This window comes from Amaranthus tricolor, chromosome 1, assembly GCF_026212465.1.
Source record: "Amaranthus tricolor cultivar Red isolate AtriRed21 chromosome 1, ASM2621246v1, whole genome shotgun sequence".
NCBI lineage: Eukaryota > Viridiplantae > Streptophyta > Magnoliopsida > Caryophyllales > Amaranthaceae > Amaranthus > Amaranthus tricolor.
Genome location: NC_080047.1, coordinates 44479564 through 44601459, shown reverse-complemented (window position 1 = coordinate 44601459; position 121896 = coordinate 44479564). Strand labels below are relative to the sequence as shown.

General features: G+C 32.5%; 14 protein-coding genes and 1 pseudogene across 23 annotated transcripts in view; 8 read left to right on the top strand and 7 right to left on the bottom strand.

Moving 5' to 3' along the window:
* The first annotated feature begins 14622 nt into the window (after window positions 1–14622).
* LOC130819246 (UBP1-associated protein 2A) lies at window positions 14623–20739 on the top strand. Of its 2 annotated transcripts, none has more exons than XM_057685307.1 (2): window positions 14623–16378; window positions 20130–20739. In XM_057685307.1, the coding sequence occupies exon 1, from the start codon at window positions 14956–14958 to the stop codon at window positions 16357–16359; it is 1404 nt and encodes a 467-aa protein (XP_057541290.1). In that variant the 5' UTR covers window positions 14623–14955; the 3' UTR covers window positions 16360–16378; window positions 20130–20739. The 2 variants fall into 2 exon arrangements, with proteins under 2 accessions (XP_057541290.1, XP_057541289.1); XM_057685306.1 differs by having other exon boundaries at window positions 17473–20739.
* A 6372-nt stretch (window positions 20740–27111) lies between these two features.
* LOC130811308 (uncharacterized) lies at window positions 27112–28294 on the top strand. Its single transcript, XM_057677564.1, has 2 exons — window positions 27112–27273; window positions 27623–28294. Exons 1-2 carry the CDS (start codon window positions 27112–27114, stop codon window positions 28292–28294), a joined length of 834 nt encoding a protein of 277 aa, XP_057533547.1.
* A 1905-nt stretch (window positions 28295–30199) lies between these two features.
* On the top strand, window positions 30200–33583 carry LOC130823654 (ABSCISIC ACID-INSENSITIVE 5-like protein 2). 6 transcript variants are annotated; one of them, XM_057688397.1, is made up of 5 exons: window positions 30220–30632; window positions 30913–32036; window positions 32191–32262; window positions 32977–33034; window positions 33165–33583. In XM_057688397.1, exons 2-4 carry the CDS (start codon window positions 31176–31178, stop codon window positions 33025–33027), a joined length of 984 nt encoding a protein of 327 aa, XP_057544380.1. In that variant the 5' UTR covers window positions 30220–30632; window positions 30913–31175; the 3' UTR covers window positions 33028–33034; window positions 33165–33583. The 6 variants fall into 6 exon arrangements, 5 of the variants coding, with proteins under 5 accessions (XP_057544354.1, XP_057544380.1, XP_057544388.1 ...); XR_009046612.1 differs by having other exon boundaries at window positions 30221–30632; window positions 32972–33034; window positions 33165–33184; XM_057688388.1 differs by lacking the exon at window positions 32977–33034 and having other exon boundaries at window positions 30222–30488; window positions 30587–30632.
* A 2581-nt stretch (window positions 33584–36164) lies between these two features.
* On the bottom strand, window positions 36165–36974 carry LOC130823685 (probable U3 small nucleolar RNA-associated protein 11; annotated as a pseudogene).
* Window positions 36975–39092: 2118 nt separating this feature from the next.
* Window positions 39093–46088, bottom strand: LOC130822791 (vacuolar protein sorting-associated protein 45 homolog). Its single transcript, XM_057687685.1, has 13 exons — window positions 45742–46088; window positions 43832–44033; window positions 43615–43694; window positions 42891–43118; window positions 42539–42658; window positions 42328–42408; window positions 42108–42249; window positions 41838–42016; window positions 40827–40982; window positions 40590–40697; window positions 40387–40508; window positions 39929–40060; window positions 39093–39576 (listed from the first exon to the last, which is right to left on the bottom strand). The coding sequence occupies exons 1-13, from the start codon at window positions 45829–45831 to the stop codon at window positions 39516–39518; spliced, it is 1701 nt and encodes a 566-aa protein (XP_057543668.1). The 5' UTR covers window positions 45832–46088; the 3' UTR covers window positions 39093–39515.
* A 1552-nt stretch (window positions 46089–47640) lies between these two features.
* On the top strand, window positions 47641–51956 carry LOC130823164 (uncharacterized). 2 transcript variants are annotated; one of them, XM_057687799.1, is made up of 4 exons: window positions 47641–47881; window positions 47998–48319; window positions 49962–50169; window positions 50978–51956. In XM_057687799.1, exons 1-4 carry the CDS (start codon window positions 47768–47770, stop codon window positions 51480–51482), a joined length of 1149 nt encoding a protein of 382 aa, XP_057543782.1. In that variant the 5' UTR covers window positions 47641–47767; the 3' UTR covers window positions 51483–51956. The 2 variants fall into 2 exon arrangements, with proteins under 2 accessions (XP_057543782.1, XP_057543772.1); XM_057687789.1 differs by having other exon boundaries at window positions 47642–47881; window positions 47998–48367.
* Window positions 51957–53060: 1104 nt separating this feature from the next.
* LOC130823154 (endo-1,4-beta-xylanase 5-like) lies at window positions 53061–57374 on the top strand. Its single transcript, XM_057687781.1, has 7 exons — window positions 53061–53167; window positions 53521–53567; window positions 53804–54026; window positions 54635–54801; window positions 55104–55202; window positions 55536–56345; window positions 56726–57374. Exons 1-7 carry the CDS (start codon window positions 53119–53121, stop codon window positions 57092–57094), a joined length of 1764 nt encoding a protein of 587 aa, XP_057543764.1. The 5' UTR covers window positions 53061–53118; the 3' UTR covers window positions 57095–57374.
* A 736-nt stretch (window positions 57375–58110) lies between these two features.
* Window positions 58111–65187, bottom strand: LOC130826520 (endo-1,4-beta-xylanase 5-like). Its single transcript, XM_057692105.1, has 7 exons — window positions 64849–65187; window positions 64653–64699; window positions 63742–63964; window positions 61951–62126; window positions 61249–61347; window positions 59494–60291; window positions 58111–58516 (listed from the first exon to the last, which is right to left on the bottom strand). The coding sequence occupies exons 1-7, from the start codon at window positions 64910–64912 to the stop codon at window positions 58160–58162; spliced, it is 1764 nt and encodes a 587-aa protein (XP_057548088.1). The 5' UTR covers window positions 64913–65187; the 3' UTR covers window positions 58111–58159.
* Window positions 65188–70544: 5357 nt separating this feature from the next.
* On the bottom strand, window positions 70545–76518 carry LOC130820951 (myb family transcription factor PHL7-like). 2 transcript variants are annotated; one of them, XM_057686520.1, is made up of 7 exons: window positions 75898–76518; window positions 74588–74805; window positions 72179–72255; window positions 72036–72078; window positions 71894–71951; window positions 71693–71762; window positions 70545–71197 (listed from the first exon to the last, which is right to left on the bottom strand). In XM_057686520.1, exons 2-7 carry the CDS (start codon window positions 74793–74795, stop codon window positions 70775–70777), a joined length of 879 nt encoding a protein of 292 aa, XP_057542503.1. In that variant the 5' UTR covers window positions 74796–74805; window positions 75898–76518; the 3' UTR covers window positions 70545–70774. The 2 variants fall into 2 exon arrangements, with proteins under 2 accessions (XP_057542503.1, XP_057542511.1); XM_057686528.1 differs by lacking the exon at window positions 75898–76518 and having other exon boundaries at window positions 74584–74724.
* A 2398-nt stretch (window positions 76519–78916) lies between these two features.
* Window positions 78917–82173, bottom strand: LOC130825989 (L-2-hydroxyglutarate dehydrogenase, mitochondrial). 2 transcript variants are annotated; one of them, XM_057691462.1, is made up of 5 exons: window positions 81658–82173; window positions 80814–81095; window positions 80263–80699; window positions 79292–79451; window positions 78917–79167 (listed from the first exon to the last, which is right to left on the bottom strand). In XM_057691462.1, exons 1-5 carry the CDS (start codon window positions 81997–81999, stop codon window positions 79048–79050), a joined length of 1341 nt encoding a protein of 446 aa, XP_057547445.1. In that variant the 5' UTR covers window positions 82000–82173; the 3' UTR covers window positions 78917–79047. The 2 variants fall into 2 exon arrangements, with proteins under 2 accessions (XP_057547445.1, XP_057547438.1); XM_057691455.1 differs by having other exon boundaries at window positions 80263–80704; window positions 80804–81095; window positions 81658–82144.
* Window positions 82174–83103: 930 nt separating this feature from the next.
* LOC130821225 (fatty acyl-CoA reductase 2, chloroplastic) lies at window positions 83104–86875 on the bottom strand. Its single transcript, XM_057686908.1, has 9 exons — window positions 86106–86875; window positions 85907–86010; window positions 85615–85814; window positions 85419–85519; window positions 85118–85328; window positions 84872–85033; window positions 84670–84751; window positions 83557–83942; window positions 83104–83391 (listed from the first exon to the last, which is right to left on the bottom strand). Exons 1-9 carry the CDS (start codon window positions 86500–86502, stop codon window positions 83226–83228), a joined length of 1809 nt encoding a protein of 602 aa, XP_057542891.1. The 5' UTR covers window positions 86503–86875; the 3' UTR covers window positions 83104–83225.
* Window positions 86876–92275: 5400 nt separating this feature from the next.
* On the top strand, window positions 92276–98328 carry LOC130819273 (leucine-rich repeat protein 1-like). The gene is made up of 6 exons (XM_057685308.1): window positions 92276–92852; window positions 94910–94981; window positions 95077–95220; window positions 95388–95459; window positions 95544–95615; window positions 98002–98328. The coding sequence occupies exons 1-6, from the start codon at window positions 92638–92640 to the stop codon at window positions 98072–98074; spliced, it is 648 nt and encodes a 215-aa protein (XP_057541291.1). The 5' UTR covers window positions 92276–92637; the 3' UTR covers window positions 98075–98328.
* A 3869-nt stretch (window positions 98329–102197) lies between these two features.
* On the top strand, window positions 102198–113370 carry LOC130800689 (protein ZINC INDUCED FACILITATOR-LIKE 1-like). The gene is made up of 17 exons (XM_057664287.1): window positions 102198–102705; window positions 106797–106837; window positions 106914–106974; window positions 107071–107173; window positions 107293–107395; window positions 107801–107854; window positions 108084–108146; window positions 109438–109487; window positions 109609–109684; window positions 110306–110500; window positions 110599–110686; window positions 111206–111291; window positions 111380–111487; window positions 111587–111631; window positions 111727–111815; window positions 112681–112724; window positions 113072–113370. The coding sequence occupies exons 1-17, from the start codon at window positions 102516–102518 to the stop codon at window positions 113170–113172; spliced, it is 1497 nt and encodes a 498-aa protein (XP_057520270.1). The 5' UTR covers window positions 102198–102515; the 3' UTR covers window positions 113173–113370.
* A 3023-nt stretch (window positions 113371–116393) lies between these two features.
* Window positions 116394–117599, bottom strand: LOC130800680 (cytosolic sulfotransferase 5-like). The gene has a single exon (XM_057664279.1). The coding sequence runs from the start codon at window positions 117572–117574 to the stop codon at window positions 116546–116548; it is 1029 nt and encodes a 342-aa protein (XP_057520262.1). The 5' UTR covers window positions 117575–117599; the 3' UTR covers window positions 116394–116545.
* A 3979-nt stretch (window positions 117600–121578) lies between these two features.
* LOC130800675 (transcription factor SRM1-like) overlaps window positions 121579–121896 on the top strand; it is a 2059-nt gene continuing 1741 nt past the window's right edge. Inside the window, exon 1 of the mRNA XM_057664268.1 lies at window positions 121579–121896. This exon is cut by the window's right edge and continues 294 nt beyond it. Coding sequence (XP_057520251.1) covers window positions 121772–121896 — 125 coding nt within the window. The 5' untranslated portion in view covers window positions 121579–121771.

Genomic DNA, 121896 nt, shown 5'->3' with positions numbered 1-121896 from the left:
TAGGCACAAAACTGATATAAAATTAAACTGTTTCAAGTACTTGAACCTTTACCAGAACGAGAACGTAGATGATTTGTGAATGCTGTTTTTCCGCACTTTCTTGGTCTCAAATCAAATAATTTGCTTCGCGAGAATTCAGCACTTGAAAAAGAAGATATTCAGCAGCATATTGCAGTATGAAAAAGAATACAATTTTTAATTCCTAAAAATGAATCCAAAACATTCACCATATTAAATGTCACTCTAAAATGACGAAATTCCACCAATTTTACTCATTCATTTCTACTCTATCACACTTGAAAAAAAAAAAGACAAGAAGAATCAAAATTGTGTAGTAAAAACTACTATAAGTAATACGTGAAAATGAATCACAATACTGAAATTAAATTGAACAGTTTGAAGGAGACGAACCTTTACCAAAATCTACAACCAACTAAGGCACGATCAGAAGAAAGAGAAAGTGAATGGTATTTAAATGCAATTTTTTATGAACTTTCTAGGTCAAAACTCAAAAACGAATAATTTGATTCTCTCACTATAACAGAATTCAAATGCAATTTTTTATGAACTTTCTAGGTCAAAACTCAAAAACGAATAATTTGATTCTCTCACTATAACAGAATTCAAAAACAGTGCGAGAATTCAGCAGTTGAAGAAGATGATGATGAATGATGATATTCTGCAGTAGTTCATTGATTTGGAGAGAGAAAGAAGAAGGAAGATCGTCCTTTTTGCAGTAGAAGCAGAGCAAATGAAGTGAGGAGAAGTGAGTGTTAGGGTAGTGTTGCAGAATGCGTGACTTAGCTCATTCTATTTTCTATACACGGTTATTTTCTTCTATGTTTTTTTTGCTGTCATTTATGATTTGTTTCATTGTTGGAATGGAAATTCTAAGACTATTTGAATGTGAGATATTAAGAAAAAAATATCTTATATTTTTATCAATGTTATCTTTTAAGTTTATACAATTAGTATTCTTAAGTTTTTTCGATTATCAATAATACTCTTGTGTTATTGAACGTCTTACAAACATAATCTAATCTAGTTTATTTTATTTAAAATCGTCCAAAATCGTTGAACTTTTTTTCTTTTTCGTTTATTTTTTAATGTTTTAAATTGGAAAATAAAAGAAAAAGAAATTAGTATAAAAAGGTTACGATTGTAAAATGCTAAATAATAGGAGGGTATCATTGATAATCGAAAAAACTTAAGGGTACCATTAATAAAATGCAAATACTTATACCATTGTCAATTTTCCTATTTTTATTTGATAAGAAATTAGTATAAGAATGAGAATTGGTAAAAAAATACTCATGTATAAATTGATACCTTTATTTTGAAATACTTGTTACATTACCTTATTTCAAAAATTACGTCTTTTTATAATATTCAATTTTTATAATTTGTAAATATGCATAACTTAAGATATAAATAATTTAAATAACGCATTGGATTACGTAATAAAATTGGTATACTAGAACGGAAGAAGTATATATTTAATCCTTTGTTACTTTATTCATTATTTTTTTTACCTTATTTATATTTTTTTATGTGAAATCTTAATTAACTTTTTTTTCATTAGTTTCTCTTTTTTTTTTTTTTTGTTAATGATAATTATGTCAATCTTTGCGTAACTTTTAAGTCCCCAACACACATATAAGACCTTTCTTAACTTTTTTGCGTATCTCAACCATTTTTTAATATTGAGGTAACATCGAAATAAACATTCTTTCAAGATAATGAGAAAAAGGGAATAGAACATTTAACTAATTCTAATGTTAGTTTAGATGATGAAAATTAATTATCTATCATAAATTTAAAAGAGAAAAGCGTTTAAATATTAAATTTATCGAAATTTCATTATACTTTTCTCTTCTAAAGTGTTTCTTACCTAAGGTTCTAACACAAATATTAAGTACTTCTTTAATTATTGTAAGGATAAGAAAAAATTTTAAAGTGTAATAATATTAAAGCGGAGAAAAATTTGCGAATGAAGAATAGAGAAAATAATAAATTACCGTGAATGATACAACCGTTTACTGATTTTTCAACAATAATACGAATTTTATAGATTAACTATGAATAATACAAAACTTGATATCATTTTTCCATATCAACGTCATTCTAGCAAAGATTTTTGGTTCTCACCCTTTAATTTATGTCTCTGTTATCATTGAGTATGTTTTTAGCAAATAATTTTTTGATTAACTTTCAACATTTAATTTTTGATTTTTGGGTTAATCAAAAGTCAAAAAGTAATTGGTAATTTAAAACTCAAAAGTTAATAATTAGGGTAATTTTTCAGTGATTTTTAACGAAACATTAATTTTCTAATAAACAGTCATCAACCAACAATTAATTTAACATAATATCTTAGATTAATCAATTCAGCAGCTAACAACTTCTACACAGTACCGATTATTATTTTAAAGCATCAATTAATTTTCTCGTGTAATAGGCACACTTTATTTTCCAAATTTCCATTAATGGAAACATGATAATAACCTATGAACACGAGTTTCCACTAGTTTCACCGGCTGATTAATTTTCTCAATGGATTTGGATTAGGGAAAGCGTGGAAAATCACTGACAAAAGGATAAAAGAGATTAAAAAATTAACATCAAAAAAGAAAGAATTTTTTGTTTTAATTGTGTTTTAAAAGTTTCTACCTCAATCCCCAAAAAATGAAGAACAAAATACTCCAAACAAGAAATCGACAACAAGCAATAAATCATTTAGAGTTAAGGTTTTGAATATAAATTTGAAAATTTGATATTTACCCAATGTTGTAATTAGGATTCAGCGTCTTTAAATTTAAACACCACAACTTCGGACATTTTGTTTATTTTTTTTTAAATGTTGTTTATTTAATACTTCACTTCCGACTATTTTGTGGTAAATAAGTTTCCATTCAATGGATAAAATATTTTTGAAGAAAATCTAGTATATATTATCTCTATTGGAGTAAGTATCACATTTTTAGGTAATGTCTTGAGTCAAATATCATCTAAGTCTCTTTTTTTCTCAATCTATCATATGATGCAAAAATCAAATTTTGAACTATTTAATAAGTTCAAATAAAGTCGTTGATGAGAAAAGTAAAAAAGTAAAATAAGTATTCTTTTGTTCTTTAAGAGAAACAAGAGTATTAGAGATGTTGAGTATTAGAAGGTGACACCTCTAAAGTTTGATGGTAAAAAAAATTATGATGAAAAACATATATTGGCAATGGAATTGTATTAACAAGGACATCACAACCCTTTATATTTTCAGCTACGCAAGTCTCCAATCATCAACATTAAACCCTGCACACAGCAAGAACATTTATATACTTGAGAATAAAAACAAATAGAAAGTGAGTACACAACAAGAACACACACATATATATGAAAAGCCATATATTCCTATGAATTTCTAAAATCCTACACAAGTACAAAAAAAAAAGGAAATAACATGAAATATGTTTTTGGTTGCTTTTGAAATGTTTATGCAGGTTGTTGTACTTTAACATACGTCTAGAAAAATTAAAATATTTAAAGAAACGTATCAAAAGTATAACCTCACACACAAAAGTAAGGAGCAAAAGAAAACTTAATGGTACTAGAATAACACCTAATATGACCATTATTGATCTATTTCTATTTGCAACTTCACAAGCTAAATAAAGCAAGAAAGGATCATGCTACAAGAATAATACCTAAAGTGCGAAAAAGCGTGTGGCTTTGATAATCCATGTCTTGTCGAAGGGAAAGCTGCAGAAATCACCAGGAGTGACAAGCACATCGGTGAGAGTGGTGCGCTTAACAGTGAACTTGAAGAATTGAAGATTGGAGTGTAATAATTTAGTTCCCTCATAAAATGGATTCCAGGTGGCTAAGCACAAAATGTCGTTTCCCAAATGAAGCATGTCTACGAACTCATATTTGCAAACTTGCAGAGGGATAGGAGAAGAATATACGACCTTCAACCATGATTTGTTGGACACATCATAGGCACAGAGGCAATTAAGCTTACCTTGTGTATGTTTATAAAGAACACCATCAAACAAAGCGGAAGCACACTCCCAGCAATGTAATTTAGGATCGAGGCAATTCCATGCTCTTTGTTCAGGGTAATAGGCATAAAGAGCATTAGCACGGTTGAAATGCACAAGAAGGCGGCCATTCTTTTCATCAGGAATCACAGGAGAAGACACACAATAAGAAGGCAGTGGAAGATCATCTGGTGGTTGAGGCAAGGGCTTCCACTGCCCACACTGAGGCATAAACTCCTTGCCAATACCCAATTTTGGTTCTACAAGTTGAAAAGCATAAATTTTATCATCAAGAGAAGCGTAACAATATAAACTTGGCCTGTCAACCACAACAAGAACTTCCTTCCACCTAATGGACTTAGAATTCAAAAGGACATCATCATCACAATTTTTCAGAAAGGAAAGAAGATGTGATATGCTGATAAAGTCTAAACAAGATGCTCCCAAGTGGATGTGATGATCTAATTTACGGAAACTATAACCAGGATCCACACATGTCCTACCGCTAAGACTATAGATGGAAGATCCCAATTGCACGGGGTTACTTTCTCCAGCTTCGTTTAACAGTGTAGCAACTGGTGTCATGCCTAATTTTCCTGCTTTCAAATCCACCACATGATAATGAGACCGCAGTCCTCCATAGACAAGCTTTACCAAAATCAAGTCTTTAACCTCAGAACACGGATTCCTCCACTTTTCTTCCATTTCCTTCTCTGCTATATATAAGAATACGGTAACAACAACAACAACAACATAGTTCACAAATCAAATAAATGAAGATGTAGTATAAACAATCAACACAAATTGTATAAAAAAAATATAGTGAAGGAATGAAGCCAGGAGGAAGGAATGAATTATGAAGCCATACCTGCTGATAATATTATTCGTATTATTTTGGGCCCAAATATAGTGGACGAATAGACCCTTAGGCTTAGATTATTCAAAATAATTCAATAAAATGAGGTTTTTAATAAACAGCAAATCTTCTAGAGACGGCCGCATACATACGACTACTTACAAGTCCAGCTTATAATTTTGAAATTGCCAATTTAAAGCTAGAATTTGATAATTTAAATCTTAAAATAGGCATTTTAAATCTTAAATTTGTAAAACTGCACGTCCTGTAATGAGACCATCTCATCTTGAGACAGATCCATACAAAAGTCCATTAGTAAAAAAAATAAAAGAAAAACAATGAAAATTGAATTCTCACTTGTACAGTAAGCGTTTTTTTTTAATAGTTTGGGTTGACCTAATTGAAATCGTCTCACGGTGAGACGGTCACAATAGAAGATTAGAGCTTCCAAGATAAGCTTTGGAAAATTTTAATTTCCAAAAAATTGTCTTCATGTCTGAGCCTAAGGTTAGGGCTTGTTTGTTATTATTAACAATAAACATGAGAAAAAAATTTACCAAGACTTTGTTCACTGTTATTAACAGCGAATAAAAGAAAGCAAATGTCATAACGTTTGGAAGGACTAAAAATAAATCACTTTTGGTTCACTGTTGATAACGACAAACCTTGTTATTTTTTTGTCTTTTCAAACCGTATACATTGTCTTCCTTTGGTTTGGTGTTAATAACAACGAATAAAGTGTTTTGACCTTTTTTTTGATAAACTTCTTTGTTCGCTGTTAGTAACATCGTAAAAATACCCGACCTTAGCTTTGACATGAAAACGCTTATTTTGAGAATTAAATTTTTGTGAAGCTTATTTTGAAATTTTATTTTTAAACAAAGATTATTTCTTTCAAATATTCAATCATTCATTGCATTTCTTCGTACCCGTTTATTAGTTTTTGATCAAGATTTGATTATTTTCATGTGTTTTTACTGTTATAGTATTTATATATGTTTTAATTGTGATTAAGATGATTGTAATATAAAGCACTAGCCTCCAGGACCTACTACATTTTGAGTTTTATGTTTTTGAGTGTACTACTCTTGGTCGATTCTTGTTTCATCCTAAAATTTGAATGATTTAAAAAATGAAATTTAGCAATAACAAAACAATTTTTAAAAGATCTCTCTATAATAATACTTATTAACTTTTGATTAAATATGAATAATCTCAACTTACGGAATTTATTCTCGGAGTATCTTTCCCTACTCCCACCATGGCCAATCCCCTCCCTTCTCTTTCTTGACTAAACTGTCAGTTCACGCCCTGCCGACGGGCCATCCCAACCCTTTCTTGTGAAACCAACCCCACCCTTACCCCCTCCTATCTCCAATGCTTTTAACCCCTCCCAAATCAAACACCATTTTAAGTTGGAACATTCACGGTTAATTAAAAGTTCGTATCATATTATGAAAAATAAGTAAAAATTGTATTATTCACGGTAATTTTTCCTTAAAAAAAATCATGATTCAATGATTTGGGACTTCCTCCCTTTGTACATGTTGGTAGTTTGCCCTTCCATTCTCATGCTTGTAAATAAAGATGGCCTCAATGTTACTTAAAATAATTAGACTCACAACTAATACTTTACCTAACAAAAGAAAGAAATGGTTGGTTACTTAATTAAATTTTTGTGTAAAATAATCAATCATAAAATTTCCTCTCACCAAGCGCTCTTTTAGGGTCACTCAGCTCGACCTCTTACCGAACTTCAAATTATATCATCATTTGCAAGGAAAAAGAACGTCTTGCTTACATTGTCAATTGGATCTCCATCAACATATCATTGCACTCTTTAACTAGTGTAACGGTCCGATTTAAGTGACCCGGAAATCCATATGAAAATACAAATTCCGGTGCACTTTTTGGACTCCAGAGAAGACTTTTCTCTAGGACCGTCAACGTTCCATCGATAAAGAAATACAGATAAAACAGAAAGCAGTACCAGCGTGAAAGATAATAAGTCGGTGGAATCTCTTACGTACAACTCGAGAGCCTAAAGGCCTCTAAACAAACTATTTGAAATAAGCGGAAGCGAAAAGAAAACTACACTATCTCCTGTTACTTAAGTACAAAGTTTCTTTCTACTCATAATCTAATACAAAAAGATAACAGCATGGTCTTGATGATTACGGGTTCTGAGTCGAGACCTCACTCCAGACCCCACCTGCAATCAACCTACTAGTCGTACGACAACACACAGTAGGTTTCAAAGAAACAAACCAATACACGTCAGAGACTTCATACAAATATCAATCAGGTTGAATACAAGCAAAATGCTCATCCTAGCATGCATAGGCTCTAATACATTTATTATTAACTAATCCCAACTTGCAACGTTGCCCGTCCTGTTCGAGTCGTTCAAGTATAAACCATTCATTATTAGATAATTCCAACTTGTAATGTTGCCCGTCCTGTTCGGGTCGTTCAAGTATAAATCCAAATCTTTTTGAAGGAATACACCTGGGAGAGCTAATCCCAAGGCAACCACCGACCTAAGACGTTGCCCGCCTTGTTCGAGTCGTCAAAGGCTAAAGTATGCATACTCCAATGGTGACCGTAATAATCCAAAACTGCCATGGGAACAATAATTATAATAATTCAAATCAATACGTTAACCCCTTTGGGTAACATAATACATAAATTCTCAATTTCCAATTAATTTCTTTCAAATTATTTGAGATGTCTAATTCTTATGTGAATTACCATGCCTCGATAGAAATGAAACAACGCTACTTGCACAACCACATAAACAGTATGGTCTAAGTGTGTACCTTTAAGCGCTGCAAACAACAATATTCAAGCATGACCGAAATTTCGCCCTCTTATGAATCGAGGTCCTAAATAACACACACACAAAACGATCACGTATTAGGACGTGTTTACAAATTTAATCCACTCCATCTCTAAAATATCACTAAGACTTGATAATTTTTAATTGTTTACATCCTATTCCCAATGGATCCAAATTTCAAATTCTGACCAGAAACTTTATGGGCCATTTCGGACAGATTAGAAAATTCAAATGCAAAATCCGACTTCGCCATTGCGTTCGTAACGCGTCAATTACCTTGGGTACCAATTTTTATAATTTCTAACATCCAATTACTATTTTTAATTATTTTAAGCATTTAACAAGTTTTAAACGCATCGGTACATAAAACAACGGAACATGACCAACGTTTCCGGATCGTCACCTTTAACGAGACAGAACAGCTGCTGCCCGAATACATACATACATATATATATATATATATATATATATATATATATATATATATATATATATATATATATATATATATATATATATATATATATATATATATATATATATATATATTCATTATTATTATTATTATATATATATACATTATCAACCCTTTTTAAATCTTATGACCAAAATAACTCTAGCAAGGTCACATTCACAAAATCCTTCAAGAGACTTGAAATTTCATAAATTACGATAACTAAATTAAATACTTAATTCTCTTAACAAATCAAATTTTGTAGAGAATTACAAAACCAAATCACCCTTTTAAATCAAGACACATATATATAAATATAACACAATCCTTCAAACAAATCAAATTTTGCTAAAGGATTATTAAATTTTGGATGATTATATTACTTAATCTATACCATTTACATTTCATCTAACAAATTGAAATTTTGTTAGAGAAAAGTAGACCATAAGAAATTTATTAAAATATCAATATAACTTTAAATACTTAATTCTTTCAACAAATATAAATTTTGTTAAAGAATATTGATCATGAAGTTCCGTTTTTTAATCCTTTTAACAAATTATAGCTTATTAAAGGATTATTAGAGAAAATATTCGTATATAAAAGAAAAATATTCAATCCTCTTATACTTTAAATACTTATGCTAGCGGGAAATATGTATTAAAGTTCGTATTATTCATGGTTAATTGAAAGTTCGTATTATTGTAGGAAAATCAGTGAAAGTTCGTATTATTCAGGGTAATTTTTCCTACAAAAAATTATGATGAAAAACATATATTTGCGATGGAATTATATTAACAAGGACATTGACTTTTTACAAAATAAATTGTTAAGGTTAATTACTATGGTTAATTAGTATAAGAGTGTATTATGCACGTGAGATTATTGCTTAATAGGAAGTTATTTTGACTTAGTTACTTGAAGTTTGAATTTATTCAAACTAACCTAAATACTTGGAATATATTTTTTTGGTTGCCTTTGAAATGTTTGTGCAGGTTGTTGAACTTTAACATACGTCTAAAAAAATTAAAATATTTAAAAAAACATATCAAAACTATAACCTCACACACAAAAGTAAGGAGCAAAAGAAAACTTAATGGTACAAGAGTAACACCTAATATGACCATTATTGATCTATTTCTATTTGCAACTTCACAAGCTAAATAAAGCAAGAAAGGATCATGGTACAAGAATAATACCTAACAATAAACAATACTATGCCTACTTTTCTTTCTCTTTCTCCATCTCTTTCTCTTTCTCTTTCTCACGCTTCACTCAAATCTTTCTCTTCTCTGCTAGACTTAAGCCTACAACAATTCTCTCAAAATACCGTTTACAAGGCCATATTCTAAAAAGGATAAAAACTAAGAAATTGCATCAGAAAAATATTACAAGTTAATTTAAAAATTGTAAGAACAAAATATTTTTCTTATTTAGCTTGATGAGATAACCAACTATCCACACTCTCCTTAATCCTAAAAAGAAGAGAAGTGAGTTGCATACTTGGGAGCCAAGCAAACTTCCCACGGTTAGCATATACTAAAAATAGGTAATTAGTTTTCTCTTAATTAAAGCCCATATTATGATCCTATTTTTGTGGAGAAAAATAGGGAGATTTTTTCTCAACACGTAGAATTTAAAGTGAAGTCATCATCAAACCAATTCATTCATATATTATTATTCACACTCTATGTGCTTAAAGAATAGGCCACATCATATATATTGGTCGAAGAACAATGAGTATTCAAATAATTTAGCATGAGAAATGAGGTGATGAACAAAAACTTGTCAGAATATACAATATTAAGAGTGACATTGAACATGCACAGACCATTGTTGATATGATGACGTATTAAGCTCAAGACACATACAACTATACAAGCCTCACAAATTCACTGAAATCTTAGAATTGCATAACATATATGGAAAAAGGATGCAATAAAATAAATCACATCGAGACCATCTTGACTGATGCAGGCACCTAAAGACAGCATCTCTAGAACCTTACTTTCTCCCTAACGTACGGGCAGGGATTAGGGAAGATTGAAAAAGGCTAAGAGAGAATGAAAAAGGGAAGGACACAGCTGGAAGTTAGGGTTTTCAGAATAGACTAAAATAGAATAGAAGTAAATAAATAATTAAAAAAGGGGAGGGAAGTGGGACGGCGGGATAGGGACTAGGCACTTAGGGTTAGAAAATAAGTTTTTTGGGCTGGGCTAGTGGTAGTGGGCTATAGTAGATTTTTAAATATTTTTCTTAAAAATTTCGGTGTTTGGTTTTGTAAATCGGCTTTCTAAAATTCCAAACCTAATTATTTCGGTTTTTGAATTTTCAAACCTAATTCAAACAAAAATTTGAAAATCATGAAAACATATTTGTTATTCGATTTAGTCTGGTTCGATTTGTGGTTTTAAATCGAATAAGTTTTACCCCTACTCTCTATGCAATAATTTTATACACCTTAAATAACTCAAATGACTAGTATTAGTGGTAAGTAAGGGGTCATCCACAAGAAAATGTTTATGTGACAAGTAGTTTTTCATGACATTGAAGATTTTGGTTTTTAGTTTGGGTTGATGATTTATAAGAACAAAGATTCAAGTTTCAAATTATAAAGTTAAAGATTAGAGTTTGTGAATTTAACTTCTTGATTTACTAAAGAGATAGGTTGAAAATATGTTTATACCCAAGTTCTATGACGAGAAGAGTCTTTCCATTTTAGCTCCACAACTTCTGGGCATAGGAACTATATAGTTATTAATAGGGATGAACAAAGTTTGGTCTAAATCGTAAACCAAACCGGACCAAAACCAAATTTTTGTATTTCATCTGGTTTATGGTTTAAATGGTCTGGTCCGATTTTTTTTCAAATTAAATTTATTTTCCAGACCAAACCGGACCGCAAACCGTACTATGGTCGAAAATCATAATTTTTTATTTAAAAAATTAAGTTGCTACCTAGATATTTCAAAATATAGTTATTTTTATATAGTAATATATACGTGAATGATGTTGATGTTAACAACTAATTACAAATTATTATATTTATAGATCATAGGTGTGAAATATTTGCATAAATACATTGTAACACCCCTGAATTTCTGACTCCTTAAAGAAATCCTATGGAGGACGGGGAGGAGTCGGCTGCTGCTTGTGGAGGAGGAGAAGAGGCGCAGCTGTGCCGGTGGCTGCCAGCTGCTCTTGCTCACAGTGAGGGAGGAGGGAGGAGGGAGAAAGAGAGAAGAGAAGGAAGGGAGTGATGGCGTGATTCTTTGTGAGTAAGGGAAGGAGTACTCACGACCTTAACCCATCCTTTTATATTATTTGTACACTTATTTATTTATTTATTTACCTAGGTTTATTTTCTTGCGAGGCCCAACTAAGAAACTCACCTTTATATGCTCACACATTTTAAATAAAATAATTATTTTGATTTGAACCCCTTTATAGAATTGTAATTGTATTTTTTATATAAATATATGTTAATATTTAAATTCGTATATGAAAGGTATTTATTAAAACTACTTAAAAATTAATTTAATATAATTATAAAATACCCAAAAATTATTAAAATATTAATTAATGACATCAGGAAAATCTCAGGGTGTTACATACATGTATTAATTTGGATAAAAATATAAAAATAAAAAATCGTAGACCAAACCAGACGAGATCGTTGTAAAACGGTTTGGTCTGACCCGGTTTGGTGATTTAAACGGTTTTGTCCGGTCTGGAAAATTTTCAAACCCAAATTTTTGGTTTGGTTGATTTTAGTATCAGAGCAGACCAAACCGGACCGTGTTCACCCCTAGTAATTAATATGGTTAAAGAGATTTGGCTTTTCTAGACGTAAAACTCGACCATACTACTAACTTTCTGTTATATGCTTATAACTTCCAATTTATGTTGAACAAGAATCCTAATAAAGTTAACTTATGGGCTACGCATTACTAGCATAAATCATACTTCACAAGAGTTCAATACATTCAATCAACATCAATTGTCCATGGATGGAGATCAAAATGAAGTTTCGATTCCTTACCATGTGGTGGTGGCAGGGGTTCAATCATTCTTGCAAGGTTTAAATTTGTTTGCCCACACTCTAAGGCGGTGCCACAAACCAATGTACTACACCAACCTTAAGGAACATCATCTACAAATGAGCCACTTATTCAATCAACAACTTGGAAAGGGAAACCAAAGACTTACCATAAAATTATGCACATCTAATTAACAAATGGTCAAAACAAAGGTTTTCAAAACTTACATACATCTCAAGGAACAAGAACAAGTCTATCTTGTTTTTGAATTTTTTTTTTAAAAATCAATAAACAAAGTAAATTTTGATATTAAGGGATTTGTTTTTGAGAAATTTGGGGCACGCACAAGGAAAAATAAAGTAAGACAATGATTTAACAAAATATGCAAAAACATTCATCCTAAGCACAGAAAATGTTGAAATTCTTCCTCCCCCAAGTCAGACCCAACACTCTCCTTATTGTTTTGGACTTGAAAGGAAGGAGCACAAATTCCAACGAATGCAAATACTTTAATCTAAAACAAATGCAAATTTCTAAACTAGAATATATGCAAACAGAAATTAAAATGTACCGAAAAATTAGGTTGCCTCCCTAGAGTGCGTTTTTAATGTCACTAGCTTGACGCCCTTTGAATTCGGAATTCACGAGATCTCACGCCCCACATCATACAACCAAACTGCATAAAAATACCAACACTCTCAACCTTCTCCTCAAAATAGTGCTTAATCCTTTGCGCATTCACAAGAAAGTCACCTCGTTTCACTCTTAGTCTCACTGCGCCAAAAGGAGTTACTTCAACAACTTCAAATAGTCTTGATAATCTGGACACAAGCTTTCCAGGAAATAGTTTTGCTATTGAATTAAACAATAGGACCTTCTCTCCTACTTTGAAGTTTCTATTCATGATTCTTTGATCGTGCCACTTCTTAGCTCTCTCCTTGTAGAGCTTAGCACTCTGAAATGCATCCAACCTCAACTCTTAAAGCTCTCGGAGCTGAGGGAGCCGTTTCTTCTTGATCGCTTCTAGACCCAAGTTTAGCTTTGTTAACGCCCACCAAGCCTTGTGCTCTAGGTCTACCGGTAGGTTGCACGACTTTCCATAAATAAGGAGGAATGGAGTGGTTCCAATCGGGGTTTTGTTAGAAGTTCGGTAAGCCCACAATGCATCATCCAGTTTCAGAGCCTATTCTTTTTTATTTGGGCCTACCACCTTCTCTAAAATCCCCTTTTATCTCCCAGTTCGCCACTTCTACTTGCCCTTGTGTCTGGGGGTGGTAAGTAGCTCCAACTTTGTGGTTCACATTATATTTTATCAAAAGGTTATTGAGCTCATCCTTAGAAAAATGTGACCCCCTATCACTTATCAAGTAGGTGTTTGAGGGTATATTAAGTAGGGATGCAAACAGGGCGGGGCGGGGCGGGTATTGGAATTACCATCCCCATCCCCATCTGTTAATGCAATCCCCATCCCCATCCCCGCGGCGGGTATAATTTTTTTCTCCGTCCCCACCTCGATGGGATTGTATTTATAACCATCCTCGCCCCACCACCCATCTGGGTATCCATCCCCGTGTAATATCCATTTTCCCCGCCCCACTACCCCTCAAATCCCCGCTTAATACCCATCTGTGCCACATATTTATATTCAATCATTTTATAAAATTAATAACATTATTACATAAATATCAATAACTAGTTAAAATACCAATCGACTCATCATTAACAACTTTGAACTCTTTTAACCATTTTTATGAAGACAAATGCGAGTCTGGACGAAGAAGATATCGCATTTACAAAACGGGAGGAAAACGGAAACTAGCAAAAGACTTAAAAATATTTTGAGGCGGGTATCTTGAGGCGGGGCGGGGCGGGGCGGGGCGGGGATGGGGCGGGTATCACCTAAAACCCATCCCCATCCCCATCCCCATCCCCGCGGTGGGTATGAATTTTACACCCGTACCCGCCCCATGACCCATCAAACCGGGACCCATCCCCTCCCCGATGGAGCGGGGATGGGGCAGGCCTCCTATTAGACCCGCCCCGCCTGCATCAATATTAAGTATGGGCTTGAGTATGTAAAGTAGGTATTTGAGGTATGTTAAGTAGTTGTTTGAGGTATGTCAAATAGGTGTTTTAAGGTATACCATGTAGGTGTTTGAGATTAACAAGAATCAAACAATTAAAAACACCTACTTGATAACTTCAATATGCTAAAAACACCTATGTGACAAACTGCGAACCCCTATTTGACGTATCTTAAATGCCTACTTGAAATTTCCTAAAATCCTATCGAGTAGGCGTGTAGTTAAACTATATATTTTTTTTAGAAAAATGATAATAGATCGGCCTAAAAAGATATTATCTCGCACCATAATTTATCTTTGTGAAAACACTATTTCTTGTGAGAGACGATCTCTTTGAGAGAACATTTTTAATTGGGCTAACCCATTACATATTTTTTAAAATATTGCAAATAGACATTAAAAATGATATAAGTAGATATTTAAAATATTAAAAATAAGTATTAACGTTAATCTTACCCGGCAGTACAAAAAAAGCCCAACGTGCTACATCGCTTACTGTCCCCAAAAAATCCAGACTTTACACTTTTTTCCTCTGAAACCCTAAATCCCCGAGTCTCTTTCCTCAACCACTCATTCGCAGTTCAATTTCATTCGAAACCCTAAATCCCTAAATCTCTTCCGTAAACCCTAAATCTTCAATCCTTTTGAATGGCTAAGAAGCGAAAACTTACTACCCCTAAAGCCGCAGAAACAACAACCTCCACACAGAAGAAAAAGGTTCAGAAAACGTTAGAAGAAGATGTCAAAGAACCGCAGGACTTACAACAAGAACAGCAAGAACAAGAGCAAGAAAATCAGTCAACTGAAGTCGAGGTAGAAGAGGAAGAAGAAGAGGAATTCGAAGAGGAAGAGGTGGATGAAGAAGAGGAAGAAGAGGAAGAGGAAGAAGAAGAGGCAGACGATGAACCGATCTCGAAGCTTCTAGAACCATTTACGAAGGACCAGCTTGTTATGATACTTCGCGAAGCAGCAGAATCGCATCCGGATGTTGCTTCACGTATACGCAAAGTCGCTGACGAAGATACTGTTCATCGCAAGATCTTTGTTCATGGATTAGGTTGGGATTCAACGGCGGATTCGCTTCGAACAGCTTTTTCTCAGTACGGTGAGATTGAAGATTGTAAAACTGTGACTGATAAGATATCGGGGAAGTCAAAGGGGTACGGCTTTATACTTTTCAAGTCGAGGTTAGGAGCCCGAAAAGCTCTGCAGAATCCACAGAAGAAGATTGGGGGGAGAATGACTTCTTGTCAATTGGCTGCTGTAGGGCCGGTATCAACGTCGTCAACTTCGATTGGGGTGGTGAAACCTGAGGTTCCTGTTTCTGAGTATACTCAGAGGAAGATATATGTGAGTAATGTAAGTGCGGACATTGATCCTCAGAAATTGACTGCTTATTTTGGAAAATTTGGAGAGATTGAGGAAGGACCATTAGGGTTAGATAAGCAAACTGGGAAGCCGAAAGGGTTTTGTTTGTTTGTTTATAAGAGTGTTGAAAGTGCAAAGAAGGCATTGGAGGAGCCTCATAAGACTTTTGATGGACATGTTTTACACTGTCAGAAGGCTGTAGATGGGCCGAAGCATGGGAAACAGCAAATGGGTCAAGGTAGAGGGCAGCATTATGGAAGGAGAGTGGATAATCCGAATTTTTCCGGGCCAATTGGTGGTGGTCCTGCTACTGGAGCTGGATTAATGGGCCAGAGTGTTGGTGGTGTTGGATTTAATCAAGGGGCTGTGGCAACTGCGGGTGCCCCAGGGTTGAATCCGGCTTTGGGACAAGCGTTGACTGCGCTCCTTGCCAGCCAAGGAGCGGGGTTGGGGTTGAATAACTTGTTAGGTACACTTGGAGGTGGAATTAATCCGGGTCCTGGAGGTGCGGGTCATGGTGCGTATGGAGGGCAGAATGTTGGGATGAATCCTACAGTTTTAGGAGGCTATGGGACTCAAGGTGGGTTACAGAGTGCGTATCCGAATCAGCAGATGGGGCAAGGTGCAACTGGGAGGTCACAGCATGGACATCTGAGCGGTGCTGCACCTTATGGTGGTCATTGAGTGTGTCTTTGGCAGGAAGGTATAACTTCGATAAGCTGACCTATGACTATTTTGTTGTCTTTATCTTGATTGTGATTTCATAGTTTATTGGGATTTTCTCTCAATCTTTAGGGTGAATTAAACACTCAGGTAGCCAATTGATCGCTAACTACTTCTGTTAGTGTTCAATTTATTAGGCCATTGTTTTGAGGGTTGTATAGGTGTAGTTTTGGCTTTCTGGGTCCTATTTTGAGCTTGACCCAGTAAGTATTTTGAGTTTGATGTTTCCAGCATCTTTTAGTCTTAATGATGAATTTGGAGATTAAATTATCCATGACCAGTAGACTAAGTGGTGTATTAATTCTAATTTTACTTGTAAGCTTGAATAACTTAATTGTAGTGGCTGTAGTTCATGATAATTGGTATAATTTCATTGTGAGGCACACATTTATTGTATACTTCAACTTATTGTGATTACTAAAGGTGATGTGATGTTGGTTGTTTCATTATTCATGTCATCTGATTTTGATGTTTCCTAGCTGCATTTAGTTTTTTCTCTAGTATGTTAATGATTGTTCTGCCCCGTGGATATGTGTGGTTTATGGTGTCCTGCGGGTGAAGGTATCACAAAAACTTAATTTGGTATTTTTAAGATTTCAATCTGTGTTATTTGGTGATAATTTACCGTGATTTTGTCTTATGTTTGTCTTATGTGGTAGTTTATGTATTATGATTAGTCTACTCAAACTGTACGTGCGCCTCTGAAGCAGCATTTGCATTTGCTTCTTAGACTTTTAACTCGTTAAAATGCTTACTGTGGTATTATTCCCCTTATTATTCTAAAAATTTTGATTTTCTTGTAAAATTTGAACACTGACAATTCAAACATTCTAATTTTGGTATTTGTTTCTTCTAAATTATTGCATCCTTGAGCAAAATGTCATGTCGAAGTAAACCCTGTTTTGAGGTATCTGTCTTTCAGAATTTTAGTTTTACTTAATAAACTAAGGTTTGTGCATTATTTGGAAGTTATTTTAAAACCGTAAATTTTGATTGCCCAATAATTTGAATTTCCATCTACTGCAAGCATTTCTACGCTGGGAGTTTTTTATGTTTTATCTATTCATTGTGCAGATCACTAGTAGCTGTATCAGTGTTTTAGTACTCGCGTGGTGATTCTTCCCAAGTTTGAGGAGGCAAACAAGATCTTTATAAGATATTTACTAACAAGTTTTTGTTTTTCCTCCAGAAAGACTTGTCTTTAAACTATCAAATAGTATTGCAATTTTTAATTTCTTTTTTTCTATTTACGTTGTGCTTCTTTTCAAACAATGTAATATTTTGAGGATTATGCTGTCTTTAAAGCTGGAGGGATGAAACTTAGTACTTTTTACTATTTCTGATGTTTGTGATACTTTTAAACGATCCTGGATGTTTTACTAAGGATGCTATTTTTATCTTTATCTTCGTATTAACTATTGTTTTACAAGTGCTAATTAGTTTTTTGGATCTTTCTGACTTTTGCTTGTCTTCACAAATTATTTAGTCTCCATCTCATTGAACCTTGTCACTTGTCTTGTATTGAGTGCAGGCATATGGTGCAGATTGCTATTTAAACTGTGGTTGGTTTTTATTTTCCCTTTTATTATGAGTTTTTATAATGCTATATTCTTTTGAGATCAAAAATCCGTCAAAACAATTTTGAAGATTATCTATGTGATTTTAAGTATAAATTTTGAGTGTATTTCTTGATCCAAACTTTTTGAAGCTTTAATTTTCTTGTTATACTTTCTTCTCTTCCCTATTCTGTCCTTTCTTTCCATTAAAAACTCAGTCTGTGACTCTGACCACCAGTTCTTTTAGCCTAGTAGAAAATGCGTGGCTCAGATCTAAGCACCCTCTGTCATTTGCTATGTTGTGCTTTCTTAATACATGTTAATGATTGTTTTCATGTTTTGTTCCATTTGTTTGGAGTGCATAACCGTTGTGGGCATTATGCTGTGAGCCTTGGCTTCTTCCAAGTCTACTGATCTTTTATAGTCCAAGTTTTGAATGGCTGGTGTACTCATACAGCATACTGATGCTTTTGTACTCCATTACACCTATTTAGCAGCATACCATTTTATAGTTTTCCTTTTTACTGTGCTGCTGAAATTCTTTACAGCTTCCTCTCTTGTAGACAGTTATAATATTAGTTTACTTCTTTTTAATAATGTATTCAGGAAAACACGAAATTACTTTAGTGGTCACCTTTGTTTTTTATTTTTGCTGAAACCACAATCCTTTTATCTCTGCCCCTCTTGTTGGAGCATTATTTAAGGCGGTATGGTGATATAGCCATTTGATATCTTTTAGAAGTTAGATAGGTGTTCTTTAAGACAATTTTTGAGTCGGGGTGATGATATGTTGATGCTATTAGAAGGTTTGCCTGAAGTTAACATACATTTCCTCTCTTTTCTAAATCTAATGCATTACTTGAGACTTGAGAGAGAGAAAGACTAATTAGTGCTTTTCTCTGTTAGAGTTGTAACTTGTAACTTTGTAAGTCTGTTGTGACTAGATGGGAATAGTGTTTTTCTCTTTTAGTTGCAGTTCAGTTCTATTCACTTTAGTTTCACATCGGTTGTTAGTCTTAGAAACAGGCCCTATTCTATTCACTTTAGTTTCACATCAGTTGTTAGTCTTAGAAACAGGCCCTATATAACCTTTCGTACTAATTAGCTGATGAAGATTAAACCCTTCGGTTTACTCAGATGTTGGCTTGTTGCAATGTGGTGTGGATGTATTTATGCTACAAAATGATCTCATATACCGAAGCGAGTAAATTGTGGACTACATGGGAAAGCCTTCCTTTTGGTTCGCATTTCACTTTTTGGTTCGCATTAACCCTGTAGTTTACGCATTTACTCAGTTGTCGCAAAATGACTTACATATGGACTTTTGTTAAGTTGCGAAAAGCCCACACATTCAGGAGAAATGGTGTTACTACAACATAACAGAAGTACGACAATAAGAACTGAGTTCTGTTGAAAATAGCAGCATTTTCCCTTAAATTAGTTATTGAGTGCTCTCTATATGAGCTTTCATTAGTACAAGCTTTTCGAGTGCTTTAGTTATCTGTACTATTTACTAGTCACTTTGTTTTTCTAGCTCATAGTACGGTTTTGATTTTTACTTATGAGCAGAAGGGAAATCAAGGTGCAAAACTGAAAAGTGCCTTCCGAGGTGCGATCTTGGCTGCACAGTCCACTAATCCATTTGTTGTCTGGCCTCGTACTAGTGACCCTGCTATTTGTGTGGCTGAATGCAAACGCATTTTTGTACGTAATTACATGTGAATTTGTGATGAAACCTTGTTGGTAAACTGCTACTTGTTATGCATGCTTCTTATCTGTTGACTGACGAGTTTTAGACATGTTTGCTGTAGAATTCTGTTTACCAAAACATCCTCGGTGGATATACTTGCAATCCAGTTAGTAAGTAATGTCAAGTTTCAGGTCATAATCCGTGGCTGTCCAGTGTCATAGAAACTTCGAGAAAATAGATTTTTGCTGTTCTCTGTAGCCAAGGTGGATTGACGGTTGTTGTTGGTTGTCGGTTCATAATGCTCTTTGGAAGCATTTGAGGGTGGACTCAAGCCACACACTAGATTTGCATCACATTGTCTTGGTCTTTGGTTGCTGTGTATGATAGTATATTGTTGTAGTGCGGATTGTGCGCAAGTTTATGGATTGAATGTGTATTGTGCTGCTTAAACCATTTGTTAGTGATATACTTTGTTTTTCTGAAAGGTTATATGTGCATTCTTGAAGAGTTCTCGTCCCTTCATTTTGTTGAAGGTGGAGGATCAACCAGATGGCTGTTCTTGCAACTACATGCCTGTGACGCCAGCAAGTGTAGCCATAAGGGATAGCCATGCGTCGGGTCTGAACAGAAATGCAGAACTTTGTGCAGATCTAGACTTGCACTTATGGGGTCTGAAAATTTTGGACATATTTTGGACATGGACACAACCCTATAGGTCTCGACTCTTGATGAGTCTAAAATCAAAATGGGTTTTAATCTCAAATTTTCTAAGACTATAAATTAATATTGGTCTAAAATGGTTCCAAATAAAAATTAAAATTGGTCTAAATTGATTGTGAGTTGGATCATAAGTAAAGTCATAGTTTGGAGTAGGTCACATTGGGTCCAAAAAGTTTGTTATCTTTAAATAAGTTTCAATAAGATGGTATTAAGTTTGTGAGTAGGTCCAAAGATAATCAAGTCGAGCTAATGATCATTAAATTCCATCGTTGAATTTTGTTAATATGGTCACTATAGTTGTGTTTTTTGATGTATTGTGGTTGTAATTTGTAAAAATTAAACTTTACAATCATGAATAATAAATGAGTTAAACTATGTGGTTGTGATTCATAAATGATTTATAAATTTATATTAATGATTTAATATTATACTATTATTTCGTTCAACCATTTTATATGGGAGTTGTTGTTAGTTAAATGGGACAAATGTTAAGAGATAAATGAATAACCAAATCTTAATTAGCGGGAGTTGATTGAAGAGTTTCATAGGATAATGAAAGCAAAATTTTCACTCATGGATCAACGTGATTTGATATGTCCCAAACCTTATCTTCCAACAAGTCAACATAGGTTAGTTTCATTGAATCTAACATGTAATTTCTCACCCTCTTATTCTTAGTAACAAGTCTACTCATCATTTAATTTGTTTTATCGATGTGGCAATAAGAAAAGTTGACAAGGGTTTTCGACTTTTTTTTACAAACAAAAAGTGCGATATTAATTTGATTCCTTAATTGATTTTATTTTTGATTTTAGAGTTTTTTGAGATTATGATTCAATCTGAAATAACACATATAAAAATTAAAATCACATTTTCAAAATATGCGTAAAAATTGAGTTTAATATTACTTGAAATATTAGATTTGATATTTGTTCATTACTCCTACATGGATACCTCTAGCCACATTCACTAAAAAATTGAATTGCTATCCCTTCTATTTTGAATTGTTTTTCCATTTTTTTTGTTTCACCTAATCTTGAATTTAAATTGGGTGCTTCAAATGAGAGAGCATCTCATAACATTGAAAATTTATTCCTATGAGTTTGCGATAGCATATGAATGTGCTAATACTAGGGAATCATAACTAAAACCTTTTTTGAAAGTGGTATTTGATCTCTATCCGTATAATTAGTTTATTTTTTTAATTGATCGCTTTAAAATTTTAAGTAATCACTTTAACACATTAAATGTATATGTTTCATCATAATATAGATTATCTCACCATCAGACTATCTCATTTAAAATTTTGTGTACACGAAGATTCTTCTGCACAAATTCTTGTGTGAGACCGACTAAGATGTTCTCTATAAATGGGTTGAATAGCCTAATTAATACAATTATTAACATTTAAACTCTTTATTTTGACGTCATCTCACTGAGACAGTTTGTTATAAGAGTAGTTAATCCGTTTGGGTTGATATATTGGGCTTCTTTTTAAAGAGAGCAGTTCAATAAGAAAATGCTAGGGACCTTGGTGGGCCCACTTTCTTTTTTGCTCAACATTTGTCGAATCTTTTCCCTTATTATTGCAAAAATGAAAAATATTTCCCACTTTGCATGAAATGGAAAAGTATTTCCCACAATACCGTCCACGTGGCAATTTTTTTTTTATAAATATTCCAGACAAAACTGCCAAATGAGATGGCGGTTTGCATTAACCAGTAAACCGCCACATGAAGTAGCGGTTTGGTTAGGGCAAACCGCCATCTCATTTAGCGGTTTTGTCCTGGTAAACCGCCATCTCATGTGGCGGTTTGCTTTGTGCTCGTCCAACGTTTTGCTTGTTTCTTTCAATTCCCATATAGTTAGCGCAACCTGCATTAAACTAGTTCAATAGCATCTATTTCATAATAATCAACGACGAACCAGCTTGATTTGAAAACATTAATTATGAAAATAATGCGAAGATATATTACAATCATGGAAAGTGATACAAGAAGTTCAAATCATATAAGTTGATACAAAGTTTGTTAAACTATAATCCCGGGCCCCTTTGTTGTGCGCACCGGTGGATGATGATGGTGTATACTCGTCAACCTCTGCAATGACATTAAGAGCAGGAGCTCGTCGTTGACTAGCACGCTGATATGTGATGATCCTTTGCGGAGGCAATGGATGTGGAGGAGGAGTGGTCATGGAAGCTGGAGGAACGAATGGCGACATAGCACCGAATGTCGATGGGGATCTAGAAGACCGACCTCGAGTAGATGAACGCTCGCGACCTCCTGTGGACCGAGTACTTGATCCTCCGGAAGAGCTACCTCGGTGGGCTGAACTCCATGGAGAAGGAGTGTGGAATGTGTCATCTACCTCGCCAATGATGGGTGGAGTCGGAATGAGGTACTCATACCCTGCTTGACTCAATGCATCGGTCAATGACGCGTTAATGGAGCCAAGGGTCTGAGAACACAGCCGATACCCCACATCAACTGGCGATGCGGCCCCGTGAATTGTGTCATTGCATTGTATGAGCACCGATCGGATGCGCTCAGCCTGTATGTTAACATTATATTGTTAAAAGAATCACATAAAAGTATTACTGTATGTTATGCGTGTTAAAAGAAGACGTACCAGTAACGTAGATGTCGGATGGTAAGGTGATCCTGGCTGCGCAAATGTTGTGTTCGTTAGACGTAATATGGAGATACGCCTGTACCGATTCATGTACGTACCAGAGCTATGACCGGTGTAGTTATCTCCTCGAACCAATCGAGATGCTCAGTCATTCCACGCATCTACATGCGATCTATGTCGTACGACGTAGTTCTTGTCCTCAGTCCTCTGATCAATCGCATGTAGTTGAGGTTGGGTGTCACAGGCATGCGGAATAACCTACTCCAAACCGAATTGACGCATGACACGATTCGGGAGATGTAGGTCGACGATGTCAAAGCAAATAAGTGGACAACGCAATCACCAAATCTCGTGGCCCGACGTAGTTCATTACACCACCACCTATGCCACATGAATGAGTTGGAGAGGTAAAATCATCCAAGTGCTCATTAACGTAATTTAGGTTACTTAACATTTCTGTGAATGTATCATGGCGTACACTAGGACCTGATTCTGGAAGTTCCATATTAGTCATGACTTCCCTCGCATTATCCAAATTTGCAACCAATTCAACATAAACCTCCATTGCTGTTCCAGGGGCTTGTGATGCTGCATAAGCAAGAGCACTTATGCTTTCATCATTCTTAATCGGGACTAACACATTTTTTCCAGTCACCGGATATTTCATCTCCATTTTTAACATAAAAGAGTTGCGATCACAATCAATTACATCACAGATTTTGCTATGAAACACCTCAAAATTAGTATTCTGACGATGGATAAACATCACTGTATTTAATCCTCCATTATACACAACATCGGATCCAGTATAACTTACTTTCCCAGTCCAATACACTATAACGGGATAATGATCCATATTCTGCAAACACAAGCATGTTTTTCATGTGATTTCACATACACTTTATTGTTGATTGTGAGTAAGGGAAGTGTAAATGTGAATACAAGAATTTGTGATATTAAGGTATTATTACAATTATTAGAAGGTTCAATTCAAATAAATGCTAAAAATACCATGAATATATACTAAAACCATTAAACTAACCCTACAAAGTAATAAACTTTCATTGAAGCATTTCATCAAACACTTTATATATATACAAACCAAATCATAAAATTCAACTACAAATGTGTAAAATGTAAGCTTAAATCATGAAATCAAGAGAATGTAATAAACAATCAATGTATTTGTAACTTCAAATGACAACAATAATGAACAAAAAAATAATTTGCAAATTAAAAAATTAGGGTTATATTCATACCTTAAATGAGGATGAAAATGAACAAATAGAGAAGGGGAAGATGAGAATGTAGTTGATTAGTTTAGTTGAATGACAGGAATTTTAAATATGAAGTAATTGAGAGTGAAGAATTTTTTTTTTAAGAGAGCAGCGGTAGAAAGAAGCAAGGAAGAAGTGAAATCAAATGAGAAAAACAACAAACTGGTCACGTTTTGTACAGGTTCAAACCGCCATCTCAAGTGGCGGTTTATTCAAGCTTCAATTTTTTTTTTTAAAAAACGAAATTAATAAAAAACCGCCATTTCATCTAGCGGTTTAGTACAAACTCCTAAACAAAACCGTTAATTGATGTAGCGGTTATATTAAAAAAAAAAAATTTGAAACCTATCCTACGTGGACGGTATTGTGGGAAATACTTTCCCATTTCATGCAAAGAGGGAAATAATTTTTCCTTTGGTAATATTATGGGAAAAGGTTCACATTTATCAGCAGCAAAGAATGATTAGGCCCTTTTCGTTCATGCACACATTTCGGGATTCGTGTTATGACAGAGGGTAATTATTTGTAATATTGAATTTATTGCACTATTTACCGATTGTTTTAATTTGTGATTAATTTTAATTTGTAAGTTCATTTTAACATTTTTACATCGTTTATGGTGCATACGTGTTAACTTTTAACTTTATTTAAATAATTATTTTAATAATTATAGTCTTCATATTTTTCCACTAATTTTATTTTAATATTTTTATAATGTTTTTAGTTCTTACCTTTTCTCCATTAACTTTGAAATTCAATAAAATAATATTTTCACCATATAAAAGATTTAATTTTTCTTAATTTTTATGAGCATTACTTATGTATCATCAATAGAGAACAAAGGTCAGAGGGAATACTTTATAAAAAGCTCAAATTTCGTTAAAAATTACTTTTAAAAAAATTTTCTTGTCAAAAGATATCTAATAAAAACATTTTTATTGAAATACTACCTAAGTTATTTATAACAAATAACATATAGTTTTTGAAAAAAAATTCAGATAAGGCTAAAGAATTTTTTAATTTTTATACATAAAGGAGAATTTAAAATTAAATTTTTTTTACAAATGTTGATAATTGAACCCTAAAATACATGCCTTCAACCATAATGCTAACTCGTGATAATGTCAATAAGTTTAAATCCATACGTTGCTAATATCAGTGAGTTGGTCTGTGTGTGCACTTATTGCACACTACTAAACTAATATTGCTAGACTTATATTGGTTATAAAGTGTGGATTAATGGAGATAATGAAATATATTGGCTAGCAAGCATGTGATTTTAATTGATGCACAATAGGGAGTATTACTTGCATTTTGACCCTCATTGACTTCTTTTATTGAATGTTTGACTAGTAATTAAATGTTGGTAATTACTAGTAATTAAAGTGAGTTTTGATTTTTAATTTTTATAAAATATTCTCTTCAATTTATTAGTAATGTCTGTTTTGCTTTTTGGACACTATTTATTTCTTAGTCTTAATTTGTATTTTATTATTAATTTATAAGTTAAAACATAGTCAAGTGGGATCTTGTTTGATTTGTCTTAATGCAAGTAATTATGCACAATTAGAGATATTAAGAATTAAATAAGTGCATTGGATAGAATGTATAAAACAAATGAGACATTAATAGTGAATTGGAGAGAGTATAAAATATATCATCTCCAACTTTATTAGATGCATGTCATCTTCATCACTATCTCCATTACTTTGAATTATTGATTTAAAATATACTCTCTTCAATTCTAATAAAATGTCCTACTTAATTTTCCAAATTCGTCGATACAGTACTTTGATTCTTAGTATTTCTAATTGCATATGGTTAAAAATTATACTCCCTCCTATTCAGGATAGGTGTCCCATTTGACTTTTCACGGATTTTAAGAAAAGTCAAATGGGACCCTAAGGGTATGAGAAAGAGTAGTATTATGGGTTTTTAATTGTAAGGATTAAGGAATTAATGATTCCTACCAATTTCAAGCACTTTTTAGCCCAATTTAAAAGCTGATTTTTTTGGCACCAAAAGTTTGAAATTTTTTTTCCAGTACAACGCCAAAATTACATCGATCATCTAATTAAGTCCAGAATTACATAATTAAGTCCTACTTTTACAATAATTTTTGGAAATTACATAAATTTCTAAAGAGTACTAAGAAAATTAAATACATCAGTTACGGTATCTCAGATAGCCTTCTCAATTCTTCAACAGCTTCGGTGTAGTTGTAGTCGTTACTGATCATGTGATTGCGAATTTTTTTGCGATCATTGACTTTAGATTTTCCAAATTACCAAAAATACGCATTAATAATTTCTTAAATAGCCTCCAAATTATAAACAAGCAAATTTTCAAAATGAAAAAAATCATCACATTACCCAAATTTATTTGAAACCCCAAATTAAAATGTCCAAAAGTAAGGAATTCAAAAGGAAATCAGAAACTGTCGCCAATGCAAGAAACGAATATTGGTGTCTGGCGCCATTAATTCAACCAAAATTTCAAAGCATACAGCAATCAAACTAGGAGGGGCATAAATTGAGATTAATGGGTATTAGGCGCCAAAAATGAATTGTCAAACAGAAAAAAAATTCAATCATTACATGAAAAAACAGAAACCATAAATAGACAATGACAATGGTCATTTATTAAACATTCATCTAAAACAATGGCTCCTACAAAAAACTTAAGTACACAACAAAGAGAACAAATAATGCAGAAGCTGCTGTCTGCATTAAATAAGAAGGGCAAACCAGTGCTAGGCACAATCAATGCACTTGCAATTGAGTTTCAAGTGTGTAGGAAAACAATCACACGTTTGTGGAATGATGTCAAGAAGTAGATGACAAACAACACCACAATGATTAACCTCAACAGTAAGAGAGGGGGCAGAGAAGCAGCAAACAAAATCAAATTCGATGAAGAAAAATTTAAGGCCATTAAATATGAATTCAAGGGTACTCAGCATTCAATAGCAAAGCAGATGGACGTGTCACAAACAACGGTGTGTAGGTAGGTGGAAGAAGAACAAAGTCATAAGAAGGCACACAAACGCAATCAAGCCGACTTTGAATGAAAACAACAAGTTACATAGGTTCAGCTTTGCATTATCTAAATGTGAATATGATGAACAAAATGATGCATTCAAGTTTAAGCCATACACTAACGTTGTTCACATAGATGAAAAACACTTCTATCTAACCCGATATACACAGAGTTATTATCTAGCTCCGGGTGAAGTAGAACCACATAGAGAGTGTCAATCAAAAAGGTTCATTCCAAAAATCATGTTTATGTGTGCTGTTACAAAGCCAATATTTACAACTGAAGGTGATGTTTTTTTTGATGGTAAGATAGGCATTTGGCCATTTATTACACAGCCAGCAAAAAGAAGCTCAAAGAACAGGAAAAGGGGAGAGTTGGAAACAAAACCAATACAATCAATCACAAAAGAGCACATTAGAGCAATGCTTATCACTAATGTGCTGCCATCCATAAGAGCAAAATGGCCTGCAGGATTGTCAAAGCATATTTACATTCAACAAGACAATGCCAAACCGCATATAGCACACAATGACAGAGAATTTTTAGAAGAGGCAATGAAAGATGGATTTAATATACAATTACTGCAACAACCTCCAAATTCCCCTGACATGAACGTGCTAGATCTAGGTTTTTTTAGATCAATTCAAGCTTTGCAATATCAAAAAGCTGCTTACAATGTAACAAAATTACTTAGGGCTGTGAATAATGCATTTCAGAATCTAAGTCCACAATGTTTAAGGTTTGTATTCATCACTTTACAAGCTTGTATGATAGAGGTCATGAAAAGACAAGGGGGGTTTGACTATCACATTCCTCACATGAACAAAACAAAGGCAGCAAGGGAAGGGACTTTACCAGATTACCTGAGTATTGACAAACAATTGGTTGTTGATTCACTTCAACATTTATTCACAAAGCTAAGTACAGAAAAAATGAATCAGCTTGTGGAACTGATTGGCTATGCAGGGGGGATTGATTAAGGGGATTTGAATGTAGAATTATCAGAAAACAGCAACAACCAATCTCAACGAATTTCAGAAAGGAGTAACAAAAATCAGCATATGAACAACAGAACAGCAACCAACAAAATTTTTTGGGACACATAGTAAAGCAACAACAGCACAGAACAGCAGCCAACACAACCTTAACCAACACCGCAACATGTTTCAAATGTAAATTCCTTTTGACTTTGGACATATTTTTGGGATCTTTAATATGGGATGTTTCAGATGCAAACAACAAAAATTTTATGTTGTTTTTAATGAAACATTTGTATTCAAATATACATTAATGAAAAAATTGGTTGTTTTAGTACTCTCAGGTAAACTTTTTTTTTTTTTTTTTGAAATCATTGAGTGGAAAATCGAACATCTTTGTGCATTAAACGTTGGAAAACAATCCAAACCCCCTTTGTTCGATTTTATGGTGGCTAAAAAATGCTCTCACTTACAGATCACAGAGCAATGAAATAAAATACGTACAAAAACGTTTAAATTAAAAATCATCATCAGTCAAAATGAACATGCACCAACAGGAACAGAAACTCACTTGAGAAAGGACCTAGCTTATCAAGCCAATCTTCTTCTTCACAATCAGTATTCGAAAAAACAACATCAATGGAAGAATATTCACGATCAGGATACATATCAGGCTCAGGTGTGTAAATGGGTTCACCTTCAGAGTTAAGTTCTCTTCCCCACTTAGGATCAATCTCAACAGAAGTTGAGTCATCATAGTAATCAAAAGACTCTTCCTCAAACGATTTCAGTCCAGATCTAGGGTTTCCATCATCGAACCCCTTAAACTCTATCTTAGAAGGCGATTTGTAAGGAGATTTGGGGATTCTCAGAAGTAAAGAAGTACGCGAGTTAGGGTTTTTCATGGGTGAGTTGATTGTCGAGTTAGGGTTCTTCAGGGGGATTTAAAAGGCGAACTGGAGTTTGCCATGAGAACAACACGAAAGAAATTAGGGAATAAGGTGAAGCTTCAACCCAGATCTAGGGTTATCAGAGAACAACACAAAAGAAATTAAGGAAGACGGTGAAGCTTCAACCCAGATTTAGGGTTTTCAGAGAACAACACGAAAGAAATTAAGGAAGACGGTGAAAATTCAACCCAGAATTAGAGTTATCAAAGAACAACACCAAAGAAATTAAGGAAGAAGGTGAAGCTTCAACCCAGAATTAGGGTTATCAGAGAACAACACGAAAGAACTTTAGGAAGAAGGTGAAGCTTCAACCCAGAATTAGGGTTCTTAAATGAGTACAATACGAAAACGGCAAGAGGAATGGGGATGGGTAGGGTTTTAGGTTTAGAAAGGGAGGGAGTGTTTAAATGGGTGGGTATGTTAATTAGGATTTAAGTGTGTTGATTAATTAAAAGAGAGGGAAAATTAGTATGGGTAATGGAGGGTATAATTGAAAATAGGATAAACTATTAAGGGTATAATAGTCAAAAATGCATATCAAAAATAGAAATGGGACAATTAAGGTGACTTGACCATAAAAAGAAATGGAACACCTGAGCTGAATAGGAGAGAGTATTTCTCAAAAATTTAATATTAATAAAAAAATTTTTACCAAAATACTAATAATATTTATATTGAAACGACTTAGAATATAATTTTTATTTTTTGTATTTTGACTTATATATTTGGAATAAAATACAAACTAATATTGATCAATAGATAGTGCTTTAAAATAATATTTGATTTCAACCATGTTAATTATTCTTCATTTAAGTAACAGCATTACAATTTACAACCATGTCATAATCTTGATTTTAGCCCAAAATTTGACTTAAAATCATTATTATTTTATTTATATTTACTACATATATAATATACTCCTATAAATTACTAGTATTTTTCAATTTTCTATCATCATACATTATTTTTTTTCTGTTAATTTTTTTTACGTCAGATCTGATTCTGCGGCGTTTTCCTCAATCTTCCCCCTTTGTCTTTTTACTTTCTTCCATAGCATTTCAACACTTTCTTAATCGCACACAGACTCTAAATTCTCCTTTTGTTTTTTTCTGGGTTTGTCTCGAATTAATTTGTTTTATTTTTTATCTGGGTTTATTTATTTTTGTTCTTTTTTCACAATTCATTAGTTACCCAGATTAAAAATTTACCCTTTTCCTTTTTTTTTTTCCTACCTTCTTCTTCTGGATGTAAGAAATATAAAATGCATCGTATTTCTCATTGTTTTTATGAGTTATTTCTCATATGGGTTTAATCTATTTAATGATTACTTGGTTTCAAATGGCAGATTGTGATTCTGGTTGGATTTTCTAGCCATTTTTATATTTTTTCAGGTGGGTATCTTTCTCTCTCTTATTTCTTCTCTGTTTGACTTAATTTAATTGCTTTTTTTCTTGATTAATCAATTAATTAGTAGTCTCTAGTACTATGATTCTATATTTATGTATCAACCCACTTGTTAATTGATTTGGGTTTCTTTTTTTTCTTTTGTGGGTTCCTGGGTTGTGAGCAATGAAAGATAGTTTTTCATGGGGCTTTTTTCTCCTGTTCAAAACCCTATTACTTTGGCCTTTTTCACATTGATTCATGGCTTAATCAGTGATTCTGGTACAGGGTTGCAGTTAATTTGGCTTGCATGTGTTGTTGGAAGGACTTATCTTGTTGATTCCTCCCTTGTTTGATGTAATTCTTGCTGTTTTTATGAGAAGAAAAAAAGGGTTTTTTCTTGCATTGCCCTTAAATAGTTCATCAAGTAAATTTTGGTTTATCTTTGAGATTGAGAAATCTGAGGTTGTGGGTTTTTGTAAGCTATGGGTGAATAAAGATATTGATGTTTGCAGATATCATGTATTAAGTTTTTCTGATGTGTGATTTGAATGGGTACACAAACAATGGGATCTCAGGGTGGTGTAGGCGATTCTTCAGTAATAAAGATTCCATCTTTATCTAGACAAGGGTCTTTGTATAGCCTTACCCTTGATGAGGTTCAAAATCAGTTGGGAAATTTGGGGAAACCTTTTAGTAGTATGAATCTTGATGAACTTCTTAGGAGTGTAGGTACAGTGGAAGCTGGGGCAAGTAGTGATGTTGGCAATGGTGTTGAAAAACTCAACCAAGGAGCCCCTGGACCGTCGCTTAACCGACAATCGAGTTTTAATTTGTCACAGGATTTAAGTAAAAAGACGGTTGATGAAGTTTGGAGGGAGATTCAACAGGTTAAGAAGAGTAGTCAGGAAGAGATTCCTGAGAGACAGAATACATTGGGTGAGATGACATTGGAGGAGTTCTTAAATCAAGCTGGGATTGTTGTTGATGCAGTTGGTGTTAATGGGAACGGGAATGGGAACGGAAATGATAGCAGCAATACTGGTGAGAATAACATGGGGAGTATTGATCCGAATCCTGGACGACACTCAAATGTTCCTCAACAAAGTCAGTGGATGCCATACCAGGTGCTTCCTCAGCAGCAACAGCATAGTATGATGACAATATTTATGCCAGGACATCATGTTCCTCAGCCTCTTGCTATAAGTGGCGGGGCACTCTCGGATGCAGCTTTCGCTGATGCTCAGTTGGCAGTTTCGACCACCCCTTTGATGGGAACAATGTCAGATATGCAGGCAATTGGACGGAAAAGGCTTGCTCCTGGTGATGTGGTTGAGAAGACAGTTGAGAGGAGGCAGAAACGGATGATCAAGAACAGGGAATCTGCTGCACGTTCACGAGCTAGGAAACAGGTTGAATTTGGATCCCTGTTTGTGTCTTTTTTTGCATGTCTCTGAATTCGATGTCTTGACATTTTATTTTGTTATATTAGTGTTGTGTTCTATTTGAAAATTCCATTTTTCTGTTTTCTAATCCTCATAATGAAGTTGTGTTTGTGATGGACAGGCGTATACCCATGAATTGGAAAATAAAGTTTCACGGCTAGAAGAGGAGAATGAAAGGCTACGAAGGATGAGGGTATGCCAATTTCTTTTCGTTTGACTACATAACTAGTGATATTATAAGGGAAATTTGTTGCACATGATCTCCCAAACTTTGTGTTACTCCATTGTTGTCTTTGGTTTTGATGCTTAGAAGACAGCATCACATTAGTTTAATCGACCTTTTGCAGGGGTGTTCGGCTGTAAGCTAGAGTCTTGGTGTTTTGCCCTTCTCTCCTGCATACATTCGACGTGTATAGATAGGCCTACTCAAGTAAACTTTAGTTGAAGTAGTTCAGCTTTCCTATAAAAGCATACTGTTGTAGCCTATTATGGTCCCTTTTTCTCGTAATCTCATTTTCAATTTGCTTCTGCTGGTGTTCGTTTGGTTTTGGTTATGAACGAAAATTAATACCGGGAAGTTATGTGATGAGATGTATCCGAGCTGTAGTGTAGAATATGCTGATAAACACTTCCTCGTTCCTTCACAATGTCTCTTGATGGAAGTTTAACATCTTTTCTGCTTAGCTTGGCTTGTTACATGTTATTTCACTCCTCATTTGACAAGGTTTGATAGGTATAGTGTTGCTATTCAGTGTGCTGCTGTCTTATCGGCTTTTTACAGTTACTTCACTCCATGTTTGACTAGATTTGATTGGCATAGTGTTGCTATCTCTTGAGTTGCTGTTCTATCGGCTTTTTACATGTTACTTATCTAAGCATGTGCACTTGTTATTTATGTGAAGTGAAGTTGCTGATGATGTTTGCTATAAGAATCACTCGGAAAGAACCTCTTTATTAGCACAAGGGTAAGGTTGCGTACATCCGAACCCCCAAGCCCTAAGAGCCATTTAATGGCATTGGGATTATGAAATGTAGTCGTAATTCATCCAATAAATTCGTATCTCTAGTCTGATCATTCCTTCTCCTTTCTGACAGGAGGTAGAGAAGGCCTTGCCAAGTGTTCCCCCCCCACAGCCCAAGTTCCAGCTTAGACGAACAAACTCAGCTCCTTTCTAGGATTTGTTCACGAGCAGCTGTCCGATGCAAATGCTATGCTGTGAAAAAAAGTGTGAAGTTTTTAGTGTTTACGAGCTAACTGTGTTCCTGAACCATCGGAATCTCTGATGTCTGATGGTTCGTCTTTGTAACTTCTCATCACCCTCCCTTCCCCTTTCCTCCTTTTCTCCGTAAATCCATCAGTGTCTTCTTGCGCCTAGCCTGCAACTGCTGCTGATTTTCCTAGGTTTTTTTTTTTTTCTTATTTGTATGTGAGTATCCTGCCCAATGTACATTTTAAGTGCCGAACTCGTCTTCAAAAAATTGCAAAAAAGAGAAAAAAGTGCAGATTTCTACCAATTTTAATACTTTAATTAATCCTTATAGAAGTATTTGAAAGCATTTTGCTGAATTTTGCTTCATGTCCTAGTTTTGAGAAATCATCCATCATTGGGTCGGGCCAGTAAATGGGTAGTGTTGATGGCCCAAATCCTGGCCCACATGCCTTGTTTTTTCGGAGAAATTATGGTTTCCATGATATCATAAGTAGATTCGCTGATCAGTGATTTGGTAGGTGTGTTGCTTTTACTTTGCGCAAAGGTTTTCTCAGGTCCTACTAGTCTTCATGGAAACCATGACCGAAAAGTAGAATCATCCATCATTTTTATATATTATCATACAATAAAAATAATTGAGTCTTTTGGTTGGTATATGCATAAAATAGGATTTCTATTAATCTGCTTAAGATAATGTTGCGTACATTTAATCCTTTTAAATGCTATTTTAGGTGACAACTACTTAATGACATTCAAATAATGAAATGTTTAGTAGGGGTTATTAACGACATTTACAAAATATTTAAGCTATTCAAATAACTTTGCGCTTTTTGAGGTATTCATGGCAATTGCTGGCCAGTGTAACATTTAAATACATATCATTACTTCAATGTCAATTGACTTCCGTGTAGAGAGAATGTAAGAGGGTTGAGTGTACACGAGTCTTATAACAACAAAATTTTTTCTATTGATTTCTTGATAGCAAATATTTGTAAAATGATTGTTAAATCGGCACTACATATATAATGAGTGCAAAAAATGTTTATCACTACTCAAAATACAGGACACAATGAATAAGGGATCGCCTATGCCACTTACACTATTATAGGAAGTTCAGACCGCCAATAATCTATTGTACGTCTCATCAATACGACTCACTCTTCAATCGATTTGAAAAAAAAATATTGTCACTCTTCATCCCGACTGTTCTCTGCCATAACATTATCAACTATAAATATTACTCCAAAGTCTATTCATCGCTTACGTTCCTCTTGACATTTGTATACTGGTTTTGAGGCGGCGCAAATAATCTCATCTTCCCTTAGCTTGCGTTTCCTACTTGTCTTCTGCACCAATACAAACATTTATTTTTATCAAAGAAACAATTTCCTGAACTAAAAAGAGCAACCAAACATATTTCCCATCCCAGAAACTTATTCTGAATTTTTCAGCGATAATTTTATAATCTAACAGACACAAATATGTCGATCCTACGTATGGCTTAAAACGCATAGAACCTTGTGTAATGTGAGAACGTTTTGGAAGAGGGGCAAAAGCAAAGGAATTCAGGAATGGTTTCACAAACTTCTTCCATCAAGAAGTATTTTATACAAGAAATGGACAACTCATGTCTTGTGAACGCCCAAAAAAAACACTACATAAAAACACTATATAGTGCAGCCAGTAAAGTATTAATAGACTGAAACAAATCTTTTTTTTAATACTTTAGTAAACTTGGGGTTTGGAAATTAAATGCACGTATTATTCTGCAAACCTACTCTGTTAATTAACCTCCAGGGACTTAAGTTTAACATCAAATCATTACAAAATCAATACCTGTAATTCTTTCTGCAAGGCCATTTCTGCATGGACTCTCCCCAAATCTTCTACTCTTTTCATTCTTGCCTCGAGCTCCTTATAGGAAGCAATCATCTTTCTGGTCAAAATCACTTCAGGAGGTTACTCAGCAATGCATTTAGTATATGGTAATATCACAAAGGCCAGTGCAGGATAGTTTAGACAAATTCTATCAGACCCTACTTTTCAAACAACCAAATGACTGCAAACTAGGATTTTGATTTGGGTATAAACAACGCAAAGTCATTACACTTCCAATACATTAGCTCTCCACAAAATAGGACACACTTGCGAAGTCTAAAAGTAGCTACGGTCTAAACTTGTAATCTATTATGCGCAATTTGTAGTACAATATGTATCACTTTCTTTCTTTCTTTCTCTTTACATTTCATAATTCTCCTTGTCACAATGTAAAATCTCAGATGCGGTCGCTGTTGCGGTAATGATTGCGAAACCACTTTGCGGACGATAAATATTTTGCAACCGTCGCAATTTATATAACGGTCATGGTAATCTCAAAAACCTTAACTATATTCTCAATGGAACCACAAATCTATATTTTTTTGATTTTGGAGTATAATGGACTATAGTAAAATAGCTGAATCCTGCAGTCCTTTTGATTTGTGCCAAATGAAAACTAGAGTACGAAAAGGAGATGGACAGAAAAGTATTCTAACTGAGAAAATCAAAATGGTTAAAAAGAAACATAAGTATTAAATAAAATGAGAAAACAATGGACCTTTACCTCTTGACAGCAACTGGTACAGATCCTGATGTATGATGCTCTTTATTCTTGGAGGATTTTACTAGCATCTCATTTACCTCATCTCTGCCAAATAAAGGAAAAGTATAGAAGAAATTCAATTCACAAGCACCCCAGTTATCTCGACAGGAGATTGACATAATGAAAATAAAAAGAGAGGTATTGAACCAGAAGTGCAAAGAGAGTAATTCTAACAATCTACACAATGAGAAAACGAGTCCACACTAAGCCATTACCCCTAAACTCAAAAATTCAAGCACAAACCTGTCTTCTGCGAAGTAAATGTGTTTGTTTGAGGGCTGATTATTTAAAGAGTGTAGCATAGCTTTAATCTTTTCAACTTTCTGTAAATACAAGGACATGGAATCAAGATATGTACAACAGAAAAACCAAAAGTTGTCTCTTTTTTGATATATTACAGGACATTGAAAAATATATGCTAGAAGTAATTACCTTCTTTTCACTTCCATTTTCTGAAGCACATATCCAATGCCTTGTGTCTTCATCAACGAAAGTTCTTCTGGCATATAATTGTTTGCCTGGCTCCTACGGTTATAGAGAACAAAATAATGAAATGAAGGAACAATCCAAATCTAAAGAAAAGAACATAAGCAACAAAAAACATATATCTTACTCGGGTCGATGTACTCCATTAACAGTTTTAGATCTGATCATGCCAAAATAAAATTCATCAGGGTTCCGATTCGCTGCCTTCTCTTTGAGCCTCTGAAAAATTCAATATGGTTGATCAGTTGTGTATCATCAACCAATTAAGGAACAAAATCCAATATGAAAAAGAAAATAAACTGTATAAGGTTCTCCAAGTAAAGTAACTAGTAACAAAAAAATACCTGTAATGTCTCCTCCTTTTTGTGGTATTCTCTTGCTCAGATGACATAATCCTTGTGATTTTCAAGAAACCCGAACTTTTTCCTTGAAGCCCTGGCAAGAACCCCAAAAATTCAAAAGCAAGAAGGATCGGAAGCAAAGCTAAAAAAGAGAAACTAAGAAGCCTCACGGTTGAGATCGCTCTTTATACGTCCTTTTAGGGATTGCACTTCGTATAGATGACATGTTGATGCTTTATGTAATATGAAAACACCCTTCTTCGTCTAATATATAGTCTGAAAAATCCAAACACTCGCATTTCATTACAGCTAAAGATTGGGGATGAAAAACAAGGGCAAAATCCCCCGATAAATAGGCTGTTCTTGTTTATAACTGAAGTAGTTACATAAAAACCAATTATTTTCAAGGACTAATTCTTTTCTTCAATCTCCCTTTAACACTAACTGAAAAAGGAGAAAAGATCACTCACTAATTGTCTAAACCAAAAAACAATGAATAAGACTCACTAACTATTGTTTACCAAATACCGAACCATAGATAACATTACGTAATCAAGCAATGAGATCGAACTTCCATCAGCTAAGTAATTGAAGAGAGTTTCGCTTCTAATAAACAGCATATTCGTGGAACAAGATAATATTCCAAAATTTTCTTTGAGCCATGACGGTAAGCGTCTCTCGGTATAAATACAATTTCAATAAAGCCTAATCCCAAATTCATGCTCAGCCAAACAAACGCCTGAAAGAAACATTTGCCTTGGCTCTGATACCACTTAAGTCCCATCCTTCTCGCATTAAAAGTTCCAAAGTTCCTCGAAATTTCAGGACAATATTCACTCATAAGTAACAACAATAACAAGCCAACATAAAAGAATACTATTGACATGAATTAAAAGACAACCACTTAACTAATAGAAAGCTTCACATGCACACTAAACCTCAAGTAATCAAAATATAAGCTTTCGACCTCATCAAGTAACTGAAAAAAGATCATAAACCCCTAATTTAGTAGCTTCAATCTATTTAACCTGTGCCAAAAAACATGAATGAAGGAATCATTTCACAGTTCCAAAATCTAAAATTTTAAAAAACTCTAGCATGCAAGACGAAATCAAACAATATAGGCCAAACTTTCATCCTGATTAACCTAATAATCGCCAGAATCTTTTCATCCAATTCAACAGTATAATTATGAATCTTATGACTGGATGACCAAATCAATAAATGAAAATGGCTTCAAAACAACAAAAAGTGTCTGATTAGTGATTAGAATAATGGTCTCAAATAGGGTATCATAAATAGCCATCTAAACATAAATCAAGGTTTTAGCATTGATGACATTGTTGTAACGAAGAAAGAAGGATAAATAACGATCAAGGATAAATAATTGAATGAACAGTAACGTAAACAAATCAAAACTTATGTTTTCCGTTTTTCCTCCTTTTTGAGTTAAGCTACGAAACATTAAAAAAAAAAAAATCAAAATCACCTCAAACGAAAAGAGACATTCATCCAGAAGAATAAAGGCGGCAAAAGTTGATCAATTTAAATGAAATAAACCCTAATCGGGTTTCGGATTCCGGGAATGTTGATGTTTGGGCGACTTTTGTTTTTCCTTCTTTCAATCGAAGTATTTATACGTTTCGGGAGTTAGTCTTTTTTTTGAAAGATTCCGGGAATTAGCCTGGTCGGTAATTTTTTTCCCCTCTCCCTAATTTTATGGAGTAATATTTATCTTTTTTTTATCATTAAAAATTGTTTTCAATTTTTTTTTCTCTATTTTGTCATAGAAAAAATTTTCTTTTATCAATAAGTAAAGAAACATTATTAATATTGTAAAAAAAAATATTAATATTAGCATTTTCTATTATTTTTCACTGCATCACATCACAAAACAAAAAAAATTCATATTTTCATTATATTCTATATTTTCGAATATTCAAGCTATGTGTGGGTGAGATAAAATTCCGAAAAAGAATCCTATATATTTAATTTTTTTTTGTTTCGTTTGATAAAAAACGATTGAGCTAAAAGTGAGAAAATGAAGACTTTAATGATAAAATAGTAAAGAAAATTTGATTTCCTCCTAAATTATGTGAAAATATTTGCAAAAAAAGTTGAAAACACTTTTCATCCAACCGTTCCATTTTAAATCCTTTATCAAACCAAACAACGAAAATTAAAGAAGACAATATTCCAAGAACATGTTTTATTTCTCGAACCGGACATCCTTCAATTCTCTTTAGTCTAACTTTTTTTTTTATTTTTATTTTTTTATAGTATGTCTAGCAAGGCCATCAATATGTGTAGTTTGACCAATATCATTATCATCATCAACCCAATATACTGCTCGAAAACAGTGTCCAAAATTTCACCAATATCAAAAGAAAGAAATCATTTCTCTTTCATTTTCCTGTTTCAATTATATCTCAAAAAGAAATACATTTTACATCAATCCTCACTTCATAGATACAACTTCCCTTTCAAGTCAAAGAACATAATTCAACAAAGATCCTCAACATTAACAAAAGAGACCGGTGGTGTGTCGTCGTCGAGATTTCAAAGTCCAATAGTTGGTACAATTGCAGGAAAATTGAGGCCTCGTACGTATAATGGGATTCGCTAAGACCTAGATACGCTTCCATCAACCGAAGGTTTGAACTTTTAAGTATTCCGCATTTGACTCGGCTAGTGGTGAAAAGAATTCCTGAGCTAATAGCTACATTGCCTGCACATGATTTTGGTACTACAAAGAGAATTGTATGTTTTATACTAAAGTGCTGCTGGACCGAATGATTCTCTGAGCGTCTTCGAGGTCTTTCAAGAACCTATATCAGATTCAAAATAATATTTTAACATTCCGAATTTCACAGAGTAGCGTAAACAGAAGAACTGAAAAGCAAAAAACTATACTCGAAAAGTTTGCATGCGCAAAATCTTGCCAACTATTGTCTGCATCAACGCATTACGATTTTATCGTTAAGGTATTTAAGACTACCACGAAAACAATTTAAGTCATGATAATCACAAAACTATCCGCATTGACCGCATTTTTGCGACCATGATCTCAACCGCAACCGCATCCGACATTTGGCACTATATGTAACTTCACAGCGATCCTCGATTCCCATCAGTCGCGCATGTCTCAAGTAAAACAGGCAATGTCGACAAGAGGCATACCTTTTAGAGTTGAGAATTGTTGTGCCTCCTAGTATAAAACGAATCCCAGGATTGGTGGAATTAAACAGTGCAACAGAGCGCGATTCTTCATAGGTAGTCCCACCAACAATAAAAATGACAACATCTTGTGGCCTGCACAGAGCACATCGCAATATAGTCATGAATAGTCCAACCAGGGCCAGCCCTGAGATTTGTGAGGCCCGGGGCAAAATATTAATTATGGGCCCCAACTATTAAATATACTATTATGGGCCATTAACTATCAACTACTAAAGCGTGTTTTTCTAACATATTTGGATGGGCCCGGGGCACAGCCCCCTCTTGCCCCCTTATAGGGCCGACCCTGAAGCCAACACGATTCTCTTGGTAGGACATGCACCAAACTACAAGCAGTATCCAACAGCTCAAACTCTCCGGATATTGATTGAAACATTACAAAACTATTCTCGAAGACTTACCTTCCGGGCTGGACGTGATTTCCAACATATGGATAGTCAATATCTCGCAATCGACCCTTTGAAATACTTTCCATAGTCTGGGACAGAAGAGGTTGGTGTTGGGTATACACATTCTCGACACCCTACAAATCCCCGATTCATAGGTTAATCTCAAAGCTATAGAATGTCTTATTAAACAAATGCTTTCTGATAAGATTTTGAACCTTTAGTCCACGGGCCATATTGCGTGCGATATTTAATAAATCCCGATTCCCAAACAGGTCCCCTGTACGCTTATCAACACCTGCTTGCTTCAAGAGAAACTGTACCAGCTGTCACCTCGAAAATGTGGACGAACATGTAAGATTTAGATTAGCATAAGGTGTACCACTATACCTCAGAACAAGTACGATTCATTAAGCTATTCTACCGAAAAAAAGATATGAAAAACGACTCATTACCCCAGGCTTGTGTTTTGCAGATTTTGAAGCAAGCTTGTTGAAAAGTTGCATTAACTGGACAGGATTTTCCTTCTCATAACGTAATGCATACAGCATTACCAACCGTAAGCGATCAATATCAGAGACATGCTCATTGTTCAGAAGATTTGTAACAGCCTACAGGGCATATATATGCATTAGATACACAGCCATTTACCTAGAAATGTCTCTAGATTAGACAAAAGATCATGGACCAAAAACATTTCTAAAGGAACTGTCGAGGAAACATGAAGTCATTCAGCATCGTTTCATTACAACATATGTGAACATATATGCATAGGCAAACAACCACATAGAAAACATAAGTTCGGAAATACTTGCAAGGTTAAGTCATAGTGCAAAAACGCAGCAATGGTCATGGTTGCAATAACAGACACAGGGATGCGGTTACGGAGATGATGCGGTTGTTGTATCGCCAAATATCAGCCTAAACTATGAAATACCACTTGGAACAGCCTAGAACGCAGTTCTTTTAAGGACAGAATAATTTCTAATTCTAATTAAATCCTGCAAATCGCCAAATACACGAATAGGCAAGTGCAAATGGTGCATTTTTGGGCTAATATAACAAAAACAGGTAGCAAATTGTGAATACAAATATTTAGGAGATTTCACACATTTTGATTGGCCACAAGAAATCCGATGTTCGAATTTATTAACGCGTCTGAATTATGTACATGTCATAATACAAACGGAATCCACGAAGAAGAGACTGCACAAAAGAGTGGTGCTCAAGCGTACATAAGCATCTGAGCAATAGAGGGCTTCTCGTGAAAAGAACCAATAGGTGCTTGAGCATCGCAAAGCCACATAATATATAACTAGTGACTATAGCATCTTTTCTAGATCTCATCATGCAAGAGCACCCTGTTCAAGTATCTCCTCCAACTACAATAATACCCGTAATTGACTAAAATTGTGAACAGAAAAATGAGAAAAGAAAAGATAACGGAAAGCTCACTGTTCCACAACCTCAAATGCAGCACCTTGACCACCATTGCAAGCCAATTCTTGTTCTGTTTGAGACACTAACATGAGCTTTCTTTCTTCAACTATCTTGCTCATTTCTGTCACAAGTGTGACATGTTTTGAAACATTCCCTTGCATTTTTCTATACTCGGGGTAATTATCAACAAATTTAGCCATGTCCTCTGCATATCATGGAACTCCATGAATGAATGACGACATAAAAAATTGGGTCAATATAAGATACAACAAACGAAAAATGAAACTATATTATACCGATGGTCTGGATGTTCTGGTTACTCTTTGCAATTTGCTGAAATTCATCAACCATGCGCTTGATATTCATTCCAATGTCTCCAAAGTTCTCATACATATTAGCTTTGAAGAACGAATCTTGCTCTGACGACAGAACAACCTCCTGAAAACAGAAGTAGAGTTCATCCCAATTCCCAATGCACTCATTAGAAGAAAAGGACTACAACCGGGTAATACTTACCTGCTGATCTTTCGGAACTTTTCCGAAACTTTTCAAATCAACTTTGTTATCTTGAATTCCTATCAACTCATGAACCATTGCCTATAAAACATAAGAGTTAAAAAGTTAAAACTTTCTTGCTCACACCTACATTTAATGACACTTACAAAAGTTGAGCAGCTCGCAGCTCGCAAGAATCAGACAAAGAGTGATATGCATAGCTCCGAAGTACCTGATATGTCCATTGATTAAGAAGTGGAGTAACTGCATCCTCCCTTCTATCCAGTACCAGCAACAACGTTTCTGATCTCCTAAAAGCAAACAGACCACTTTCTTGCTGATACATGAGTTTCTGTAATACAAAACTTAAACATTTAAATACTTACTAATTATTCCTCAAAAAAATAATTTTAAAAATAATGCAGAAAATATTTGTATTAGAACAACTCAATTGCATTCTCTTAAGAACAAACAAAACAATCTATGAGAAATCATCTTTGACTTTCTAAGAAAATTTCGTTTAGAAATTTACAAAAACAATGTGCAGATTAGAAGACCATTTCCTGATCTGCAAGTAGACTTACCGAAGTTTCCTGTGCTATTCTTTTTGCAATATCAGATGTTCTCTGGTATCTGATAACAGGTCGGCGTTTTAGCGCAAGGAAAACTGCTGATATACCATCAACAATTCGGTCACAATAGTGTTGCAGATTTGAAGGATCCATAGCCACTGGAAGCATATAAAAGTGGTTTGAAGATATATTGAGCGAGAAATGATAAGGATCCACAGAAACAAAGTCGGCATAAAATTCCTGTGACATTCAATTGAAAGATTTCAGCTTCTCACAAAGAAGGATAAGAATCTTGAAAATACAGAATTCAGATTAGCTCGACACTTATATCCAATGAAACTTAGGGAGATAGACCGCCATTTTACTTGGATTCGGGTACTGATGTTGGATACTAGTACGTGCCCAAGTATCGGATACGTCTAGATATTCAAATTTACGCCTAAAGTGAAGTGTCTAAGTGCCATACCAATGTCCGAGGATCAAGGATCGGACACAGGTACGTGAAGCAAAATGAAGAGTCTGAGTAACATAGCATGTCAGATAACATTCTTCGGGAAATTTCACAGGATTGAGGATAAGGAAACTCGAAGAGATAGACGAAACGGCAAGAATTTGCCCCCAAGTGAAATTTATATTCCTTTCCATCAAAATCAATTTCATTTTCCCTCTCTTACAATGTCATTAAAGAGTTAAACTGTGAAACACAAAGCATTAATATTTCCTTCGTATTTGATACCTGAACTTGCTGCACAACTTCATGTTCATCAGTATCTGCTAGAATGTGAATCTGGGTATCATTCAGTATGTTGGAAAAAACTGCAGAAAGAGGGAGAAAAATTAAATTGCCCGCTCAAATGCATCTTCGAATCAATTAGCAAGTCTAAAGAGATAGCTACAGATACTATAAGAGAGTTAAGTAATTAGAGTGATATCAAATATATGTTGTAACCTACAAAGGTGATATTCCCCGAATCTAGGGCTAGCGAGCTGACGCTTCAAGTGTTGGATGTTTTCAGATGTAGATCTAAGGAAGTACACAGCTTTAAGATGAGACATGGATTCCTTTGACTTAGAGATTGAGTCTACCAGTTCCACCAAAAAGACTTCCTTCTTCAGAAGATCAGACTGACTGTAGACAACACTAACAACACTAACCTGTAAAAAGGCATCACGTCATTGTGGTAAGTAACTAACAAACTCAATTAGATGTAGAGGTGTTCAAAACAGACCTGAAGACCCGATATTTACCCGACTCTAAAAAAAACTCCCTTGACCCAACTTCAAAATGAGTAATGTAAAAATCAATGTGGACATAAGAATCGATTTTGAACCGACCCGAATCACCTAATCGTAATCGACCAGATGACCCGAATGAACACCTCTAATCTAAACATACATTTTTCTTTTGTAAGCTGTCCAAGAAAGCACCACAGTTTCTAACACATATATGAGATGCAAAATCTCAAGCACATTATAAACATAAGAAGTAATGAATTCAATGAAGCAACATTAAAACAGTACAATGTCACACATAGAAATCATAGTAGGCTTGCTAAAGAGTTTATCTAAATCTACTATAAGTTTTTAAAAATTCAAGTCATGCAAGATCAATGAGACCAGCAGGCAATAAACATTCATGAGCAAAATTATAAAAGATCCTCTTCACTTGACTTCAAGAGATTATGTCAAGCAGAGTATGGTTGTAGAATTGTTAAAAATATCTAAGTAAACAAATGACTTATGATCCCTACTCGTAAAAAATGGTTTTATTTGTTTTTAAACTACAACTGTGAATGCTGATATACCACATCAACATAGACTAAACGCTATCTCAGTCACTCTTTAACAGACACATGGCTTTCCATGGTAAGGTATTCTTGCTTAAACCTCTTTCGAAGATCACTTATTCTTGCTTCCTGAGTCCTGACTCGGTAAGAGCATATTGTGCTGCTTGCACAATCATGTAGGTTTAAATAAAACTGGTGTAAACATAGATGATATTTCTGAGCACTAATAGATAGAAAAGGGTTTAATGCAACCCGTAGGAAGGAGCAACTTATAAACTATAGGGCCCGTGATGCTATCAAATCGTATCCATATTGTTCAATCTTTCTTCCCATTTTCCAATAAATAACAAAAAAACTACCAAAATACTTGACCCTATATACCCAAGGAAACTAGAATGATTTATGAGATAACCAACGTAAAATTTCATTGCATTGTTCATTCTTCATCACAAGCTTTTTTTCAACAATGATCATAGTTCTAGTTTTGAAAAAGAGGAGAGTTGCATTAGGTCAACAATAATGAGTGAAAAAATTCATCACATCTCTAAGAATGAAACAGTTAATGGTCACTAGCCAAATCAATCTTAAAAAGAAGGCTACGCAGAAGAGATATCCAAAAAGCTCAAATACTTTCAAGTCTATCCATTTCAAATCAACTACAAGAACCAATACTACTATCCAAGAACTTTACTATTTTAAGATCCTAAAAAGGCATAGAAAATTTCAAGCACAAGTTGGAATGTTCATTTGAAAACTCTGATTTTGATTCATCACTATCAATCACGAAAAGCTAACTTTCAAGAAAGTTCATATCTTGCAACCCTAAAATAGTGTATTGAAAGCATAATACCACACATAAAGAATCTAATATTCTAGGATACATTTAGCCAAATTAAGAACAACTCTATGTGGTTTGTCGTTATCCATCAACAATTTGAACATAAATTTAAGAATAATCTAATTTTATAATCGCTATCATAGTTCCTATGGGCGGGATGATGATGGTTTCCCAAATGATGATCAAAAATAACAAATTCAAGAACCCAGGAAAGGAAAAGGGTGGGAAAATCAATTACCGTGGAAGGATCGAGAATTAGAACCTTCATGCCAGAGATATCTTGAAGCATTCGATTGATGTAATCTCTAACTGCACTAATCAACACCATTTTTCTTCTCCTTCTTTACCCTTGTCTGGGATCTGTATTTTAGATCAATTCTTTGCTACTATGTTTCTTTCTCTGAATAAAATATGGTGGGAATTGCTTTAAATTTCACGAAAATGACGAAATTACAGCTGAAACTGGAAACCTTGAATGTTGTAGAAGTCGACGATGATGCAAATCATACTCACTCGGGAAGGGGAGAAAAAAGTTTTTCGTTTATTCTGCTTAATTGAATAACGTAAAGAGTATAAAAGTAATAGTTTTAATGGAATAAAAGCGAAAATGAGGTTTTTAAAATAAAAGTAATAATTTTAATGGAATAAAAGCGAAAATGAGGTTTTTACATAGGGATAATCGTAAATAATAAACTAATATATTTGTACAATTTGCTGAAAATAATTTATTTTTTCAAATAAATTTATTTATTAGATATATTTACTAAAAATAACCTATTTATAATTATTTTTAAAGCTTTTTTGTGATCAAGCAATTATGAACGAACAATACTCAGCCAGTTTATTTTCAGCAATTATAACAAATAGATTGTTTATTTAAAAATAAGAAAAAATTATAACTAAAAAGCCAACTTTTTGACCATCTGCAAATAAAGGGCCAACGTTTCATTTATTCTATAAAAATACAACCTTTTGCTCATTTTTTGCAAAAAAAGAGTTATTTTACTAGTCACCGATAAAATTATTAAATTCCTATCAACCAAGTCATAGCTGTCAGTTTAACTTATTTACCATCTTCTTCTTCTTCACACATGCAATTGCCTTCTTTAACAAAAAATAATCCAACCTTCAGCATTCCTGTAACGGAGGTTTAAGCATAATGTTAAGGTAACATTTATTTCTTAGGTATTACAAAGAAGATTTCGAGAAAAACATCACAACAAAAGTAGGTTATTAACTTTAAATTCTCAATTGATACTTCATTGTTTGACTGATAATTATCCGAATTTTGCTTATAAATTAGGTTTCACTCTTTAGGTTGGGCTTTATCTTCTCATAACATACCATATTGTTTTTTCCACTCAAAGAAAGAGACAATCACCATTCTTGAAAACAAAATAAAAACAAAATTAACACTTTTATACAATAACAACTAAAATACGAAGGAACTTTATCAACTTATTGGCCAATTTGGGTAAGAATAGAATTTCTCTTCTCTGTTTGATTCCCTACGGACAGTTCTTAATTTTTCTGTTAAGTTGTGATAACCTCTTAACATTACCTGAGTTTACACTACATCCACAAGAAAAAGATCTGCAGCCACTCATTTGTAGCTTCAACAAACAGGGAGAATGAAGAGGGTGAGAGAAAACAGAGAAAGACATTCAATGAAAATTTTCAGGGAAAGTGAAGAGTTTAGGCTAAAATATTAATTTTATTTACTTTTTTGAATTACCTAGGTTAACCGGTTATAATAGGTAAGCATTACTTGAAAACTTTTTCTTTACAAAAATGAGTAAAAGGTTGGATTTTTAAAGAATAAATAAAACGTTGGCCTTTTACGTGCAGATGGCCAAAAAATTGGCTTTTTAGAAATAATTTTTCCTAAATATAATCAATAAATAGATTTATTTTCAGAGTATTGAAAAAAAAGTTGGTTTATTTTACACAATTTACCCTTTTAACTAGAGTAAAACTCAAAACACTTAAAAATATAAAGAAAAGTTAAAATTTTATTTTTAACTCCTTCTACATTTTTATTTATTGAAAATTACTTAATTAATTCAAATTTAGCCAAAAAAAGTCCAAGTATTAACATCACATAGTGTCCTAAAATATGCAAAAGATTTTAATAAGGATTTGGATATCAAGCTCCTCCCCAGTCCCCCCTCTTCATTTCAAGAGAGTACCCCTAAAACTACAAGAATAACTTCATTTCTATTCTCTTTTCTCTCTGCACACTCTCAGTCTCACTATCCCCAAGGATGCTTGGCGTACGAACTTTCTCACCGCCCTCAGCGCCGCCATTAGCTCTAAAGAAGCTTCCTTTTTTACCATATTCATTCTCCAATTACTCTTCATTATCGTTATCTTTATCGGTTAGTCTAAATTTCTTAAACTCCCTACTATTCTATCATCCTTGTTATTACATTTTGATGTTCAAATGATCAATTTCAAAAACACCCATCTCAATATATATATTTTTCTTTCTCAGGGTCGAACTGGGTTTTGCTTATTTGCTCAAAAAAAGAAAAAGATTGATTATTTTGATGAAATAAAACTCGAAGAAATTGAAAAATTTGAAGTTATAGAAGATGGGTTTGAGTTTGATGATGATGATGATGATGAAGAATTTGAAGAAGATAATGATGAGTTGATGGTTCCAGTCCATAAGATGAATGAATGGCTTGAGAAAAAACCAAAAGGGTTTGGTGAAGGGAAAGAGTATGATGCTTCACTTGAGGATAAAATACTTGAAGAAATTGCACAAAGTTTAAAAACTCACATTGAAAAATTTGATAAGCTTAAGAAAGAAGGTAAAATTCCCAAGTCCAAGAATGAGATCCAGGATGAGTTGTTCAAAGGTATATAATCTTGTTTTTGGTTGTTTGTTGTTACCCTTAATTTTTGGTACTTAATGTGTTGTTGAAAATTGAATGACATGATGTGTTATTATGTTGTTTATGAATTCAGGGTGTCAGTGCACAATTTTTTGGCCATAGGAGAAAAATAAAAAAAAAAACCTTACATAAGTAAAGTTTCGATTTTTCTCTCCAATTATGTAGTTCAGTGGTCATATGCTTAACTAAAAACCTTGTGCTGTAAGTTCCACCCATGCTAGAAGCCACTGTACTTATGCAAATACTAGGATTAACTCAATTTGGGCTTTCATGACTTGGGCCCTAGGCAATTGCACCTCAAAACTACCCTAAGGAACGCTGCTGCAGGGTGTTCACTATACTGAGGTTTTGGAATTGGATTCATGAGTTTAGTAGAAAAAGATAGTTGATTGTTCATTGTTGGTTGTTTTGATTTGTTCTGTGGGATTATGAGAAAAATGCTAATAAACATGAATGTAACTGGAGGTTGCTTATTTTTGCAGTGGTCTTAATGATATGTAGTCTTGCATTTTAAGCCTGTATGCTAGATTTAGATGCTCCAAAACAAAAGCTCTATGTTTGGATTTTGGCATTTTGGTTCTGATTTTGTAAGAGAGATGGTAGAAACTAGGTTAAGAAGAAGAATAATTGAGGAATTAGAGAAGCTAAAACAAGAAGACATAAGATCTAGGAGAGTCATTTGAGTAAATTACCCAAGACTATAACACCCACCCAAAAACAATGGAAGGAATTGTATTGAAGTTGCTAGTGATTAAAATTTACAATGTGTGATTACTCTCACTTGTTTGAGCACCAAAGTCGTGAATTTTTCAAGAGAGTTCCGCACGTGGCTCACTCAATAAATATCTTCCCTTGTGGTTGAGATCAAGAACTTGTGTTATTTATACCAAAAAACTGAAACCGCGTTTATTTATGAAAAATACGCGTTCACGGTAATGTGCTCACTCGAGCACATAAAGCATGCTAAAGCTGAAGGTTCTATGAAGTGTCAGGCAAGCAGACGCTCGCCCTAGCATGTTAAATGCCTTCCCGAGAAGATAAGGAGCAGTAATTAGATGCTTGCTTGTGATGATGGATGCTTGCTCGTGAAAAATTCTCATTTGGGTGAGTGTGCTGCTCTTCGACTGGATTGGTTCCCAGCAGGCAGTAGCTTGCCTTTGCTCTTGTTCATTCGAGCAGCTGTTGTGCTCATCTGAATGTCGTAGCCTTGCACACCATTAACAACTTGGTGTCAAGCCATCAACAATGCAACTCCAATGCAGCCCTTCCGACACCATACACCAAACCATATGTTCTCATCAACAATAATCATCGAAAGGAGTTTCGTCTCTTTGACTCTCTATTAGACTAATGTAGATGCAAATGTCCATTGCATACACTTCTGTAGTTTGGATTTATGGTTAGTTTCTTTCGGGACTATTTTATGTGCATACTTCACATACTTGTTTATTTTATCTCTTCATTGGGTGGTTTGTTCTACATGTTAAGATCAAAAATCAAAGAATGATGGTATAGAGTCAATAACGTTCACTGACTCGATTTCAGTTCCTGTCTGCAGCTTCAGAAGGTGTTCCTAGTGGGATTCGTGTTTGTATCAACAACCTTCCTCAGAAGAAGAATATCTACAAAGATCTAATGGCAGCCTTTGAAGGAGTGCCTGGAATAACGAACATATCACCTGTGAATTTTGAAAATAAGAAGACAAGGGATGCTCGCTGCAAAGGCTTTGCTTTTGTGGATTTCAAGACTCTGAAGGATGCAAACAGGTATCCATTTTTCTTTTCACTGTCCGTTCTGCTGCATACCATGTTATTCACAGCAATTGTTATGTAAGATTTTTGTAGTCTCTCGGTTAAATAATAATTTAATGTGTTAAACGGCTTTTATTGTTCGTCAAGTGAAATTTTTGGTTAGGATTTGTTCGTACAGCTTTTACATTGTTATTGTTGTAAACAAAGGTCAAGTTCTTTAGTTTTTTCCATCGTCCCTTATTTTGATGGGCCAAAAACCGCCAAACATTTATAGTTCTTTAGTTTAAAAATTCTAATGGACTATAGATCATGTGCGCTTCTTATTTATCCGAGGTTGTAGATGACCTTTGCTACTAAAGATCAATCTGAAATAGCTTCTTTGTTATCACTAACGAGGGTAAGGTGACGTACACGGTACATCCGATCCTTCTATCTCGCTTAGGTAGAAGTCACTTAATTGCATTGAGGTAGTGAAAAAATGTATTTTCAATCATTTGTACGAATGAGCCAAAGAACTACAAATAAACAAAAAATGCCGTTCACGCTGGTGCAAGACTCAATGGCATTGACTTTTGGCACATAGACTAAGAAATTAGGTATAGTGGGTGGGGTATTTAGAAATAAAAGAGATAATATAGAGTAAAAGTGGTAGGATCATATCCAAAAATAAAAATGGGGCAAATTCATTGGATGGATAAAAATGAAAAATGGGGCAAATTGAGTGGGACGAAAGAGTATACTATAAAATACTCCGTATATAAATTCCTGATGATATTCTTCTGTCGAAATTTTGAGTTAAATAGTGTCGTCTGTTTATTTACAGGTTTGTTCAGATGTTCTCGGGGAAAAGTATTGCCTTTGGTAAGTTCGAGAAGCCTATAAAGTGTGAAGTTCTGAAGCCACTTGATGCTAGTTCCGAAGGATTATCTTATGTTGAATACAACCGGAGTTCGGAGGGTAGCTTTACTTTCTTAGTGGAGGGCGAAGACGAAGATGAAGATGAAGATGAAGATGATGGCATTGAGCAAAAGGATGCACACTTGCAAAAAAAAGGTTTTAATGAATTGGTTAAAGGTCCCGATGGTAAATACAGTTTGGATAAATCAGAAGATTCAAGTCTTAACAAACGTTTAAAACGCATAGAAATGATAGAGGCAAAATTGCTTGCACGAGCTTCCTTGTATGAAGACGAGATGAATGCATCTAAAAAGAAACCAGAAGATAAAAATAAGCCGGACAGGAAGCCGAGCCAAAGGATGAACAAGAAACCAAACCTAAAGACCGATAAAAAGCAAAAACAAAGAATTCCGGGATCTGCGAAGAAGTGAGCTCACATCGAGCTAGATGTCGTCAACGTCTGCATCATTGTTCGTTTCTCATCTTTTTCAGCCATTTTTTACGTTGTCATATAGTATAATGCAGGTTGAAAGCCCAGGATATGGCTAAACTTGCAGACGCCGTCTTTAGATATGGCTCAAGAGAAGCCAAGGCTTCAAAATGAATGTGATTTTTTGATTATGTAAATTATAGAATGCTGTGAAGTCCCATTTGATGATGCCGGTCCATCTTCTATATTTAACATTTCTATTTACATGAACAATAGTAAATTGCTCATTGTGTATTATAAGTAGGGCTAGTAATTTATCAAGTTGGGTTGGGTTAAGTTTTTGTTCGGGTTAATAGTAAATAGGTTGAGAATGTTCAACCCGAATCTTTTATTATCAAAACGAATCCATTTATTTGATGGATTATCGTTTAGCTCATTTGATCAATTATTCAGATTATTTATATTTTATCTAACACGATTACATTTCAAAATAATAAGTTAATACATTTCATTATAAATTAATTTTATTCTTTAACTTATTATAATTTTTATATATCTTTCTTATACTTCTTGCCTAATGTTCAGGTTAAGATGAGTTATGTTCAGGTTGATAATTTTCAATCTTTATCAAATCTTTTGAACTTATAGATTAGGTTGGGTCAATCCATTTTGTCAATTGGGTCAAAAAACGCAACCTATACTAACTTATTTAGGTAGGGGATAGGTTGAAATACCAAGTCGGTTTTCGCTAGCAAACAGGAAGGGCATGTGTTAGGTGGCTTGTTTGATAGTTTTGAGGAGGAAAAATGTTGATTCATATTTGTAAGTGATATTAGAATGCATTTACTTTCGATGCCAATTTTGGATCTGATACGCAATCAACTCAAAACCCAACCGGAAAAGTTGTGGGTTATAACCCTATAAATAGACGAGTAAACCAAAAATGACTTGTCTTGAAATTATATGAAAAATATGGGTTTTTTTTTGTTCCTTTTACTACAGTCCTACCTTACTCTTGAAGGTTTCAAACTACATATTTCTGTGATATTCATCTAGATGGTTCTTGTGTTCCTTTTACTGCTATCATGCTTGGCTGCCAAGACAACTTAATTAGCTTAAATTTGAAAAAGGGCTTTAGGTTCTTGAGTTAACTTAAATTGACATTTATTCACATATATTGATTGATTATACTTAATTCATTTTGCTGGAGTTGGATCCAAGCAAGTGTGCTACTCAAATCTCACCCAGATAAACTATTTCGATCTTACTTGAAATTGACTCGACTCATCGAACCAACCCATGATCAATGAACTCGAATATGACCCAACTCGAATTGATGTTGCTCTAAGCGAATATCTCATCGTCCAAATATGACCTCATATGAAAGGCTTGTTTGATTGATACTATACATTAGCAATGAGAGGTGTCCATTTTGTCACATCTTACATTTTGCTTGTAAGTTTTCAAAGAATTCTTCTATAGGCAATAAAATTTGGTGAAGTTTTTTTACCTTATAATCCAAATATTTATTCTTGCTTGTAATCCAAAGACTTACTTCTTTGTACATGCTATATTAAGATTCAAACATATGTAGAAAATTTGGTTCTTTTTTACATTGCATTGAACTCATTTATGAAATGAAGATCAGTTCCTACTTATGGCATGCATTCATTCTACTGTATTTAGGTCTTCTCTCTTTCGCTCGCCTTCAAACTCTTCACATTTTGCAGCAAATTAGCTCTAATACTGTCAAACGAACCAAATCAACCAAGAGCTTAAGCTGATGGCTGAGTCCCTAATTTGTTATATACTCTATCTATCGCCCCCTCGCACCCCCCCTCGCATGAGACTACAAGAGCCCTATAGGTTAAAAGAACCCGTGAGTCCGTGATATGAGTTTCTGATGCCATGTCAAAATGCGAACTTTTTAAATGTTATATCCTCAATCATCATGTAGCCTGTAAAGCTTCAATAAAACAACTCGTTAAATTATACGCACTTCTTACTGTTATTTATGAATCTTTGTTCAACTGATGCAGGGAACACCCTTCATGCTTTGACATATGACTATTCAGCAACGACGGAGGTACATAATAAACTGCAATAAAACGACTCATTTAAATTATACGCACTTCTTATCTATATAACGTTTCAGATAACATATGCTATCAAGGATCATTTGAATTCTGACCCCCTCAAATCCCACCTATATAGTAGCGACTTAATAGCATCGGAATGATGGAACCTTGTTGTAATACCATGTTTGCTTGTTATTTTTTTTCTGATACATACTTGGTTCATTTTTTACTGTCATTTTCGAAGTGTTTGGAAGAAGCTTGGAAGATTCCCTATGGTGGAGGGATTATACAAAATCCAGAATTTGAACATGGCAGTGAAGGATGGACTGTGTTTGGACATGGGAATATTGAAGAAAGAACAACAAAGAGTGGTAATAGATTCATCACAATCGTTAACAGAACTCAGCCTTATGATAGCCTAGCACAGAGAGTTCAGCTTCAAAAAGGAAAACTTTATGCTTTTTCAGGTAATTTTAATCTTTTTTCTTCCTCAACATCAACATTAACATTTAAGCAATCTTGTACTTTGTTGTGAATCATCATCAATGTCAAGGAACCAACTCAACCAAAAGCTTAAGCTGATGGTTGAGGCCCCAAGATATGTTATATACTCTAACACGCCCTTTTACACGAGAGCCCTTTGGGCTAGAAGTGTGGATGCATGCAGCACAGGCGGCCCTCATTATACCTGGCACATAATATTCCACTTTTAATGAGGGGTGGTTGAGATTTGAACCTGTGATCTCTTGTCACGTTGGCTTCTAAATCCATGTCAAGAAACCAACTCAACCAAAAGCTTAAGTTGATGGTTGAGGCCCCAGGAAATGTTAATTACTCTAACAATCAACAACGTCAAAGTCTTAATCCAAAAAATTGAAGTTAGCTCCAGTAGTCGTCCACATAAATCTTCTTCATTCATTTTGATATTCTAGCATCTTACTTATAAATCTAACTCCTTCATATCCTTTTTACTACTTCCCTACACAAGTTATTGGTCTTTCTCACCCTCTTTTAAGTTCTCTAGTTCCAACTTTCTATCTTTTTTGTCGGTTTACTAATACCCATCGTTGCACAGCCTGGATTCAAATAAGTGAAGGCAGTGAAGTAATATCTGTTATATTTAGAAGCCCTAGTGGTGAATATCTTCATGGAGGTACAGTAATAGCTGAGCAAGGGTGCTGGAGCATGCTTAAAGGTGGGATTGTTGCAACCTTTTCTGGTCCAGTTGATTTAACTTTTGAGGTAAGTTATGCATCACCTTTATTCTCAGCAATATTTTGTCCTCGATAGGGTCAAAGATTTTTTTTATTCTAAAGTTTCGAATTATAATAGGCTAATAATGAAACGATTCAGTACATTATGTGCACTTCTTATTTATGAGAAATTGAAAATGATGTTTTTTTTTTTATCAAGGTTCAATAAGGAATTACCTCGTTGGTATAAAAAGGGTTAAATTGTGTACATTCGACTCCTTAACCCAGCTAAGCGGGAGCCACTTAATGACATTGGTGTAATTGAATGTTGTTGAATTGTAATAAATGCAGACAAAGAACACAAATTCTGAAATCTGGGTTGATAATGTCTCTCTGCAACCTTTTACCAAGAAGCAATGGAGATCACACCAAGAAAATACCATTTCCAAGGTAAATTACATACTATACACCTATATCTATCAAATTTTTGGTCTAAATGAGTACATAACATATCTTGAGGCTACAACCATCAGCTTAAACTTTGGTTGAATTGATTCGTTAAAATGGTATCAGAGTCATCGTGACAAAAGGGTCACGTGTTCGAATCTTATCCATCCTCAGCCCCATGTACGAGGAAAACATGTATTACATCTACTCATCTTGCCCAAAGGGCTCTCATGTGAGGACGTGATAGAGTATATACCAAGACTATCAGTTCAAGCTTTTAGTTGAGCTGTTTTTTTCAGACTAAGACATTAATCTTTCAGACATTCATTCATGTAGGTAAGAAAGCATAAGGTGAAATTTCAAGTGACAAACCAAGAGAATACTTCAATATCAGGATCAAAAATAATCCTCAAGCAAATTAAACCAGGTTTTCCTGTAGGATGTGAAATAAACCTGAACATCCTAAACAACACCAAATACCAAAACTGGTTCACCTCCCGATTTTCTGTCGCTGCTTTTGGTAACGAGATGAAATGGTACTTCAACGAACAAACGCAAGGGCACGAAGACTACACTATACCTGATGCCATGCTAAAATTTTGTGAGCAAAACAACATCGATGTGCGAGGCCATAACATAGTATGGGACAATCCGATATACCAACCTACTTGGATTAACCGGGAAATCTCCCCTCGAGACTTGAATGAAACAGCCAAAAAAAGGACGGAATCTATTGTTTTAAGGTACAAAGGGAGATTGATTCATTGGGATGTAGTGAATGAAAACTTGCATTTCAGTTTTTATGAGGATAAACTTGGTGCAAATGCATCAGCAGAGTTTTATGCTAGGACTTACAAGCTTGATCAAACCCCGATTTTGTTCTTGAACGAGTATAACACGATTGAGTATAGTAAAGATGAAATGTCCATACCAGCAAAATATGCAAGAAAATTGAAGAACATAGTAGCATATTATAGGAACAGAAGTGGGAGTAATACAAGTTTGCCTATGGGAATAGGGTTGCAGTCAAGGTTTGGCCCTGGTCAGCCAAATTTTGCTTATATGAGAGCAGGAATGGACTACTTAGCTTCTATGGGATTCCCTCTTTGGCTTACTGAAGTCTTTGTTGATAAAGGGGACAATCAGGTAACATCATGAATTGATCATTTAATTTGCGCTTTTTATATACGTGTAATTGCATCATGTTCGTAACTATAGGACAATTGAAAACATCCATTTGTTATCACATGGAACGGAAAAAGCTAACAAAATTAAGAAAACAGGTCAAAATTTTCAAGTTCAGGCTACAGTAGTGTTGGTCTAGATTTTTCTAGTATTTTTGAGTTGGGTCATTTTCGGGCTACTGGTCAAATTTTGACATTGGTACAGTGACATGTTCTAAGGGTCATTTCTAGTCCGGTTTTTCGAGTCAATTTCAAGTTGGGTCAAAAATTAGCAGATGTGACTAGGCAGGGGTCATTTGACATTGGTATAATGAGATGTTCAAAATACATGAATTGATGCAGGAAGATTATTTGGAGGATGTTCTAAGGGAAGGATATGGACATCCTGCTGTTAAAGGAATAGTGATATGGCCCACTTCACCTTTCAGCAGTGACTGCAAAATGTGTTTAACAGATCAGAACTTCAGCAACACACCAAACGGGGATGTAATTGATAAGATTATCAAGGAGGTTTGGGCCCCAAAAACTCAAGAAATTATGGCTGATGGACAAGGCATTTTTGACGTACATTTGCCTCATGGGGATTATGAAGTTCATGTTATGCATTTTGCAACAAATTCTTACACAAAATTGAAATTTAAGGTGGATGAAAATTCAACCAACTTTGTGCATGTTCAAATTAATACATTGGCTCCTTACGATTGTATGTAAGTTAAATGTTGTTGAGCACGCGCCAGCCGATTGTATGTAAATTAAATGTTGTTGAGCACGCGCCAGCCGTGAATAATCCGCATTAGTATGATATTGTCCACTTTGGCTGAGCTTGATATTTGTTTTTGGGTACCTTTCCAAATGGTCTGAACTACATTACTAGTATGGAGTTGAATTGAACTGTTCTTATTTTTTCAACGTGGTGCATTCAACAAATTTGATTGTTATTAGAATATGGAAATATACCCCTTATAAGAAAATAATACCCCATTAGCGATATTTAATCTTTTGGTTAGCATTGATGAGCCGAAAAATGATATCCAAAGCACTTAACTTGCTCTTTTTATCGTTCTAAGTTCTAACTGTATGAATAAATTAAAAATATATTTGATTATGACTTATCAACCTATTAAAATCTAACATCAGATAAAGTAGCTTTTGACATGTTAATTTTTAGTTTATTCTACTATATGAATAATGGAAAAAAATATATTCAGTTAAAAATTTAATATATTGGGCTTGTTAGCTTCCGTAATTTACTAGCAAGATTCTCAAGACTACTTTTAGTTCATATCTTTTGTTAAGAAATGAACAAACTAGTTTTAAAAAAAACTAGAGAGATTATTATAGCCAATGTTACATAGATAAATTCCAACACGAGAAATAAAGAGCGTTAATTTAGCATTTTCAAAATCCAAAAACAAATTTAAACCAATAGAAGCCATATGATATTGTCCAAATATGTTGATCAAAACTTAAATCACAAATAAAGTCTTATATATCACAAAAGTAAAAAAAAAAATATAAACATAACAGTAAATGTACAATAATGAAAAAAAAGACAAAAAATGTTAATTTAGTGCTTTAAATCGTATTTTCTTACAGATTCAATACGAACAGTTTAAAACGCGATACAACGCAAAGTTTAGATACAATCATCATATAGAAAAAACACACAGTATATATATATATATATATATTATTGGTAATGCTTAATTTCTATTAATATTTCCTTATTTGGTAATTAACCTTTTATTAAGCAACAATAATCACATCATCTAGTCACTAATATGCATCAAGATGAAGATGCACTAAATGAGCTGAATTTTCAGTCACTTTCAGCTTAAATTTAGTAAATTTATTTGTTGTTGGATGCCTAACAATAACATCATAATCCCCAATAAGTAAAACTGATTCAGAAAATCCTTGTTCATTACTTGTAAATTTCAATGGTCTTGAGCTCCATAATTTTGCAATGAACTTGTCAACAGTATCACCAGTTTTTGTCTTTTTGAAGTCTTGTTGAATATCAACCAAACACATTTTACACTCTGTACTAAATGGTGAAGTGGGCCATATTACAATCCCTTCTACAGCTGGATGTGAATATCCTTCCCTTAGAACTTCCTCCAAATACTCTGCCTGCTTACAAGGGTCAATCGAAAACAATCTGTTTGTTAATTTTTTTATTAACAAGGATAAGATTACGTATATCTGACTCTTCTAAATCCGCCTTAGGTAGAAGTACGACAGACAAAGCTCTTGGAGAAAAATGACTTAAAACATGTAAATAGATCCAATTTTTATATATAATTGATAGAACTTGTTACTTAATACACGTTTTTATAATTGAAATAACATGTTTTTCAATTTGTATGTTAGAGAAACGGATTACATAGATTCTTAATATGAGGAAAATTTAAATTTTAATTATAAATTATAAATACGGGTTCATAAATCCTGGTCCCATTCTAAGAGGTGCCAAGAAGTCTAAATGACAGAAACCCATAAAAAAACAAAGGTCGAAGATAAAGGATTGAAATTACATCAATCGTAAATAAATCTTCCTTTTCACTTCTATATGCTTCATTTAATGCAGAGTTTAATATTCTTATGATCGAAATAACATTAAATGTCGTTTTTCAATTTGTATATGAGAGCCTATGGAGCAAAATGACTTAAAGTAGGAGGTAAATCATGTTCATCGTAAATAAATCTATCTTTTTATATGCTATATGCAACCTGCAACCTAATACATGTTTCCATGATCGAAATCACATTCATATGTAATTTCACCTAGGAACGCCAAAGTAGAAAGAACCAAACCGCATACATTCACACAAGAGGAAAAATCAAGCTCTAAAGACCTATATCTAAATCACTTAGAGCCCCTTGGGGTGGGGTCTATAAAGAGGCAAGAGGGGGCCAGTGTTCCGAACCCATCCAAAAATTTAGAAAAACGACGCTTTAATATTAATAATTAGGGGCCTCTAATAGATTAATAGTACATTTATTAATTAGGGGCTCATATAATATTCTGCCTCGAACCTCTCAAATCTCAGGGTGGGTCCTAAACCCGCTAAAAAGTCAAAAACAAGAGAAAAAAAAGATAACATTACCTGATTAACTCCTTTATCAACAAACACTTCAGTAAGCCAAACAGAGAATCCCATTGAAGCTAAGTAATCAATTGCTGCTCTCATATAAGCAAAATTAGGCTGATCATGACCAAACCTTGATTCTAACCCTACTCCCAAAGGTAACATTTCTCTATTATATGCACCAATTTTCTTCAATTTTCTAGCATATCTTGCAGGCATTGATTCGATATCTTCACTAACCTCTATAGTATTATACTCATTCATGAACAAAATCGGCTTTTGATCAAGCTCATGTACTCTAGAAAAAATCTCATATGTTGCATTTCGACCAAGTTTTTCTTCATAGAACTTAAAATGTAAGTTTTCATTCATAACATCCCAATGAATTAGTCTCCCTTTATACCTTAAAACAATCGATTTTAGCCTCTTTTCAACGAGTTTTCTAAGCCTTTTCGGGCTTATTCTAGGGTCTAACCACTCGGGTTGGTACTTTGGATCGTCCCAGAATATGTTATGTCCTCTAACATCGATTTGATTTTGTTCACAAAGTTGTAACATGGCATCAGGAATTGTGTAGTTTTCATGTCCTTGTAGTTTTTCTTCAGTGAAATACCATTTCATTTCATTGCCAAAGGCTGTGACTGAAAATTTTGATGCTAGAAACCATTCTTTGTATTTTGTGATGTTTAGGATGTAGGAGTTTATTTCACATCCTATAGGAAAACCTGCCTTTATTTGCCTTAGACTGATTTTTGCTCCTTGTAGTGTTGTATTGTCTTGATTTGTCACTTGGAATTTCACCTTGTGTTTTCTTACCTACATCAAATATGAGAGTAGTTATTAGTTAGGAAGTTGGTTAATACAGTGTATATTATATTTTCGAGCCTTGATTATCATTTAATTAGATGTTTTTAGTTGAATTAAAATCTTTGCACGAAATCAGGTTTTAACATGTCAAAAAAAGTCATTTATGAGAATAATTTGTGTTACATGCATCTATAACACATTTATCTTAAATAATCGACTTTTATAATTCTTATTAGGATGCGTGAATTTTAATGGAAGTCATTATGAGCATAAGTGCATTAAACCCCAAATAATATAATAGTCACAAATGTTATTATAGGAAGACTATTGTACTTCCTTTAAATAGACGCGGAATTTATGTCGTGCTAGATTTTCGTAGGCAGTGCTAAAGTGGCCACATGCTTGACGTGTCGAAAACAGGCCGCAAACAGTAATGTGTTATGCAGTGCTAAATGATGGCTCGTAATACGGTATATGAGATGAGGTACACATATTTCATAAGCTAATAAGATATTTACATTACAATAAAATTGACTTTTCACGATTTAGGATATAGTGATAAAATAAATATCGCTGATTTATATTTGTAGTGTAATAATTATTGATTTTATCTTTAAGTTTCACTATAAATTGATTTAGTGATACTTTATTTGACCTTTAGTAACATATGTAATTGCTACAATAGTCTATAATGACGAGAAATATCACTAGATCCTATGTCGTAAAAAGTTTTAGTGTGATTTTTTTTTAATGTCATAAATCCACTATATATACCATTAGAAATTTAAAATTGTGATATTTAAATTAAAAATCGCTAAATATATTACACTAAAAGTATGTTATGTTGTAGTGATACCATTCCAAAATCATATGCCTTCGTGATTATCTTTATCGATACCTTTTTATCTAATTATAATACAAAACAATAATTTAAAACTCAAAAGTAAGCAACATTTGTGAGTTTACCTTATTAATGGTGTGTTCTTGGTGGAGTGTCCATTGCTTCTTAGTAAAGGGTTGTAACGAGACATTGTCTACCCAAACTTCTACAGATGTGTTATTCGTCTGCATTTAAAAGGATCATGAACTTACATAAAAGAAATTATTTTTATTTTTATTCGGTCCTATCAAATTTGACCCATTATAAATTTTGGTCATGATCCATATTTTTTCTGTAATTTTCATCTATAAATTTAACATATATTTTCGTCTCATCCACCTATTTCTCTAATTACCTATACTATATTTTTTTTGTCTTTTTTTCTTGATTTTTCTATCATATACCGATAGGGAAATATTTTGAAGGCTCTATTTATTTTATGGCAATGTCTTTTAAAATGGGGTCCTTCATTATATTAAATGATAAATGTTTTTCACTTTAAAAAGAATAATTCAACACAAAATATATTGTAATATTATATTATTTCAAATATAAAAAAGATTTACAAACAAATCACTTAAAAAGTGTTGCTCAAAACTAGACTTAAATTGTATCATTTGATATTTAAGGCTCCTTATATGGGGGTCGTTCTAGACAGTCGGCTACCCAGAATCCCCCAATAACGGTCATGTATACCGGTGAGGTAAATTTGGTGGAAGAAAAAAAATATATCCTATAAAAATATATGATTGGTAGAAAGGTAGTAACCATGATGTAACAAAATTTACCTCAAAAGTGATATCAACAGGGCCAGAAAAATTAGCAACAATACCACCTTTAAGCATGCTCCAACATCCATGCTTAGCTATTACTGTACCTCCATGAAGATATTCCTGTCCATAAGCTGGACGTCGTCTAAATCTAACACTAATTACTTCTCTGCCTTCATTTAATTGAATCCATGCTGTAATTTTTACATTTAATTAAGCACATTCATTAAAACTTTAATAGCTTAGAAATATATAGATTAAGAGTTAAATGATGTAAGGATATAAATATATATTCTCTATCTCTCATTGAATTTACAACGGTCTATATGCCATGTTAGAGTTTATCGGGAGAAATGTAGCAAATTTAAGATGAAAAAATAAGTATCAAACTTTATAGTAAGAATGAGAGTCTAGTTGTAGTGTTGTACCAATTAAGCTTACAATCTTCAAGTTAAAACCTATACATTTTTTTTATTTTAGGAAAAATTATCGTGAATAATACAAATTTTAATTAATTTTTTTATATTAATAAAAAATTTTAATTAACCATGAATAATATCAATTAAGACGTTTTTGCCTAGAATATACTCCCTTCGTTCTTTTAAGTTCTTCCACCTTACTATAACGGGTAGTTTCATAAGTTCTTCCACTTTAGAATACTTTATATTTTTAGAAAGTTTTTATCTTACTTTTACCCCTTAAAACCCCTCTTTTTTTCTTTTAATGTACCCCTTTTCTTTTATTTATAATTATTTTCTCTCTCATATTTCCAGTACAATCATTACTTCACACTACTATTTAATTAAAATAATACTCACTACAACCTCATACTTCCAATACAATCATTACTTCTCACTACTATTTAATTAAAATAATACCCACTACAACCCAAAGATTCTATCTTCCTTAATATGTGTAAAAAACCCAAAGTGGAAGATCAAAAAAGTTTGGAGGGACTACCAGTTTTTGTTTATAGTATGAAATTTTACAATAAAACATAAGTAAATTAATGGTTAAACAAAAGTTGGTATTATTCTCAAAAAACATCCCCTAAGTTGGTATTATTCATAGTTAAACAAAAGTAATATAATTGTAGGAAAACTAGTAAAAGTTTGTATTATTTACGATAATTTTTCTTAAATTTTATAATTTGGATTGATATTTCACTATTGTGACTTGAAAATCTTTTTGGATAATATTATGAGAAACATGGTATTTTAAAAGTGTAATTATTGATTGCAAGATATCTTAGAAAGTCTAGCTTTTATCCTAATTTTTGAGATATGGTGTAGAATTTGACTCATTCTTCATTCATTACATTTTATAAAATTAAACATTTATATAATCTTTTGAAAGAAAATAATATATACAACTCTTAAAAATGTAAATTAGAATTGAATTTATTTTTTAAAATACAATTATTTATGATTTCAATACAAATCAAACAAATTAAATAATAACTTAATACATAGATTATCTCATAGATTTTGCTATAATTTTATTTTTGGTCATAAATTACACTTTTATCCAAACAGTTAAATTATATTTTCATCACATTCGCACATTTTATTCACTTTTTTGTATATTACACTTTTTACATATTTACTTTTACTATTTTTCCTTGATTATCTCATCTTTTATCCTCGTAACAAATACTAAGGGCACAGAGAGTTTTTCATAAATAGTTTTAAAGTTTAAAATATTATTAAACTTTAATATTTATGTTGAAGGGAAAATAAAGCTTATATTTATATATATACACTATTTTGTCCAATAGCAAATTGAAAAGGATAAAAATATAAATATTACCCGCAAATGCATAAAGCTTTCCTTCTTCAAGTAGAACTCTTTGGGAAATGCTATCAGATGGTAGTGTTCTATTGAGAGCTGCAATAAATTTATTCCCATTTTTGAATGTTCTTGCTTCAATTTTCCCTAATCCAAATGGTTTCCATCCTTCAACACCATTGTTGAAGTTTGGATTATGTATGATACCTCCACCATATTGAGCATCCCAAGCTTCCATCAAACACTTCAAAATAACACACATCATCATCACTGTACACAGTGTATTCCGCCCATAAAAATAAAACAACACACAAATTAACCGAAACAAAATATAATACTACAAGATAAACCATATGCAAATTATAGTATGTTATTTTAATTCGCAAAATTTTACGATTAAAGTCAACCACTACAAAATGAACAATTAATTTTTCTGACTAATTATGAAATAAATACATGTAAAGATAAAATTCAAAAGGCAAATAACTATAAAAATAATTTATATTTAACACAAATTAACAATAATTTCTAAATAATTTACATTTTATAACATACTATCATAAAGTTTTGTTTATCATCAAATGTTTTGTAAAATTGTACATAGCATGAGTCTTTTGGTTGTACAAATGAGATATTATGAAAATTACAATATTAAGTAGATTAGAGCTAGAGATTTTAAATTTTCATAGACAAATAATCACACAGGTATAAACATCAGAATTATTGGTTGATCGAACGGTAAAATATTTTACTTTTTATTCTTATGATAGAGGTTTGGATTCTAACAGCCTATAATACGAATATCAATTTGAACTCTCACTATAAGATAAGAGATTTCCTTATCTCGAAATTAAATAAAAATTAAAATGCCTTGTTTAATGGCTATTATTGATCAAAATGTTAGAAATTTGAAAAAGTTTAGTTAATTTTACCTTTGTAGTTGCTCTATAGTCATATGTCAAAGCTTCAATGGCATCCTCTGCATCAAAATGAAACAAACAATTTTAACACAACACCACATTCACAAACTATACAAAATCAACCATGGCAGTTCAAATCCGACTTAAAACTAACTCGAAAACTACAACATGTATGAAATAAAAATACGTAAATTAAATTAATTATCACCATTGATGAAGAAGAAGAAGAACAGAAAGAATGAATGCCATGATGATATATCAGTAAACTTCATTTCTTGTAGGTTTGATATTGAAAGAGAGTAAATTCAACCTAGGAACTGCATTTTTTGAGGTTATTTCAATCTTTTATACCTCACTCAGTCATTTTCATTGCATGATTCTTTTTTTAGGGTTTTTCTAGGATTTTTCTCGAGCCGATAGACTCTTTTATTGCATACTGCTTTATAAATATGAATTGCCGTTTTTCTTCTTTCCCAAGACTTTGATCCGAAATATATTGAATATGTTAGAAAAAATATCAATGAGTAACAATATAGAGAATTATGGATTACAATAAGTGAAGTGATTTTGAGGTAAAAGAGACAAACACTTCACCAAACTATATGTCCCACACAAGAAATTATTTGAAAAATTGAAAGCAATAAACGGTAGATCATGTGACTAAAAGGACATATTTCATTGGTTTTATTCTCAAAATTTTCTTGTCTTATTTTGGAAATTAATTAATAGTCTCTTTATTCTGATCAAATGTTTTATTTGATTTAGTTATTTTTTATTTGTATTTTATTCTTAATTTTATAGGTCAAAGAAAAGATTGGTATTAAAGATTTGACTTTTATCACTTTTACTTTTAATAGTTTCACATTTGCGTTATCCTTTAAAGGTTCCACTGTTATATTTTCGTTTTTAAAGGTGTTTCGGTTTATCTGACCTATAATAAATGGATGTCAATTTTTAAAATAATACTTTCTAATTTCTTTTTTGACTTTTGTTAAATTTGTGATATCCAAAGTTAAGGGTTAAAAAGGATTGATAAATTACTCATATCAAAATGTGCATCTTCATTTGAAGAGAGACCAAAACGTTAAAGCGCGCTGAAAAAAATTGCATTGGTTTGTGGGGCCAGTTTACAACGTCTATGGGTAGTCACCGGCAGTCCAATGGGGTTCAGGTGTTATAGGCACAGGTTGAACGTCCTTTAGAATAAATTTTTCTAATTAAACACAATAAAGTGAGAACTTGTTTGATTTGTCTCCGTGTAAATTTTATTAATATCAACTTTTTAATTTTCAATTAAACACAACTAGTGATATTTAGGATTATAATAATGCATCGACAAATTTGCAAAACCAAATATAAGATATTTGATTAAAATAGGAAAGAGTAAGCCCTCATTATTAGAGTCAAAGGAAAATTCTCAACTACTAAATAATGCATCTATACAATATATTCTCTCTTTTCAGTTAATATTAGATCAATTTTTCATACTTTCCTTAAAAGTTACTCCCTATATTTCTGTTTGATTCAATTCCAATAGAACGGAGGGAATTTATCCTCTTGTTTCTAAATATTTCACCATTTTAACTTACTAGTATATACTCCCTTCTATTCACCTTAAGAGTCCTATTTGACTTTTCACGGATTTTAAGGAGAGTCAAAAGTGGGACTTTAAGGGTAGGAAAGAGAGCGATATTATGGGTTTTTAATATAAGGGAGGAAAATTAGTATGAGTAATAGAGAGTATAATTGAAAATAGGATAAAGCTACTAAGGGTATAAAAGTCAAAAACCCATACCAAAAATGGAAATAGGACAATTAAGGTAACTTGACCATAAAGGGAAATAGGACACATAAGCTGAATAGGAGGGAGTACAATTTTTTATTTTTCATGTGAAAAGTAAATAGGTCAAAATGGGTGACATATAATAGCACAAGAAAAGATTTTGGAAACTGATGGTGTTCTTGTGTTTTTGGTTATATCATGTGGTGGGCAAATTTTTTTTTTTTTTTTTTTTTTTGCATGATAACTTTAAGTTTAACTTCTTTACTGATAGACAAAATGTTAAGATTTTAAAATTTATGTATTATTATCCATTGTAGAGGTTTTTTTTATAAAAACAAATAATACAATTACCCTTAAGGAGCACATTTTTCAAAAAATATATTTAAAATGAGTGCCTAACTTTAACTTAGCCTTTTTATTCCAAATTCCAGAAAGATTTTTATACCATATCCGTGTTTTAAGATATCTTACTTTTATTTAGTATTTTGTCCCGATTTAATAATAGTGCATTGGTATTTTCATTGAAACTATAATATATAAATTGAGTAATTTTAGGTAAATGGTCAGGTATAATTATTTATTTATTTAATTCAACCCATTAAAAAATGCTAGAATTTCACAATACCAGGAATAATTTGAAATTTTGTCACATGATGATGATCCATACAGCGTATCATATAATTGAACAATTTTTAATTAAATTACATGGCAATTACAATTTTTTTTAATTGCTAAAATCAATGTGTATGGGATCTTGCTTTGTCTATTGTGATTTCTATTTGAGTAATTTGTACATAATTGTATTTATGTTAATTAATTAAATCCAAGATCCTTACATTGTGGTAGTGGAGACTGGAGAATTTGATTTTGCTTCAATAATTATTTTTTAAAGAATACAAGTATGAATGTTAACTATTAAGAAATATGCATTATTAATTGATGACAATTATAATTTGGGCTAGAAATGAGAAAATAAGCCGACTATTAAGGCGCATAGTAGTTTAAGTAGTTTCAGAGATTTGATAGGGCTAAAACACAATTTAAAAAGCATATCATTGTTTAGTAAAATAGAGGTTTTTTTTTTAGCATTTAGTGATGCAAATAGTTGTTTTAAGAACATGATAATTTGTAGCTTTCTCAAATTAAAAGTAGCATTTTAAGATATATATACATATTTTTTTAAATAAATTATATTCAACAGTTATCAACTTATCATAACATCTATTTTTACCAAAAATATTAATAATTTATATTATTATATGGTTAAATTTCTAACAACCAAAATTATTTAGCTGCAAGTTACTGATATCTAACAACTACTTAAACATATAACGGTACGGGTTACTGCTCCAGTTTATAATATGGTATACTCTCTTCTTTTTTTCTGTTGTGAGACATTTCATATGCGGGAAACAACAGACACTTTAACACTTCCTCATATATGAGTGTCCTTAAAATTTATCGACCAAAAGGGTTAAAACCTGATTAAGAATGAATATTCAATTAAAGCCCCTTAGCCAATAATTTAAATCAATATCTAGTTATAAAGATCCAACAACAGTTCAGACTCTAATATTATACCGAGAAATTAAAGCCCTTGCAAATTATTTCTCTTATAAAAGTATATATACAGACGGAATGACAATTGTCACAAATAGGAAAAAGTTAATTATATTTTAATTATTTTTCATCCCGCTCATTTAACATTGATTTGATGTTTTAGTTTGTCCTAGTTATTTAGCATTATTTTTGTTTTTAGATAATAATTTATTTTCTTTTAATGTCACGTTTTAAATCTCTTTTAAATTAATTTTATTTGCTTAATTTATTTTATCTTTTCATTTACTAAAAAAAAGTGAGTTTTAATTGATAATTATAAAATAGTAAATAAGCTCAGCTTATTAAACAACATTGGGTGAATTACATTCGAGCTATAACCTCCTAACAATCTCCATGTTAGTGGGTTGTATTGTCATAATATTATCATGTTAGGAGAAAGAGAAACGCAATATAATTATTTGTTTTTGTTGATTATTTTCTATAAAAAGAGAAGATTAATAGCAAAAAATCCCAACTACATCCTTAATTTTGGATTGATTTCTGATTACCTTCATAATTAATTATTATAATTATTATTTCATCAAAAAAATTACTATTATTATTAATTTATTATTATAATGGATTGTAAACTTGTAGTCCCATATTATCTATTTATAAAACGTAAAGGTTCCTTTAAATAAAGTAAAAGTAGTTGATAATGGTATATGAAAGAGAAAATCATGTTCAGAAATTGATGTTCATCTATACTTCCTCCATTGCTTAATACTCGCTATATTTTTTATTTTTGGCAATTTTATATTACTTGCTATATTTTCGTTTTTAGTAATAAAACAATCATTTAAAGTTCTACCTACCCCTATTTTTATCCTACTCTATACTCTATACTCTATAATAAAATATTATACTATACTCTATAAAGTAACCTAACAACCTATTTTTCCTTTTTCTTTTTTAATTAACAATAATAGGTCAATCACTTTTCTTAATACTCGTGCCCATGCAAATGTAGCGAGTAAAATGGAACGGAGAAAGTATAAAATATTTAAAACCAAAAGCGCTTGTGGTTCAATGGATAGAGTATCTGCATGTGAAGTAGAAGGTTTGGGGTATGTGGAGCAAAAGGTTTGGGGTTCGACTCTTACCCATTCGGATCCTGCCTTATGCGGGATACTGAGAGTGTTCTTTACCTTTATCTTTACCTATAAAACATTTAAACTTATAATTTTTTTTACATAAAAAGTAAAAATATTGAAAAATTTTGTCTAGAATAATCCCACCTATTATTCATCTGCTGTGAATAAATCCTACTATTGATTATTTCTAAATAATCCAACCTTTGTATATTATTTGCCTATAGTACCCATTTTCACATTTTAACCGGCTATTATAAATACCTTCCATCGAAGAGGAGTAAGGTAAGATCAACGAAGAAGCATAAGGAGGGAAGAAGTAGGTGTAACGGCTAGTAAGTACCGACAGTAGCCAGTTAAAATGTGAAAAGAGGTGTTGTTAACAAAATAATATATAAAGGTTGGATTATTTAGAAAAAATCAATAGTAGAAATTATTCACAACGAATAGGTTATAGGTGAAATTATTCTGAACAATTTTTCCAAAATAAAATATATATTTAATTTTTTAGATTTAATATCATGAAATTAGAAATGATAGACATGTAAAATATCATGAGTTTTGCAATGTATATGCTCTAATTGGAGCGAATATGATTATAAATTCAGTAACTAGTGGATGGATATTAAAAGTCTTACCGCCATAGCCTATGAATAATAGGTACAAAATCTTATTAGTCGCATATTCACCCAGTTTCATATTCATCCAACCTCATATACGAATTTTTTTAATAGTTTTGGAATTCAATGCATCTAAACTGAATCAAAAACACATTGCTAAGTAGTAGGAAAATTAATATTGCATTGAATAAAAAAAAAAACCGAATAAATCACACTTTAAAATTTCACAAAGCTTGAATATTTAGTCTTATTTCAAATTTTATTTTAGTTTCTGCCCAAATTCTTTTTTCTAAATCGAAAATAAGATTAGAGAATTCTCTACAGACAAAGAGGAACTGGGAGAATTGATTTATCCCCAAGTGATGATAATCAAAACATATCACAAGTGATGAATAAAAAAACAAAACTTTAACTACCGAGTCAACCTATGATTCTCGTCCACTCGCACTTTAAGTTCGTCATTTGCCTCAACTTCTTTGCTAACCTCATATAGCAACTCTCCCAATTTATTAAGCAACTTATAATCTTTACCTAAAAGGCTAAAATTACTCATTCTAAAAGCACAAGAACTCTGGTATGCATTGCCTGAACAACCCCAATGCACTAAATGATTGTCTTATCGGGCTTGCAAACCAGTCGGCTCGTGGCCAAGCCTTGGCCACGAGTCATACTGTCTCTCCCCTGTGGGCGCTGTAGCTTGCAGGCCAAGCTTTCAGCCTCGAGTCATAATTTCCATCCACCTAGAGGCTAGAGCAGCTCGATAGCCAACTCTAGCTGCAAAATTCTTAGGCAAAAACTTTCAGACGATATATGTTGTCAAAGTTAGCAAATAAGACGTAGTTAGAAGTTCAACAGAAGTCGGGAATTTTCCGCTCCAACGAAGACACTTCAACTTCAAGGGTATAAATAATGTACAATACAATAAACTACAAGAAACTTACAGTGTGACAAATGTGTATAAATAATACCTATTTACAGGCCAGTTTGCAAGCCAGAATGGGTGCAGGACTACTTGCTCTAACTGCTGAAAGTGCGCTTGTCCTACTTGGAACTACGTAGAAAATCCGATTCGGAGGAAATTCTTTGCTCATATTCATTATTTTCCTTCTTCTTGAACTCTGATTCGAAGTCGAGCCCAAACCCGGCTGCAGAGCCGTAAATATTCTGATCCCACTGGTCAAGGAAATCCTTCTTTGGACTGTTTTTTGAAGGAACCGAGACAGTATCGATGTTGCTTGTTGATGAATGATCCAACTTCTGCTTCTTTCGAGGAGAAGTGGGGCTTGGGGAGTGTTCCGTAACTGGCTGAGAATTTGACGACTTTTCCCTCTCCTCGTCTTGATTGCTGGAGGATGGTAGCGAATCGGAAACTTTTAGGACACTACCCAGTTTCTGCTGCTCCTCTATGATCTTTTGCAAATACTTCCCTTGAGCTTCGATTCTCATTTGTAACTGTCTTTGCACCTTCATGAACAAGGAACAGTAGTTGAGGGTACATATCTTGCATAATCTATACTCGGTACAGTTCTACTCATTTTGTACATTCTCTTCACCAATAGAGAGCTTTTAGAAGAGAATGTAGAAAAAATAGTGGATGGAGTCATAATTAGTTAGCTTACGGATTTCAAAAGCAAAAATTTTCAAGCTCCACGTCGCTAAGTATACCATATCCAAGTGAATCATGACCTATGTTGCTTGGACTCTGATACTGATGACTAACGTCGGATACTGGAACGTTTCCAAGTGTCGGATACGTCTAAATATTCAATTTTTCGACTAAATGAAGTCTCTAAGTGTCATACCAATGTCCGAGCATCAAAGATAGGACCCGGGTACGTGAAGCAAAATGAAGAGTCCGTGTAACGAAGATCATGACACAATTTCGTAAGTTCCTAAAATAATCACATACAATATCTATTCATTCGATAATCAAAGGCATAAAATCATAAGAATATATACCTCAAGCTGCTCGTGCAGACGTTTCTGGACTTCCATTTGCATTTTAAGTGCCTCATTAATCTGTAATCCCCTGAAATAAGTGGATATGAATAGGTTATAGATAAAATTGTACCAATGCCCCAAGTCATACGGTAGCTCGCACAACTACAGGAGTCTAAAGAGAGTGCAGGTGGAGCGTAGGTAAAATAAGGAGAGACTCACTGGGAAGACTCGGGATTTGTTAGGCCATCTAAAGAACCTTTCTTTTCATCCTTGGAACCTGAACCGTAGAGAATTTATACATTAAAATTTGACAGGGATAAGTTAAAAGATCAAAATCGGCGAAATACATAAGCACCTTTACCATCACTAGGAGATTCGGGCAGATACTTAGCAAGGCGATACTTCTGCACAAACAGAGATTCAACTGAATTATGGACTGTTGAACGGAAATTTGAAAGTCACAAAAATATATAAAATTACATTATTAATAAACTGAAGATTTACCTGTAGATGACTTTTTACATGGTAGATGGTAAGACCGGGCACACCCATCACTCTTAGAACTCCTTTAGGAGTAGCTCCTACAAAGAAATTAGTAATGAGACGTTATTCACACGCCCACTAATAAAGTGCAGTTTTCATCATAAAACATGAAATATAAGAACACAAAAACTGATAACCACTATTTGAATTTCAACAATGGGTATGTGCATGCATGGGCACACTACTACTCAGACTCGTCAAATACTCATGTCCGAGAATATGACAATTCGACATGAATATAAATAGTGTAAAACTTTATTTTCAAAATCATAGATTTCTTTTTGATAAAATAGTCGGGTCTGATGGTACACGTCCAACAATACCCAAGTCTAGCAACAAAATACATATGTTGTACTACTACACTACAAAACCATCATGAATACAAGTTGAGAGGTTGTTTTGTAGAGTAACAAATTCTCTTTGTTTTAACAGGACATCAAGAAACAGCACCCAAGATTTCCTTTGAGAGAAATTTGATTCATACCAAGCAAGAAGCTAATCTGTAAAGGGCCTCACACATTCTAAAAGGCCCAAACATTTGGTTATATATACAAAAATTATCATTAGCAACGTGTCTTATGTTATAAAAACTAATTCGTACAAGCTAATCTTATGGCAGCTCGTCTTGTATGAGACCGTCTCACCATGAGACGAGTCCATATAATTAGTCCATTTCTCTAATTTATCACTTTAAAAATGTTAGTGATCACTTTAACAGACTAAATGTACATGGGTCAACCCGATAGAGATAGTCTCACAATGAGACCATCACATTTAAGAATTTGTGATTTTTATACTCTAAAATAATTTGCTAACTTAATTATTTGAGCCCCAATTTATACAATTAGCAGACGAACTTCAAGCTCTTAGCATTTCTAAAAAATTCTAAGCAAACGAAAGCTTGAAATGAACATGACATGTATATATTTTTGAAAAACAAACACCATCCTCCAGGGCTATTTCAATAATAACAAAATACAATACATAATAGTAGTTGCAATAGTTACAATTAATAAAATATAGGAAAAATCGACATTAATAATCCAATGTTTCTTCCATCTGTTGTGATTAATCCCACTTTAAGATTATTTTCTAATAATCTAACCTTTGCAATACATGTGCCCGCAGCATACAATATTACTAATAATTACTAACAATAGGTGTGCTGCCTGCAAACTAAAACAAAGGTTGGATTATTCACAGCGACTTAAGGGCAGATGTTGGATTTTTAGAAAAAAAATCTAAAAGTGGGATTATTCACAGCGGACGAGCAAAAGGTTAGATAATTAATGTCAATTTTTCCTAAAATATAATAAATATATAAACAAATGAAAGTTCTACAGATCCAGGACCTAGTATCATCTCACATTCATGAATCGTTTCCATTTTCAGATTCAGATACATTAACAAGCCTAGATCTTCTATTTAAACCTCCCAACATGCAAGACTCTACTACAATAGCTTTAATATTTCCAAGATAGATACATACAAATTATGTACTGAATAATAAATATGATTAACTTATAAAAATCAAAGATTCTCCCACAACAACAATGCAGGAATAATACATTAACATGTGGCAGATAAGACAAAGAGGAGAAAAGAAACACTTAACCATTATCAGGACTACATTATCTTCTGCCAATTCTTTGCATAATATCTCACATACTAAAATGGACTTTTGAGATAGAAAAAAAGTGATTCATGTGTAAGGCTTTAATGCAAAACTACTAAGGATATAGGGGGAACTTTGACTTCCTAACAATATTGACCATACGCTTGTGCAGATCAATAAACAGTTGGAGTGGGTTCACACTTCACGGTTAGATCTTTCATCTGGTTAGCAAGACGAATATTTGCTCGTGTTCCGCAGAAAAGGAGAGGTTGTGGGAGAACCCCACAATTATTATCACTAATTGAAGAGGAAGAGACAAAACTGGAATACATATTTGACAAGTTCCAGTGTTCAATAGGCAAACAATGAATTCCAGTTACATTAGCTCTTGACAAATGGTTCAAATTGGCATATCCGATCTCACATCAGAATGATGATGAACATCATATAACCTATACCATGGTATATTAAGGGGCTCGTGTAGGGTAAAAAAAAACTTCGATATCTAAAAATTTCTCAAAGGTGATCTAATTCCAAAGCGTAGAACAGCAATGAGAAAGACACAACACAAATTAAAGAGATATCGTGTTTTCGATTTTTAGGTTCATCTAGGTGAACTAATGTCATGCAGTAAAAGCGGAAACCCAATCAGCCATGAAAAAATTTTGCAGTAATCAACTTCAGTAAACTACAAACTTATTGAGGGATAAAAATAGATTTACACAATATTTCATTGCTGAAAAGAAAATACCCACTATCTGGTCCACCAAGTTGTGTAATGGCGTCCACAAAACGGTTGTGTAGATCCTCCGTCCATCGTAACCGTTGCTTCCCACTTCCCCCAGGAGGAGGTGAGCTTTTCACAGAAGAACTTCCCATGGCTCCGGCATTAGAAACTGGCTCACTTCCTTGCGTTTTATGCGGCGCCAAGCTCATTGTTGAAAATTTCTTAGCATGGTACATCTTGAATACACTGTCATATCCAAACAAAAAAAAAAAAAAAAAACATTAGTCTTTCCAAGCAACATAGTGATTCTAAAATTTTAACTCATTTCCCATAACTTAAAAAGAACAAACTTCAAACTTAATCAGGACATTTCAATCCTAGGAGATGTTCTAACTTATGCTACTCGGACACTAAATTTTGCTTCACGTACCCGTGACTAATCCTTGATGCTCGAACACTGGTATTTGTATGACAATTAGACACTTCGCATCAAAATGAATATTTAGACGCATCCGACACTTGGACATATAACAGTATCCGACATCAATACCCGAGTCTTCTAACAATTAAAACCAAGCAAAAGAAAACAAGTTTGGTATACATATACTCACTTCCTCATTACACTTTCAGCTTGCCCGAACACGAAATGGTACCATTCTACATCAAAAAGAACAAGGACACACAACTAAAACCTTTAATTGCTCCGATGCCAACAAAGGGGATCCCACCTAGGTGGGGTAAGGAGAGGTCGGATTTACAATCTCATCCTAGGGTCGGAATTTGTTCTCGAAATTTCATCTACGAAATGGTACTCAATCAAGTCCCATTTCTTCTAACAAATGTCTCATACAATGAATAGCATCAACATTCAATTTTGATGAAAAAATACCTAGAAAGTACTTAGAAACCACCTCAAGCAATCCCTCAATATCAAGACACCTCAAAACAAACAAAACCTTCCTAAATCCTAGAATATCAGCATTCATCAGTCATCCCTAAAACAAGTATGCAACTAACAATATAATTCCAGATTTCATCCATAAAAGCAATTGTGAACAAAACTAACATGGTAGCTGTAATTTATGCTACTATTTGGTAATTCCAAAGCAAACCCATAAAAGATTACAATCAACCAAGTAAACCCAAAAAAGCAATCCTTCTAAACAGTGTATCAAAAACACAAACAACTCAATATTTAAAGCTTATAGTCCAAAAAATTACACTTCCACAAGATCCAACAAGGGTACAAGATGAAAGAACTAAAATCCAATCACAACAACTAAACTTTGATGATCAAAATACTAAAAATACAAATAAAGAGAAAGAAATACAACTTACAAGTAAAAGAAAGGAACTCTGCATAAATTGAAGCACCAATAGAAGAAAGCTACCACCTTTACTTAGAAATGAAAGCAAATTTTACAAATCCCAAATGGGTTTCTCTCAGAAAGATTAGTTAATTAAGACTGTTACAATCATGAACTAACTTTTGACCAAAAAAACTGAAATTGAACTCATAAAATCATGATTACAAAGAAGTCAAAACCAAGGATTTTTACAAGAAAAAAGAAGATGGAAAGAAAAAGGAGAACCCACTTCAAAAAAGGATCAAACTAAGAGATTAAATCAAAAGTAGCTTCAAATTTTGCAAATTTGAAGTTAGAAAATAAAAAATGGGCAAATATTTAACAAAAAGAGATGAAATTCATAAAAATAGTAGATTAGTGGAAGAATATTTGTGGTGGTGGGATGTTTAATAGAAATTTGGATTTTTTGAAGAGTTTTGGTGTGATTTAGTCATTTAGAGAGGAGAGAGAAAGATGGAAAGTGAGAGGAGAGATAAAATGAACACCCAATAGCGTGGGAAAGACGACGGTTCACGGCCATTTACACGTTTCACTTCATTGTGCTAGCTTGTCAATTTTTTGGAGTGGTAGGAAATAGAAATAGTAGCATAAATTAATGCTTTGATAAAAAAATTTTTTAAGCTATGTATAATTTAATACGTAAAGATCAAAATAAGAAATTTTGTGGTGTAAAAAAGTTGAATGTAGTAAGTATAATGAAACGACGAAAATAAATATGTGTGAGAAAAAATATAGTTAAGTGAAATCTTGTTTAAATCCACTAATTGTATACTTTCGAAATAGTAATTTTTTATAATTTTTAGTTACGCACAATTTAATATATAGATTATCAAAATAACGCATTGAATTGAATAAAAATGTTAAATATAGCAAGTATGATAGAACAGAGAAAACACTGGATATTTGGGTCTTTAGCTATCAGTCTAAAGTTTGTTGAATTGGTCTATTGACATAGCATCAGTGACACATTATATGAGGTCACAAATTCAATTTTATTCATATTTTGATATCAAATATTTTTTATTTTGACTAAACGAAAAATTATGAAAATTACATATAAAAAAAATAGATTTTAAGAAAAATCAAAAAAGATCTTATATAACTATATTATTTTTTATACATGAGCCTATCGAGACAAGATTGGAGATAAATAGTGTTATTATTAAACTATGACCAGTATTATTGTGAAATGCAAAACTGTAATGTATCTTAAAAGTCATACCATCAACAAAGTGATACCATCAACGTAAACTTTTGATTCACATCAAACCTTCACAACTTTTCATTTCATATGGATTGTTATGGACTTATGGCAGAAAAAGAGTGAACTTATTTTCATATATCTAATATTCATCGATTTATTTTAATTTTTTTTTGAAAATCAATCATCCGTTATTAATTAATTCATTTGTAAAGGAGCAAAGTAATAAAACGGAGTACTAATTTATATTTTTATTTTTTTTCTACACATTATGATACTGATTGAGATTAGTTTCAATCCAGTGATGATTATAAATAATTTATCAAGTGACATTTTCTTAATAAATCATATTTTTATTAATTATTAATCAGGAAAAAAAATTCAAAAGTTCCCAAATAGAGTAAAATATCATGTAGTATAGTCATCTTTAAGTGTATAAGACATTTGATATTTAATTTTACTTATGTTAGCAATATCTTGATTGATTTATTTAACCAATTTAGTTTAATTTTATTGAATTCTAATTATTAATTATAATAAATAAGTAGCTTAATTTTTCGTACAAATGCACAAATATTGTTAATTCAATTTGTTATTAGCCTCTTATAAATAAACTAAATTAATTTAATTAGTATAATATAAATTGTTTGTATGTATATCATTAAATATTATATCTAAATATATATAATTATGATGAAAAATGTCATCATGTTATTACTCCAATGAAAATATCTTGTTTAATATTAATGAAAACTAATCATTTTTTTAACTAATGTTGACTTGTTATTGAAAATAACTATACATAGTTTAGATTTAGAGTAATTTAATTGTAAACTAACATAAGAAATTAAAAACTCATACTCAATGTATTCATGTGGTAAACTAATAAATTCTTTTTAAATTTTTTTAAAGCAAAATCAATATATTTAGATAGTCTTATTTAAAAATTAAATTTATTTTAATATTTTTTTATTGAATTTATGAACACAAATAAGCCACTTTTATGTACACCTCATACAAAGATAATTTTGAATGCTTTAGTTGATTATATGAGTAGATTATACTAAGATATTTTTTAAATGCTTACGTTGATTATACATATCTTAATAAAATTGGGATGCGCATGTTACAAGAATGGCATGGGTTCATAATGTGCTCATAAAGTTAGGTAGATTCATTCCAATAAATATAAGACAATCAAATGCACCACCACCTTAACATAATAACCACATCTTGAGCCACCTTAATCCTTCTAACAACACCTAACATTTTAGAAATATTTTTTAAATATCAAAATCAAATATACAATTTCATCATTATCATAACAAAAAAATTATTTTCACCAGTTATTTCGCTTTAGTCTATTATAATTTGAAGTATAATTCGCAACTTTATATTAAAAAATTACACATAATTTGACAAGTTATTTTGCTTTAGTGTATTATAATTTGAGATCAAAAAATATAAACTATAGAGTGTTCAGCAAACAGCTGATAGCTGATTATAGTGGTTGATTTGACCATCTAGTTTTGAACAAGTTGTTCTTAGTTTTGAACTCACTGCTAAGAACGGCTTGTTCAAAAATAACTTATTTATAACAATAAGTTATTTCAACTATCTAATTTACCAAACATTAGCTATATCTCAATCGAAAATGGACAACTTTGTCAGTTAGTGCATGATTTAAAAGTCATGTTCTATCATTGAACTCAAGGACTATAATATTAAGAACTTCCTTAGTACAACAACCTGGAGTGCTTGTACTACGGAAAGTGTGTTTGGTATAGTAGTATAAAATTAGTTTCACATCTTTTATTTCTTGTTTAAAAATCATAGAATACATGTTCTTTATGTCATCAATGATTTGGACTTGAATATCATGAAATTTGAATAAAACAAACAGGAAAAAATGCAGAATTTTTACATAGTCGGGAGAACCCTCGAAGAGACGTGCTCGGCTATAGCCATGCTTGCGGTGACACCAGGCGACTCAATCCCGAAAAGGTTTACAAGTCCATATACTCCGTGAATCTCTTGGCCCTGTTCAATAAGAGCACGTAAGCAGTGGTGGACCCGGGAAAAAAGTCGATGGGAGCACAAATGACTAGTAGGAAATATAGAGTCCCGGAAATGTATCATGTAGTTAGTAGCAAATAAAACGGACCTGAATTACAAAATCAGTTGGGGGTGTTCCAGGACCGGAGAGTTTTGGTCGTATTCCTGCATAACCTGGCTCTAAAGCTCCGTCCTTAAGTTGAGGGTAGTACTTCCTTATTTCAGAGTAGAACTTTCTATTGCGATCAAGACATACCGAATAATCAAACCTGGAAGATTGAAAGAATCGACGTTAGTGGGTCTTACGCATCATACTCATTTCCCGTCACTTTCATTGACAAAAATGAGTCGATGAACAACAAAGATATACTATTTGCTGCAAGGCGAGTCTAGCATGGTGTACACATATGTCAATCTCTAACAAGGTGTTGTAATTTGATGATCGGAAATGGATAGGGTCTTAACTTTTAACATGTTACAAAACATGTTACAAGCCAAGCTAATAAGAAAGTATAGGCTTAATACTTATCGATCTAGATCACTATATGAAACTCCTCTATCCCGGTGTCAAAATTTCTATTTCGGTCCATCTCTTTCACTTTGCAATATTTCCATTTCGGGTAAGGTCCTCGTCACTTTCTTTAATGTTTATCCACACATTGTCTTTTATTTTCTCCCCCTTTTATTCTTATCTACACAATTTTAATGTCCTCAACTCCTCGCCACTTAAAATTTGTGTAAAGGTGTGTTGTAGCATACTATTACTCTAACTATGGGGACAAAAGGACTAACTTGATTTGCCTCGGAAGAAACAAGGACAGGACAAAATATTACAATGAATCTAATGACATTTTCGTTGCTTGATCAAAAGCCATTCCATTACCCCAATGCCATTAAAGAACTCTTGCCTAGACGAGGTTTGAAAAGGGTCGATTGTATGCAACTTTACCCCAAAGCCTTTACAAAAATCATCTGCAACTTCAGATAAATAAGAAGTTAACATGATCTAATGAGCCATTTTAGTTCATTCCAAACAAGGTAAAAAACTAACTGAAATGATGGAATCATGAATACTAATACCTGTTCAAGAAGCTGTGAACATCATCTACCCCACCAATCCATTCTACATCAGGCCCAAATTTGACCCGACCATCTAAGTCTAGGGTTACATGCACCCCTATTCCACCCTCTTCGGGTAATGGATATATCAGATGCCTAAAAGGTGGAACCTTCATATTTGATAGAGAAAAGTAGTGACCACGAGCATAATGGGCCGAGGGAATAAAAGAACTATCAACACCCATCAGTCTCTTAGCAAGAGGCACAGCGGCCAAGCCAGCAGAATTGATCACTATTTTCGGGAGAAGCCTAAGCTCAGCTTGTAACCAATCGCCCTCATTCCGGTCGTATAGATTTTGGCTTCCCGTCACAAAAAGTTCAATCTGGTTTCCTTCGATGTTTCCCCCAAGGACAGTGGTGTTGTACGAAAATGTTGCTCCGTTACCTTCTGCTTCTCCCTGAACTCAATTCCCATATACATCCTGTCATTTTAGAATTATTTCCGAGACACAATGTAGAAAGAAAATTATGTGTCATGAATACCATGAAAAGAGTTACACACATTGGCATACCAGTAAAGAAAACATCAGAGCATGGGTATCGACAATCCCCGACAGAGGAGAAAATAAGGCTTTGACACATTGTAGTTCGGGTTCTATATTCATAGCTTCAGTTGCGTCCATTAATCTCAGACCATTGACCCCATTTCCAATTCCTCGAGCTAAAAGTTCATTCAATTTTGGAACTTCCGATTCCTGAGTAGCAACGATAAGTTTACCTAGCTGCTTGTGGGGAACGTGACGCTCGGAGCAGTACTTGTACAGCATTTCTCTTCCTTTGACACATAATCTTGCCTAAAAACAATGTCCAAATTTTTATAAAAAATCTAATTATTTAGGATTGTGAATTAACTAAGACTAAGATACAAACGTGAATGAAGTTCAAATATCTCGACTTTTCAAAAACAACATCATCTATCATTAGCATAAGTCATGGTATCTCATCTCATCCTAAGTAGACATGCTCACTCGTTTATCCTAAAAGTAAAACGTAAAGTTAAAGTAGAACATTCTGGAGAACCAACAGTTTGTAGAACAATGTAAATAATCAAGTTAACCACTACTAGTTACTATAAAGCTGACGTTCAAGCATATATAAATTTCCATAGGTTGAGGCCTCGGGATATAGCAATTCACGAAACATAATTTAACACTCAAAATCAAACAAAACCCAAATTTTGACCCTTGAAACAAACCCAACAAAAAACCATTTTAGCTCATCAAATATAGCAATTCCAACTTTAATGTGTACATATAATTCATAGAATTTAGTTTAAAACTCAAAATCAAACAAAACCCAAGTTTTGAAATTGCATTAATCATCCCTAATTCAAGAAAAAAAGGGAGGAAAATGAACCTTGAACCAATTAGAAGGATGGTAAATGCCAGCGTGAATGACTTCACTGTTGCGTGAACTAGTAACAGTACCAAAAGTAGGAGCAGAATCAAGGACCAAAACTTCTCTCCCTTTAAAAGCTAATTCTCTGGCAATAGCAATTCCCACAATTCCGGCTCCAATTACTACACAATCTACCGTTTCTTTTGCACCAGAACTAATATCCAAGTTGTAAATTATAGCTTTACTTTCACTGCTGAAGAATTTTGTAGCTGATGATAATGATTTTTGAGTTGGGTTTTGGATTTGCAGGTTTCTTCTTAAAGGAAACAGAAAATTTCTTAATAAAGATTTAGGGATCATGTTCTTGATAAGTGATTTCTGTAAAATGAAGCGATTTTTTTTCTGAGTTAGAGGTACTGAGCCACTATCATGCACCCAAGGTGTTAAGGAAACACTGTTTTGGCCAATGACACTTCTCTAATGGGGTAATGCTCACGCTAACCACAGCTATTCGTTTGGGTGATTGAGTTAATTTTGAATTGGGTGTTTTGGGTTGATTTTAAATTGGATTTTGGATTTATGTTGGTTTTTATACAATTGTAATTTGTAAATACATTTTAGAAGTCAATTCAAATCGTATTTCGTTATAAGGTCGGATAAATATTGAATCGTCGGGTCAATTTTGAACACCTTTACATATAAGGAGCAGAAATAAATCCTTTATGTATACGGTGAGAATAAAACAGTTAATATGAGGGTATGATGAAAGTTTCAACCATTGTGAGATCAATTTTTTTGTTGGCTTTTGGTATTTTAGTTTCTCAAATTATTAAGTAACAAATATTTTTTACTTAATCAAATCGGTCTACAATTCTAGTAAATAACTATTTACGAGACATCATTGGATCTTTAATGGTCTTTCTGGGAGTTATGTAGTTAGTTATTTATTAGTTAATTGTATCTGTTAAATATTAACTGTTTAAATAAGACGTGTAAGTAATTACTTCCTCCTATTCACAAAAAATTTTTCATTTTGTTTTGCGCGCTTCTCAATGCATTACTTCAATCCGAATCAAACAAGATCTAATTTAACAGTATTTTAATTTATAGATTAATAATAAAATACAAATTACAAACTAAAATTGATTGGTGAACAATACCACAAATTAAATGAGACATTTAATATGAATAGGAGGGAATATTACTCATTTAATAGACAATATTACCATCATGAGCAAAATGATGACAATTCATTTGAGATTTTGCACTATTATGATCATGAGCAAAATGGGAAGATAGCAAGTGACATTTAACATGTATAAATAGAGTCATTAGACTTAGTACATAACTACACTCCTTGATACAAAGTAATGCACCCTAATTTCTTTGTCAATACAAGGGTGAATTACATTCATATATTCAAAGACATATTTCATTCCTCCACTTTGTAGACTCACCATATAATTGTGTAACAATAGGTAAACTATTTGCAGATTAACTTTATTAATGAAAATTAACAATTTAACACAAAAGGATTTAGGTGTGATTAATAAACATAAATTGATTAATAAAAAAAACACTACTAGTTAGCTTCTTTGGCCTCTTCCCTTCATGACATGCCTCCTAAGACCAGGAATATGGACACTACATATGTAATCAGTCCAGTCTATGCTCCCAACGTCGAAATAGAATGTCCTCCTTTCCTCGTCCGACATGCTCTCCATCAACGATCTCGTGCTACTATTATCGAACCTGCATTTTAAGTCGGAAATATTTTAGAAAATATGACAAGCAATGTAGGCGTTATCGAGAAGATAAGTGCACGGTGAAGTACATATGGTCGTGTTTGTAGGTGAACATTCAAGTAAAAAGAGCGCGGAGTAACATATTAAGAACTACGAGTTATTTGCAACGCACCTTCCACCATAAAAGCTGTATGGTTCATATACACTAGCAAGGTGTTTAGCTTGCTCAACGGCTTTTCTACAAAGATTTTCGATTGTCTTTGAATGTTTTCCTTTAGGAAACAAACTAATGTTATGTACCGTCTCGCTCCAAATATGAGACGAGAAATCATCCATCGAGTTGTAAAATTTAAAGGGCTCGACATGAATTGGTTTTCCTTGTGAGTCAAAACATGGGCATCTTGTGAAGTATTGGTGAAGCAAGTCGCCCAAGTCTCCGTAAACCAATGGGTTTACAACTGATGAAGCTACTTGGTATACGTTTATTTCGGGTTTTTCAGCCATTCCATGCTTTGCTATAGCAGCTAATGTTGCATTAACAACCATATCAGCTGGAACCTACAAAACAAATTTAGCAAAAACAAGGATATTCATATTGTGAACTATATTTGTGTATCAGTCGTACAACTCGAATGCTTCTCATTAGTCGTTACCAGTGTCACATGATTCATTAATCTTCTCGCGAATCGTGCAAAATAAGTTAATTATGGTCGGTTTTGGGTTATATTAGGGTCATTTTGAGCGAATCGTGAATTCAAAAGGCGAATATGTTACACTAGTCGTAACATACGGATGAGTAGGCCTATGGACAGGTTTCACACTTAAAGGTTTATATAGTATATGTCAGGGACATTCCTGATTGCAGACGGGGAAGAACTATTATGAATGCATGTCGTATAAGTCGAATGCTTCTCGTTAAGGATGAGTAAGCTGATGGGTGGGATTTTTGCTTTTTAGTTGTCTACAACTACAGCATTACATTATACCACAACAATGTCATTGAGTGGCTCCCACATGGGCGGGGTTTAGGGGATTAAATGCATACAAGTACGCAACCTTACCCTTATAAGTGATCACAAGAAGATTGACATGCATATAATTTAATGAGTCATTTTAACGTAATCCATTATAATCCGAAATCAAAGAGCTCTTTGGTCTATCGAAACATAGGACACACTCGTCAGATGACAAATTTTATCATAGAGATCAAGTAAACTTCACTCGTAGAATTCACAAAAATGCATAACTAGATTCCGAAAGGTTGATAGTAGGTAGGGAAACTTACAACATCAAGCACCCCATTCGGATCAACAGGAAAACCGGACAGCAAGCCATTTCCATAGTATTTGATTACCGGATCCATCATTCTGATCAAAATAAAAAAAATAAAAAATAAACGCAAATGTATAAGTGCTCTTGATGAAGATAGAAAAACTAAACAAGGCATAAAATCAGGCAAGTTCATGACATAACTCGGCATATATTACCTATTGCCTTCAATCCATCCAGAGAAAGGATCTTGATAAGTGCTCTCGATGACACTAGGTCTAAGGATGACCACCGGAACATCTCCTCGCATACAACCCAGCAGCATCTCCCCCATAGCTTTCGTGAATACGTAAGTATCTTGCCATCCATATTTCCTTGCCCTGTAGATGATAAAAGTACAAAAATTTACATCAACCAAGATATATCCATAGTTCACTATCATCGACAAAGTTGGGAAACTTCACCTTTCTAGACCCAAATCTTTCATCTTCTGCGCAACTTTATTCTCTTCAAAAGAACGAGAAGACTTAAAAGCCAAGTCTATCTCACCTTCAATATCCAAAGGAGGCATCGATGTTGATACATTCTCGCTTACTAGATTTTCCTTTGCGATACTTTCGCCTTTCCTAAAGGGTCGCTCCATTATTTTTCCTTGCCTTTGTCCATTCACATAAGCTGCATTCGGAAAATTTAATAATCTTATTTTCCCCTCAACTCAAATAAGACACTTCAACTATAAACAAGAGATGAGATGAGAAGTGTTACCCGTTGATACTTGTAGGAAGAGTTTAAGCTTCCTACATTTTTTCGCAAAGGTCATTAACCGGCCAGGTCCCCCTGTGTTAATATCTAGTGCGACATCATATCTAGAGTACCATAAAAAAATTTAGTTTCAAGACATAATAATTTATGAAGTTTCACAACATCGGAGGAAAGCAATTCGATAAAAGATGAGCTAAACCTCTCATGAAAATTTGTATTGGCAGCAGAATTCACAATAATGTCTACATCATCAGCAATCATACTCGTCGAAGCCTCATCTAGTCCTAGATTAGAGTCACAAATATTTCCAACCACTGGAATAAGCTTGCTTAACATAAAGGTTTCGTATGAGTTCCCATGGATTTGTTGAAGACACCGGAAAATCTCTGAAGTCACGATCTTACGAAAAAAAAAAAACCATTTTTCAGCATGATCTAAAGAGAAGGATATACTTCTAGTGTTCCTATACTAATATATAACAACAAACATACCTCATTTTTCAATCTCTTTAGTGCAACTTCTTCGTTCTTTGCCTTGATCAAGACATAAATCTTACCCACATCAGGCACTGTCCTTAGCAGTTTTTCTATAAGAACTGCATCAAAAATAACAAAACACGAAAATATGAGTACCTCATCGTCGACTTAAAGAATATGGAAGGTAAAGAGAATTCAGATGAATGTGGATAACCTTTAGCCAAAAAACCAGTTGCACCAGTGACAAAGAAAGCCTTCCCTCTAAGAAACTTGACAATCCCAATACCCTTGTCGACTTGAGCGTAAGTGCTAGACGCCCCATTACATAGAGTTGGATCCTTAACCACTAGCTCAGCCGTGTTCTTCCCATTTGGGGTCAACACCGAGCTTCCATTGGGATCCATTATAGCTGCCCCATGGCCTTGGGTTTTCAATATCGACCTCTCGGACAAAATGGGTGCAATTTTGTCACTCTTTGTCACACTTCCACCACTTTGACAATGCACAAATCCTTTTTTCTTTGTCTTTGCCAGGAATCTTTGATACTTATGGGGCAATTGTAGCCCTTTGGGATTAATGGTGAAGGAATTTCGAAGCAAAGCCCCCATCATCAATAGGGGAAATGAATCAAAACAAGTTATAAGTAAAAAAGGTAAACAAACAAAGAAAGGTAAGGAAAGGGTGAGGATGTAGTTAGATGATGAGAAGTGGGTTTAAAAATCTAGCTAATCACTTCCTGAATTGAAGAAACAAAAACTAAAGAAAACAAATGCAAAGAGGCAAGTAAATAAAGTAATGTTCATATAAGATTAGAAATGGTTTAGATGTGACAAAAAGAAAATGATGGGATTGTAACATATAAATGTCAAGAGGATGAAGGTTAGGTAATGAGCTATTAGATTAAGATTCACTCTATCACAAAGGAGCTCTCTTTTTGCCTCCCTCACACAATTTCCACCCATGGCTTAGATCACGGAACTTCGTAATTTTATACTATTTCATAATCAATTGATCATTGCATTTTTGCTCATATAAAATGTGGGTTTTATGTGGAGAATAAAGGTTGTGTGGGCCAAGAAAATAGAGATTTTCAATTGCATTGTTGATCAAATGAAATTTTGTTTCAAAGGGTGTCTCATTCTTTACTCAAAATTCATCGAGCTTAATTGTTAAAATAGAACTATCTTATGGTTGTCTAACAAGAAGGCAACAACAATAGCATATAAACCGAAACGACATAACCAATTTACCATTCATTCTTATCATCTCGGTTTCAGATATCACTATATGTCAAACTAACACCAAGAAACGATCAGAATCCATATTGATCTTGGATCAATAGTTAGGCAAAATGCAAAATTTGATGTCAAAGTCAGCAGTCATGTAGGTGTAGTTCATATATGATCTCTTTTGTGACAAAGTCCAACAAATAATAGTAGTGATGAAAAATTTGAAAATCGCATCACAATTCACAATAAAGCCTTATCCCCAACAATATGGGCCTCTAAATAAGTCAAAACAAATCAATGTGAGGAGTCCGTCATCCATCAACACTTCTAGCAAAAGGCTCTCATGTGTTGAGACGTTATAGGTATATAACATAATTTGAGGCTCCAACAATGATTCATTTGGTCACTCGATAGAATCATCGTTAATAAAGATTATAATTGGAGCTAAAGAGGCTTGAGTTTAGGGTTTAGGGGCCTCTTAAGAATCGTAACAATATTCCATCACCCAATGTCAATGTGAGGCTTCCACCTAAGTAGACCCAATGTCAATGTGAGGCTTCCACCTAAGTAGGGTTTAGGGGTCGAATGTACGCATGTACGCAACCTTACACTTGTTAGTGATAACAAAAATATTATTTTCGATTGACCCTTCGTAGTACATATCATAGTAAAAAAATTACACCTTTTAATAAACTCCACTATAATCAATAACCATATAACTTTAAACAATGGCGGACATACCTTAGGACATGGTTGATCCGTGGTTCCACCATATATTGAAAATTTGAAAAAGTTGAGCGAAAAAATAAAAAAAATTAATCAAATAAGCGATAAATTAAACTTTTCCCAAAAGTAAGCGTCCAAACCCCAAAGCTATGCTTTGGAGCTGTTCGCAGTTAGTAACTGCGAACAGGTCAAAAAAGACAAAATAGCTGTTCGCAGTTACTTACTGCGAACAGAAAAAAATGATTTTTTTTTTTTTTTTTCTGTTCGTAGTTAGTAACTGCGAACAGTTATTTTGTCTTTTTGCTGTTCGCAGTCTAACTGCGAATAGTTATTTTGTGTTTTTTGAACTGTTCGCAGTTACCAACTGCGAACAGCTAGTTTGTCTTATATGCTGTTCGCAGTTAGTAACTGCGAACAGCTCCAAAGCACAGCTTTGGGGTTTGGACACTTACTTTTGGGATTTGTTTAAAATTTCGCTTATTTAATTATTTTTTTATTTTTTCGCTCAACAATTTCAAAAATTCCCATATATTTTGGTTATTAGCCCTAAAAAAATTTATGGGTCCACCTTTGACGATATATGTTTGGCCCATCTAAATAAGGGACAATATGCGAGAACTATAAATTTATTTAAAAGGGTTTTCTAGCTAGTGCACATCTTTATTCATATATTTACAATTTCAAAGCATCCCACAAATTAAATCAAAACATAATGATTACTGATTAACCCCAAATTTAAGCATAACTGTGTGAAATAGGCATTATAAAGCACAAAAAATACAATCAGGATCAAACTATCCAATTAGCTTCAAAAATAGGCATTAAAAGGCAAAGAAAGATGTCATCTTTCTCTCATATAACCCACAAATTTAAGCATAATTGTGTGAAATTTAGAAAAGCCATTTTCAAAATTGACAAAAGGAAAGAGATAACCTTTTGCATGGGAGTACAGTACAATAAGAACTTCCAGTGGATGTTGGCGCCATTGCAGAAACTTGGGATGAATCTACAAGGTTTTTGGCAACTGATTTTTTTTTTTTTTTTCTGATAGAAGTTTTTTGCTTAATTATTCTATACTCTGGTTTAGTTTTGACAATGATTGGTCGAATTGTATTACTCCCATTATGCAAAGAAGAATCAGATCTTGCTTGAGTCGGATGTTTGGAGCCATTATTATTTTTTACGATTAAGATCTCGAGATTGTAATCACCTAACCCTCCTGTTAGTAATACACTTATGAATTCAGTATCATGTTTGTGTGCAGCAAATCAGCAATCGAGTCGAGGCATTGGGAAATGTTATCTACTCTAATGCTCAAGTAGATGCAACACATGTCCTCCACATGCGATACATGGGTAGAGATGTTTAAGACAGATCCAACGACCGACCAAACCCGATTTGACTCGAAATCGACCTGATTATCCGATAAACGCATTTATGACTTAAAATGAGGGGGTGGGGATAGACAAAAAGAACATATTGTAGATTGTAGTCCCATGATATTATGTGATATACTCTAATAACTCTCCTTACCTTAACCTATATGGCGAAGCTAGAATTTGTGGCCGATCTTAGCACGTTTAGTTCCGTTTCTGTTTAATTATAATGGTAGAAATGTTGGCTTATTAAAAAATAATTTAATGTTGAGATTATTCATAGGGGATGGTTGAAAGGTTGAATTAATAATATTAATTTTCTAAAAAGTAGGAAAAAAAAATGATATTAATAATCTAACCTTTCACCATCTACTATGCATAATCCTATATCTGAAATATTTTTTTAATAATTTAACATTTACTCTTAGTTTGCTATCATTATAACCGTTTATTTTATAATAATTCAACATTTACCCTTAGTTTACTATCAGCATACCCTATTAGTATGCTGATAGCAAACTAAGGGTAAAGATTGATTTATTAAAAAGTAATTCAAAATTGCAATTATTCACTAAATATGAATAAAATATTGAATTATTAATATCCATTCTTCTAAACTAAAATAACAATTTAAAACCAATTTAAGTGCAATTGTTGTAAAACTTAATTATCAACTAACATCTTAGTTTATGACATATTAATTGCAATTCTGATAATTTGTTATCAAGAATATATTCGAGTTAATTTATAAGAGCATTACTTATGCTTTGACCTTTGACTTAATTAATCATAATATTAATTATAATAATAATACGTAATACTTATTCTCTCGTCTATGATATGTCCACCTCATATATTCCCATTACTTTTATATACATACTCTATCTAACAAGACTTTAGCCAAAAAAATTATAATCATAATCATAACATCTATTTAAAAGGCTCTGAAAAATTAAGTGTCAAATTTTTTAAGTACTTGACATGTGTAATTTTTTATTGGAGTATTTAAGTTAACTGAATTAAATAGGTGACTAGTCTACATAAATTAATGATTTGATAATCAATTGATATTTTACCTGTTGAATTTACTAATCTAGTTATAGAAATTATTTCAACTAACCAAATACTCTAATTTATAAATTGACTAAAAGAATGAAAATAATAAATTAAGAATCATTTAAGTGATATTAACAAATTTAAAATTGTAAATTAGGGAACAAAACAATAATCATATATCTTTTGATAAAATATTGCTAGAGAAATCTGAAAACAAAAAAAAATGATATCATCATAACATCTATTAAAAAAGTTTTGAAAAGCCAAATGTTAAATTTTTAGAGCAATTGCCATGTATAATTTTTCTATTAAAGTATTTAAATTGACTGAATCAAATAGCTGACCAATTTATATCAATCAAAGATTTGACAATCAATCAATATTTAACCTGTTAAATTTACTGATTTAGTTATAGAAATTATTGATAATAATCAAATACTCTAATCTATAAATTGACTAATAGAATGAAAACAATAAATTAAGAATCATTTAGGTGATATTAACAAATTTTAAATTATAAATTAGGGAACAATATATTAATTATATATCTTTTAATAAATTACTGTGAGAAAAATTTGAAAACAAAATAATGTAAAAAAATATTGAGATGACATTAAATAATATATTAAGATTTGACTGATTTAATTATATAAATTATTTCAACTAATCATCATACAATTTAATAAAAAGACTGAAAAATCACACGTGTCATTCTTTTGGAGCTATGATAGATAAAAGAATTTTATTGGTTGATATTGGCTTAAGTGGCAAATAAAATTAATCATCCGGCCATTTATTTTACGCATCAACAAACTATTTAAATTTACTACATATATAAAAATGTCATATCACCCTATTTTAACAATTATTATTTATTACTTTATCAGTAGTATATAGTGTATTTATTATTACATGTTTTTGAAAATTATATTTATATATATCTTCATATTAAGAATTCCGTGCATTGCACGGAGTTTTATACTAGTTACTTCTATTTACATACTCTATCGAACTAGATTTTAGCTAAAAATGGAAAAAAAAAAAAAAAAGCATATAAAGCTGTTACACACGCGAATTAAACTGACTTAAATTGACGATCTTATAATGAGACCATCTCAACTAAATTTTTGTAAATTTAAAATTACTACCGTTGATTTCGAAACGCCACATATAGAATGACTTTATCGAATAATAACTTTTTGAAGAACTAGTATTTTTCTCACAAACTCGCTTAAAATGTCACAAATAAACTAAATTAAAATAACAGATTTTTCAAAATTCTATTTTTCATGTAAATAGTCAACTAAAGAGACAAAAATTATACTTTTATCTTCATCGTCAAGTCCACTTTAAAATTATCGAAACAACTGCATACCTCCTTGATTAATTATTAGATATATTTTTCTTTTTGTAATTTTGAGAAGTTTTAAATTAAATAGTGTATTTTGTAAATTACCACTAAAAATATAGAAAAATAATACTATTAAAATAAACAAACTTTAATAAAAGTAAATTAAAATTACAAATCTTTCACCCTATTATATTCAACTACATAAAAATAATTAGTTAACTTTACAAATTATCTTTATTTACTAAAATCTTCCATAATTTTTATTATAAAAATGTCTTTATTATTTTTTTAATTCCATCCACACATTTCAACTCTTAATCAATATAATTCGGTCAATTTAAATGATTTTACTATTTTTTTAATCTTTAGATGATACTCCCTCCAATTCAACATTAATGTTCCATTTGCTTTTTAGACACTATTCATCTCTTATTTTTAATTTGCATTTTATTATTAATCTACAAGTTAAAACATAGTCATGTGGAGTCTTGATTGATTCTTTTAATGCAAGGATTATTGATATTAATTTTCCATAATTTTTAATAATACATAATTAAAGATATTAAGAATTGAATAAGGGAATTAAATGGGGTATATAACTGTGCCAGTTTCTGGTATTTCTTAATTGTCATAATTGTATTCATGTGACTTAATTAATCGCATAGTGGACTTGGTCAAATTAAGTTGCCTAATCTTCAAAAACCACCATTAAAATTTCCAAGTTCCAACGTTCCCAAGTCAAACAAACTCAACCCCTCCATCACGCCATTATCCTTCCCACATTCTCACACACACGCTTTTCTTCCTTTTACCCCAAAGATTCCTTCTTTTACTCCCTTTTTTCCTTCTTCTCATATTCCCAAAGCTGATTTTCACCACTTAATAGCATAATTATCACCAATTAGTGAGTAAAGTTTCAAACTTTCTGCAAACTTTCTGTCTTTCTTCCTTTTTTTTTAACTTTTCTGGGTTTTTTGTAAGAACCCTAATAAAAAGTGGGTTTTGAAAATGGTTGTCTCTTCTTTGAGATTGTTCGTGTTGGTAGTTTTATCTTTGGGTTTGGTGAATTGGGTATCCGCTAATTCAGAAGGAGATGCACTTTATGCTTTGAGGAAGAGCTTAAAAGATCCGGATAATGTACTCGAAAGCTGGGATCCGAATCTTGTTTGCCCTTGTACTTGGTTTCACATCACTTGCAACGCTGATAATCATGTTACTAGAGTGTATTTATCTTCGTTCCCTCTTTTAATTGCTTTGTTATTTCTTGATTATTGAAATTTTGTGTTGGTTGATGTTGATTGTAAAGTTTGTTCCTTTTCGTCTGGATTTTTGAGTGATTTTCTTATGGAATTTCATTGTATGTTGTTTGATTGGATAAATTTTGTTTTTTGGGAATGAAATCATGAGTTGGGTGGTGATGATTTCTTTTGTTCGATATATTTGAGTGATTTTTTTTTTTGTAATTTATTCTAATTTGTGTCTGATTGGATAAATTTTGATTTTTTTTATTGGAAATGAAACTTGAATTGGGTGGTGATGATTTTAATTTCTGTTTCTTTTTTGCTATGTTCAAGTGAATTTTGTGGTAATAGTAGTATTTGTGTGTTGTCCTGGTTAAATTAATTTTGGAATTTGGGAATTGATTATGAATTAAGTGTTTTGAGTTGGCAGTTTCTGAGTATAATTGATATACTGATCAACTGTGTATTGCTGAAAATTAGATTTGGTGAATTTTTGTTTTTAATTGGTTTATCTATAAGTTGTAATTGTTGTTGTAGTAGTAGTGGGATGTGTAGAGGAAGAAGACAGGGAAAAAGTCTTACTATTGTAAGATAATTGGTGCCATTACTCAATGGCCAAACCCTTAAAAGATTATGTACTTGGCTACAGGAAAACATCATTGTCGATTGCACGAATCCCACTTTATGAGGATCTTTCTCGAGTCGAGGGACTCTTAGGATGCATCCTCCTTTATGGGTATGGGTTGCAGTCTTTCTTCTCTCTCCAAACCCTGATCATAGTTTCTATGAGCGGGATACACCGGATATGATGATGATGAAAGGTGAAACCGAGAAAATAGAAATGTAAGGAGTACTTCAGTAGTTTGGTGATAGGCGGCATAGGACCAATGTCCAATAGGACTAGATTCAAAGAATCACAATACAAAGATGATGTTTCTGTTTGTGGCATCATAGAAGTAAGCTCCAGGAAATTAGAAGGATGGTTTGATGGGACAACATTGAAAGAAGTTGTTTGTTATTGCACAGTAAGAAGATGCTAATACTTATTCCTGTCCAAACAATTTTTCCTCACAGTTGTATATCACCCAACTCTTCAAAATGTCTAGCTTGCATTATGATTACTCGCCCTAGATGCTGACGTTTTAATGTCTAGTTCTAATTAACGTCTGGCAAGGACATGGCTATAGAAAAATTTGATTTATTGTTACACAGTAAGAAAGATTTGATGGTGGATATTTAGTGGCAATCCTAGTGGTTGAGATGCTTTAGTTGATGATATCGATCGGTTGGATTCTCTTTTCTCATTGGGATTATAAACTTAAGAAATCATCGATTGATTATAGGTTTACCAGTACTTTTTACCACCAGGAGGCGTGGTTTTTAAAGTAGGTCACAAGCTTACGAATTTTTGTTACCATGAGGCTGGAGCTGCTTTACAAGGACGCTCATTGCGTCTGGCTAAGGAATGGAGGCTTGGTCTTCAACTCAGTGATAATAACAAGTTCACATTAGTGCAATAATGATATAGTCTTACAACGCGGTCGATGCGATGCGATGCGGCGTTGTTTTTACACTATGGTGATAATAGATCGTTCAGAATAGTTAATGGGTTTTGAATCATCATTCTTTAGTTCGGCGAATTGAGTATTTTGGGTAGATAAGTATAACCTTTTCACGGATTGCAGTTTAAATGAAAATCCTTTTGATAGTTACTTGAACATCTCCTCTGTGCAGTTATCAATGATAGGTCCTTGAGTGAATTTCCATTGTGTCTTTTCATGCACTTGTTTGATTTTATTTGGCTATTTTAATCGCATTACTAAGCTCATACACCGATGTTTGACTTAATTTCTCTCTTTTAACATGAAAATTAAGCGGCAGATTTTTGTTTACGAATATCTATTTTTTCAACAAGATTTAATGAGTTTTTCTCTTTAATTTTGGATTTGGTTTACAATCCTCGAGATTTTGGAATTTTTCCGATAAATATATCCGATTGTTTGATTTTTTTTTTCTGCCTTGTATGATTTATTATGCAGAGATCTTGGGAATTCGAACCTTTCAGGACACTTGGTCCCTGAACTTGGCAAGCTTGAATATCTCCAGTATTTGTAAGTGTCCTCGTCTAGTTTCCATGAGTTGGCCAACTTCCGTTCTTCTGATCGAAAACTTTGCTTACTAAGTGAATATCTACTTGTTGATGCAGGGAATTGTACAAGAACAATATTGATGGAAGCATCCCGGCTGAGCTTGGAAATCTCAAGAGCTTAATCAGCTTGGATTTATACAACAACAATATTTCAGGAAACATTCCTTCACAATTGGGAAATTTGAAATCCCTAGTCTTCTTGTAAGTCTGAGATTGTCCAACGTTATTTATCTTCTATCTCCGTGTTCTTTATATAGCTTGTGGTACCTTAAACTTAACTTATAATAAGAAACTATATGTGGGCTTATATGAGTTACACCCACATATAATCCGGTTGTAGAACATACTGATGTGTCTTACTTTGGTAGGCGACTCAACAAAAACAAATTGACCGGTTATATCCCGAGGGAGCTTACTAAGATTTCCACCTTGAAAGTTTTGTAAGTTGTTGTTGGTGACTGTTTTTCCTTGATATTTCTTTGGTATGTGCTTTAGTCATTCAGCGATTCTTTTTCTTTTTCCAGAGATGTTTCTAACAACAATTTATGTGGAACAATTCCGACATCAGGCCCTTTTGAGCACATTCCTCTAGAAAAGTAAGTCGTTTTCTTTTGTACTTTGTTAAAAATGTTTTCTCTAGTCTCCTTCCACCTGTCGAGTAATCCTCCTAAAAATGTAGGGTTATACGGTAAACATAGTTTGCATGAAATAATTGGCTGAGTAGAGGCTGGCCTCTCCACTTTTAGAGTTGAGCATACAAATAACAGTTTTAGGGGAGTGTGTGTTTGTTGCTTGAGCGGTCAAGTCAACCAAATCCTGTGTGTATCCTGCATTTGACTTCTTGGAAGCGACGCGGGTCCCTTTTTGGGTGTGTGTGGCTGCGTGTTTTGATTAGTTACATTCTTTTCGGGACAATGGGTTCTTCCTTTTCAGTCCAATATGTTACTGATGATTGTTGTTTTCCGATAACCGATACCTGTTGTTTTTTTCCTTATCTCTTCGTAAATCTTTGATTAGCAAGTGTTACTCGTATTATTGAATCATAAGTCGACTAGAGTATAATTCAGTTGCATGTCCAAGAAGGTTATGTCGACGTTAGTCCTTAATAGGAAGTCCAGCAAAAGTGTATTTTTTAAGCCTTCACTATGCACTATTCTTTTTTCTTGGTCTTTTTATTGATGTGGGTTTGATATAGATAGGGCTAAAGGTTTATAATTCTTTGGTTCCGGATTCTACTGGACTATAATAAAAGGACTTTTTAAATCATGTACACTTTTTATGTGTGTAAAGTTGCTGATGTTGTTTGCTACCATGGGTCAACTGGAAATAATCTCTTTGTTATCACTAATAAGGGTAAAGTTGCATATATCTAACTCCTCAAACCGAACATAGGGAGGAGCCACTTAACGAGCCGTTAAGGCTTTATTTGAGTGCATATTTTCTTTGGATTTATCACCTTTTCTTTATCTGCTTTTCCTCAATGTGAACTTTGGTCTCTTTGTTTGCATCGTTATAATCTGGTCCCTAATACTATAATTGGAGTTGTTCGCAAAGGTATCGACTGGTGTTTTAACATATAAAATTACAAAGCCGTTAATATCTTGTTATTTTGATTTGTTTAGAGCTATTCTGTTTATTTTGCACTCAAAGAAATTGATTTTTTTGCTGAACATTTCAAATTACTACAAGATTTGTATTCTTTCTCATATTCTGTTTACAATTATTTTGAAACTGGGGTGTGGGCGTGTGGCTATTATGCGTTCGTACCGAATGTGCGGTCAAGCTGTATTTTCTCAAATACCCATCACTGTATTTGTTTTCGTGTTTCATTTCCTTCTGCCATGACTTAAATGTGTTGATACTTCATTAATCATAGCAAGTTGTACGAGATGTGCAACTTTATTGATATCTTGTTGGTATTATGGTATATTAACTCGACTAATCGACCCAAAAACGAACATTTTTACGTCGGTTTTTTTTCCCACAGTTTGTACCTACTACTCTTATGACATTAGCGAGTTTTACTGCTTTGTTATTACTAGAGTCATTTAAGAGGATTTGAGGTGGGTGAGGACTATTTGGTACTGATACTGATGAATCATGAATAAGTAATTTAGTGGCATTTCACTTTCCAAGTACAAGTATAGTAAAGTAGCTACTAACCACTTGGTTATTTAGACTTCTTACTTGCCTGTACATTTACGGCCCGTTTGGTTAGTGACTTAGTAGTACTAAATGGTTGTAATGAAAATGATTTATAATGCAAGATTTTATTAAAAGTTCAATGTCATTCCCCTGTTGATGAAATTTTGATCACAAAAAGGTTTTTTCTTTACAAATTTTTATTATCACCTAATATCACCTCTCCCAATGGTAATGCATTGGAATGAAATTTATAAAGAAAATGAAATGATTGAAGTTGGACAAGCATGACCATCAAGGTAGCCAAGAGATTTTTCAATCAAAATTACACTTATTACCACTGTTTATTACCATCTACCAAACGGGCCTTTAGAGTATTATGCTCTCTGTTTCTGTGAGAAAGCATCATATAACTCAAGTATGTGAGAGTATTTTGAGTCATATGGTGCTTTTTTATAAGGACAAAGGGAGTACAAGATGATATAGTGACGGGTTTTAATTTTCACTACTTACAGAAATGATTAATTTTCTCTCCTTCCTTGCCTGTGGAGTTTCTCTAGCCTATCCTAAATAAAAAATAAAAAAATTATACACTTCCATTATTGCAAAATATATGTACGTAAATGATATACGTCCTTCGTCCATTTAAATTTGCTACTCAAAATCCATAGTGCAAAAGTGGGGTGATGCTCACAATCGTGGTGTGGTTATCCTAACGTCAAACAGTTAATTATGTAATGAATGAGAAGTATTTTTAATTATGTACTCAAGTACAAAAGTAAATGCCTGTACCAAAGTTTGGTACTTTTGTTTAATGATTTTGAATCACCCTTTTTGCAGCTTCGAGAATAACCCGCGCTTAGAAGGTCCGGAATTGCTCGGACTTGCTAGTTACGACACAAACTGTGTCTGAAGAATCGATATCAGAACGGTCTCAAGACGTTATCATCTCTAGTCGTAAATTTATATGTTGTTACTAATCGCAATGTAATGTAATGTAAGATTGTGATAATTTGAATACATGGTTACACAGAGTGCAAACTGAAGTATGTAATGTGAATGGAAGATAATTATGCAGCTGCCAACTATATGTCATTGTTAATAAAGTTAACTGCAACTAGCAAAGCTGTTTTTTTAGTGAATTTAAGACCCTACATTGATCAGAAATGTTCTTCCATTTTAAGCTTTTTTGCATTGCATGGAACATGTCTTGTCAGTAGAAAATTTAGAGGTGTCCATTCGAATGTTTGAAAGACTTTTTGATATATGTCCAAATTTTGACAATTTAATTTTAATCGTGTTAATTTTAGGCAACTCTACTTGCTTGCTATTATTGTCTGCAAAATTTGTTCTCAATTACCACAACATGCTACTTTAATAACAGCTACTTTAATAGTATTATTAAGTAACTTTTACTGGTGCTCCTTTTCAGACAGAACTTTGAGGGTAAGATGTAGTGAGAGGATAGTTTTCCATTGACTCTTAATAACAAATATTTACAATTTTACATAAATAGAAAGTAATATTCCCTTCGTTTCTTAATGTTCTTCCTGTTTAAAATATTTATTTTTAAATAGAGAAATTTGATTAAGAGTTTTAAGACATATAGATGATAAGATATATTCATGTGAGATCTTGTTAAATTCGTTTTAATGTATACTTTTTTATCATATATATTTTTTATAATTTTTTATAATGTGTATTTAGAAATATTGAGGCTCGAAAATTACTTTGAAAATTGTGCAAAAAGTAAATGGAAAGAATAAAAAAGAACGGAGGGAGTATAATTTAATGAGTCATAATTATATTGATAAATTATAACTTGTGTACTCCCTTATCTCAAAGTTATATTTCATTTTCTTACTTAGCGATTTTTTATTTGTTTTATTTTTTTAGAAAGATTTATCGACAAATATATTCTAATATATAATTGTAAAAATATTAAATTTGTACTTTTTATCAATATTTTATCAAAGTTATCTTCTATATTATTTTATACGTTCATCACTATTTTATCAATATAAGAAAACGATATAGCATTGAGATGAAGAATGTTGCACACGCAAAAAAAAAAAAAAAAAAAAAAAAAAAAAAAAAAAAAACTCAAAATTAAAATGAAAGTGAAACATAATAAAAGTAAAACATAACTTTGACATGAAGGAATAATACTTACCTATCACACTTAAATTTGTATATAAGATTAAAAGTAATTATTAATGATAATATTTTTTGGATTACAGGATAATCCGAGGAAATGAGAGAAATAGGTAATATAGTATTCTAAAATTTTATCTAGAAAAGACTGTATTTATTTCAATTAAGACAAAATTGAATTATATTAATGATAAAACTTCACTCAACTTGTCCTCATTTAAGTTGTGATAGGAGAATACCACCCATTTTATTGGATGTCCAAATGTGACATAAAGCCTTTGAAATGGTTGGTGTACCTTCCTCAAACAGCTTCTATGTTTTACTTTTTGTTAATTGACATATACTACTAATAATATGCTCTTAATTTTTGTTAATTTCTTGCAAAACCTACTTCTTATTTGATGTATATTTCTTCCACCCATTCCTTTTATCCCTTTAACATTGATACAAGATTGTATATCATTAATTTTAATTGTGATTAAATTAAAAATAAATGGATAAAAAAAATATACGTATGAAATAAAATTGAAAACAACTTTGTGGATGAAAAATAAAAGAAATAATACCTCCATGCAATTATTGCGAAGAAAAAGATGTAGCTCTCTTGCAACTATATGCAATTATGCATGTTGTAAAATAATGGTTCAGTAATAATTGGTATATGGTCGTACATACTCTAAATACTCGACTTAATTCGAATGAATATTTTTTTGATGATTCGAATGAATATCTTAAAAAATAATATTAAGTGTATATCTAGCTCTATTAAACATGAATCATACTTTCTTTGTCCCACAAGTTTGACAATAATTTTTTTTTTAATTTGTCACATAAAAGAGATACTAATATAGTTGTATATATAAAGTCATTCGAGCCAATGAAATACCATCTCATTATCATATGACCATCGGAAAATGGTTTTCAACGACTTATAAAATATGCACAACATCTTTAATTCATCGATGTGGCTTGAACAAACTATCCAACACTCCCCCGCACTAACCATTCAGTTTTCTATCGAACTTTCAGCTCAGATGTCAATGCCTTCATATAATTAGGGAAACACGAGGTGCACATACTTCATAGGTCAATAAGACGTCATCCAAAACCAAAACCATATGACAATGGAAGGCAGGGGTTCAACGTGCACATAATTTTTAATTCATCGACGTGAGACAAATCATTCCGATTATTTTATTTTATCAACTTTAGTTGAATACATTATGTTTAGTTCTAACGTATCATACATTTTATTTGATTAAATCTGATTTAATATAACTTAAAAATTGATACTATGTAAGATAATATATAGTTTCATGTTGTAGTAGATGTTATTAGTGCATAATGCAAATGAACAAAGTGAAAATTAAGTCAACTTAATACAATCTTCATAGAAAAGAAGTAGATAAGAAGCATGGACTTTAAAAGGATAAAACAAAGGAGGGCTTTAAGCATATTTACAAACTTTGGTTCACCATCAATTTTGGTCAAGTTGTGTTGACAAATTGGGAATATATATGAACCAAAAATGGCCTCTATGTCTGTAAAGTTTGACCATATAAATTAAAAATTGGTTAAAGAGTAAAGAATAAGGGGGTCCGTACATTTAATAGTGTTAGTTTTACTCTATGAAGCATTTTTTGGGTATTATCATGCGTGTTTGTTTGTTAGAGGTGAAATAGTCCATTCAACAATTAAGGCTATTTTGTGACCATTTTGAATAGCAAAAAGCAACAAAAAAGACATTAATGGAATTAATTATACTTTTAAAAAAAATTATATATTTGTTTTTTCAGTCACAGACTCACAGGGTAGGTTGAAAGAACGAAAAAGTTACGTGAAAATTAAATTTATAAATTTTTCTAAAAAACTGATAATTACTTTTCAACTAAGACAAGATTTAATTCTCGAAATTGATTGTAATTTGTAAGTGAATCCAAACCTTCAACCTAGAAGTTGGGTAATTGATTATAAACACACATTGAAGAAAATATTAATTTATAGGCAAAAGAAAAAAGTTCAGAAAAAAAGTTACATTTAATTGTAACAATAAAAATAAAATGTAATAAAAGAAAATTACTCAAGAGTACTACTCTTAGGATGATGATTGATGAGGCTTTTTCTAAAGAGAATTTTTTATGTTGTAGAGAATTAAAAAATAATTGTTTAATAGTCGTTGAAAATTTTCTATTCTTTATAATAAAGATGTAAGATTTTTTTAAATTCTAAAAATCACGATTATTTTAAAAATATGTTTAAAATTTTAAACTAAAATAAAATAAATTCTGATTAACTTTCTAATAATATGAATTTCTATTATCTTATGGGAAATTAAAACAAAAATATAAGTGTAGTTGCATAAGTAATACTCCATATAAATTATTTAACTTTCTCATAATTTGCATTAATTTGTGAGCACAACTATGTAATTGTAAAGTCTTTTCCCTTTAGAGCTTTTTAATTTAAATAAAAAGTAAGGTACTTTATTTGACTTGAAGGACTAAAATCACTTCCATAAGTTGTCATTGTCCAATATTTAAGGCTCAAATATGAGTATATTCTACTAAACTATAGCCATACGTAATTCACATCCTTGCGTTCGTGGACAAATATGAATCATATATATCCTTAGTGAAATTTAAGCTCTACGTCATATTTTAGTTGTAATTCGAGTCATTCAATAAAATTTCTCCTAATATTAAATTGCATAATATACAACACAAATTAAAATTAATCAAATTAATTCAACACATGTGTAGAATTGAGTGTTCCACCCATTTTACATTAATATCGTAGATTTATTTTAGTCTCAGTTTAGGGGCAGTGTAAAGATTTTAAAGCTTTTTATTTTTATGAAGTTTTTACAAAATAAGACCCTTTATTATATTAAAAGATAAATTTTTTTTATTTCTAGAAAATAATTTAACACAAAATAAATTATAACATTATATTCTAAAATTATTTCACACTTGAAAAATATTACCGGGAATCGAGCATTTGAGACTCTGTATTATAGGAAACCCTAGGCGTTTGGCTACACGGACTAATGCTAAAGCTGTGGGTCCCACCAAAACCACAAGAGGCCATTTATGTGGAATAAATACTTAGAAAACTACATTACTTTTTCATACTTTATTCCATGTTTGTGTTGGTTTTATAGGAAGTATATTAGTTTTCAAGTTGCTCATAGTTGAGCAACAATGGCGGATACCAAAGAACCATTGTTGTTATCAAAAGATGTTTCAGAAAACGAGATCGATAACAAGAACAAGAACAAGTACGAATGCGATGAAAAATGCTCAGGATGCCAAATTGAGAGGCGAAAAGCAGAAGACCCAAATATTCCTTGGTCTAATTTTGTGTTTATATGGGTTATTACTCTTACTTCTGGTAAGATTTCTTTTCATCTAAGGAGCAAATTCAATATACTATTAGATGTTCATTTGAAATTATAAGATTGATTTCAGATCAGATTTTTTGAATCAGTTTAAACTGTGTATATGTGATTTTTATATAATTTTAAATATTTTTTTGAAGTTGGATAAATGTTGGGTCTCTATCATTGGGTTTCAACTAAAAGATTAATATGATGATTGATTGATAAATGTGTCACAAAAATAGAGCACACAAATTACTAAATTGGTCACCACTAAATTTTTATTAATGTCATCTTACCGTGAGACAACTTCAATTTGATCAACACAAACTGTTTTTTAAAAGAAATTGCTTCTTATACAAGTGTGAATTCAGATTTTATTAACTCTTTTTTATGTTTTTACTAATACATGAGAGACTGATTGATCATAGGAGGAATAAATATTTATATGTCCGTTAAACCAAGTAGTCTGTTTTAAGGGTTATAAACTTCTATACTAATAACTTTTTTTTATTAAGAAATATCTTAAAGCCAATTAAAGATGGAGTATTACATATGATGAATAGTATAATTGATAGTTTGCAATTCTTTCTCCCTCAAATTATCTTTATTTTGCTGGGTAATACTTGCTTTTTAATTTTGCTACACATCATATAAAATACTCTCATTTCAATTTCCGTAATATAATAAAATCAAAAGTACTAAGGAGGATGTACTACTTGAACTAATAACATGTATATCCTATCTTCATCTATAATCTATAAAGACTACTAATGAAAAAACGATAATGACACATATCAGACTCTTATTCAATATTTTCTCGCTCAATTATGCTGACGTGGCAGCTGATTATTTATTGAAAATCATTTCCTAAAATACTAGAATTCATTTAAGGTGCAAAATAATATTTGGACAATTTTATTATTTTTCAATATTATTCCTATATTATTTTCAAAATAAAAGAAAATAATATTTTAATATAGCAAAATTATTTTCCAAATTTATTTAATAGCTGTAGAATAATATTGTTCCTAAATTTATAGACCAATGTAAATTTTTGAATAATATTGTGAAATCTGTAGAATAATGTAACTAAAATGTTAATCAATATCATTAATTTGGTAAGTATGTTAAAAATGATTCAATATACTAATGAACAGACGATTAGGACACATGTTGACTTTATAATAAAAATTTGCTCGCTTTTTTCGTTTTGTTATTAGGAAAATATTTTTTTAACATATCATGTAATATCTTTCTGATTAGATTCGTTTGATTGATTGATTACACATAGTTTCAATGTACTTAAGAAGTTAAGAGTCATGTAATAACTTAATTGCACATATAAGATTACTGGCACAGAAATCTATTTAGTTAAGACATTAATGCGCCCACAATTTCAATATTTTTGGCCTTAACTCCTAATTTCTGCTACGTATTACATTTATAATATTGTACCAAATAAAATCTTTCACATTAAAAATATTTAAAAGGAAAATTTGATCTTCTCTTTTCTTTTACCTTTTTTCCTTCCTTCAATATAAATAGAAGTATTATCCAAACACAATTATTTTTTTATGTAATGGGATATTCCCTTGGCACTGTATAATAAACCGGATACGGGCCATGTTAGACTTAAGCAAATATATATCAGGTTGGATAAATCCTTTTAAATTTAATATGGGATGGACTTTGAAAGTCCGGTCCGATTCGACTTCTTTTTATTACTAAAATTATTATAATTTCCATTGAAATTTATAATAATTAAATTATTATCATACTATTTAATAATTTTGCTGCTAAATGACAAATGACAGTCTAAAAACTATTTGCTAAATGCAGCAATCTTATTGGTTAAATGAATTTGACGAGGTAACAATCCTTCTATATATAATTTGAAAAAAATATATTAAAAAAAAATACTAAATTATACTATTATCAAATAAATTCCTTATATAACAATTGTATCTTAATTGACATCATCTTTTAATATAGTATGTTTTTTAGACTGATTTCAACATAACCTTCTTCTATTATTTGTTCTTATTTTAAATATTTTTGAAACATATGCCTAATTAATTATATTTTTCTTGGAAAAGATTTCTTAAATTAAGTAGACAATATTTTTATCGAATATAAATGTAATTTGAAAATGCGTTTTTAAAATTAAAAAATTGATATAATTTGAAAAACTTTTTATTAATTTTTAATTTAACTATTTAGTAACCGTTTTTTAGTTAAATTAAATTTATGATTATATTAAATTTTGTCATACTGATATACTAAATGACATTATTATTCAAGGTCTTTACTGCATTTAATAAACTACACATTAATATATATTTAACTAATTAATAACCAAACTATAAGAATATATTTTAAAAAGAAAATAGGGATAGAAAATATATATAATTGCATCTTTATCTTAAATTTACATTTAAATATAATTTCATACTAAAAAACAACGTACATTGCACGTATTTTATACTAGTTTATAATAATTGAATTGTAGAAATATTATAATCTCATTTTCTATCCGACCCTTATAAACCCCTTTTAAAAACAGACTAGATAAAAACTCAAAATGAAGCCAAGCTTTTTGAACACCTCTAGCCATTACCAAATATCCCAAATGGACCTATTGATAATCGGATTTCTACTTAATGACCTAACTTCGATTCTCATTACCTACCCTCCTCTCCCACCCTATCAATTCATCTTATATGAAATACTTTTGTTATGACACATATCCATATAATTAGTACATAATTCCAATTAATCTCTTTAAAAATTTTAAGTAATCATTTTAAATTTTTAATTGATTAAATGTACATAGTCACCCAAATAGAAATTTAGAATTGCGTCATCATGACTTAAGAAAATGATGTTGGAGAACGAGAATCATTTCTACTAGGAGGATCGCCCACAAGCCAAAAACAGAAAGCACTGACCTTGCACAGCTTCAATTGTTCTTTATATGGATTATCTCTCAATGTCTTGTAACCCTCTTTAATTCTCCTACTTAATTTTCTTTTCTTATTTATACTTTGATTAGGGTTTAATATGCCCCCCCTCCATTTCTCATTATTTTCAAGTTTAATGTGCAATTGTGCGAAAAGAACTTAAATTTTATGGAAGCATTTTGGAAACAAATTTCTCACTTGGGATTAGTGTTGGTTCTTGGCATTATGAATTTAGATTAGAATACATTATATATCATTGTAGTGTGTTCTTCAATCTTGAACATTCCATTACTTCAACGCCACTATCAGTTCCCTTCTGGTCGGAGTTTGGGAATTAAATATACTTATAACAAAGAATGCCTTTTCTTTAAATAAATGATTTTGATATAGTACATTGTAGTATGTTCTTGCGGTTAATAAAGTTATAAGGAACATTAACTCACTTTCTATTGCATCTTTGGCTTCATCAACTAAATGGGTTTAACAGATTTATGGGTTTGAAATGGGATTCGAAGTTTAGATTAGTCCATTACAAAAATATTGACTTGTAGTTTTGGTTGTTGCATATTTGGCTCAATTTAATATAGTATCAGAGCCGAAAGTCGATTAAAAACTTAATGGTATGTCCGTAAAGAATTCTTACACTAATTGATTATTCCCATGCGAACTTGATGGGGTTCGTGAGGTGCGAACTTGATGAGCTTTGCATGTGAGGGGTGTTGGGATGGTTTGTCTCACATTGATAAATTATAGATGGTTTGAACATTTTATAAGTCATTGGAGCCCTTCCACCCATTGCCATATGGTTATGGGATGGTATTTTCTTCACCTATGAAGCATGTGCACCTTGTGTTTCTTCGATTATATGTTGATATTCACACTAAGTCCAACCTCAATTTAACAGTTGTAGTCAATGAAACATAATTCGCTAGTTAGTTCGCCTTTTGGATTTGTAATTCGCTCACAATGGTTCAAAAAAGCCGAAAATTGGCCATGAGTTGCTTTTTTCGCTTCACGATTCGCAAGGCAATTAGTGAATCATGTGACACTGATTGTAGTTTTCATGTGCTTCCTTACTGTCCTTTGCTGCCATTTTGTTTAGATTTGCAGTATATATTTTGATATCTTCGTTGTTGTTTCAGCTTTGCCGATAACATTCATCTTTCCTTTCCTTTACTTCATGGTAAGTAAAACTCTGCATATGCTATACTGTATGTAGTTACTAGCTCTATGCATTTGATGACAGCATCAGTATGTAGGTGAGGGACTTTGGTATAGCCACACAGGAAGAAGATGTGAGTTTCTATGCTGGTTTTGAAGGTATGTGTTGTAGTATTAAGCACCCCCATATAGGATCAGAAATATATGCTGATTTTATGTCTATCTGTTATTCTGATACCTTTCTCGATGTTTAAGGATCCGCGTTCATGGTTGGAAGAGTGTTTACGTCTGTTATATGGGGAATGTTGGCTGATCGTTATGGCCGGAGGCCTGTCATGATCTTCAGCACATCTGCCATGTAAGTGATTTTTGTCTTACTAGTGTAATGTGCTTCGTATTTGCTTTTTTCGATTCATGACTGGCGAGAGGATTGGTGAATTATGTGACACTTACGGTTTGATTTATAAATCATTTCAGAGTGCTCTTCAACATAATGTTTGGCTTGAGTGCAAATTATTGGATGGCACTTACTTCAAGAATGCTGCTCGGGGCTTTTTGCGGTGCAATCGGTCCGATGAGGGTACGTTCACATTTTGACATAAGAAAGCCCTTTGATGTCATTGTTTGTTATCCTATATGCATATTGTTACGTGATGCTACTTCAAATTCTAGGAAGTTGTTTACGCCGTCTTATGTTTTTCTGATTTGTGCATTTCTTATTCATGTGAAGTTGCTGATGATATCTGCTACAAATGATCAATCAGAAACAATCTTTTTGTTATCATTAACAAGAAAAAGGATGTGTACCGCTTAATGGCATTTGGTTAATAAAATGGAATGTGGGCATATGTGCTTCGACCTACTTATAATTATACCTACATTGCCCATGGGACTTATGCTTAGTGTTATGAATTATAAACACATTTTTGACATTTATATTTTGCAAACTTATATGATAACTTCAACTTTTAAATTTATTTACCAGGCATATGCTACCGAAGTAACTCGCAGAGAGCATCAGGCTTTAGCACTGTCAATGGTATGAATATAGCATGAGCTCAAATTACTGCAATTTGTTTTTGATAGTTGAGTTTCTCGAGCTAAGGGACTCTTTGACCGCATCCTCCTTTATGGGTATGGTTTGCCATTTTCTATCCCGTTTCAGACCCTGATCATAGTTTATGTGAGCGGGATATAGTGGGTATGATGATGTTGATGATGAGTTTTGATAGTTGAGCGATGCTGAAAAGGAATCTTATCTCTTTCAGATGACTTCTGCATGGGGCATTGGTTTGGTAATTGGCCCAGCGCTTGGTGGTTATCTTGCACAGGTTAGGATGTTAAATGATTTATAACTAATAGCTGACACTTCATATTCAAACATAAGACTTGGGAACTTTCATTTATGTTGCTTGGACTTGGATATGTTTACAAGTGTCGACTTTGCTATTTTGATGATTTTGGCCCGAATGTGGTGTCATAGCATCAATTTGTTACACGAAAATTAGAGTGCACTTACCGAAACTAGTTCAAAGGTAGGAGAGCCTATTGTCCTATATAAATCTTACAATATGACACTTTATATCGAACCAAGAAACACGGAAAGTTTCTTATGTTACTTGGACTTGTGTATGTGTTCAAGTGTTTGTATCAACTATTTTGAGAATCTTTTTAATGATTTTGGCCCAAATATAGTGTCGAAGTGTCAACGCGTTACATGACAATTGAGTGCATTCCCTAAAAACTAGCTCAAAGGAAGGAAAGCCTATTGTTCTATATGAATCGATGTGATCAGTGTCTCGTAACACCAGTGTGGGACTCAAACATGGGCTCCCATAAGATCACTTGCAACTGAAGCTAGCTGATAGGTTGTATCATGTTGAACATGTATATGTCACATGTGTCGTTAAAATTGAGACTCTAACCCGAGTACTCGACTCATTGAATATTCATATCAAAAACTCGACATTAATCCTAACCGTAAAATCATGACCATAACATTGTTTTGTTTATGATTTGTTACATTATTATATATAGATACAATATCCGACTAGCCCGACCTATAATATTACGACCACACATCAATTTTTTGAGTTTGATTCATTATATTTTTGTATGAACGATGAACACTAACGCCACCTCCACCGATCTCACGTGGTAAAAGGAAAAGTTGTTGTCTTTGATCCATTTTTACAAGACAATTGAAGTGCATTCCTCAAAAGCAAACTCATAGGGGAGCAGTGCCATTTTCTCATATAAATCCCACATTAGTGTCTCATACCAATGATGTGGAACTCAAGTATAAGCCCCAATAAGATCACTTGCATAAAAAAATGCATACCTTCAACTTGTTTTGTATGAGATGGCCCATATAATTAGCCTATTTTCCACTTTAAAATTGTAAGTGATCACTTAAATATACAACAAGTACATGGGTCAGCCCAATAGTGATAGTCTCACCATGAGACCGTCTCATTTAAGAATTTGTGTTATTTTATTAGTTTGAATTTTATTTTCGCCTTAAAAATTTACACTCTTTCCAAGCATGGCCTGAATTAAACTAGATCCCCTCATGTCTTTTTGTGTGCAATTCTTGTTATGAATTTGTATTTTTTCCTACAGCCTGCAGATAAGTTCCCGGGCTTGTTTTCTCAGCAATCAATTTTTGGGAAGTAAGTTCCTTTTTTCTCTATTTTTTATTTGTCAATTTTTATGACCCTTTTTTATTTCTTATAGCTGTAGACAACTTTTTTTCTGGCTTTAAATTTTTAATCTCGAATTGTATTTTTGTAGGTTTCCATATTTACTAGCTTCTTTGATAATAGCAATCGCTGCATTGTGTGTAATTCCTATCTGCTTTTATCTCCCGGTATGCTCTCTTGTCCACCTCTCTACAAGACTGTAATGCATTCGTATCAGTGTCACACAATTCGCTAATCGGGAATCAAAATTAATATAGAAAATGAGTTTGTGACCATCGCTTAAAAATAGAAACAATTTAAAATTAAATGAACGGATAAGATAGAGTATAAAACATATCACGGAGCTTGGACCAAAGTTAAACTAATGGTTGAAGCCCCGCCCCAGGATATGTTATATATTCTATCCAACGTGAATCTCAGAGGCCAGTGTGATACAGAGATCAAGAGTTCGAATCTCATCCCCTTTCATTTCAAGTGGAATATTTACAATCAAGAATGAGGAGGACATGAATTACATCTACACTTCTAACCCAAAAGGCTCTCGTTTGAGGGATTTGATAGAGTATATAATATATCTTGGTGCTTTAAATATTAATATAAGCTTTTGGTTGAGTTAGTTCTTTGACGGGACCAATGTGAAAATGAGTGTCAAACTCATGAGGACGGAGGGACTACTATTTTAGAATGTTCATAAAAGTTGTCTCCTTTACTTTTGGCTTGTCTTTTAATATATGCTCATGTGCTATAAGAGTAGTGTATAAGCGTTACTTCTTTGTTTATATGCCCAGGAAACATTACATACATGTGAACAGCATGCTCATGGAATAATCCATGATCAGGCTCATGATATAGAGGATGCTGAGAAATCAAAAAATACAAGCAGAAGTTCAAGCTCCTGGTTCAGCCTTCTCCGAAATTGGCCTTTAATGTCAAGTATCATTGTATATTGTGTCTTCCAGCTTCATGATATGGCCTATACGGAGGTACTGTGATGCGAAACGATACTGATTATGTCTTCTTTGCAAAAATCAACATTTTTAATCATGTTTTCACTTTCGAGTTGAACTTTTTTCCTGCTCAGATATTCTCGTTATGGACTGTAAGTCCGAGGGACATTGGAGGATTAAGTTTTTCAACTGAAGATGCTGGTCAAGCTCTTGTGGTGGCAGGTATAGCCTAATTAGTCATTTGACCTGTCACATTCTTGTTGTCCCGGAACCAAATCAACCAAAAGTTTAAGCTAATGGCTGAAACCCGAAGATATGTTATGTCTTCAATCACATGAGCACTCTTCAGACCAGAAGTGTGGATGCAATGCCAACCTTCCTCATACCTACGATAAAATTTGAAACCGTGACTTTCTGTCACGTTTGGTTCTGATATCATGTCAACAGACTGATTCAACCAAAAGTTTAAGCTAATAGTTGAAGCCACCGGACATTTGATATCTTCTATTAATCTATATGAGTAATGTCTTTTCTGTTAGAAAGTCGGTGATTGGTGAAAGTGTATATGATCCGATTCAAAATCCAAAAAGCCAATGTCTTCATTTTGACGTTCTTTGTTAAGATTGGATTCTGAGTTACCTAGTACACATTCATGCTATTATATGTTTCATTCTATGAGCGAGATACACTGTGTACGATGATGATGATATGTTTCTATGTTTTCTTTTTCTATTATTGTAGGAATTGGTTTGTTAATATGTCAACTACTCATCTACCCAACATTCGAGAGACATTTTGGCCCAGTCCTAGTTGCACGTGTAGGAGCGGTATGCTTAAGATTAGTTAAAATTTTCGCTCGCATTGACAAATTCTGCTATCTACTTCTGCTTTATATTTTTGTCTTGTTTTCCGAAGGTTCTTAGTATCGCATTGCTGTCAAGTTATCCCTTCTTAACTTATTTAAAAGGCTCGATTCTCCTAATTGTGACCGATCTAGCTTCTGCACTGAAAAATGTTCTTTCGGTATGTGTTTTGTGAACTAAAATCACATGTACTACTACATACTACTATGTTATAGGACTCTTTGTAATTTTATCCTTTTCTCGTCTATGAAAATTGCAGATTTCCATCGCTACTGGATTGTTTCTCTTGCAAAATAGAGCCGTGGTAAATATTTGTTATGTACTTCGGGTTTTTTTTTGTGGATTTAGTCGTTATTTCATCCAGTTTTTTATCTCTGATATTCGGAGTGCCCTTACCAGCACCAACATCAAAGAGGAGCTTCGAATGGAATTTCGTTGAGCCTCATATCTTTCTTCAAAGCATTGGGTCCTGCTGCAGCTGGAGCGCTGTAAGTTGACTTTTCGTCATGCTATTTACATACGTTGGTTCGATGACCATGTGGTGCTGAATGCTGATGTGATCGAGTTCCTTCGCAACATGTTATTTTTAGTAGCAAACTGTAAGGGACAAAGGGAGTATATCTGAAGATGTGTGGTGCTTTTGGTTTGTTTTGTTGCTTCTCCATAGAATTAAGTAAATTTTTGCGAGTCATTTACCGAGTGATTGAGAAACGACTTGTACTCCCTCATTTTGCATTTGTTTTTCATCTTGTTTTTCTTTGTTAAACCTCGTAGAAGCTTTCATTTCAATAGCAATTTAGTGATACACCCAATAGTCGAAGCTAGGCACATAATCCCTCAGTCTCCATGAGATTTCATTACGTTTAAATGACAGAGATTGAGAAAGGGGCGCAAACATTATAGTTATGAATAATATTAAGAAAATGTGTCGGTACACCCAATAGTCGATATACCTAAGAAAGCAATTTAGTGATACACCCAATAGTCAAAGCTAGGCATATATATGATATACTCTCAGTCTCCATGAGATTGCACCACCTTTAAATGACAAAAAGATTGAAAAAGGGGAACGGACATTAAACTATGGATAATATTAAGAGGGAAAATGTGTGGATACGCCCAATAGTCGGTAATGACCCAAAAGAGCAATTTAGTGATACACCCAATAGTCGAAGCTAGGCTTGTACTCACTCAGTCTCCATGATATAACAAGTTGTTTAATTTAGTGGTTATAGTCCGGAACCGAAAAAACTAAAAGTTTTTGAATGCATCTAAAAGGGACACACCTGATAGTCGATAATCACCCAAAAAAAGCAGTACTTATTCTAATCTTGTGCATTCCTCGTCTTGCAGTCTCTCTTGGTCACAAACACGCAAGAACGCAACTTTCCTACCAGGTTTGTTTACATAAACACTACATAAACTTTTTTAGGTTGCGTTTGAAAACAAACATTTCATTTCAAATTGTAGATTTTAATTATGAATTCATTAAAGAAGAATTTGAGAATGACAATGTTAGGGAAGTCATTCTCAAATCCTTATTTTTGACCACTTTTAAACATTGGTAGAGTTGACTCAAATTCAAATTTAAAAATTTTTTATTTGTCAAACTCTAAATTTGAGTCAAATCCGCATTTTCAAATGAAGTTAACATTCCCAAACATAACACTAGTTGTTTGTTTGTTCATATATACTTCAATTAGTATCCTCGATTCGTCATTTCTTATACAAGCTTTGCTTGTAGGAAGTCATATCGTGTTCTTCGTACTTAACGTGATCGAATTTGTTGGGTTGCTGATGACTTTCAAGCCTTTCCTGGCGAAACCTGCTCAAGAATTTTGCTAGTTTTTTGCAACTAAAACCTTGGTTGCAACCATCCACATTTTTTATTTTTTGCATGAATTTATGATTAATTTTTGAACTCTAATGACCCTTTTCTTTTAGGAATTAGGAGTCTCATTTACGTGTTTTTTAGAACTATAATTAGTCATGTATTTTTTTTAATTTGTTGTTAACCTGTTATATTACCTCCGTTTTAAATTATATCGTGATATAATATGTGGTAAAATATCAATATCACTTGCAGGTATAATGAGACAGAGGATGTGATATTAGTTTATATTGCACACTAAATATAATTATTTATTACGAAACAAGACTATTTATTTATCTAAATTTTGAGAGAGTCACATATTAGGTTAGTGTACACTAAATAGTGCGGACCAAGTCTATACAAGACTTATATATTTAGTTCACCTTAAAAAATAAGTAATTAGTAAAAAAAGTTTAATTGGTAAAATCAATTACAATCATTAAAAATAAGTTGTAATCAACAAAAAACAGTCATGAACAATAAAGGTCAATTTTAATCAGTAAAACTTAGTTAAAATTATAACTAAAGAACAATTGTAATTAGTTAAAATCAGTATTAATCAGCTACAATTACTAAAAATTAATTATAATTATTAAATAATAAGTTTTAATCGATAAAAATTTGTTTAAGTAAACGTAACCTTAATAATAACTTTTGGTGGCTTTCATTGACTTGATTGCTTGATCTCTTTAAATATGACCTTTTAACTAATCCAATCATTTACATAAATGACAAGAATTAATTTATCACAAAATGACAGCTTATTTATTCATTAAATAAAATATGATTAGCTGGATGACCAAATTTGATTCACTTGTAATAAAATTCAACACGGTTTGGTTTGGTTTGGTTTGATCTGACACTAAAATCAGACTAAACCAAAAATTTCAGTCTGAAAATTTTTCGGATCAGACCGGACCGTTTAAATCACCAGACCGGATCGGACCAAACCATTTTACAACGGTTCAGTTTGGTCTGGTTTACGGTTTTTTATTTTTATATTTTTTTCAAATTAATACATGTATTTATGCAAATATTTCACACCTACAATTAATAAATATAATAATTTGTAATTAGTTGATAACATAAACATCATTCAAGTATATATTGCTATATAAAAATAACTACATCTTAAAATATTTAGATAGCAACTTAATTTTTTTAATACAAAATTATGATTTTTGACATAGTACGGTTTGCGGTCCGATCTGGTCTGAAAAATTAACAAACCGAGACCATACCGTAAACCATAATTTAATTTGAAAAAAAACCATACTAGACCATTTAAACAGTAGACCAGACCAAATACTAAAATTCTGGTTTGGTCCGATTTGATTTACGGTTTAGACCAAACTTTGTTCAGCTCTATTTATAACGACTAAACCCTAGTTCTAACATAATTTTTTTCACGTTAATCAATATTTAAAGGCGTGTATTTTAATTCGATTTTTTGGTTGATTTTCAATTATAATTTTTTGTTAGTTAAAAAGTTAAAATATAGGTTTGATAAATAATTTTTTATTTGCTGAAAAGTTGACTTCAAATCAAAATAATTAAGCTAATTATAATTTTTTGTAAGTTAAAAAGTTAAAAGTTAAAATATTTATTGTATGAGTCAATTAATATTTATAATATTTACAGCTTGAATCGAAGTAATTCTTGTTAATTAACATTTATAATACGAGTTAATCAATATTTATAATATGAGTTACAACTTATAAATTATGATGTTAAATTTAATTATATTGGATGCAAATTAAATGGATAACAACACAAATATTTAATACTTGTATGTGAATAGACATAAAGTGATGTATTTGTTGTACGTAGGTCATCATTTGGTAGTAATTAAAGTAATGTGAATTCACCATCTTTTTGGGATCTAATTAGGAAGTTTCCAGTTTCCACAATAGACATTACTTATTTAAGTCCAATTCCAGGTGTCACAAGCAATTTAATAACCAATTCAATCTTATTATTTTCTTGTTTCCATCATAATAATGATAAAGACTTATCTTTTTTCTATTTAAAATACTTTTTTAATTTATTAATTTTCACTCACCACAACATAATTTGCTTTTAGTGGGATATATTTAGCGACATTTAATTTAAATGTCGCTATTTCAAATTTCTAATAGTATATATAGAGTATTTAGTAACATTTATTAGATCCTTTATTAGCAGTATAATAAAAAATCACACTAAAGCTTTTTATGACATTGGATCTAGTGACATTTCTCATAAATATCACTATAAACTATAGTAACAATTACATATGCCACTAAAGACCAAATAAGTGTCGCTAAATCAGTTTATAGTGAAACTTAAAATAAAAATCAATAATTATTACACTAAAGATATAAATTAGTGGCAATTTTTTAATGCCACTAAATTCAATATTGCAAAAAGTTAAATTTGTTGCAGTGACTATTTAATACTCTTACTTCTATAATGGTACTTTAAATTATATTTGGATTTTCAAATTATTCTTTTAATAAAATTTACATTAAGACGAATTAAATATCTTTTCACTATATTTTAACTTATAAATTGAAAATAAAATTTAAATTAAAAATCCTGAATAAATAGAGTAAATATCAGTAAGGTATTAAACTCTTGCATGTTTTGGCGGGTAGACTTTCTTACAACTAGGGAAACATGTGGTAGTTAAACAAAACATTATTTTCTTTTAAATTCTTCTACCAGGATCCTTTGGTAGTTCATTTATCTACATACACTAGCCAGTAAACAAAAACTAAAAGGACATTTAAAAATATTTTTAATACATTTTTTTAGCAAGTTGAAATTTGATATTCTAACAACAAATTTATCTTAAGTTGATTTGTCAAATAAATCAAGTTAATCAAAATGTTAAAAGTAATGGTTAAGTTTTAGATATGTGGATGTCACATTACCTATACCTAGCATTTAAAACCCCAAGTACAAAAAACATAAATGAGATCTGAACGTTTGATATCGTGACAAAAAAATCTACTTAATAGACGAAAAAAGTTATATGAATACCACTAAAATGGCTATCTCCTAGGCACAATTATATGAGTACATTTTTTATTGACAAAAACATAAAAGAAACTTTAAAATAATAAAAAGAACATATAATAAATGATTTTTTACAAATTTCAATAAAGAAGAAATTAATTATTTACAAGAGTATTTCATTTTATTACCCCAATTTACTTAAATTGCCCCACTAAGACAGAATTTTAGATGTCATATGTATCCAATTTTACCCTTGTTACTTATATTACAAAGAGATTACTTTTAATTACTCTAATTGGTAGCAAACATCATCTGCAACTTCACACAAACAAGAAACGCACGTGATCATGGAGATAATTTGAAAGATAAACCGGTTCCTTGAAGTTTTTCATCCATGAGTTTCTTCATCTTCTCTATCATAGGAGGTGTAAAATGATGAGTCCAATCTCCAACTTCCCCTTTCCTAAAATAGCTCTTTTTCTCAAATAACTCATTGATCACACCATTCTTATTAACCTCCAATTGCTTCATACTCTTAATACTACACATCTCTATAATCTCTTCTATTACACCTTCATTTTCCTCTTGGGTTGTAAAGGGCATACCCACAAATTGAGCAATCTTTTTTAACTCATATGTAGCATCCTCCTTCATATCTTCATACTTAACAAACAACACCTTGTTTGGTTCCTCTAAACTTGCCTTCCAATACCCAATAACATGATCAAAAAAAGGCCAAAAGGGTATTTTTTCCTCACAACAAGCTTCAAAGAAATCATCCATACTAGGAATTGGATAAAACATACTTATAAACCTCTTGATCAAATCCTTAGAAAAGTACTTATTCATCACCCCTATAGAAAAATAATACAAGGACACAAGTGTGTCTAAAGGATTTCGAGCAATATACAAAACTCGACAATTCGATACCTTGATTGATTCGGGAAGTGAGGCATAAGGCAAATGAGTGCTTAAAAGCCTTGGCGAGGGTAGCTCGTCAAGGTGGTGTGGACGAGGGTATGCAAAAGCGTTACCATATACATCGGTTTCAAGACTATAAACAAGCTCTTGAGGGTGATTTACGAGTAATGGATTTTGTGTATGTTTTGTTGTACGATTTACAATTGAAAAGAGTAAGGATTTTAACCAAGTTGAGCCAGTTTTTGGGATGCTTGCAATAAAAATATCACTATCTCTAGCATGGAATTGTGTTTGGAAGGCTATAACATTTTTGATTTGTTGCTCTGAGCACCAAAAACCCTGATATTTTAGGATTGTGCTACCTATGAAATTTGCCTTAGGGAGGCTTTTTTTAAGATTTTGAACTTGTTTTTGTAGGACTATGTTTTGTTCTTGTGTTTGGTTTTGATTCATTGTGCTAGCTATGATGTGTGTATGGACTCTTGTAGGCCAAGAGGATGTTTTTGTAGCGCTCATGTATTTATAACAATTTCTTTGCTCCTATGAAATTGAGCTTATTTTTTAATTATTGATTTAGTAAATGATGGTTGTTAGTTGGAGACTTGGAGCTACCAGTTGGAGCTCTTGGCACGTCAGTTATTTAAGTCAGTTGTTATTGAGATGTTTGGTAAAATTAGTTGTTGGCTGTTTATTTGAAAAAAGACGAGTATAAAATCCAATTAATGAAAAAGCTACTTATAGTAGTCGTTGTTTGGTTTTAGCTTAAAAGCTAGCTTTTTAAAATAATTTTTTTAGTAGTTTGATAATCAAAAGCTAAACAGAAAAATCAACCAATTAAGCATACAAATAATTTTTGTGTTGGAATTTGATCGTCTTTATAATAAATATTGATTTTAAAAACTGCTTTAAGTTGCGGAGAAGACCATTCATTGTTGTGCTTATGGTTGCATACTTGGATCCATTAAATAATTAGATTATAATTTGATCTTTCAAGATTTGACACCTATGATGATTATAAAATTAAATTTAAATAATCTTAACTTATTGAAAGAGAAGGAAATGCTTACTTGTGATTATTGCTTTGGCATCTTTGATTATATATATATATATATATATATATATATATATATATATATATATATATATATATATATATATATATATATATATATATATATATATATATATATATATATATATATATATATATATATATATGTATATGTATATGTATATATATATATATATATATATATATATATATATGTATATATATATATATATATATATATATATATATATATATATATATATATATATATATATATATATATATATATATATATATATATGAATATAGCATAAAGATTTGAATCAGAAATGTTAAACTTGATATTTACTTGTTTGATACTTAAATTAAGTATTTCCTTACATCATGTGTTATTATAAATAAATTCATAAGAGTCAAATTGAAAATACAAAAAACAATTTGAAAATATAAATAAATCAATCAATAAAGAGTCGAATTAATAAAAATTAACCTAAAAATCATTTATCGAATAAAACATACATCCTAAAATACATTGACTTTGATTTTTAATTAGTCTGATATGGTGGTCCAAATAGTAAATGCCAAAGAAGAGGACGGCAAAGGAGGTCCGTTATATTGTTATAAGGACGATGATTAGAAGAGTGAAGACTCTAAAAAATTAGTTTGATCAGTTGTAAGTATGGACTAATAAGTTAGCTATATAAGTTAGTTATTTAAAAAAATGAGTTTAAAAGTCAAAATCTAATGAAAAATCTACTCATATGAGCCTTTTGGTTTTAGCTTTAAAACTAACTTTTCAACGAGTTTAAAAACTATTTACTAAATAATTTTTAGAGTGTTTAACCAACTAAAAAATCAATAGTCAAAAGTCAACTAGAAAACTAAGCATTTCAACTCCTGCTTTGAGAGCTTTTGAACTTGAATTCGACACGATTAAAAGCATTTCAACTCGTACTTAGAGAGCTTGTTAAATTAAAATGGGAAATTCCACATGGTAGCATTCAGTTTTCATGAAATGTCAGTGGTAGTACTTTTGTAAGATTTTTCCATATGTTAGCATCCAGTTTATGCACTATCTAACTGTCGTAGCATTTTCCGTTAATCTATTGTTAATTTCCATTTAATTCATCATTTTGTAATATTTTTCCACATGGTAGCATCCAGTTTTTGCTCTCAAATGTTTAATTCACTATTTTAACGTTTAATTTTAGCGATTAATTTATCAACGCTCTTAAATGTTGTAACAATAAAGTAGATATGTATTAGTGCTTGGAATGCACCTTTTGAACTTTTGAACTTTTGAAATGCACTTTTTAAGCTTATAAAATGCTCTTTTTGATTATTTATTAGTATGTAATGCACCTTTTGAACTTTATAATGTCAATAATTTGAATGAAAATAAAATTGTTACAACATTTAATGGCGTTGATAAATTAATCGAAGAATTAAAAGTTAAAATGGTTAATTAAACATTTGAGTGCAAAAGTTGGATAGTACCATGTGGAAAAATTTTACGAAATGATGAATTAAACAAAAATTAACAAAAATTTAACGGAAAATACTACGGCTGTTAGATAGTGTATAAACTGAATGCTACCACGTGGAAAAATCTAATAAAAGTGCTACCACTAGCGTTTCATGAAAATTAGATGCTACCATATGAAATTTCCCAATTAAAATCTACATGACTTAAAACACATAATTTTTAATTTATATACTTCTATATAAATTGCTAAAATTGAAACAGGTCTAAAATAAATGGTCTATTTGTCACACTTTGGTAGAAGATTCGTAAATTGGGCCAAATACCAGTCCAATCAAGGCATCTAATGAGCCTCTAACCATTGTACATGTTAGCATAAACAAAAGTTATTGAATTACTACTTCGTTACTTTGAATGTGTTTTTTTTTTTTTTTTTTTTTTTTTTTGATATATTTTGTGATAACTATTTTAATTAAATAAAGTAAATTCAAAGTAACAGACTTAGTATTCTTTTGTCTTGTGTAATACCCGGCTTCCATGAGTTTATTCCACTATCTAAAACAAATATGAGTGTTTTTTAATAGCACATAGAGGTATTTGTCAATTGACTATTAGTAATTGTTTGATGGTTGATAGCATTATTTTTTTTTAATTATTACGCCAATTGTTAAGAACATATATGGTAAAAGTTACGTGTTTGGCTATTGGTTGTTTAGAATGTTAAATTAATTGATGATATTGACTTTTTCTTAGTTGTAGCTTAAAGGCATCTTTACAGCTCAATTAAAAATCTGTTAAAATCATTATCATAATCACACCTAGTATATCCCGCCCATAAAACTATGAGCAGGATTTGGGGAGGGAAGGACGGCGACAACTCATACACATAAAGGAGAGCAAGGCCAATTAGTTCCTCAACTCGAGAAAGATCATGAGTATTTCCTGCAAAGAATAAGACTGAGTGAAGCTGACGTTAACTCCACAAGCCTGTATCTTATCACCTAAGCATGATCTTAAATATTAAAAACATTCTATTAATTATTTGAGTAATCGAAAAGATAAAAGTCAATCAAAAAGTATTTTGTCAAACACACCCATAAACAAAAGCAAGAAGACACATTATGCCAATTGCCAAAGTACTACTATTAACATAGGCACCAAAATAAAATTGATAGCATTAACTACTAAGATGGAGAGGTGTTCATAACAAACCTAACTATCTGACATTTATCCGATATCAAAATCAAATCCGATTTTAAACCAATTCAAAACATCTGATTTAAAATTAATCCGATAAAATAAATAAACAAATCTAATAAAATAATTCAATTGATAATTTTTTTATTACAAAATAGGACGAGGAGAAGGGAAATGCAAAAAGTACTTAGTAAGCACCATTTTCACTAGAGTGAGAGAGTAAGAAGCCAAGAATAGTGAAGAACTTAGTATAATGGGGAAAGAAAAGGACTGTACTATTCACTGTTGTGTCTTAATTTTGAGTGGTTATGACCCCACCATTCCATTCATTTTCTTGAATGAAAAACTTGCAAACCAATCACACTAATGCAAAAGGGCACATCACCTTTTTTTTTTGTAAGCATTTGTAATTGTTTAACTACTTCCTTCCCCATTCAATTTACGTCATTTTCCATTTTAATCTGTCTCACTTAATTTGTATTATTTTTATTTTTAGACGATGATTCATTATTTTCTTTTATACTTATTCACACATTACAACACTCTTTTAAATTTTATACACACAATTTATTTTATCTATTTATTTATTACTACTTTCTTAAAAACAACTCATTTTCTCTTTAATGCAAATCAAAGGGTACGTTACAAACTCATACCATACGGGCATATATGCTTGTCAACTATTCCTTTCCTCTTTAAGGTCCCCATCCTTTCTCTTGTTGGTTTGATGCCCACCTCATTTTCTTATCCTGTTTTTTTTTTGTTTATGATTCTTTTTTTTTCATTCTTTCTCACTCAAATCATACACTATCTTCCCTTCACTTTCTCTTCATTATTGCCCTTTACTCTTATAACCCATTAAGGCAACTCAAAAAGAGCATCAATCCACATAAGAGAATTTGAATTACTATACTTAAAAATGCCCAATTTAGTATCTTGGACAAGGGAGGAGGAGAAAGCGTTCGAGAACGCCATTGCAACTCATTCGATTGATGAATCGAACGAGAAATGGGATAAGATTGCTTCGGTGGTTACGACAAAGAC

Bases quoted from the DNA above. Each gene is read 5' to 3' on its own strand.
- LOC130819246 (XM_057685307.1), top strand. From the start codon at position 14,956: ATGGCTAAGAAGCGAAAACTTACTACCCCTAAAGCCGCAGAAACAACA.
- LOC130811308 (XM_057677564.1), top strand. From the start codon at position 27,112: ATGACAAACAACACCACAATGATTAACCTCAACAGTAAGAGAGGGGGC. The intron at 27,274-27,622 runs GTGTGTAGGTAG...TTTGATGGTAAG, and splicing joins TGGACGTGTCACAAACAACG to ATAGGCATTTGGCCATTTAT.
- LOC130823654 (XM_057688371.1), top strand. From the start codon at position 31,176: ATGGGTACACAAACAATGGGATCTCAGGGTGGTGTAGGCGATTCTTCA. The intron at 32,037-32,190 runs GTTGAATTTGGA...TGTGATGGACAG, and splicing joins GTTCACGAGCTAGGAAACAG to GCGTATACCCATGAATTGGA. The intron at 32,263-33,164 runs GTATGCCAATTT...CCTTTCTGACAG, and splicing joins AAAGGCTACGAAGGATGAGG to GAGGTAGAGAAGGCCTTGCC.
- LOC130822791 (XM_057687685.1), bottom strand. From the start codon at position 45,831: ATGGTGTTGATTAGTGCAGTTAGAGATTACATCAATCGAATGCTTCAA. The intron at 42,017-42,107 runs GTATAATATAGT...CATGATATGCAG, and splicing joins CCAGAACATCCAGACCATCG to AGGACATGGCTAAATTTGTT. The intron at 40,509-40,589 runs GTTCAAAATCTT...GGGGATTTGTAG, and splicing joins ATATGGCCCGTGGACTAAAG to GGTGTCGAGAATGTGTATAC.
- LOC130823164 (XM_057687789.1), top strand. From the start codon at position 47,768: ATGCTTGGCGTACGAACTTTCTCACCGCCCTCAGCGCCGCCATTAGCT. The intron at 48,368-49,961 runs GTATATAATCTT...TCCTGTCTGCAG, and splicing joins CCAGGATGAGTTGTTCAAAG to CTTCAGAAGGTGTTCCTAGT. The intron at 50,170-50,977 runs GTATCCATTTTT...GTTTATTTACAG, and splicing joins ACTCTGAAGGATGCAAACAG to GTTTGTTCAGATGTTCTCGG.
- LOC130823154 (XM_057687781.1), top strand. From the start codon at position 53,119: ATGAAGATCAGTTCCTACTTATGGCATGCATTCATTCTACTGTATTTA. The intron at 53,568-53,803 runs GTACATAATAAA...TCATTTTCGAAG, and splicing joins ACTATTCAGCAACGACGGAG to TGTTTGGAAGAAGCTTGGAA. The intron at 56,346-56,725 runs GTAACATCATGA...GAATTGATGCAG, and splicing joins TTGATAAAGGGGACAATCAG to GAAGATTATTTGGAGGATGT.
- LOC130826520 (XM_057692105.1), bottom strand. From the start codon at position 64,912: ATGAAGTTTACTGATATATCATCATGGCATTCATTCTTTCTGTTCTTC. The intron at 62,127-63,741 runs GTAATATTTATA...TAAAAATTACAG, and splicing joins AAAGCTTTATGCATTTGCGG to CATGGATTCAATTAAATGAA. The intron at 61,348-61,950 runs GTAAATTTTGTT...TTTTAAATGCAG, and splicing joins CTGTTGATATCACTTTTGAG to ACGAATAACACATCTGTAGA.
- LOC130820951 (XM_057686520.1), bottom strand. From the start codon at position 74,795: ATGTACCATGCTAAGAAATTTTCAACAATGAGCTTGGCGCCGCATAAA. The intron at 71,763-71,893 runs GTGAGTCTCTCC...CACTTATTTCAG, and splicing joins ACAAATCCCGAGTCTTCCCA to GGGATTACAGATTAATGAGG. The intron at 71,198-71,692 runs GTATATATTCTT...TTGTTCATGAAG, and splicing joins GTCTGCACGAGCAGCTTGAG to GTGCAAAGACAGTTACAAAT.
- LOC130825989 (XM_057691455.1), bottom strand. From the start codon at position 81,999: ATGATCCCTAAATCTTTATTAAGAAATTTTCTGTTTCCTTTAAGAAGA. The intron at 81,096-81,657 runs GTTCATTTTCCT...CATTGTTTTTAG, and splicing joins ATCCTTCTAATTGGTTCAAG to GCAAGATTATGTGTCAAAGG. The intron at 79,452-80,262 runs GTATTAGTATTC...TCAATCTTCCAG, and splicing joins GTTCACAGCTTCTTGAACAG to GTTTGATTATTCGGTATGTC.
- LOC130821225 (XM_057686908.1), bottom strand. From the start codon at position 86,502: ATGATGGGGGCTTTGCTTCGAAATTCCTTCACCATTAATCCCAAAGGG. The intron at 85,815-85,906 runs GTATGTTTGTTG...TTTTTTCGTAAG, and splicing joins TAAAGAGATTGAAAAATGAG to ATCGTGACTTCAGAGATTTT. The intron at 85,520-85,614 runs GTTTAGCTCATC...ATGGTACTCTAG, and splicing joins AATACAAATTTTCATGAGAG to ATATGATGTCGCACTAGATA.
- LOC130819273 (XM_057685308.1), top strand. From the start codon at position 92,638: ATGGTTGTCTCTTCTTTGAGATTGTTCGTGTTGGTAGTTTTATCTTTG. The intron at 94,982-95,076 runs GTAAGTGTCCTC...TTGTTGATGCAG, and splicing joins CTTGAATATCTCCAGTATTT to GGAATTGTACAAGAACAATA. The intron at 95,221-95,387 runs GTAAGTCTGAGA...TTACTTTGGTAG, and splicing joins TTGAAATCCCTAGTCTTCTT to GCGACTCAACAAAAACAAAT.
- LOC130800689 (XM_057664287.1), top strand. From the start codon at position 102,516: ATGGCGGATACCAAAGAACCATTGTTGTTATCAAAAGATGTTTCAGAA. The intron at 109,488-109,608 runs GTAAGTTCCTTT...GTATTTTTGTAG, and splicing joins CAGCAATCAATTTTTGGGAA to GTTTCCATATTTACTAGCTT. The intron at 111,488-111,586 runs GTATGTGTTTTG...TGAAAATTGCAG, and splicing joins CACTGAAAAATGTTCTTTCG to ATTTCCATCGCTACTGGATT.
- LOC130800680 (XM_057664279.1), bottom strand. From the start codon at position 117,574: ATGAATCAAAACCAAACACAAGAACAAAACATAGTCCTACAAAAACAA.